General features: G+C 46.8%; 6 protein-coding genes across 18 annotated transcripts; 4 read left to right on the top strand and 2 right to left on the bottom strand.

Moving 5' to 3' along the window:
- Nucleotides 1–2,029: 2,029 nt before the first annotated feature.
- Nucleotides 2,030–14,949, top strand: ZDHHC4 (zDHHC palmitoyltransferase 4). Of its 5 annotated transcripts, XR_014163017.1 has the most exons (8): nt 3,141–3,593; nt 3,744–3,872; nt 4,930–5,003; nt 6,242–6,420; nt 8,232–8,357; nt 9,688–9,932; nt 10,853–11,580; nt 12,427–12,865. XR_014163017.1 is itself a non-coding variant. In XM_081888994.1 (7 exons), the coding sequence occupies exons 2-7, from the start codon at nt 3,750–3,752 to the stop codon at nt 11,123–11,125; spliced, it is 1,020 nt and encodes a 339-aa protein (XP_081745120.1). In that variant the 5' UTR covers nt 2,030–2,216; nt 3,744–3,749; the 3' UTR covers nt 11,126–11,170. The 5 variants fall into 5 exon arrangements, 4 of the variants coding, with proteins under 4 accessions (XP_081745120.1, XP_081745118.1, XP_081745119.1 ...); XM_081888994.1 differs by lacking the exons at nt 3,141–3,593; nt 12,427–12,865 and adding an exon at nt 2,030–2,216 and having other exon boundaries at nt 10,853–11,170; XM_081888992.1 differs by lacking the exons at nt 3,141–3,593; nt 12,427–12,865 and adding an exon at nt 2,032–2,191 and having other exon boundaries at nt 10,853–11,170.
- E4F1 (E4F transcription factor 1) lies at nt 12,750–24,909 on the bottom strand. Its single transcript, XM_081888969.1, has 14 exons — nt 24,649–24,909; nt 23,479–23,603; nt 22,786–22,882; nt 21,637–21,842; nt 20,929–21,049; nt 20,430–20,582; nt 18,813–18,979; nt 17,839–18,066; nt 17,490–17,589; nt 16,363–16,580; nt 15,621–15,819; nt 14,963–15,123; nt 14,539–14,601; nt 12,750–13,642 (listed from the first exon to the last, which is right to left on the bottom strand). The coding sequence occupies exons 1-14, from the start codon at nt 24,815–24,817 to the stop codon at nt 13,289–13,291; spliced, it is 2,361 nt and encodes a 786-aa protein (XP_081745095.1). The 5' UTR covers nt 24,818–24,909; the 3' UTR covers nt 12,750–13,288.
- A 169-nt stretch (nt 24,910–25,078) lies between these two features.
- PGP (phosphoglycolate phosphatase) lies at nt 25,079–29,808 on the top strand. The gene is made up of 2 exons (XM_081889004.1): nt 25,079–25,924; nt 27,527–29,808. Exons 1-2 carry the CDS (start codon nt 25,327–25,329, stop codon nt 27,850–27,852), a joined length of 924 nt encoding a protein of 307 aa, XP_081745130.1. The 5' UTR covers nt 25,079–25,326; the 3' UTR covers nt 27,853–29,808.
- A 141-nt stretch (nt 29,809–29,949) lies between these two features.
- Nucleotides 29,950–39,534, top strand: BRICD5 (BRICHOS domain containing 5). 2 transcript variants are annotated; one of them, XM_081889009.1, is made up of 6 exons: nt 29,950–32,070; nt 33,553–33,684; nt 34,419–34,571; nt 35,606–35,713; nt 38,043–38,196; nt 39,004–39,534. In XM_081889009.1, exons 1-6 carry the CDS (start codon nt 32,032–32,034, stop codon nt 39,096–39,098), a joined length of 681 nt encoding a protein of 226 aa, XP_081745135.1. In that variant the 5' UTR covers nt 29,950–32,031; the 3' UTR covers nt 39,099–39,534. The 2 variants fall into 2 exon arrangements, with proteins under 2 accessions (XP_081745135.1, XP_081745136.1); XM_081889010.1 differs by having other exon boundaries at nt 29,950–32,565.
- A 2-nt stretch (nt 39,535–39,536) lies between these two features.
- MLST8 (MTOR associated protein, LST8 homolog) lies at nt 39,537–48,637 on the bottom strand. Of its 3 annotated transcripts, XR_014163018.1 has the most exons (10): nt 48,294–48,415; nt 46,621–46,760; nt 46,455–46,506; nt 45,284–45,446; nt 43,809–43,884; nt 43,015–43,167; nt 42,443–42,567; nt 41,764–41,927; nt 39,819–41,214; nt 39,537–39,787 (listed from the first exon to the last, which is right to left on the bottom strand). XR_014163018.1 is itself a non-coding variant. In XM_081888997.1 (9 exons), the coding sequence occupies exons 2-9, from the start codon at nt 46,747–46,749 to the stop codon at nt 41,096–41,098; spliced, it is 978 nt and encodes a 325-aa protein (XP_081745123.1). In that variant the 5' UTR covers nt 46,750–46,760; nt 48,294–48,637; the 3' UTR covers nt 39,537–41,095. The 3 variants fall into 3 exon arrangements, 2 of the variants coding, with proteins under 2 accessions (XP_081745123.1, XP_081745122.1); XM_081888997.1 differs by having other exon boundaries at nt 39,537–41,214; nt 46,455–46,503; nt 48,294–48,637; XM_081888996.1 differs by having other exon boundaries at nt 39,537–41,214.
- A 3,902-nt stretch (nt 48,638–52,539) lies between these two features.
- Nucleotides 52,540–94,304, top strand: LOC309357065 (hexosaminidase D-like). Of its 6 annotated transcripts, none has more exons than XM_081888989.1 (15): nt 52,540–52,736; nt 68,772–68,915; nt 70,930–71,026; nt 72,284–72,533; nt 74,594–74,703; nt 74,983–75,070; nt 77,244–77,408; nt 78,113–78,293; nt 79,180–79,251; nt 80,206–80,410; nt 82,089–82,171; nt 83,395–83,473; nt 84,303–84,404; nt 89,739–89,828; nt 91,617–94,304. In XM_081888989.1, the coding sequence occupies exons 3-15, from the start codon at nt 70,932–70,934 to the stop codon at nt 91,798–91,800; spliced, it is 1,704 nt and encodes a 567-aa protein (XP_081745115.1). In that variant the 5' UTR covers nt 52,540–52,736; nt 68,772–68,915; nt 70,930–70,931; the 3' UTR covers nt 91,801–94,304. The 6 variants fall into 6 exon arrangements, with proteins under 6 accessions (XP_081745115.1, XP_081745114.1, XP_081745117.1 ...); XM_081888988.1 differs by having other exon boundaries at nt 52,541–52,736; nt 70,927–71,026; XM_081888990.1 differs by lacking the exons at nt 52,540–52,736; nt 68,772–68,915 and adding an exon at nt 70,342–70,824.
- Nucleotides 94,305–107,709: the final 13,405 nt, after the last annotated feature.

Genomic DNA, 107,709 nt, shown 5'->3' with positions numbered 1-107,709 from the left:
CGCTACTACCTAAACCACAGCCAGTTGACTAACCAAACCCAACAAGGGCTTATGAATGGCTCTGTGTCCAGGGTTGCACATCCAAAAAATCAACACTTCCTATATGGGCTGCCATATGTCCAGATTTTCCCAGACATTTTTGCCACTTTTCAAAAATTCTGCCCGGACACTATTTTTGACGGACGAATCCATGGTATGTCCAAGAAATTCCAGATGTATGGCAGCTCTGTCTTATTTCTTCCTCCATCTTCTGAGAGTTAAAGTCATATGCAAGGCAAGGCAAGAGTGTATTGGATGTTCCATTCCTGGCAGAGGTGCACTTCCAGCAGGTGCCAGGATAGTTGAGATTGGAACGGTGATATACAAATGTACCGTGACTGAGGTTTGACATGACAATCCCAAGACTCCAAGCCAGCCTCCCCCAATCTGGTGCCCTCAAAGCATTTTGGACTACAACAACATCCATCAGATGGCCACATATCCTCTACTTCAGCTTCCTGTAACTCAGTGCCATGCTGGTTGGGCCTGATGGGAGTTGTATCCCAACACATCTAGAGGGCACCAGGTTGAGGAAGCTGAAATGCAAGTGAACAGGCGCCATGGAAAGAGCTACTTTTCTATAGAGCCTTTCCCATTCACTTTTGTCTCTGTCCTTATCTTGACCCCTCGGAGAGATTTCCATTATGTCCCATAAACAGAAATCAAATATTTGCAGCCAGCATTAAGCGATTTGTGTAGGGTCAGGGAGTCCAAGATCTAAATCCAGCCTTCACCATTAGAAAAGGATTTATTGGGAAAGCCCCAGGGCTAGAAACTGATCCAATTACCCACAGTGAGCTGCAGGAATAGCGGGGAAGGCTTCAATCTTCCTCAGCCATATGGAACTACTATTCATTTTTCTGTTCTTCTGTGCTGTGAATAAACTGCATCATGGGCTTCTACAACTCAGATCAGGGGTCAGCAAACTTTTTCAGCAGGGGGCCGGTCCACTGCCCTGAGACCTTGTGCGGGGCCAGACTATATTTTGAAGGGGGGGGAATGAAAGAATTCCTATGCCCCACAAATAACCCAGATGCATTTTAAATAAAAGGACACATTCTACTCATGTAAAAACACACTGATTCCCGGACTGTCCCTGGGTCGGATTTAGAAGGCGATTAGGCTGGATCTGGCCCTCGGGCCTTAGTTTGCCTACCCACGACTTAGATCCACGCTATACATTTAAAGTACATGGTTTCACCCAAAGAATCCTGGGAACTGGTATGGATGTGACAATGAGGGAAGAGCTCTAGAGAAGAGCTGATATCAATATCCATTTATATCAGGCAGGAGACTTCACTATACTCTTTTCAGTGCCTACTACAAATATTATTGTTCAGATAAGCCCATTTAGAAAACTGATGCAAGTTTTAATCTCAGTAGTGACGCCCTCCCTGTGGAACACCCTCCCTTCGGATGTCAAGGAAATAAAAACAACTATCTGACTTTTAGAAGACACCTGAAGGCAGCCCTGTTTAGGGAAGTTTTTAAGGATGGGTGTTTTTATTCTGTTTTTAGATATGTTGTAAGCCGGCCAGAGTGGCTAGGAAAACCCAGCCAGATGGGCTGTGGTATAAATAATAAAATTGTTGTTGTTGCTATTATCTGAAGTGTTATTTTAACTGTATTCAAAAGTGCTAAATTATTGTTAAATCTTATTGATAATTTTATTATTCTATCTTTTTTGAAAGGCATTTTGAGGTTCCGTTTTTAAAAAAAGAATAATAATCAAGCAATGTATAAATTTTATGAAATAAATGAACCGACCAACCTCCCTCGCCCCACCCCAGTTATGCAGGACATGAGAGAGGCGTGACACTCAGACACTGCCTGCATCACTTTATCCGGAGCAGCCATGGCCTCCCTCCGTGGTCCCAGATTAGGAAAATCAGCTAGCAAACCTAAACCACGCCAGAAGAGGAACTTTAGGGGGTCAGCTACCCCGGGGCGGGGCCGGAAAGGGGCGGGGCCGTGACGCGAACGCAGCAGTCCTTTGGTCCCTGGCGTCATCGCTGGCTGCACTCGCGTTTCCGTGGTAACGCGCCCTTCCTCAGTCAAGTGGCGCCGTGAGGCTTCCGGCGCTCTAGGAAAGGACTCGCCGTTCTCCCCCCGCTTCCGGCTCCGTCATGGCGGCGCCCTAACTTGGAGTCACGTGAGCGAAAAGCGGCCTGCTTCTGGCGCTGTTGCCAGGCAACGCGCCTTCCCCAAACCCGGCAACTCTGCTTCAATGGATAGGGCGGGGGTCCCTCTGCTAGTCCTCCCCTCTTGAAGGCCGCTGCATGTAGCTCTTAATGGGGGGGGGGTTGAGTGGGAGCGGGGTGGGCTGTGTTCTGGCGCCGGATTTGCTCCTTCCGCCAAGCAGAGGAAACCCCCCACAGCCCTTCAGGAGGGCAGCTCGCGGGTCTTGGGTTTAAATGGCATCAAACATGTGGGAAAACGGGCTCTGCCCCAAGGAGCCTGCAGTCTCCCAAGTCCCATCATCCCTGAGCATTGGCCATGCTGGGTGGGCTAATGGGCGTTATTTATAGGCAGTATTTTGTAAAACTTATACACAACTGGATTGTGAAAACGAACAAACCTCCAAGCGGTTTACAACCCCCCCCCATAAAATCATCAGAAATTACTAACCATAACTTAAGATCTTTGAAAAGTTATCTTTTACCCTATCTGAGTAGGCTTGTCTAAACAAGAATGTATTTATCAGGTGCTGAAAAGAATGCTGTGAAGGTGCCCGTCTGATATGAATAGGCAAGAGAGTTTCAAAGAGTATTTTATTGTTATTTTTTAATTTATTAGTTTTAGATACTGCCCTTCATCAAAAGACCTTAGGGCGGTTCACAAGATAAAAATACAAGATAAAAACACAGATAGTTAAAGTAAAAACCACAAAACAATATAATATTCATTCTACAATGGCTGTAGAATTTTAATCAGCCAAAGTCAAAAGTGTAGGTGCTGCTGTTCTAAAAAAAAATGAGTTCTTACCTGTAATAGTGCCACTTGGGCACAGCTATTCCCCATGCCCTGCACTAAAACAAGACATACAATGTTGGGAGGGGGAACAGGATGAAACGGTGCCTGACAGTGTGGAGAAGGTGAGCAGGGAGTTTGCCTGCTTCTCTCAGTCATAAGACTCAGTGGGGACATGCAAGAAAGCTGGAGGTTGGGAGATTCAGGACAGGCAAAAGAATCAGACAAATTCAGGGAGGACAAGGCTGTTGATGGCTACTAGTCACAATGACTATGCTCTGCTTCCACAGTTAGAGGCAGTAATGCTTCTGAATACCAGTGGGTGGAAACCACAGGATGGGAGAGTTCTCTTGTTCTTGAATCCTGCTTGTGGGTTTCCCATTGGGAAATTTGTTCGGCTGTAGTTGAGAACAGGATGGGCCATTGACTTGATCCAGCAGGCTTTCCTTATGTTCACATTCTGATCCAATAAATAGGTCTGCCTGCTCACACACCTAGCTTAGAGGCCAATATCCTGGCATGTTTTATGGGAAGCTATGAATTGGCAAACCAAGAGATCAGCGCCAAACCTTGGCACACAATGGGTGAGGCAAGTGGGCAGGGAGCAGGCACAAAGCTGGTTCCTGGACTGTTAGATACAGCCTTTCTTTGGTAGTATATTTGTGGGGGCTCCCTGCACTTTTCCCCTGTAGGAATTGGCTCCTCTTTAATCAACTGCTTTTTGAATTTTCTAGGGCAGGATGGACTTCTTGAGCCTCTTCCTCCTCTATGTGTTTCTGGTTCTGCTGACCATTCTCCTTGTTTGTTTCTATTCCGGAAGGAAGCAAAGCATCCCCGCAAGGCTTATCACCTGCATAACTGAGGTAAGGAATGTTTAAGCTGATCACATCAGTTTGTCACCCCACTGCTGTGCCCGCTTGCCAACTCTCCTTCACTTTAGAACTGAACCCCAACCTATATTCCTGGAGCTCAAAGAGAAAATAAAAGTGGTACTTAAAATTTGCCAGCACTGTTTCTAGCATGATGACAGGTCAGCTTCCATCCCACCAATCTCTATTTCATGCTGCCTGAGGAGCATCTACACAAAACGGTGATGTTCAGTCTGTGTGTCAATCCTGTTCTTCCATATTGCAGGTAAAGGCAGGTGTTCACATCCATCATTGGCTCTTCAATCTTGTGATAGAATGAAAACATTTTTCCTATGCCAAAGATATCATGACTTGTATGTGAAAGAGAATTGACTAGTGGTGATTATTTATTTACATGTAACAATTTACATTTAATACACCCACACTAAAAATAACTACAAATAGGCACATAAACAGCCAACAATAAGAACAGATAAAGGTAGAGCATGACCAGTGGTTACAGATGATGGGAACTGGAATCCAGCAACACCATGAGGACCACAAATTCTCCTCCATCTCCGTTCTCTTCAGAAGAGATGCAAATGCCATTTCCTAAAAACAGCAAAAGGGCTAGACTTGAGTCTGGGTTGTACCATTTCAGTAGTGCAGGTAAGGAGCTCATCGGAGTGGATGCTTCTCCATACAATTACAAAAACCTTTACACATAGAAAGCCAAATGTTAGGGAGATGAATTCTAGCTCAATCTTTTCTGCTATGAGCTAATTTTATATGTGGGTGAGTTTTCTTTTCTATGGGAGGAAGATTTAGTCTTCTGAACCCCACTGGCAATCTGAAGTGGTTCACCCTCAAAATCAGTTTGAGAACTAGACCTTAATGCCAAATAAACAGTTTCTGAATTCTTCCAGTATCAAGAATCAGTTAAGAAATACAGCTGCATTCTGTCCATGTGGCACTTACTCTGTCACTCCAAGAACGTAAAAAACTCAATGATTGGGAATTTTTTATTTCCCCCTTAAAAAAAATATTCCTCCCTCTGTCTTCTGTGATGTAGGTGCTGTTGCGTATAGTCCCATCCCAAGTCCAAGGAGCTGCTCATTGGGTGCTTCATGGACTCTTCCACAAACGGTACTGCTTCTACCCCTTCTTTTGTGCCTTTTCCTTGCCTGTCTGGTTGTTAGCACTAACATTTTTGTTTTAATTAAGTCACTTTTAAAATTATATTTCAATTTATTACCATAAGGTTCCAGGGTGCAATGTCAAAACAATTTAAAACAAGCCACAGACATGAGAATAGGGTGAGTCACAAGAACATACATCTCAGATATCAAAGGCAAGGGTAAGGAGGGGTGTATTTCTATGGTGCCTATCAGTTGCTTTTTCTAAGGAGGCTCACTTCCACATTAAGACACAAAGTATTACACCCCTAAAGTCATAGTGTAAAACTCTTTGAATTGCCATAGCTTTGCACAACGGCTTCCGAAGATGGCTTCCCTGTGCTTTCCAAGAGTGCAGCAGGTCTTCTGCATTCCTGGTTCTCTGTTGTGCACTGATGGCCATGCTGGTTGGGGCTGTTGGGAGTTGTAGTTGGAACCATCTGAAGGGCTCCAGGTTAGACAAGTCTCTTTTAAGCCATGATTTTTCTGTATATCTTGGGTAACCCTTAGATATGGAGAAACTTCCCTTTTTTATCTGGGTGACTGTTTTGTTGCCAAGACTGGCTGCGTAATGGTGTCCGCTTCACCATTCAAGGAAATGGAGTGGCATCCCAGCAAAAATAGATTTGAATTAAAAAGTAAACATGGTAATGCAAATTATTGATAAAAGCATTATGTTTTGGGTTGCATACAGAAAGTGACACACAAGAAGGAACTATCAAGATAATGGGAGACAGAAACAAATAAGAGTGAGCAAATGATTTAGTAATGTGATATATCTACAGGTCTTCACTGTTGCTTTTACTCCAGTTTAGCAAATGCAGGTATTTTTGCTTCATTTCCTGGTTGGATTAATGTTTCTGCATTCAGAATGTCACCTGATTTCATCCAGCTCAAGAGAAACAGCAAGGCTGACAAAGGGTAAAGAGGTAGTCTTATTGTACAATCCTGTGCATATTTATTTGGAAGTGTGTTTAATGGGGATTACTCTCAAGACTGTTTAGGATGGCAGCTTTATTTCTTTTATTACAGTTGTTTTCAAAACAGGACCAGTTAGGAGACCAATAGCTTAATTTGGCTTTTAGGTTTCTCTGAGGACAGTTACTCTTCACCTCTAAAACACCTTAGGCTGCAAAATATCACAAGCCTGATATAGTTCCGAGTGGGAGTCTAGCTTACCCTTATGCACCTCTTTTCTTTTTGCTGCAGAAACTGTACATTTGTGGTCCTGCACTTGCTCTTGGAAGCTTTGGTTTATGGGGAATATTCCTGGGAAGTGTTTGGCTATTGTCAGGAGCTGGAGTTCAGCAGTCACTTCCTCTTCCTCCCTTACCTACTCTTGGCTGTGAACATAGGTTTCTTCATTCTGTGCTCCAAGACTAACCCAGGTAAGACTGCTTTCCCTGCAATTGTAACTCTTGGGCAGCAGGGAAGTACCCCATAAATGGCCTTGATTTCAGCGGATGGGGTGATGAACCTATGCCTGCTTCCGGTTAATATAAGACGCCCATTATAAAACCTGGGAATACAAAGAAATGAGCATTCTTCTTCAGTTGTTCTGTGACCTTACAAAGAGTTTCAGTTGGGTAGATTCTGCAGCTAGATTAGAGTTTTGGCTGGTGCCCTACCCATACTATTTATGCCAGCTTTTGCCAACTGGTGCCCTCCAGATGCTTTGGACACCCAGGCAGCACAGCTGGTTGATGGGAATTGTAGGCACCAGGTTGGCAAAGGATGCTCTATATACACACATACACCAAGGATGCATGGCTACCTCCTTCCCACTCAGTTATCTTCGGATGGCCAAAGCAGGCACCTCTCTGGAACATGCAGACTAGGTAATTTCCCCCCTTGCAGGGAAGTTCCTTCACAGTGCCTCTCTTTTAGTTCAGTTCACTTATCTTGTGTACATTATTTTCCAGTTATTTCCTCCTTTCAGTTTTGCTTCACCCTTTGGGCACCGTCCTTTTGCTATGTGCCGAGCTTTATGGCCCAGCCAATTGTCTTCTTTCTCAAGTGTGAGAATTGCAGCAGTCGCAACCTGTCTCCTGGTTTTTGGAGAGTCTCAGCAACACATGCAAGCACTATTATGCCTTCACCAAGCAGTTAAACTACATTATTTGCTCCCACAGGTCTTGGCTTAAAACGGGAATTAGACAAATTTGTGGAGAATACTAAGGATATAGGGACACGGGTGGCGCTGTGGGTAAAACCTCAGTGCCTAGGGCTTGCTGATCGTATGGTCGGCGGTTCGAATCCCCGCGGTGGGGTGAGCTCCCGTCTTCGGTCCCAGCTGCTGCCCACCTAGCAGTTCGAAAGCACCCCTAAAGTGCAAGTAGATAAATAGGTACCACTTTCTAGCGGGAAGGTAAAACAGCGTTTCCGTGTGCTGCGCTGGTTCCGGCTCGCCAGAGCAGCTTCGTCACGCTGGCCACGTGACCCGGAAGTGTCTCCGGACAGCGCTGGCCCTCGGCCTCTTAAGTGAGATGGGCGCACAACCCTAGTGTCGGACACGACTGGCCCGTACGGGCAGGGGTACCTTTACCTTTTACTAAGGATATAAGTGGCTACTAGTCATGATGGGACGCGGGTGGCACTGTGGGTTAAACCACAGAACCTAGGACTTGCCAATCGGAAGGTTGGCGGATCAAATCCCTGTGACGGGGTTAGCTCCCATTGTTCGGTCCCTGCTCCTAGCAGTTCAAAAGCACGTCAAAGTGCAAGTAAGTAAATAGGTACCGCTCTGGCAGGAAGGTAAACGGTGTTTCTGTGCACTGCTCTGGTTCTCCAGAAGTGGCTCAGTCATGCTGGCCACATGACCCGGAAGCTGTACACCGGCTCCCTCGGCCAATAAAGCGAGATGAGCACCACAACCCCAGAGTCGGTCACGACTGGACCTAATGGTCAGGGGTCCCTTTACCCCATGATGGGATGGCTGCATACTGCCTCTGGTGTCAGAGTTTGTTATGCCTTTGAATGCCAGTTGCCGGAGAGCACAACTGGGGAAAGTTGCTGCTTTTGCACTCAAGTCCTACTTTTGGGCTTCCCATTGGGGCATGATTAAGAACAGGATGCTGACTTAGATGGACCCCCTTTGGGCTGATGTAGCAGGGCAAATTATTTGCTGGATTTTGAAATCGGATATCAGGAAAGAATCCTAGCAACAAGACACCATTTGCTACTTCCTTTCCCGGTCCAGGTACCATAACCAAATCCAACCAGGTGCTGTTTCTCCATGCATATGCCTATGACGGTGTGATGTTTGAGAAAGGGGTTGAGTGCTCCACTTGCAAAGTGAGGAAACCTGCCCGATCCAAGCACTGTGGTGAGTTTATATTATAATTATTCCCACATGACTGTATATGTGTGCCAAGATCTGCCTTGGAAGCCATCCATTTAATGGATCCCACCATCATGGGCAGTGAGAAAGGTAGCTCTGAAGACGGGGCCTTCTTTGTGGTGGTGCTTCTGCCCTTGAACTCTTTCCCAAGAGAGGCTCACCTGACACCAGTTAATGTCCTTTTGGCACAGGATGGAAACTCTTTCTCCTGGTCTTCTCTGGATGGTGTGTAGGTGGTCCCAAGTTCAACCATGGGATAAGGCCAGTCCCAAGGATGGGCTGGTCACATGACATAGGATTGTTAAACACCACTCCTGTCACTCCACTTCCACTTATTTTGCCTGTCTTGCCAGAGCAGGTGGATATCTCTCGCCTGCTTTGTCATCATATAATAATCTGACCTTCACCTATGTTGATGAGTCTTGACAGAACTTTACCATTTTTGTTTATTGTTATTATTCTGTTCAGTTTGTGTTGTAAAGAACTGTTGAAAACATTGGGGTTGAAAAGCAGAATGTTAATGTCTTTTTAGTAATTTATTTGTTAAATTTGTATCTTAGGACCTTCTAGGATTAAAAGGGTTTGCTCATCCTGGCATCTGTTTCTGCTCTGGCCCTAAACTCCTTGTATCCACTGTGTCCTTTTTCTAGGTTGACCCATCCCATTTTGCCAAGAAGGTAGCACCCTGCATTTGTGCTGCCCGCCCCCCTCTTACCATGTCCGCTGAAGCCCTGCTTACAGAGGTCACACAGTTGAGGGCTCTGGTTCCAGTGAGAACCTTACAAAATTGTGCAGGGGCCTCACATGACCTTCCCCAGACCCCAGCTGCCTTGCTTAACAGAGGCCTCTGCGTAATCTCACAGGGATCTCGTGAGATTCCCCTTACAACCCAGAAGCTGCCATAGCCACAAATGTGCCCCTTGGATTCTGCCACCTGAGGCGGTTGCCTCAGCCTGCCTGATGGCCCTGCCTTTTTAAAATGTCAAACACCCCCTCCCCCATCTGCCTTTAGCTCTGCTCTCACCCTGTGTATTGCTGGAGGCCTCTTCTGAAGAGATTTTGCACCAGGAGACCTGCCACATGTGGTCAAATTGGGTCAAAAATCTTTTATTTGGTTTGCTGCTTTCTTTCCCTCCCCTCATTCACACACCTTCCCCTTTGAACAATGGGGCTGTTGTGAGCGACCCAGCATGCTAATAGCTCATGCCTGGTTTTTCATTTGTTTGTTTTAACTGGTATGTTTAAAACTCAGGAGGGTTATGGGTTGGTTTCTTGATAACCAGAACATCATGACCTTTCTTCTGGCTTTGATCAGGTGTGTGCAACAGCTGCGTGCATCGTTTTGATCACCACTGTGTCTGGGTCAACAATTGCATTGGTGCCTTCAACATCAGATACTTCCTGCTCTATCTCCTTACCTTGACCTCCATGGCTGTTTCCATCGCAGTCTTAACAGCCACTTTCCTCATCCAGGTGGTCTTTCTGTCAAATATGATGCAGGGATATTACACAGATGACCAAGGCCAGGAGCGCCCAATTGATGCCTTCTTCCTTATTCAGGTAAAAGTTGACAAAATGATGTGGGCTGTACCCAACTAAATCCTGCTCAGACTAGCCCTGTTGAAATTAATGGACCAGTAATTTCAGTGGGCCTGCTCCGAGCAGGGTTTAGTTGGATACAACCCTTAATTTCTGATGCCTTCATCTGTATGTAGCTGTGGACTCCCTTGAAGGGAACAGATTTACTGTTGTGCAAGCTTTTGCTGAAAGGGTCTTACTTCTTATGATCTGCAGAATAGATTTCAAAGCCTGAATGAAATTTAATCAAAAGAATCATTAATTTGGAGACTAAATATGCCTTTCTGACGTTGACATTAAATTAACATGCTTTTATTATCAAGGGGTGGGATCCAGCTAAACAGTTCCACTAGTCGCAAGCACATTGGATGCACAGTGGAACTTTCTTTTCCCCACCTACCCCCTAAAGCTTAAGGCTTGGGGTGACCCCCAGAACAAATATAGGGAGTGCATGGGAGTGGGATTCCATTGTGCAGTCAAAAATGCTAGCAATAGTGAAACTGTTCAGATGGATACCACCCAAGAAACTTAATAGTATGCACCTTCTTGAGAATAGTTGTTTTACAAAGCTTACTTAGATGTGCCTTTGTCTTTCTTTGATATAAGGGCTACTGGTACTAAAATCAAAAGACACATGCATATTGTATGGTGATCAGAGGAACTATGGTTAGTCTGGGTTTTCTTAGTAATTTGAATTTTAGCTTTTCTTTTACTATCAAGATAAAAGCTAAAATTTCAAATTATTCAAGTTAAGATGCAAACTTACTGATCACATTGATCAAAGTGCAGTATTGACAAGCTGTCTACCATTGAAGGAAGAAGGCACATGAACCACCAGGACAGGGGGGGTTAGGCTATTCTTTGTGCATTTTGACTCCAGCTGGGTATTTTTCTCTTCGCAGCATCTTTTCCTGACCTTCCCCAGGATCGTGTTCATGCTGGGCTTTGTTGTTGTCCTTTCAATTGTACTGGGCTCCTATTTTTGTTTTACTCTGTATCTGATCCTGACCAACCAGACAAGCAATGAGTGGTTCAAGTCAGCAAGATATAAATGTTCATCCTCAGAGGATGACACCAGGCAGAGGGGTTACAAAAATATTTATTCTAGAGGCATCCAGGGTAACATCACAGAGATTCTTAAGCCAATTATGAGCCCTGAAAGAAAGCAAAGGTGAGTTGCCATTGACAGCAGTAGACTGTACAACTCTTAAATTTTTAATCTCAGCACAAAAGTCCTAGGCAAAATTAATCTAGTGCAAGGGTAGTCAATGTGGTGCCCATGGGCATCCAGCATGCCGGACACTACCTACCTCTTACAGGGTCTGTGAAAGGTCTTAGTTCTCATCACAATGCACAGAGAGGGTGTTTGCTCTTTCTGTGCACTTCCTTTTTGCACTGTCTCAGCCTATCCTTCAGTGGCTGGCAGAACTGGATATAGTGGTCCTCCACCCATGCTCTTGGAAGTGGCATCCATCTCCAAATGTGCCTACTGGCCTCAAAAGGTTAATGACTCCTGACTGTAACTGTTGAGTCAGCCTTGCAAGCAAGCCCCAATATACCAGTGCAACTGGAATAAACATACCTGTTTACTGCTAGTGTCTGCCTAAAATGGAAGCTGAAGCTGTAGTTTGTGGTAGGGACAAGGAAATACCGTATCTTTCGCTCTATAGGACACACTTTTCCCCCTCCAAAAATGAAGGGGAAATGTATGTGCGTCCTATGGAGCGAATGCAGGCTCCCTGGCTTCAGCAATAGCAACACGAAGCCTGCGCTCCGGAGGCTTCGCGTTGCTTTCACTGAAGCCAGGAGAGTCTGGTCTTTGAGGCTGGCAGTGGGGGAAAGCACCGCTTCCCCCCACCGCCAGCCCCACAGGCTGGGGGGGGGCAGCAGGAAGGCGCGTGACGCCTTTGTGCGGCTCCCGACCTGGTTTGGAGGCTGGCGGTGGGGGAAAGCAGTGCTTCCCCCCACCGCCAGCCCCACAGGCTCGGGGGGCAGTGGGAAGGCGTGCGACGCCTTAGCGCGGCTCCCAACCTGGTTTGGAGGCTGGCGGTGGGGGAAAGCAGCGCTTCCCCCCACCGCCAGCCCCACAGGCTCGGTTGAAAAGCCCCATCTCCCGCAAAAGCCGCACGCTCTTTAAAGGGTGCACGCTTTTCTGGGCTTTTCTACGAGGTGGGGGAATTCCTAGAAAAGCCCGCAGGAACCGCACAGCCTTTAAAGAGTGCACCGCTCTTGGGGGCTTTTCCCCAAGGAGGGAGAAGGGACTGATTAGCCAAGTCAGTCCCTTCTCCCTCCTGTGGGCTTTTGCGGGAGATGGAGGAATTCCCCCACCTCCCGCAACAGCAGGGAGAAGGTCTGGGAGAAGTGCACAGGCTGTGTGCAGCCTGTCCGCTGCTCCCAGAGGTGGGGTCATATTTTTTTCCTTCATTTCCCCCTCTGAAAACTAGGTGTGCCCTATGGTCAGGTGCGCCCTATAGAGCGAAAAATACGGTAACCTCTAGAATACTGCACTGCAGATGGTTGGACTATAGATGACCCTCATGGTCCCTTCCAATTCTATGATTCTGATTAGGAGCCCTAAGCCCCTGCTTGCTTCTTGAGACTTTAGGCACTACCCTAGTTTCCAATCATGAGAACTAGAAACTTGTTAACTGGAATAATCTAAGGCTACTGACTGCTTTTGCACAACTAACATTCATTTCAAGAGTCTGGCATATACAGAGTCCTGCTGGATTACATTTAATCTGTAGGATAAGAGAAGTGACAGCTACTTTTTACCAAAACAAAAAACAAATAACCAGCTTTCATCTAATAATAGCTCTCTTTTTATTACATCAGAATTTTGTAGAAAATTATGTATTTTAAAAACATTTACAAACTGTACAATAAGCAATTAAATGTTACATGGTTACAAAATGTACATTGTCGCCTTTATGTAGCAGTTGCAGGATATTAAGATAACCTGTGTTCCTGTATAGTAAAGCATTTTCAAACTTTTCTTTAAAGTTTGCGTCCATTATGAATAGCTTACATTCCATGCCTTATATGGACTTACATATGAAAGGCAAGTAGGTGCCCCAGAAAGGAGGCCTCTGGTTGCATGGCATAGTTTAATTTCCCTGCAAATCCCCCCACCATCCGTTTTTTCTCCGCCCACTAAGCTAAGATTAAAGTGCTTCGCTCCATCACTGCCTGATTTCAACAAGCAGCAGCTGAGCACAAGTGCTATGAGGACACCAGTCATCGAGCCCTTTGGCACCACCAGAGTGCCCCAGCACTGAAGACCACCCACAGGGCAGCCTCCAGACATTGAATGTAGATATGGCTCTCTCTCCCCTGGTTTAGACTATAACAGTCTGAACCTCCACTTCCTCCTCCTGGGTGGCAATCACAAACTCCCCCGTGTGCTCCATTATTTCAATGTCTTCGGATGCCACCATTGTCACCGTTGCCTCTTCAGCCTCGCTGCTCCCCTCTGTGGCCAACACAGCTCCTTCACCAATGGCTGAAGCCAGCGTCATGGCAACCTGCTCCGTGAGACTCTCGGGAGTTGCTATGGCAATTGTGTCTGCGTCCGTGCCGTCGGATGTCAAGGCAGAACTTTCTGCCACAGTGACATTCTGGACAATTATCTGATGGCCAGAATTTGCTTGGTTGACGATCTGCTGAACTACTTTCATGATGTGACTGTCCACCTGCATGGAAGGAAGGAAATACACCAATGATTCAAAGCCAGATTTGCACACACTGTACCAGAGTCGCTGCACGTGTAGTTTGAGTCCAACAGAGGATGACAAGCGTGGCATACATTTTCATGAACAGCAGCATTCCTCAATGTGGTGCCCTCCAAATGTTTCAGAATACAGCTCCTAGCCAGCAGAGCCACTCTTTTAAAAATGTGTCCAGAGAGAAAGAAACAAAAACCATGGAGCCAAAAAGCCCTAAGGGACGGGGTATGTCAACTGCTTGACAATGAATAGATGTTAGTTCCTTTCACCTATCCTATAAAGTGCTAAGGAATATATGAGTGGACACAAATCTGACATGCTGTCCAGCTCCAAACTAGCAAGTTCTTCCCTCCCCCAGCAAACTAACAGATGGGGTGTGAAGAGTCCAAAGATAAAGGGTGGGGAAGAGAAGAGTAAATACAGAGTTCGGCAATGGCTCTTGCTTTAAAATCAGAGTTGCTTTAAGACCAAACCACTTGCTTTTCTTTCTCAGTGCCAGGAACTGGGGAGGTTCTCTCTGAAAGGGGTTGTGGAACTTTGGGAAGTGGACACAGAGCACCTGTGTTGCATACAGAAAACCTCAGGTTCAATCCCTGGTGGATGGCAAAGACCTTTTTCTGCCCTAGATCCTGGAGGGCAGACCTGGTAGAAAGCAGCTTCCTAGATCCACTCTCCCACCCAAGAAGGTATTAAACAAACAGGCTACCTAGTCGTGTGTGTGTGTGTGTGTGTGTGTGTGTGTGTGTGTGTGTGTTTTTACCACAAAGATGTCTCGGTAATTTTATCAATGAATTAATCACTTCAAGCTTTAAAGATTTTAGTAGCAAGGATTGTAAGGAGCCTCTTCAGGGAGAGCAACCTACCTCATGCCTTGTTCCTTCTATGATTTCAGCAGCTTCCGTGGTTTCCATCTCTTCAGTAGCTGTCTAAAACAGAGAGAACACAGATTTCCCCTAAGGTAGGAACTTTACTTTGCAGTGTAATCACATGCAGGTAATGTCCTCAGGAATGCTCTTTGCTCCAGGCCCAATCCACCGCATACCTTCTGCTATGCCTCTCAGGCTCAGCCAGCACAGCCATAGGATGCTGGTGCTCATGAAAATGGTTTAAAAAGTAGAATGAACCGGGCTGGTGAAGCCTGGCCTATTCTATTCAGAAGCACTTGACAGATTACAGTCTGGCTCTCGCTGCCCCTGGACAAACCACAACTGAAAACCTCCCACAACCCTGCAGTGTAGGAAAACTTAGTTTTCTCCAAGAGATTCTCCCTCAGTGCTGCTCAGCTACCTCAATGATGTACTCTTGCGTATCTGCCACCACTGAAGAGAACTCCACGAGGACTGTAGGAGGATCTTCAGAAATGACTGTTGCAGCCAAATTGTCAGCAGACTGACTTTCCTCCGACACTGCTTCTTCTTCAGCTTCTTTCAAGGCAAGCAGACAGCCACCTAGGTGACGGATAAGGTAACTCTTGTCAACTTAAAATATTTTCTGGATACATGTTCAATCCTGAAATGCTCAAGTCTTTTATCAAAATATCATGTCTTTAAAAAAAACCCTTTGTGCCAAGGAATGCCAAATTCTTGGCCCCACTGTTTGCAAATATAGCTTGTTTCCTTATTCTGGATTATTTGCTCAGGGAGCAACGAACTATTATATAATATTAAGCCATTTATACATGCTTTTAAGCAAATACTCAGCCACTACAAGAAATCCAGTTCTCCCCACCACCATAGATCAAAAGATCAACCAATATTCTGACCTCTAGAAACTTCACCAGGAAGGTTCTGCACCCGCTTCCCAACCTCTTGGCCTCTAAATCTTATAGCGCTCTACAGAAATGGCGGGCGATGGGGTTGCCAAAAAGCTTCTCCTATTCTAGAAGCTAGCACATGTTGTCCTTGGCTCCAGCTTGCATTTTACGTGAAAGGGACAGCTCCCTTACCTTTGGTCCTCAGGTGCCTGTTGAGGGTGCCATGCTCTGCAAAACCACGGCCACATTTGTAACATTTGAAGGGCTTCTCCCCTGTGTGGTGGCGGATGTGGCGCACCAGGGAACCCTTTTCCCGAAATCCCTGACTGCAGAACTGGCAGACGTATGGTTTGTCATCGAGGTGTGTCCGAAAATGCACCTGCTGGGCATTCTGCAGGAGAGGAGAGCATAGAAGCCATGAGTGAACATAGACAAATGCAGCAAACCACCTACACTGGACCTCCTGAGCAGACAGAAGCATTATCCATCGCACACCACTCTTTAAAGTATTTTTAAAAATCATCTGCTTCACTTTGAGCACTTCAACAAAGCTGCGTGTCTGCCAAGAGCAGTTTTTTAAATAAAGGACAGGTGACTCCAAGGCACTGGAGGCAGACTTGCTGCCAAAGAAAAATAAACCACCCATCTTTTGGCACAAAGCCCAGCAAAATCCTTCAGCAGTGCTCAGAAATTTTCACTTTTGGGACACTCAGAGAACTCTAGAGAAGCACTAGTGCCCTTCAGGCAAAATGGAAAGCAATGCTCCTCAAAAGTCTCCCAGTCACTTTGAGTGCTAATGCCAAGGTAAAATTGCTCTGCCCACTTTTCCCTACTGGCACATGGCCCTCCAAAAGTCACCTAAAAGGGAATGCGGCCCTGGGGCTTAACCAGGTTCCCATCAAAGAACAAGTCCCAAAAGATGTGGGGCTCCTACCTTCGTCTTGTATCTCTTGCCACATTTGGGGCAAGGATATGGCCGCTCATCAGAGTGAACCCTCCTGTGTCCCTTCACATGCGCAATTGTTTTGTACAGCTTGCCACAATCCCCACAACGGAACCGCCGCTCGTTCACGTGCACTTCCTGGTGTTTTTTCAGCAAGTAGCCCTTGGTGAATCCTTTGCCACACTCTTCACATGGGAAAGGTTTGTAGTCTGGGCAAGGGGTGGGAAGTTTCACAAAAAAAGAGGATTGGAGCAGGCAGAATATCCGGTATTTATGACATTTGAAAATGCAAGGCAGTAGAATATCAAAGAAGAAACTGCCTTCATAGCTGCAAAGGAACTGCCCATAAATTTTCTGTTCGTAGCAAAGACAACAGGTGCCTCAGGCATGAGGCTGATTTAGCCAGAGATCTCGGGGTTGACCTTTGCTCAAAGACTAACCCGCATACAGAAGCTAAACTTAAAGCCAGTATCTGCAATACTCAGCTAAATAACTGAGCAAGCCCGAGACATCTACCATTTTTGCTACTGAGTAAATAATTTCTCAGGGACGCAGGTGGCGCTGTGGGTTAAAGCCTCAGCGCCTAGGACTTGCCGATCAAAAGGTCGGCGGTTCGAATCCCTGCGGCGGGGTGCGCTCCTGCTGCTCGGTCCCAGCGCCTGCCAACCTAGCAGTTCGAAAGCACCCCCGGGTGCAAGTAGATAAATAGGGACCGCTTACCAGCGGGAAGGTAAACGGCGTTTCCGTGTACGGCTCTGGCTCGCCAGAGCAGCGATGTCACGCTGGCCACGTGACCCGGAAGTGTCTCCGGACAGCGCTGGCCCCTGGCCTCTTAAGTGAGATGGGCGCACAACCCCAGAGTCTGGCAAGACTGGCCCGTACGGGCAGGGGTACCTTTACCTTTACCTTTACTTAAATAATTTCTCAGCAATTCTGAGGCATTCAAACTATTTTTAGTTTTATGGTATCTTGCAGCAATGTGCACCAATCTAACAGAGAAAATAAATTATTTGCATGCCTTGGAAAGCCACCCAGCTGCAGCCTGATAAAACTTTGCGGCTGTACAAGGAAGCAATTTGTCCATGGATACATTGATGAGACACAACAAGATGTCTTACCAAAATGTCTGCTAATGTGCTGGTCAAGGGAGCTGTGTTCCCGGAAGACTTCACTGCAGTAGGGGCACACCTGGCCCTCATCAGTCGCATCTGCATCTGGCTATGAGACAGAGGGGGGCAGCATAAGTACTTGACATTGCAAAAGCTTGAATCGGGATATCCTATTTGAAAGGCAGCATATGCCACTGTTAAAGCAGCACTGAAGGCAGCAAAGGGCGGCGCAGATCATGTGTTAACTCGTATACAGCTGCACACCACCAAGACCTTGTGTCATGCATCAGCCAAACCTGACTTCAGGAGAGGTGAGTTAACTTAAATAAAGGAAAAGCAGCTACCCTGACAAACTTACAGTTTCTGCTTGCTCGATCTTCACGTACTGCTCCCCACACAGCTTCTCGGGGATCTCCACCTCTTCATTCTTTGACTCTTCTGCAACAGTCACCTCATTGGCTTCATCTGATTTGCTCGCCTCCTCCATGGACACCTGTTCTATCACAATCCCAGAATTCCTCATGGCTTCCCTCAGCAAGTTCTCATTCTCATCTCCCTCAGGGGGCAGATCCTCAGGATTTGAAGGCTAAAGAAAACCAGGGACAGATGCAGGGCAGTTAACTGCAAAGTTGTTTTAGCCCCAGAAGTTGCTAAAAGCTCTCTCTTAAGTCAGCATTCCTCAGCCTTTTGAACTCAGGAAATCACTGGCATCTCTTCTCCCAGGCCCCACAACCCATCCGAAAATGCAAATGACTCCCAGAGAATGCCATATGCAAGGTCTAGATTGGGATTTAACTCCTAGATGTTCCCTGCCTCTCTGCAATTTAGTTAGAATAGCCATTTTTGAGGAAGCGACATTAAACCCCCACCACTGGGCCTCCTCGCTACAGAATCTTTTTACCCTCTGCAATTTTACTTACACACACTCAGTAGTGGCCCATCTTACAATTTGAGACCCACTCTTAAACAGAAAAACCAAACTGTTAGCAAACTGATCTCATGGCTTCCCTCAGCATCTCAGATCTCAGATGCCTGTGCAGAGCACACCAAAAGTTCTCAAATTTCTAAAGAGGGAGACATTATTTAGAACTGCTTGCTTTTTTGCAGATGAGCTTTGAGTTTTGATGCCTTGTGTTGGGCTTGAAATTCTCCAGGTAAACTTATCACCTCCAAGATTTCAAAGCAATACTTCTTTAGAATTTTCTTTCCACCTGGCCCCTTGAGACTGGTCAGGCATGTTGTCTCATCATGCCAAACCCATAGCTGGAAATTAGTGTGTGTCTCTAGTCTAAGCCAAATGCCAACCTTCCCCTCCTCATGGGTAGCACTAACCTCTTGGCCCAACAATTTCTCCTCTGTGATTGGGAGCTCCTGCACCTGGACGTGAACTTCATGGAGGACATTCCCTTTTGCATCCGTCACTAAATGAATCACAGGAGGGGACTCCACAGACTGAGCTGCTAGCGAGGGAACAGCCTCTACAGTGGAGTCATTTGACCCTTCAAAAAAGCAGCAAACAGGAGTCTCAGCAAGCAGCCTAGCTCCCAAATACAACTTCCCACTTTGAGGTCTTCTCTTCCCCCAGTATCCAAAGCAATTTCCTCTGTTTGCAATATTTCTGCATTTACATGATGCTTTCAAATTGCTGAAGTACTTCAAACACCATCTTGTTTACAAGCAACTATTTAAAGTAGGCATGTTGCGGATTGCGGAATGCCTGAGGCCTCCTAGAGGCAAGATTTGGATTTCTGTATTCAGAGCCTGATTGTTTTGCCACCATGCTACTCAACAAGAAAAGGCCTCTCAGAAAACAAAGGCAAAGTCACAGAGGACACCCCACACGTGAGGTCAGAAATGATCTTACTGCCTTCTAGATCCTTAGAAGACAGAGGTCCTATGGCTGGGTCGGGATGGCATGGGGATGAGGGACCAACTCCCTTCTCTTGCGAGGGCCCAATTAGTGCCATTGCCTTCCGTTAAGAGTTTGGGTGTAATCCTTGATGCCTCCCTTTCCATGGAGGCGCAAGTTACAGCAACAGCCAAGGCGACATTTTTCCACCTTTGCCGCATCAAGCAGTTGGTCCCTTACCTTTCCCACCCAGACCTGGCCACAGTGATCCATGCGACGGTCATCTCCAGGCTTGACTACTGTAATTCGCTCTATGCAGGGCTGCCCTTGAAGCTGTCCCAGAAACTCCATTGGGTGCAGAATGCTTCAGCGAGGCTCCTCACGGGGTCTCTGCCATGGGAGCATATTCACCCAGTGCTTTTCAAACTGCACTGGCTCCCGGTAGAGTACAGGGTCAGATTTAAGGTGCTGCTTTTGACCTTTAAAGCCCTTCACCTACAGGACCACCTCTCCCGGTATGCCCCACGGAAAGCCTCAAGGTCCATAAATAGCAACACCCTAGTGGTCCCGGGCCTTAAGGAAGTTAGATTAGCTTCAACCAGAGCCAGGGCCTTTTCAACTCTGGCTCCGGCCTAGTGGAACGCTCTGCCTCATGAGACCAGGGCCCTGCAGGATCTGATTTCTTTCCGCAGGGCCTGTAAGACAGAGTTGTTCCGCCTGGCCTTTGGCTTGGAGCCAATTTGATTCCCTCCCTCTCTTTCTTTTTTGCTTTCCTTCTCCTCCTGCGATGAGGCTACATTTTAAAATTTTAATGTTTCAATATTTTAATGTTGTATTTTAATTTTGTTTTTAAGTTGTAATCATTCAATTTGTTTTTATTATTGCTTGTAAGCCACTCTGAGCCCGGCCTTGGCTGGGGAGGGCGGGGTATAAATAAAAATTATTATTATTATTATTATTATTATTATTATTATTATTATTATTATTAGATCTGCCATAAACACGAGCTGTATCTTGCTTTGGACCAACAGAGAATACTTTCAATGAAAGACAGCAAAACTGTACAAACAGCAGGGCAAGCTGCTGGTCTTTTCACTGACCTGCTGCTAAATCCTCTTTGCTCACAACTATTTCCTTGTTCATATTGAAGCGGGTTTTCTCAGTACAAGGAGTCAAGGATTTCAGGTGCCGGGTCAAGGCTCCTGACTCTCGGAAGCTTTTCCCACATTTCTTGCACTTGTAAGGACGCTCATCTTAACAGGTTGAGAAGTAAAAGACAAGAGTTATGACATGGAAGAAAATGGCACATGGACTCCAGCTATGAAATTTCCCCTCTTCTGCTTCTCTCAGAAAAGAAAGCAGATGGGGATGACAAGACTGGATCCCGATGGGATGTTCCTTTCATAGCATCCACAGTAGCATCCTTTTTCTGTGCTAGCAAACTGGAGCCTTAGTGCATGGCTCTCATGCCTTCCACTGTCACCAGCAGAGGGGGTTTGTCCGTTCTGAGTCAATCATTATACACCAACAAGCACTGAGGGGTTTTCTACACACATAGCACCATCATGGATTTTATAACAAACCAATCTGTCCTCTCACCTGTATGACGACGATGGTGTCTGATCAGCGAGCCCTTGGTCCTGAAAGATGTCCCACATATCTTACACTCATAATCCTTCCTGCTGCTGTGAGTTATCATGTGAGCTTTGAGGATGCTGGCCTGGAGCAAGGAGAAAGGAACTATTGGTGATGCTGCCAGGCACACAGATCACCTGTTTTAACCAATGGAGAATTTCAAGCTATAGCCACACAAGCACACACATATATTCACACACAAAAACAAACACACAGTCATACCTCGGAAGTCGAATGGAATCCATTCTGGAAGTCCGTTCTACTTCCAAGACATTCAGGAACCAAGGCACAGCTTCCAATGGGCTGCAGGAAGCTCCTGCAGCCTATTGGAAGCCGCAACAGACATTCATGTTCCAAAGAACGTTCACAAACCACAACAATCACTTCCGAGTTTGCACCATTTGGGAGCCAAAACATTCAACTCACAAGGCGTTTGACTTCCGAGGTACGACTGTATAGGCAAAAATGATGCAGTGTACATAAACGTTAAAATCTGGTTTCAATTCTAAAGGTTTGGCAACATTTTACTTGTATTCAGATTCAAGTTTTTTACTTGTCTATTGCAAGCCACTCAAATGCTATGAATAAATCAATAAATCAATCAATAAATGCAAATCTCTTCTTATTTGTCCAGTACTATCTTATACGATCTGATACAAACTTCAAACATACCGTTTTGAATGTCTTGTGGCATAGTTCACAGACGTATCGGCCTTCTTTATTAACCAGCAGCTTAACTTTGATGAGCTCCATGGAGGCCCCTTCTTCTGGGCCTTCAGGACTGTCCTGCCCCTCTCCAGTGTCACCATCAATGTGGCCATTTGGACTTTCAAATACATGGTCTCCGGCTACAATGACTTCTTTGATGTGCCCACTACCTGCAACCAGAACACCACACAGTAAACCAGATACAATGGTACCTCAGGTTACATATGCTTCGGGTTGCATACGCTTCAGGTTACAGACTCCGCTAACCCAGATATAGTGCTTCAGGTTAAGAACTTTGCTTCAGGATGAGAACAGAAATTGTGCTCCGGCGGCGCGGCAGCAGCAGGAGGCCCCATTAGCTAAAGTGGTGCTTCAGGTTAAGAACAGTTTCAGGTTAAGAACGGACCTCCGGAATGAATTAAGTACTTAACCCGAGGTACCACTGTACTATCAAACCATACAAACTATCAAAGTCTGCATAAAGGTCTTATGACAAAGACCATTTTGATCCTTGTCATAATACTGTCTTGCATAATTTTTTCACTTTTTCACTGCAAGCGCATTTGATAGTTTTACTAAGTTATTCCTCACAACCCCAAATTCTCTTTCCTGGACAGCCAGTTCACTGCACCCAGAACTTGGGGTTCTCTTTGCTATTCTCCTAACTTATGTGCCTCAGTTTGCTCTCAGCTTACATTGAACCTCATTTGCCGTTCTGCTGCCTGTTCACCTGGTTTGGAGAGCCTATCACATTTCTCATTGTTTGCTTGGATTTTCACCATCCTGCATAATTTGGTTTCATCTGGAAACTTTGCTACTTCATCAAACCCCAGGTTAATTATTAGAATTAAACATCTTTGGTTCCTGAGCAACACCACTGCATTTCCCTCTGTTATGAGAACTGTTTACTCCTACAATTTGTTTGCTGTTCTTTCACCAGCTACCTATCCCCATGACAAGCTATGCATGAAAAGGTTACTTAGGAACTTTTATTGGGGGGGGGGTTGTCAAAGGATTATGGAATTCAAGCTTATACTGTTTGATTCATCTTTATGTACTTTCTACAAGTTTATTGACACACTCAAAATACCTCAGAAAGTTTGGTGAACCTACCTAGTATTGCAGATGTGTTGCTGATTTCTTCTGTTATTGGAGAAGCTTCAACAACTATATGAGCTACAGTTATAGGCTCTTCAACAGATGAAATGACCTGTGCAGCAAACTGAGTTTTAGTAAAAGAATGCATATTGCAATAGTTATAGCCAAACAGTGAGAGATGCAAAATTAAAAATATTTCTCTGCTCACACTTTATTCACTCTTCCCCAAAGTGATGGAGGTTTGTTGTCTGCACCAATCAAGTGCTGCTTGCAAAGGAACACCTGGGAACTCCTTTTGAGGTTCAGTGGTTCCTTTGGAATCATGTTCTTAGATGCCTTAAAACCTGACATGAGGTGTGGAGGTGTGCTTTGGGGGAAATGGTCTCACAAGTCAAACTAGGACCCATGCCAGGCCCAATTAGGCGCACTGGCCAGAGGTTTCCTACTACTGATTTCAACAGTAGTCAGTTGACTTACCCTGCCACTCTTGCAGTAGGACTTAAAAAAGACATCTCTGTGAATTTTCCAGGCATCACACCTAAGCCTCCCTCAAACCCATCCAGGAATTACCCAAAACTACTAGAGCAATATTGTCATGCTTTCCCCCACCCACTGCCCTCAATGAGAAAACTTGCTCTAGCAAGCAGTCTCAGGGCTAGAAAAGAATCCAGCCATCGCCGTCCCCACATCCTGCTTCAGGAAACTTGCCGGGGTTGTTACTGCTGTAGTATCTTGTTGCCTCTGGCAAAGCTTTTGTAATTTGTGCTGTACAAATTCTTCCAAAGAAGTGAACTCAGACTGGCACCGACCACACTTGTGCCTGTCATCTTCATCTAAAATCCAAAGGATAAGAAAACTGTCACCATCTTCAGATGTAATAACAAGACTATTTAAAGACAAAGCGTTCAGACCAGCTGGTTTCTAGCTTATATTGGTCATTATATGATAGGAAGGAAGTTGTACAAATTGTTACCTAAGCATTGATAGGATAGCTTGAGAACACACCTTGACATAAAAGCATCCAGTAAATGTGAAAAAACAAGCTGAGAAGAATTTAACATTGATTAAGATTTGAACATGATTTTGCAATGCTTGATAAGGGTCAAGTGCAAAAAGGGGCAGACCTCCTGCACCCTAAAAAGCTGTGTAGAAGAGAGTGCTGAAATCTCCATTCCAAGCACTTCCACTGTCCTCTCTTAAATGTGACCATGAAATACATGCTTTCTCAGAGAAAAGATGAAGGCAGGAGCTATTTTACAACTGAGCAACTCTGGCTAAGAAACAAGTCTGTCATGTTTCTTTCCTGACTCTGGCACATTAGCAGAAGCAGTGTTCCTGATCATTCTCATCCAGGCTGCGGTTTAAAAGAACAGGTGTTGGCTTAGATTAAAAAGAAGTGAAACTTCAGGGATATAGACTCTGAAAGCTCAATGCGGCTTTCGCAGACCTGCCACCCTCCAGATGTCTTGGACTACAACTCCCATCAACCCCAAGCATGGCCACGTTGACTGAGGCTCATGAGAGTAGTAGCTCTGAGAGTTGTAGAGGCTGGAATCAAGGAACCCGACAGGAGGCTGCGTGGCACCCTTTCCCCGAGGCTCAACCAACTTTTTGCCTGCAAGTGAGTCCCACGCTTGCCATTCCTCGCTCCAAAGCACCGTAATTCTCAGAAGAGAAAGGCCTCCACTCTCCCAAAGTATTGGACCTTCGCCTTTCTTGGGTGGCTTAACGAGCTGCTGTATCGACAAGCCCAAGAGCGGGCTGCGCAAAGGGCTGAGGGAACCACGGGCACCCCTTCCTCCTCGGGAGGAACATTACTTTACAGAGTAAGAGACCCCTCCCCTCCCCCCCATCCCTGCCTGCCTGCCAAGCCGGTACCTTCTTCACCGAAAGGCGCCGGGAGACTGAGGAAGGCGGCGGGCCCCTGGTTCGCGCCGGAGACCGCCTCAGCCGCACACTCCTGTCCCCGTGGCCCAACTGCCGTAAGCCCCGCCGGCCCAGCGCTCGTTGCCATCGCGGCCTCCATGTCGCAAGGAGCCGCAACCATCAAGATGGCGGCTTTACGGCCGTGTCGTCATAACAACGAGCCCGGCGCCGCCACGGGGCGGGGCCGCAGAGCCCGAACTTTTGCCAATTGAGGCGAAGCTCGGGGTTTCCTCTCCTCAGCTCACCTGAAGTGGGCAGAGCCACCACGGCGCCGCAGCCAATAAGGAGCAAGGGCGGAAAGGCTCTATTTCGGCTAGGCCAATGGGAACCTGGCAAATGCGGACGAAGCCCGAGCAAATGAAGCGAGACGGCGTCTCACCCAATAGCAAAGTGGCTTCGCTTCTTCTCGGCCAATAAGCAGCTACGGCGGGCGGGGCTCAGGCAGGGGTCTAAAGGCAGCGGTCACCTCACTCTCTCCCTCAAGGCGCAAGATGAGGCGGAGCCTGAAAAGCCGGCCCCGCCCAATCAGCGCCAGCTCGCGCCGCCTCCCAGCCAATCGACGTCGAGGAGAAGTCGTGAGAAGAAAGCAGCGCCGGTTTCTCTCAGTCCGTCCATCTGAGCAGGTCCGCGATGGCGAAGCGGTGTGAACGGCTGGGAACGTCGGCCGCGGCGCGGTCGGCGCTACGGGACGCGGAGGCGGTGTTGTTCGACTGCGACGGGGTGCTGTGGCGGGGCGAGGCGGCGATTCCCGGGGCGGCGGAGGCGCTGGGCCGCCTGGCGGGCGCCGGGAAGCAGCTGTGCTACGTGACCAATAACTCTTCGCGCACGCGCCAGGCCTACGTGGAGAAGTTACAGCGCCTGGGCTTCCCGCCGGCCGAGACGCGGCAGGTCTTCGGCTCCGCCTACTGCGCCGCGCGCTACTTGAGCCACGCCCTTCCTGCGGGAGGCGCCGCCTACGTGCTGGGCGGGGCCGCCCTCAGCGCCGAGCTGGAGGCGGTGGGCGTGGCGCACCTGGGCACGGGCCCCGCCCCCGAGCCGGGGTCCGCCAACTTTGGCTCCCGCGCCCCGCTCGATCCTTCTGTACGGGCGGTGCTGGTGGGCTACGACGAGCACTTCAGCTACGGCAAGCTCTGCCTGGCCCTGCGCTACCTGATGCGCGACGGGTGTCTCCTGGTGGGAACCAATCGGGATAACCGTCTGCCGCTCGAGGGAGGGAGCGCCGTCCCCGGTGCGTACACGCGTGTTGTTGTGTATGTGTGCGCGCTCCCGCGCGCTTAAGTGCGTCAGACCGCTTTTGAGCTCCAGCTGAGCGCGACCGTCCGGAAGGGCACAGGTGGCTGAGCGAACACAGGACGTGTCGGAGGACACGTTCACACGCTCACATTTAAAGCGCTACAATATCACTTGAACAGCCATAGTTTTCCCTAAAGAAAGCTGGGAGTTGTGGTTTAAAGGTGCCGAGAATTGTCAGTAGACCTCTAGTTGCCTCAGTTCACAGTGTAGCGTGACAATCAGTCCCTCTTCCCAGGGAGCTCTGGGAATCGTAACTATGTGAAGCAAATGGTGGTCTAGCAAAGCTCAGCAGCCTTAACAATCTATGGCTACCATAAGTCTTTGGGCAAAGCCACAACTAATTAAAGTGGTGTACTGCTTTAAATGTATGGTGTGAATGTGGCCTGTGTCTGGCTATATCTGAGTGCTTGCAGAATGTGATGGGCCCAGAGGGAAACAGGCTGAGTAAGCAAGTAAGCAAAGTGTTTCCCTTGCCTTTCCCCTGCAGGAATGTTGCTTTTTAATGTTTTGTTATCCTTCTAGCTTACCGTGTATTGGAAGCAATTTTTTAATCCAGCCCAATTTTTATCATCACTACCCTGTTGAGATAGATTACGCAGTCCGAAATCAGTGAGCTTCATAGAAAGCTTCATCTCATGTCAAGACTAACCCTCATCCCAAGCTTCCTCTAGCCCATTTGTTCAACTCCTGTTCGGCCCTCATTAGTATGGCTAAGTGTGAGGAATGATGGGAGCTGTAATAGGAACATAGACTGCTCCCTTATACTTAGATCATTCGCCTCTCTAGTTCAGGACCTGCTACATTGGTAACTGCTTTCCATGATCGGTACTTTTACAGTATGTGGGCAGCACACTGCAACAACCTTTATTGGTAGTGGGTGAACACACATGAAAGAGAGGGAGGAGACCTAAAATGAAGACAAAGTTCTGATTGGGTGCAGACAGGTGGAGGCCTTTCTGATAAGGACCTTGCTAGGCCCACCACAATAGCTGCTTCCTGATATGTGGGCAGATGTTTTCATTAAAAAAATGTTTAATGTCTTTTATCTGGGTGAATAGTTGCTTCAGGGGGGGAAATACCCTCTGCTCTAGAACCTCAGCCCCTTAAAGGTAGCCTCACAGTTGTTTTGCTCTCAACTGGGTCTCTTCCCAACTCTTTTCAGCATTTGTCACACACCATGTTATGATAATCCTGTGTCAGTCTTTAGCTGTGGGGGTTGTCCAGTGGGATGTACCAACTAGTGGCTGTTGTGGAGTACCAGCAGCTACTTTAAAATAGTGCAGAGATTAGGATAGACGTGTGGGCTGGGGGTGGGTGGGATCATTTGTGAAGCTTGGCAGATTTGACCTAAAAGTTTGCCTTTAACATTTCTGAGGAAATGACCAGTGTTTGCCTTCTTTAATAGTACAACTTAGCTGAGTTCTCACAGCTGGCTTCCCCCACTGACAGACTTTATAGACTACTTAGATGAGTTTGGGGTTTGCACTTGTTCATCAGGGCTGTATCTGGCTCACAATTGCTTTGCTTCTCTTTTTAGGAACTGGCTGCCTTGTCAAAGCAGTGGAGACGGCAGCAGAGCGTGAAGCATTCATCATCGGCAAGCCCAGCCGCTACATCTTTGAGTGTGTGGGCAAGGAGTTCAACATCAATCCTGCTCGCACCATCATGGTCGGCGACCGCTTGGACACAGACATCCTCATGGGCAACAACTGTGGCTTGACAACTCTTCTGACCCTCACAGGGGTCTCCACCCTAGAAGAAGTAAAAGGTCACTTAGAGAGTGACTGTCCTGAGCGGAGAAAGCTAGTCCCCGATTACTATGTTGATAGCATAGCTGACCTTCTCCCCACCCTCCAGGATTAAAAAAGGGAAGTTTTCCAGCTTTTAAAATGTATCTTCTCCCCACCCCCTGCACCCTCAGTGGCTCGAGGCTGGTAGTATCACCTCAGTTACTGCAATGCACATGATTGCTGCTTGCAACTTCAGAGACTTTTAGTGTGTAACTTAGAATTCAAGGTCTCTGTTTACAAATTCCTTTAAAATGCACTTTGGAACAAAGAGGGAAGTGTGTTGTGTTGGTTAGCTTTCAGATGTTGTGAAGCATTAAGTATGTCTTAAACAACCGCAGTGTTAATGGCATCAGGGTAGAGTCTTGCCCAGCTGGTAAAGAGATTGGGCAAGCTTCTCTTAAAACTTTTCACTGTGGTTCTTTGTGGAAACTATATCCTCGTCTGTGGGAAATTCAGGGAAATGAGCAGTAGGAGGGCAATTGCTCTTTTCTGACCTGTAGAACTTGACTTTAAGCTTGGCTTTGATGCTTACTCAGGTCCCGGTTTTAGGCAGCCTGCTTCAGATGTGATTTCAGGAAATAGAAAATCACTTGTGTGTTCAATAATTTTGTTGTTGCACCTTTCCACACAGCCATTTGCACTTGCTTCAATATGCAAAACACGAAAGATGCTGTCGTGTTTCATGTATTCCTCTAAGATAGTAGGGGTGTGTGTGTATGTGTGTATAAATATAAATATATATATATAGTGATGTGAAGAACAGATATCTATTTTAAAAGTGAATTATAATATATCAGAAATAGAATTTATTGTTCAGGAGAAATATCAATAGATTTCCAAAAGATCTTGCTTGTGTTCTTCAGTACAGTACATACCACAGCAATACCTGCGCAGTCTGCAAGGTGAAGTACCATTTTCAGTAAGGATCATTTGAGGATTCCCAAATTGCTAATGGTTGAATTACACATGCAAAGTTACAAAAATGCCACAGTCACATGAAGGTCTTCCTACAAGTTGTGGTAGTTAATGATCCCAAGCATAAATTGTACCATCTGTGGGATCCTCTGGCATAAATATTTTGCGTTCAAGCCATTTTGAAGTCAGTGCTGATCCAGCAACTACAGTAACTTGTCCTGTGCTTCCTATTAAGATCTTAATAGTGGGTTGTTCAGAGGACATTGGAAGTCCTTTGCAGATCCACCTTGGCACCAATTGTCTGCTGAAAATGGGAGTTCAAGCCATTTTGTTTTGCTGTTTTGTAGGAAACATGATTAAATGCACTCTTGAAGTGTCTGGGTAGTTTTGTCCTTTTGACACTAAATTCCAAATTGTGTAATAACAGCTGAAGAAATCTGATATGGAGATGTAAGGATGAAAGCAGCACTCACTTTGGATAAACAACAGATGATGCTTGTTTGTTTTCATTTTCCAAATTGTGTGCACATCCATTGTGTGCAGATTATGCTTCCTGTATCACAGACACTTGAAACTTGCATGAACTTGCCACTTTTTGATGCAGCAATAATTGTGTTGTCCACCATGAAATATATTTTGTATTTATAAATATTATAGGATTAGCATTGAAGTGCTAAAGATACACAATAACACCCCCCCCCCACCCAGCAAGGTACCCTTTATAATCTGTTTCTCAATAGAATTTTTTTTCTTCTTAGGCTTGCTGAACTGATTTGTAAGCCTGAAGGTTTTCTCTATCTTCGATGATAATGCAAACGGTTTCTTTCTTTCTGTTTGGACTGACTTGAAAATAACATGATGTCCTTTTGCTAGGACTTGTGCTTATGCAAATCTGGGGAGATTGAGGAATTGTTCCATATATGATAAATGTTGTTTAGAAACCTGTCAACAACTGCTCATACTTACTAGCCATGCAATAGAGCCTTTCACCTCTTTTCACTGTTTCTTCCCTTGTTGTGAAACTGTGCTGGTGAAAGACCAAGCAGTCTGTGTAAAAGCATCTGGGGAAATTCAGTCCTGTTCTTGAGTCATATTAAACAAGAAGTCTCTCTTTTTTCTTTGTGTTGTTGCCTTTTAATTTTGCATGCTGTGAACCTCATTCATGTTCATCAAAAATAATATGCAAAATAAGCCTTTTACCCTGTTTTTTAAAATTGGAATTGTTTCCATAAGGCTTCATTTGAATTGTCGGTAGCATCATGATCGAATGTGGAAGAGACCTGCTTGAGAGCTAAATTGTGCAATGTTGTAAATATCCAGGAGACACCAGTGGGAAGATTTTTCTTTTATTTAAATTGGCTGTGTGTTCTTTCCCGTTTCAAATTAATAGTTTGAATTTCTGGTTCCTAATGTAAGGTTAGTGAGAATTGTTTTTTGGTAAAATAAGACTAGCGATTCTATATAACTTTGTGTAGAAATAGGTCCTTCTGTTGTCAGTGGAGTTTATTGTCTACAGTTGCAGCCTTAATCTCCCTTTTTTAGAACTCCGTACCTCTTTACACATAGAGACTAGGTTCAAAAATAATGGCAAATTGTGGTTTATCCATCAGGTCTGAGCCTTGTGTTTGCCTGTCACGTCATCCCTGGAGGTTTTGGATTTCTGAAAAAATTTGGATTCAGAATTAGTGCCCTAAGGCAATAGAGATCTAATTTAGCATGTTTTTACTTATTTTTAGTGAAAATAAATCTCCAGATGTTTTGTGCTACAACTTCCATCACTTCAGCCAGCACATTCCTTAAAGAATTCACCACCCCCAGCCGGTATTTGGCTACATATCGCAAAGTTGATGACTGGTTTGCTTTTAGCTATTTAGAGACATGAAAGGGCTGTTTAGCCACAGCTGAGCAGGAGCAGAATGGGTGTTCTGAGGAAATGGTGCCAAAGGAAAATGTGCCCAGCCTTAACTTTGAGCCATGAAATGCACGAGAGTGTGTGTTAATTATGAGAATGAGCATGTCTGCATGAAAGCATTTTTCTTCTGGTCCCCACCCCTTTTTCTAATAGGCCTCAAGCAAACACCGTAGGACAGTGGTATGATCTTTTGCCAGAAGAAATAGCTTGGAAGCAAAAGATGGCAGGTGCTTCATAAGACGATGACAAGCTGTCATCATAGCCTTGCCCCAGATGATCTTGGGGCAAGCTCACTGTTGAAATAGCCAAGGCTTCAGGCCATTTCATTGGACGTGAAACAAAGTAAACTGGGCCAGTGCTGGTGAGCTGCTCCACTGACTCTACAAGTCGAGGTTCTTTCTATGGGCCTTTGGATTCTATTTTTTAGTTTCTCTTTATTCCTGTTCTCCACCTATCATAGGTATGTGCCCACTTCGCTACTTGCATTTACTGACATGGATGATCAGCCATTCTCCCCTCCTTCCTCCCAGGAGGCTGAGGTGCAACTTGAAAACTGCCAGCACCTGAAAGTACCTCATTTTAATGTGCGCTAGCTCCTCTCACACTCCCATCTTAAAACTTGACCAGCTGCAGGCAAGGATGGCTTGAGAGAAACAACCTTTTCTCCCACCCACCACCTTCTGCAAAAAAAACCCCTTGGGTTTTTTAACATCTAGCCTGATCATTATTGGTGTCAATGGCCATGCTGCCATCTTAAAATGGGACAATCCAGTTTCCCAAATTGTTGAAATCGCAAAGTTGTCTCCTACTTCCTCTTCCTTCAGAGTCCTCAAAAAGACGCCTTTGCTTGACATGCAATACAAAAATATATTTATATTTGATAATTAATCACATCAAGTAACCTTTTCCTGTTTCTGACTGTGTTAATTCAGGAGAGTCGTGGTTCTGTGCGCTGCAGAGGTTCGGAAGATGACAGGTCTGAATGGCAGCTTCTCTCCAGGAGCAGATGTCTCAGACCTCTGGGCAGCCTAGCACTCTTCTCTACTTGTTTTCACTTCCTTCCCTCCCCCCACCCCAAATGAGAGAGATGTCTGGCCCATACCAAGGGCGGCTGCCAGAATGCAAAGGTCTCACACAAAGCCCCCAATTGTGTTCCCCATGAATGTGTTAGCTGTCTCACAAGGAAGGACAGCGAAAGCATCACCGTGCCCAGGACAGCATCTTTCTGCAGCCTCTGTTCCCTCCCACCATTAAGAGCATCTAACGTTTCACCACCACGTGGCTCCTTCTCCAAGTCAAGGTGCCAGGGTGGGCAGTAAAATGGGGCATGTTCTCAGGTTTCAAACCGGATTCCGAGGGATTTGATAATGCACAAGCTCTATACTGTCAGAAGGCAGAGTCAGAGGAGCAAAGAGGGCATCGAGAATGGAGGAACAGACTGTGGCCCACATCACCCCCTGTCCAGTAAGTACCCTGCCGCCTTTTCTTTCCCCACAACCCAGCACCTGCCACTTCTTGGCACAGTAAAAGTCCCTTAATGGGTTCCTGATCTGTTTCTCTTGGGATTTTTCCTTTTAAAGGAGTGGAGTGATGCACAGTCACACAGGAAAACTTGCAAATGGATTGTGTCCCACATTATTGGGATGCCTGGAGTTCTCAACTTGGGCCACCAAAATACTTTGGATGTCTTGGGATCAGGGTAGAAGTGAGAGAATGATACAGGTTGAGAAAGGGAATTGAGAGAATGCTCTGATCCAAATCCTTTCATTGCCCCAGGACAGGGGTACCCGATGTGATGCTCTCGAGATGTTGGGCCCCCAATTCCCATCAGCCCCAGCCAGCAATACCAGTAGTCTAAGGTAGTGTGGTTTGTGGTCCCACAACATCACAAGGGCACCATCTCGGCTGTTCCTACCCCAGGACTATTGATGCAGATCTTGGTGTTCCTGGAGAATGAAGGTACTCTGTAGGCAAGAATGATCAAACTTAGTGAAATCTTTCATAACCTTAGGGAACTTATATATGTTATAGGAAGTCTTACTGTCAACATTAAACTAATACTTTTTGTCAGGCAGCTGCCCTCCAGATGTATTGGACTATAAGCCCCAGCCAGCACAGGTCCAAAACATCAAAGCTACAAGGTTGAAGAAGACTGTTTTATACTTTGTGTAGGCAATATTCTGAATCTCTTGCATTTACTTAGGCAAAGTACAGTATTAAACATTTTAGTTTCAAAGCCTGCCTAAATATCTTATATTGCAATCCTTTACTTTGGAGTAAATTCCTCTGAACACAGTGGGACCTGTATTTGAGCAAGCCTGCAAAGGATTGCTGTCTTAATTTCAGTTCTGTGCACTAAAGATTTTAAATCAAGCCAGACTTCTCCAAAAACTGATAACTACACTGCATGAGATCCCTATGCTTTTGCAGAGTAACAACTTGAACACCAAAATAATACAAAGACTTAGATACCAAGGGAAAGAGGAAGATGTATGATCCAGAGAATCCCTGTGGATCATGACAAAAAACATTTTGAATACCTTGTATTACCTGTCTTTACAATAGTCCACAGCTTTCGGAAAACCAGGGATCACTCATCCAGCAATGGGATGAGAATGAGTTAATTTTCATGTCAACAAAACATTATTAATAATAATAATTTATTATTAATTACCTGCCCTTAGGTTCCAGGGCAGGTTACAACCATATAAACTGGGTAGGCAAGCCCTAAGCTGCTTATATCGCATAACAACACCTTCTGTATCCATCAAGTACATCCATGTTTGCGTTTTTGTCATGCCGTTTTATTGTACTTCATTTTCCTAAGCAGAATAGGAAAGGGTTGGAGTCCTTCAAATGAAGGTTGCATGTGGTGTTTCCCACTAATACTTTTGATGTTCAACTTGTTGGCTTCTGTTTGACTGATGGGCTTATCTTGGCTCTTAGGAGAGAGCCTTACCGGCAGAATCCAAAAGCCCTTCCAGGACATTTTGGGTTGTTCTTTCTGTCATTTTAATCTGTGGAATTATCTGCATTGCTGTGGCAGCAACTCTCAGCTTCGCAAAAACATCTCCCAAGGTAAGGAGATTCTCTTACCCGGGGAATGCAATACTCTGTTCACCATCCCATTTTGCCTGCAGGGAGTGGCTGAAACTGTTCATCAGTCATCAGCAAAATAAGGTTGCAGTCCTCTATACCAGCCTTCCCCAACAGTGCAACCAACCAGCCCACTCCACCACCCCACCGATGCTTTGGACTACAACTCCCATGAGCTTACAGCTGGAAGGTTCCAGGTTGAGAGAAGGCTGTTCAGCATGCTGGCCCGGGAGTACCATATGTCCCATTGAACTCAATGGGACTTGATTTGATTTCTTAGATTTGTTTATTGCTTTATATTATTACCACTGGAAAACTCTTTATCTGTATCCCCTTCCCTGTATTCTTGCAATGATTTATGTACGAACAAGTATGTGTTGCACATGAGAGCATTTTCTTTCATCTGCCCTGTGCATTGCATCAGCAACATGTTCTTCTGTTTTGAGAAAGAGTAAATTACTCCTGTCGTCTCCCTTCTTGCACCAGTTGTGATTTTGCAAACCTCCTTGCAAACACTCCATTAAAACATCAACTGAAGAGCTGAAAGACGTAAGTCTTCCTCTTTCTGGCTGTTGCCATGACTATCTTTAGCTGTTCTATACACACATCCCCAAGAACAGGACCAAGGAGGGGAGCACACAGAATCTTGCTGCAGCTGATAGCCCAGGCAGTTTCTCCCACCCCCCACCCAGGCTTAACACTGCATATCTTCATAGCCTCTTTTGCAGGTTGTCCGGTTAAACTTCCAGAACCGACCAGGGTCCCGGATGAACCAGTCGGCTTTCATGAACAAGTCCAAGAACACAGTTACTTATTGCATAACTTCCCCAAGTAACCAAACAACGTCAGTCTTGTTTGACAACAAGAATGTGAGTGTCCTGGTGGTCCCTGCCTTTCCAAATTGTGAGGAAGGGGATGGGGAAAGGGTGCACAATGCTGAGAAGTTGCAGGTGCAGCCACAAAGCCCACCTAAGCCGTGAAGCTGGCGAGTGCTCCTGGCCAAGCCACTTGAATGGGAAATCCTCTGCCTCCCAGGATTTTTGAGATGGTAAAGAAGCAATATTTGTGGCATTCCTTTATCCTCGTCAAGTGCCACAGATTTTTTAAATGAACAGGTTATATATAAATAAAGGGGAATCTGATGCAGTTTCCTGGCATTCAAAGGAGTGTGGTGGAGCACTGAGGAGCCGGCGTTATAAATAGTAAAGTGAACTATGTCTGAGCAAGCCACCTCTTGCCCTCCTGCTGCTCAAGTGGCTCAGTTAAATGAGCATCCCTCTGGATGTGCAAGAGGCCCCCAGAACAAGTGTGGGTTTCAGTCTAGCTATACAGAAATTTCAGCCGCTCTGAGCAGTGTTGGATATGCAGGCCCCCTAGAAGACACACACAGAGAGAGCAGGCTTCATCCCAGGAATCTTTGATAGAATAAAATGCCCAGGGGCATGTGCAGAGTACATTTTCCTCTGCACACAGCCATAAGCCCCTAAGCATGTATGTATTTACACACACAAAATCAGTATTGGAAGTCAAAACTTCCAGTTGAGGAAGGATGTGGCTTCCAGATCAGGAACCTCTGCATCTTTCTCTCTGCAAATGAAACACACTGGAGCAACTCTCATAGCCTGTGCCTGAGAGAAGTTCAGGAAAAACAACAACTATGAGAATATATCACAGGGGTGGCTAACCCACAGCCCTTCAGGTGATGCTGGGTCACAGCACCTGTCATCTCTGCCCACTGACCATGCTGGGACTGGGAGTCCAGCATCTCTCACGGGCCACATATTAGCTCCCCCAAGTGCATTGCTGGTGCTACAGGAGGCAGAGAGGACAGTACTATGTTCACTTAGTGGATCAAGCAACCTGCCAACAAACAAAACAGGCTTATCTAGTTTCTTCTGTTCAGGGCTACGTCTGCTACAAGCCCTCAGAGCAGAACAATTGCTACCTGCGGATGATGGATGACCGAGACCGAGACACTGTCCAGATGTCCTTCAACCTGTCAGAACACAGGGTAAGCACAGAATGCTGAAGCAGCCTCCATAGAATCCAGATTCTCTATAGTCTTTTGTCTATTTTCTTAGTTTAAATGAATTTTGAAGAAGCATCACCTGGAAAGCCAGGAATATTTCATCTCCCACAAGAGGTGATGAAAGACACTAACTTAGGCTTTAAAAGGGGAATTATTCGTTCCCTTTAGGATGTATCTTAATCAGGAGTGCCTAACCTCTGGCCCTCCAGATCTTCCTGGACTCCAGCTCCTGACATCATCCCTGACTGCTGGTCAGCTACTGAATCTGAAAACCCAACAGCAACTGGAGGGCCACAGGTTATAGAATTGTAGATTTCAAAGGGGCCCCTTGAGTCATCTAGTCCAACCCCTGCAATGCAGAATCCTTCCCACAGCTGTCTCTGGGTGGGTTCAAAACACCAACCTTCTGGTCAACAGCAAAATGTCTTTGTCTAGCCCTGTTGGGCATTCAGAACATACGATGTCACTTCTGCTTGAGGCTAGTGGCCCATCTAGTCCAGCATCCTGTTCTCACAGTGGTCAGCTAGATGTCCCTTCCAGCAGCTCATTTTCAGAAGCATTGCTGCTTCTGAGCAAGGTATCAGAGCGTAGCCATTGTGACTAGTAGCCATGGATTGCCTTTTCCTCCTCCATCAATGTGTCCAATCCTCTTTTAAGGCCATCCAAGTTGGTGGCCATCATTGCCTCCTGTGGGCGTGAGTTCCATAGGTTAACTGCATGAAGAAAAGCTTTCCTTCTTTTTATCCTTCCTGAATCTTCCAACATTCAGCTTCAATGGATGCCCATGAGTTCTAGTGTTATGAGAGAGGGAGAAAAACTATTCTCTCTGTGCCTTCTAAGCCAAGATGAGTGGGTTACTCCTATCCATTTCCTTTAAGTAAAAGGAAAAGGAGACGAAAATGTAACATAGTGGCGGGTGAGGGGGCCAGAGACAAGGAGAGGAAACCCTCTTTCCAGCTCGTGGGCAATTGAAGTAAGCCAAGGAAACAAAGGTGCTTTTGTCAGTGATTCCACAGCAGCATAAGTCTGAGTAATGATGCATAAGAGCCCTCCAGACAAAATGTTAATGGCTTCAGGTGAGGGGCGAGGGCAGAGGTTTGATTTCGGAAAGACAGAGGCCCCTGTTCTGCCGGGAACGTCAGGACAAAGCTCAGTGGAGTTGGTTTACCTCCCCCACTTCCATTTAGCAGGGAGGCAGCGCTCCTGGCCAGCTCTGCCAACGCTCCCCCAGAACTTTGGAAGAAAGTAAATGGGGAGGAATGTGAGACACCCGGCAACCTTGTTAATGAAAGACTGTTTTGAAAAGGTCTGGTTCCCATATGTCAGCTGTGTAAACAGAAGTGATGTTAGGGACCTTGGGGTGAAGGGCAGGAAATAAATCTTTAAAATATACAATTTCTTCATGCAGCACGAAGTTAAACTATAGAACTCACTCCCACAGGAGGCAGTGGCAGCTACCAACCTGGATGGCTTTAAAAGAGAATTAGATAATTCCATGGAGAAGGGGGCTTTCAATTATGCTCTCTGCCTCCACAGTTGGAGACAGCAATGCTTCTGAATACTAGTTGCAGGAAACCACAGGAGGGAAGAGGGCTCTCGTGTTTGGATCCTGCCTGCAGATTTCCTGCAGGGCCATCTAGTTGGCCACTCTGAAAACAGGATGCTGAATTACGTAGATGGGCCATTGCTCTAATCCAGCAGGCCCTTATGTTGTAATAATAAGATTGTTAACGTCAGACTTCCAGCCCCTCACACTTACTAAAGGAGAGGCTATGCCACGGATAGTTGAAGGTGATGCATTCACTGTTTCAGTCACTTGCCACTTTTCTTTCTCATATGTGACTTATGGGTGGATGCATGCAATGCTCTGCATGTTTTGTTGAGGTTGAACAATGCCATTTTATTATAAGACGAATAAAATATTTACAATTTTTTTAAAAAAAGGACAGGTCAGTGTGGCCTAGGGCAATGGCATAACTGCAGCTCCCCAGTCCCTGACCCCTTGGAAGAACTAGATGCTGGTGTTCATCTGTCCACACCAGCCTTCTCAAAGCTGGTGCCCTTCAAATAATAATAACGTACCCTGCACATCTGACTGGGTTGCCTTAGCCAGATGTTTTTGACTGCAACTGCCAACATCCCTAGCAAGCACTGCCGTGATATGAGCTGTAGACCAAAACCTTTGCAGGGCACCAGCTGGAGTGAAGGTTGGCTTATACCAGCATCTGTTCAGTGCTTCCTTTTGATGATCACTAATGAAGGATTAAGGAATGCAGAGCCCTGACACTTGGTGCTTCTTGTTCCTGCCAAGGTGGATCAGCTTCCGCTTCCCAACGACAGGACCCAGTACTACCGTGAGTTCCTGGGGATCGTGCCAGGGAGGCAGGTGCGACCAGAAGAGGCAGGGGAGGCTGTCAGGTCCTTGTGTGGGCAGGCGCCCATCTACTGGGTCAAGAAAAAAGATGGTGAGTGGCCTCCTGGACCCCAGCCCCTAACAGACGCAGCAAGCTGGGGGAGGGTCATCGTAGCTCAATGGTAGCCCATCTGCCTTGCATGCAAGAGGTCCCAGGTTCAATTGTAAGTGGCATCTCTAGGTAAGTCTGGGAAACCCTGGACAGCAGCTGCCAGTCAGTGTAAAGAACATTGAGCTTCATGGACTAGATATGACTATATAAGGCAGAATCTCACAGCATGTTGTGAGGATGAAATAAAGAGGAAGAGGCATATAAACCTCCTCATGGAAAAGGTGGGATAGCGATTTAATTAATTCAAAAACTCTTGTCTCTCAGCATGCCTATTCAGCTAGGCTAAATAAAAATAATCCCAAACCAGGTTGTATTCTGAGGACCATGTAGAAAGGTGGACAACAGGTATCCAATAAAGAGCTTTCAGGCTTGCATTCAATCTGCTGAGCAGAGCTCCAGTCCCTCAGATTGAATTCCCCTTGGATGAGAAGTGCTAAACAAGCTGGTGTGTCTCCCACTGTCTTAAGAGCTCAGAGGTGGGGAGACACCCTTTCTGGAACACTGGAGCCTTTGCAGGTGGTTTCTTGGATGGGAGATGTATAAGCAGCAGAGCCCGAGATCTGCTTCTTGAAATTTAAATACGCAAAATTATTAAAGGTGAGTGGTTGCCTTTTCCCAGATTCTGCAAGAGAGTTGCGTTAATACGCAACCTCCCCCCCCAAATAATCAGTTTTAATAGTAAATGCTCTGCATTTGGATGCCGTCCATACACTAACCGCACCCGCCGCACACCTGTTCTCCTTATAGGTCCTCCAAAGCAGCGGCTCATCTACCTGTGCATCGACATCTGCTTTCCGAACAACATCTGTGTCTCCATCTGCTTCTACTACCTTCCCGAATGAATGGCCTGGACCACCCTCTGCACCTCTGCTCTTCTCTACTTGAACACAAGGGCAAGGCTTTGCTGTCTCCGCCAAGCCCACGTTGCAATTCAGGGCTCTGGATTGGGCAAGAAAGGCTACAGGAACCTTCCCCAACCTGGTGCTCTCTGGGTGCTTTGGACTACAATTCCCATCAGCACAGCTGTGCTTCCTGGGTCTGATGGGCTTGTAGTCCAACAGCATCTGAAGGGGACCAGGTTGAGGAAGCTTGAACTACAGCGACACTCAGTCAAGATGGCAGTATATACATCTGTGTGTGTGTGTATACTGTATGTATATGTATACTCCTGCTTTATTTACAAAGTGTTGCCCTTTCTGCTCTAAGCCTGTAAATAATTGCCTGTGGGGAGAAGAAACTGCGTGGTGTAGATCCAGTTAAAAATCTGAGTCAAACAAACATTTTGTAAATCAAAGTATTTTTTAAGAAAAACCACAAACCACTCATTTTAAGGAGCTACCCTGGTGTGTGTGTGTGCATGTGCGACAATAATTAAAAGCACAAAAAATGAGGAATGAAGAGCTTGAGATGTGTGTTAATAGCAGCAAGGGAAGGAGAGAGAAAAGAGAGGAACCCAGAACTCCTGTGTCCCACCCCACAGGGCTAAAAGCACGCTTGCACTTCTCCAAGCACACTTCCCTGCTGGATGCCCCTTTCAGTCCTTTTTTTCCAATTCTGTGGACCAGGATGGCAGCGGTACACTGCTTGGCTAGCTCAGTTACGCAACCAGCCTTTCTCAAGCTGGTGCTCTCGGACTACAACTCGACGTCGGTCACAGATGGCATTGCCATAGGGTGCTGGAGCTGATGGGAGTTGTAGTCCAAAACAGCTGGAGAGTACCATCTGGGGGAAGGCTGCATTTAAATAATCTAATTAATAAAGGCACTTCTGAGCCTAGAACAGGGTGCGCTCCCCGCCCCCCAAACTCCGGGGAGAAGCCATTGCTCACTCTCCCCCCGCCTGGCTCCAGCATTGAATGTCAGGCCTAGCTGCATTTTTACTTGCAGCTTGATTCAGTTAGAAAACACTCTCGCTCTCCCATAATGCTGCCCCCCACCAACCCCGGATTGTCCAATGATGCCAATGTTGGAAAATTCAGGAGGGGCAGAAGAAAGTTATAGCAGAACTATGGGGATTCGCTCCCACAAGATGCAGTGATGTCTACTGACCTGGATGGCTTTGAGAGGGGTCTACTCTAGACAATTCATGGAAGATGAAAGCTACTAGTCAAGACAGTAACCTCCAGGAGCAGAGGGGAAATCACAGAATTGCAGTGTTGGAAAGGACACAAAGGGTCATCTAGTCCAACCCCCCGCAAAACAGGAATCACAGTCATGAGTTTTCCTGTGCTCACATCCTACTTGTGAGCTTCGCACTGGTGTAGCTGGCCTAGATGGACCTCTGATCCAATCCAGCAGTTTATAACCACGAAAGGAATGAGGGTAAACCATTTTTCTTCCAACTGCAGTGAGCCTTCTGGAGCAGGAGGTGGTAAGCTTGCAACAGAGGCCGCCTCCCTTTGCTCCTGGCGTGGGAGAAGGGGGGGGTGTATGCACATTAGTTGGAATGTCCGCTTAGCCATTTACGTTGGGCAAAGGTGAATGGAAGGAACAGAGGGCAGCCTCACCTAAACAAAAGTGGTCCCCCAAAGAGAGCAAGTTGAAACCCTCTGTTGGGAGATCCATCCCATACAGTAACATTGGTGCTGAGTGTCACAGTTTCTCCTTACAAACCACTCTTTGTTAAGCGATACTTTTGCACAAAGATCTTACGCCAAACAAAATCCGGGGGTTCTGTTTTAAAACTGCCTGCCACTGTGCAAAGATGGTTAAGGTGGCTTCAATTTTACTTGAATCTGGCTCTTCTGCAGAAAGGCAGCTGTGGGTGGCAACACAGTCTTTGAACACCTGACCAAAAAAACAAAAACCAGTCTTGCAGCAATCTTGTGAGCGCAGCCTTCTCAGCCCAAGACGCTGTCGTTGAAAGCAAGGCAGACGACCGCTTTCTGATGCCCACTGTATTCCCGTTTGATCTCGCCTGTTTCCACACACCAGAGCCTGGCCAGATTATCAGAGGAGGCTGGGGAAGGAAAAGGGACACCGTGAAGCCACACATACAAACACACACAACAATCGGCAATATATGGATGCCACTGAACTGCTTTACAAGGTTGCCGTAACAATTAGTGAGCTACTTCATAAAGCATTTATAGAATTGTATACAGTGGTACCGCGGGTTAAAGACACTTCAGGTTGCAGACTCCACTAACCCAGAAATAGTACCTCAGGTTAAGAACTTTGCTTCAGGATGAGAACAGAAATCGCACAGCAGCAGCGGGAGGCCCCATTAGCTAAAGTGGTACCTCAGGTTAAGAACAGTTTCAGGTTAAGAACGGACCTCCAGAACGAATTAAGTTCTTAACCCGAGGTACCACTGTACTGTTTAACAATGTGTACGTTGTTCAAAATCTTCGTATTTTTAGTAGGGTGGGAGGGAGAAATGAGACGGGCATCGTTTGATTTTCTACATAAGGTACCAAAATAGCTTAGCCTGGCCACAGGGGGCTTAATGTCCCTTGCCATCCATCCTATTCATTCTCCAGGGAAAGGTGGGCCCACCCTTGTTCACCTGTGACAATGTACTGAGAATCCCCTGAAAATGCGCAGTCCCACATCCAGCCGCGGGAGGTTTCCCCTGGATTGTTGCTCTTGATGCTCAACTCCGTCATCAGAGAGAAGTTAGACGTCCTCCAGATCTTGCAGGTTTGGTCAGCAGAACAGGTCGCCAAAAGCCTGGAACAGAAGACGGAAGACTAGTCAAGAGTGGGGCAAGGCAGGTGGAACACGGGCTAGAAGTGTCACCCAAAATAACCGATAACATAAAGTCCCGATTTATACTGCCGGATTTTAAAGAATGTATTGTTTATTTTCATCCCCTCCTCAAGGTGGCATACATAGTTTTCCCCTTCCACATTTAATCCTCACAACAACCCTCTGGTGTAGGTTGAGGCTGAGGCAGTGACTGCTCCCCCAAGGTCCCCCAGTGAGCTTCATGGCAGAGTGGGGGTCTGAACCCTGGTCTCCCAGGTCATGGTCCAACCCTCTAACCACTACACCACACTGGCACTAAATGGAGAAAGCTTCCATAGTTATGGTTCCCAAAAAGAATCCTTATAAGGAAGGTCTGTAGCTCAGTGGTAAGAGAATCTGCTATGCCGGCAGGCAGCCTTATGGCATCTGCAGATAGGGCTGGGAATGCCGTCCCCCGCCCCCACCATATGAAACCCTAGAAAACCAGTCCTACTCACGTGGAGTCTGGGCTGAATTTGCACTGGAGAGCATAGCGGCTGTGTGCAGGAATCTTGGTCTTTGGGATGAGCTGCGTCACCTCGTCTCCTATGCCACCTGTGAGATTCCACACGTAACAGTTTCCCTGCAATGGGAGGGGAATGAAACATCTGAGAAGCCATCTGCCTGCCAAATCCCTTGAAGGCTTAGGTCTGGTTGTCACATGACACCAAGCCATAGTTAACCTAACTGGCATGTGCAAACCCAGCCCAGCATGGTTTGAGGTAACTATGGTTTGGCAAACCGAGGAGCCTTGCTTAACCATGATTTGTTTGACCACCCCACCCCAGGCCTTCGCTGAGCTATAGTGGCCCGAGGCAAGAACATCTGGAAAACAAAAACTCTGGGTGGCTTGTTTGTTCCTCTGTCAGGCAACTCATGGTTTGTTGAACAAACCATGGTTAAAACAAACCCTGGTTTAGTGCTACATGCAAACACAGCCACTGTGGACTCTTTAAACAAGACACTGGCAGAGAAGCAATAGGCAGGCTGTAGCGCATCACTGTGCACCGCAAAGCCAGCCAGCACTTACTGAACTGTTAACTGCAGCCATGTAGCTGGCATCAGGATCAATATGAACTGAGTTGACAGAGACTTCCGGCTCTGGGATGAGCTGTTCATTGTGGTCCGTCTTCAAGTCCCAGATGTGAATGGCCCCACTCTGGTCCCCAACGATAAGTTCTGCCTGTGGACAAACACACAAACAGGGCCATCACCCCTCAAGACCACAGACCCTGCAAATCCCCATTTGGAAGACTGAATGGAAAGGGGAGACGTTCCCAGGGGATGGTCTGAAGTCACATGAGGCCACCTCCCTGCTGAAGCTAAGCAGGTCTGGGTCTGGTCAGTGCCTGGGTGGGTGACTGTCTGGAAACCCACAAACCCACCCTTTTGGATTCCACAAGGGACGAAAGGTGGAATAGGAATGTCAGAAAATAAAAGTATCTAGAATGTGTGGATGGGAGGGCTTCATGTTGACTGGTTTGGGTTTCTCTAGCCTGGTGAGAAGAATAGTGAGAGGCGATATGAGAGCCACCTTCGGATATTGGAAGAGGTGCCACATGGAAGATGGAGGAAGCTTGTTTTCTGATGCTCCGGAGGGGAAAACCTGAACCCATGGATTCAAATGAAAAGAAAGGAGATTCTAACTAAACATTAGGAAGACCTTCCTGATGCTAAGAGCAGTCCGACAGTGGAACAGACTCCCCTTCACTAGAGATTGGATGGCCACATGTCAATTATTTTAGCTGGAATTCCCACATTGCAGGGGGTTGGACTAGGTGACCACTGGGGTCCCTTCCAACTCTACAATTCTGTGATTCATACCTGATTGGGATGGAGGCAGACACAGTTGATGGGGGCATTCACTTGAAAAATGCGCTGGCACTGGAGGTTGCGGGACCTAGGAACAGAACAGATGCAGGCAGAATGACAGGTGAGCCAAAGCATAACCCCTTCACTGCCATTACTCCAGGGAGCTCCAAAGCACTTTTTGTGAACTTCATTCACCAGGAAATTCTCCTATGCAATCAGATCTTATATTTTAAAGAAACATCTCCTGGCAAACCCTCAGTGGAGCGCATTAAACAATGCTTAGGGGATCACATCCTAAATGTGCAGATTCCTCTTCCTGAACTACATAGAGGGTAAACTTACATTGTGATCCACATCCCCCCCCCATCATAATTTAAAATTCACCCTCAATATATCCACTCCTGCAACTCAGGATAACAGTTCATGCATCCAATGAGGTGGCATATTGTCTCCAAATCTTATGCCATTATAAATTTGTTTGCCTTAAGGTGCAGCAGACTAACACAGCAACCCCTCTGAAAATCAGCAGTTTGTTCACTCCCAAAGCTCCCAAACTTTAGGTCAGACAAGCTGGACTTCTCCCCCTCTTCCTTCTACTCTCCTTTCTCTTGTAACATTAAACAAGACTGTCAAGAATTATTAAACTGGCAAGCCACTAGATGCAGATTCAGCATGCAGGCTGCAATCCTAAAACTTTAGATAACCACTTTTAATTTTGAGTTGGTTGTTTGTTCTGTATTCTATGATCTTACCATTTCTGGATGTTTTAAATGATTTTATTGTACACCACCATATTTTTTTGCGAGTTGGTATCTAAATATTCTTATAGATAAATAAATTCGCTAGGAAGGAAAGCTCATTAATCTCAGTGGAATGGAGTTTTGCTTGAGGTCACGCTAGGAAACCCTTGGCTCAGACAACCTTGTTTCTGCATTGGGAGTCAAACTTCAAGTCTCTTCCAGTTCTGTGGTGCCAGCCTAAACTGAGAAAGCATCTGATTTAGGCTGCAAGAACCATTGGCCATGACCCCACAACACCTGCCTTCTTGCCTACAATGCTGCTTAAGCATGATTTGAGGAAAGAAACTCCTGTGTATCTTGCAGATCATCAAACTCGCTGACTTTCCTTGCAGATCCATGGTCATGAGAAGATCTTTGATGCTGTATCAGGCCAATGGCACATCAGAAGTATTTCTACCTCCAACCACAGAGGCAAAGCATAGCCGATGCGGCTAATAGCTATCAATATTTTCTCCACTAATTTTTTTCTAATCTCCTTTTAAAGCGATCCAGTTTGATGGCTATCACTGCCTCCTGTGTGTGTAAGCTCCATAATTTAACTGTGCACTGTATGATGAATCAATTCTTTTTTCTGTCCTGAGTTTTCCAACATGCAGCTTCACCAGGTCTCCTGTGAGAGCAAGAGAAAAACTTTTCTTTATCCCCTTTCTCCGGGTTATGGAAAGGAGCAGAGCTCCAGAGGCTTACCTGAGGTCCCAGATGCGAGCCATGCAGTCCTCACCTCCCGTGTACATCCAGCGACCATCTTCATGGAAGCCAACAGAGGTGATGTTCTTGCTGACACCATCGTAGTTGATAACAGGGTTTGGGTTATTGGAGTTCAAGTCATACATACGGATGTGTTGATAGCCTGGGCAAAAGACCCCCAACTAGTTCATTGCTAGTTCAAAAGCACAAATTTGACCTTTGCACAGAATTTTCTGCGGGCAACTGGCAGAATAAGAACTCCCACAAAAGATTAAAGCAGTCATTCTCCTTCAGCTGCAGTGGCAAGTATTAAGGAGATGGGGACAGCAAAGTGAAATTTATTTTGGTTTGCTCATACTCAGGTAGGTAGGACCTACACCGGTGGGTTCAAAAGCAGGGTTTCAACTAAACTTTGGAGGTTTAAAAGCAAAGTTATTCTTTATTAGGAATAAATGTCTTAGTGGAAGTTAGACTAGACTTATGAGGTCCTTTCCAGCTCTATGATTCTATGAACTGTAAGCAGTTTATCTTATTAACCAGGAATCCCTGCAACAGTAAATCCCAACACTATAAACAACAGTAAGGTCCCCTCTTCTGTGTCTGTCCTTTCTTCCTAGCCCTGCTCCCATCCTAACTGGAGAGCCAGTGTGGCGTAATGGTTCAAGTGTCAGACTAGGTCCTTGGAGACCAGGGTTCAAATCCCCACTTGGCCATGAATCTCACTGGGTGACCGTGTGGGCTAATCACTGCCTCATAGCCTAACCTACCTCACAGAGTTGATGTGGCGATTAAATAAGGAGAGGGAGAACCATGGGACCACCTTGAGCTCTTTGGATAAAATGGTGGGATATAAATGTAATCGATCAACTCCAAATAAGGACAGGGGAAAGGAATGACCAGGGCAGTGTTGTGGGGCATGTTGCATTTCCTTCACTTTACCTGATGGTAGGGCTGACATCAACTAACAAGCATGGGGGTGTTTCTCTGGGCTGGAAATAACCTCCCTAGCTTCTCCTGAGGCCATAGCTTTGTGATCATGGAGAGAATTCACTGTTAGATGTCTCACAATTCCTTGGCAGAGCCATCAGCATTACAGACATCATGCCCTTGGAGAGACAAGGTTGGAAAGACAAGGTTGCACCTCCATGCTCTTGGAATACACCACACTTACCTGCAGCAGCAATCATGCTCCGATCTGGGGTGATCTCGAGAGCATTGACCTGCTGGCAAATGTAGTTAAGGAAGACAGAACAGGCTGGCCCACGTAGCTATAGCGAAACACTAAGTAAGGTTACCAGAGCCAAAGGCCTGTTACAGCTGGCACATCAAAAGGATACAGAATCTTGGTGCTGGACGGTCCGGGTGCATATCCCACTGTGGGCCTGCCAGAAGCGAACTGTGTGGTCATAGCCGGCAGTGGCCAAGATGACGGGGTCGCTGCCCACAGTGCCCTGTGCTGTGTTCATGGTCCAGGTTTCTAAGGACACAGAAAGAGATTGGGGTAGGAGGTCCTGCTCATGTGGCTAGAGAGGAGATGCCCTATCTTCTCCCAAAGAGACACTGGCAGGGAGCAGGAGACTCAGCACTGCCCAGGAAGGAGCTGAGAGCTGACAACGTGGCCACTAGCCACAATGGCTATGCTCTGTCTCCACAGTCAGAGGCAGCAATGCTTCTGAATACTGCAGCAGGGGAGAGGGCTCTTGTGCTTGGTGCAGCTTGGGAGCTTCCCAGAAGAGGCATTTGGTTGGCCACTGTGAGGAGAGGATGCTGGACTAGATAGGCTATTGGTCTGACCCAGTGGAGCAAATTCTTATGTTCTTATGCTAAACTGACAAGCCACGCTCAAGTCACACTGTTTTCCATGGAGTCACTGCAAGACTTTCTGTCTGCCTGTCTATGTATGTTGCCATGTCCCTGCATCTTTCAGAAGGAGGATGCAGGAATCTGAAAGAAACCCCAAGTGTGTGTGTAAAGGTAAAGGTAAAGGTACCCCTGCCCGTACGGGCCAGTCTTGACAGACTCTGGGGTTGTGCGCCCATCTCACTTAAGAGGCCAGGGGCCAGCGCTGTCCGGAGACACTTCCGGGTCACGTGGCCAGCGTGACAAAGCTGCATCTGGCGAGCCAGAGCCGCACACGGAAACGCCGTTTACCTTCCCGCTGGTAAGCGGTCCCTATTTATCTACTTGCACCCGGAGGTGCTTTCGAACTGCTAGGTTGGCAGGCGCTGGGACCGAGCAGCGGGAGCGCACCCCGCCGCAGGGATTCGAACCCCCGACCTTTTGATCGGCAAGTCCTAGTCGCTGAGGCTTTAACGCACAGCGCCACCTGCGTCCCTGCGTCTGTGTGTGTGTAGACCCTTATTAAAACTGTTAGGAACCTGGATCAAATTTGTAGAGCAGAGCACACACACACACACACACTGGAGAGGGCTGGTAGGGTGAGGGTGGGTTCAAGCTATTCCGGCAATATGGATTGGCTCAGACTTGAATTGCAATGTTTTTTTCATTTTATACAGCCCCCTCAGTGCACACAGCACGCTCCCCAAATATCAATAGCGGCATGCAGCCAATCGCTGCTTCCCCCACCCACCCAAGAAGAGGTAACAAGGCAAGGAGTGATGCGGCAGCTGGAGTGTGTCTGACTAGTCCTGGGTTCAAAGCCCAGTTCTATCGAGTCCAAACCAAACATGGCTCACAGCGTGGTTGTGACAATAAAATGGAGGGCTGGAACAGAGGACACTTTGAGCTCCTCAGAGGAAAAAGGGCATCTAAATCCAAGAAGCAAATAAAATAAGTTTGGACCGCTGAAAGCAAACAAGAGGGAAAGGGTGAGCATTGCAAACATTAAAATGCAACATAAATTAAAATAAATATTGGAATAAGAATGAAAACTTGCAATTATACATTATATTTTCATCGCAGAGCACTGTCTCTGATCCACAGAGGGAGATTCCCTGCCCCATTTATTGGGGACTGGCGGGTGGGGAGGGGGTGCGAAAAGGACGCTTACCTTCAGAACCAGAGGAGGGAGGGAGCCGGTAAAGCGCATGCGCACGCCAGATCTTGCCCGGTTCAAACTACGCTTGCGTCGGAAGAAATCAAAGGGCAAATACGCGCCTGCGCACAAAAGAAAAAAACCCCAAGTCCTACGTTTCTAGTCTTTTCATAAACTTGCCAATTTATAGATGTACATCAAGTATCTGACTTCCGGGTTCCTTTTTGTGAGGCCTACCCAAACAATGAAGAAAACCGGGATTTTACAGAGGAAACCTACACATGTCTACTCAAGCATAAGTTCCATGGGAGTTGCTCCCAGGTAAGTGTGTAGAAAAGCACGTCCTTCCCTCCAGCAACATGTTTCTCTACACTTTGGTGCATCTATGGACTCATCCTGCCTGCCGCCCAAGAAAAACAGCCCCTTCTGTTCATTTGGAGGAGGAACAGGCCGTGGCAAAATGAAGCATGCGCAGTACGATCTGTCAGAAAAAACTCCAGCCTTCCCCAGCCTGGTGCTTTACAGATTTTTGGACTACAACTCCCATCAGCCCCAGCCAGCAGAACCAGGTACGGTTCTGGGGCTAATGGGAGCGTGACCTGGCTGGCTGAGGCTGGTGAGATTTGTAGTCCAAAACATCTGGAGGCCGCCAGGCTTGGGGAAAATAGGTTTTATGGACATATTTTGACAGGCATTGGTAAAAGCCGCCATAAAGCCTCCAGTAAGAGAGTTATCCTGGGACAAAAAATCCACAGTCCCCTCCTGCCTCACACCCAGGAAGGGAACACTTTCATTCAGAAGCATGAAACCACTTTTACTTACACCAATCCAAGCCACATATTTTGAATTATACTGTGACTTCACTTAATTGTATTAATTGCTTTGATGTATCTGTTCTTGTTGTGAGCTATATTTATCTGCTGCTGTGTTTGATATTGCAGTGACTGCAACACTCAGTTGGTTAGAGCGTGGTGTTGCTAACGCCAAACTTGCAGATTCGATCCCCCAGCTGCATATTCCTTCATTGCAGGGGGTTGGATGATCCTCAAGGTCCCTCCCAACTCCGCAATTCTATTATCCTAATTGTCGCCTTTTTTTGGTGCCACTTGGAACTCAACATTTGCTGCTGGAAAAGCAGAAGTACAAGTATTACATCAAATCAAAACATAAAGCCTCTCACCTCAGAAATGGCCCAGGAAAAAAACCACAGCAAAACCCCCAGAGAAATAGACAAACGACACCACACAGAAACCCATACACACACACACACTGAAACAGGTGAGCTCTCTTTGCACCCCAAAGAGACAAACTCCTCTGGGGTCACCCCTGGTAGGTTGGCCTTATATCCTCACTTCCCCATCACAGGTACAACTTAAGGTGGGCAGGTTTGGACTGATGTCTATAGTGCCAGGTGGGCCTAGGCCTGATGAAAATGACCTCCCAAAGACACCAGCCTCTTGGAGACAACTGTTTTCCAAGGGGAGCAGTACTTCTCCCCACTTTCCCACTTCCAGACAGCTGCCTTTTCCCCACTTACCTCCTTCTACTGCAGCAGCACAATTTCAAAACCCAATTGTAACTCACCTTTTGGTGTCTGCTGCTAAATTCTGGGGAAACCTTCCCCTTGACAAATCTCAGTTATTAGAAAAATATGGCAAGCAGCCTCACTTGAAAAGATCTCCCCAGCGTTAAAAGGTTATCAGGGGACAAAGCACACAGGACAATTTTGTGTGTGCAATTTGGCATCACTTTATCTCCTGTGCTAATAGGGCAGAACACAATCATCCCATTGTTCCTCGAGTATACAGTATGGTCATACTTGGCTTCAATAAGAACATAGCGAAATGACTCTCATGTGCATTTAACACCCACACAATTGTGCATTTAACACCCCCCCTGGAATGATTTACATTGCTGGGGGTTTCAATTGCTCTGTGCTGCGTGTTGTAAACTTCAGTTTGTTTGTAGTTGCTCCTATAGCATGGGAAGACACACTAAGGCCCGGGGGCCATATCTGGCCCAATCACCTTCTAAATCCAGCCCGCAGACAGTCCGGGAATCAACATGTTTTTACATGAGTAGAATGTGTGCTTTTATTTAAAATGCATCTCTGTGTTATTTGTGGGGCTTAGGAATTCGTTCATCCCCCCCCCCCCGCAAAATATAGTCCGGCCCCCCACAAGGTCTGAGGGACAGTGGACCGGCCCCCTGCTGAAAAAGTTTGCTGACCCCTGCTTTATAGTAAAAAAAAAAATCGCTTACAAATAATGACAATAGAATAAAAAAGAAACATGAAAGTCCTAGGGTAAAAAGGGAGTCAAGCAGGAGAGATTGTACTGAGAGATTGTAGCAATGATCTAGTGCCATATTGTTGGATATGGAGGTGAGGAGCTCGTCAGAAATTTTATGGAGGGCTGTTTCAGCATGCGCAGGGGGCAGAAGCCAGCCGAGTGCCCTCCAGATGTTTTCATGTTCTCAGCAGCCCCAGACAGTGTGCCTGAGAGGCAGTGTGGTGTAGTGGTTAGGGTCTTGGACTAGGACCTGGGAGACATGGGCTCAAATCGCCACTCAACCATGGGTGACTTTGGCCAGTTACCATCACCCAGCCTAGCCTGCTTCACAAAGCTGCTGTCAGGATGAAAAGAGGAATGGGGAGAAGGCCTTGAGGCCCACCTGTTCCTCCTTTGAAAAAAAGTATGACTATTAATAAAATAAACGTATCACATCTACATGCCAAACTGAGCATGCTATGAGTTGTTGTGGTTATTAAGATTATTTTCAAAAGCCCCGGAGATTAAGTGTGTTCATACTGTTGGGTCACTGACCTGTGATGACTCTTTTTGTACACATAACCTAAAACATCCAGGGCTCGATTCTTGCCTGGCCTCAGCTCCTGAACCCTCCTTTTCCAGTCTTGGAGCTCAGCCTTGGAGAATGGGATGTGACACTACAGAGAAAGAGCTCCTGAGCATGTGTGGAGTGCCGTGTCTTCAGCTCACCACTCATACATTGGATCAGTGGGTGCTGGCCCATTGGGGCTAATGGGGCACTGCTCCACCACCAGTCTTGCCCTGCCCTTGGCCAATCCCTGGTTAGCTGCTTACTCAAAACCAGTCTAGAGGGTAGCACTGCCAATTTGCTTCCTCCTGCTCCTCCCTGCTGAGTTTACAAGGAGGATAAGGATGGGGACAGAACTAGAGTTGGCTTTGCTTGTCATTGGCTCTTGGCGCAAACTACTGCCGGGCTTCTTGCATTCCACCCCATCATTCCCAATAGACACCAGCCATCACTGCATGGGGTCAAGGGCAAGGGAACCATGTGTGAGGAGATGGCACCTTGAGCCCCTGCACCTGTCTTTTTGGAAATTATATGTCCCCCTCTTCAGGGCTTGGGTTGAGCAGCCCCAGATCCCACACAAAGGGCTATGGCTCAGTGTTTTATGGATCTCTTTGCCTGCAGAAGGTGCCATGTTCAGTCCCCAATGGCATCTCCAGGTAGGTCTGGGAGAGAACCATGAATGAAGTCCTGGAGAGCTGCTGCCAGTCAGTGCAGACAATACTGAGCTAGATGGACCACTGGTCTGACTCAAGATAGGACAGACCCCTAAGGCAGAGACTCGATTAAGAGAGCGGTGGGAGATATTAGGGGCAGAGCAATCTGAAGTAGCTCCTTCTGTTCCACAAGCTTAGTGGCAGAGCCCCAGCTTTGCATGCAGAAAGTTCCCAGGTCAGGCACCCCCAAACTCAGCCCTCCAGCTGTTTTGGGACTACAACTCCCATCATCCCTAGCTAACAGAACCAGTGGTCAGGGATGATGGGCATTGCAGTCCCAAAACATATGGAGGGCCGAGTTTGGAGATGCCTGTCCTAGCAGCTGTCAAGGCCCTTTACAAATTACAGTTCCCAGGAATCTTTGGAAGAAGCTGCGACTGTTAGGGCTTTGAAGGTCTTGTGTGGATGTGACCACTATCATCTTCCAGCTCCCTCCGCCTCCTCACATCTGGCCCCCCCGACAGATGTTTTTGGACTACAACTCCCATGGGAGTTTTTGGACTACAACTCCCATCCGGAGGGAGGCTAGGCAATGGGAACTGTAATGCAAAAACACCTGGAGGGCACCAGCGTTTTTTCCTTCTTTTTTTTGCGGGGGTGGATGAGCGAAGGCTGCTCTCTTCTCTGCCATAATGCTGCTCTTCCTTCTCTGGCTGGCACCTCTCGCCCTTGCCAGGCGGCCTCGGGGCTTCCCTCCCCGCTCCTGCTGCTCGATGGGAGGGCGTCTCCTAGCTGCTCCGCCCCCGAACCGGCTCCCGCTGCAGGGCTGGGCGATGCCGGAGCGGCTGCTCGCGGCTGCTGGGCGCACCTGGCCGGGCCAGGTAGGAAGAGACTGCCGGCAGGTGGAAGGGGCTCGGCGCGGCCGCTGCGTCTCCCCGCTGCCAGCTCGGAATCCCAGGAGCGGCAGGTAAGACTACCTGGGCGCGTGGGTGGCATGCGGAGCGGGCAGCCGATGACGCGGAGGCGCGGGGGGCAAGGAGCTGAGAGGGGGTCCCTCTCCCCACCCCTACCCCATGATGGGGTGCAAAGAGCAGTCCCGGGGTGCTTCTAGGGGCACTGGGGCTGGAATAACCTTCCAGTGCCAGGCTTGGGGTGGGGGCGGGGGCGGTTGGCACAGGCTGCGGAGGCCTGTTTGGCGGTGCCATGACGGGGAGAGAGAGCCTGCCAATGCGCAGCTAGATGGCATTTAATGAGCGCAGGGCATGGAAGCTGGCAGGAGTCTGTGGGCACCACAGGCATAGGGTGGCGTGAGCAGGGGAGCAGGTGCTTCTGCCTGGTGGGGGAGGAAGGGGTTAATGGAGAGGGGGCACAGCTGGTGGTTATGGGGAGGCAGAGGCAGGCATTTGCCCCATGCCAACCGAGGTACTTAGTACAATGGATCTATCTCTCAGGGAGGGGGGCAAGAAGGTTGGAGGAGGAAGTGTTTTGGGGGGAGGCTCTGGCGTGCCACCAGCTTATTGTGGCAGGAGGTTGGTTAGAATTGATTTCCGTTTTGCCCAGATCATGCAGAGAGGGGTTGGGGTGGAACTGTCCTGCCAACTGCATCTGTATCCTGTGCCCTATATCCTCTATATCCCCAACAACCTTGGAAGAGGCCTGGTGCGTAACAGAAAGAGGGAGCCCTTTATAATCTAAAGCATTATGATCATCATTACATTATTATTTTTAAACTACCACCCTCCCCACAGATTAGCAAAGCTAGCTTTGGCACCTGCAAGACGACTTCAAATGATACTCAGACTTGTCTCACTGTCCTGCCTTCTAGGAAAGGCGGTGGGGAGGGGCTTGGGACCAGCAACCAGGGACCTTGGCATTGTTTTAACAAACTCCCTATATGTTGGGGGGGCGGGGGAAGCAGGGAAGGAAGTGCCATGACAATTAATCTAGAATTCAACCAGTTTAATTGATGTAGATGCACCCTCAAATGGGCATGCTGCAGCCTGGGTGCTTGTCGGCCTTCCTCCGATGCATCCTGTCAGAATAAAGTGCTTGGCATTTGGATATAAGATTATTGTATAGGTGCAGTGCTTTTCCCCCCCTGGGGGTACGCTGGGGTACGCATACCCCTAAAGATTTTGTGAATCTTTGTACTTTTGTCCACTTACTGTATTTATTTTCCCCGATTTGAACGATAAAATGGTGATTTTCTTGAGTCAAAATGAGAGTACCCTTAAACATTTTTTAAAGGGAAAAAAAAGCACTGTATAGGTGTATTATACAGACACAAGCACACTCCCCCACCACCACGTGTAGGACACAGCTGGCTCTGTCTTGTCTTTTTTTCCGGAGGAAGGTTAGTCAAGGAAAGCTGGGGGGGGGGGGAGGTGTTTGTGTGGTTTGTGCAAGTGTGTATCTGTTTTAATTATTAATCTGTTCTTTGGTCTCCTGTGTTTGCTGACCTTGTGAGGAGGTTCCCAGCTGTGCGCAGAGTGCTTTTGGCTGGGCCCCTCATAATGCTTGGTTCTGTTAGATTGGGGGGGGGCGTATATGGAAAAGGGTGCACCATGCCCACTGGCAACTCCACACCCCCCTCCACGCCCACTACAAAGTCCAACATAATGTGTGGGGCAAGGGTATGGGGCTGGTCATTTTTTAAAAAGCAAAAAGGGTACTGGTATTCACCATGGAGTCACAGTGACACATGTTTAACCTTTCTAAAAAATAAATAAATAGAGATACATAAATAAAAATGCTGGTACTGTGTACCCTTGACTGAGTATCCTTGGAAAAAAGCACTAGGGCTTGGAAGGAAGACCCTGGGGATGAGGGCTGCTGGAGATTCTTGGCTTCAGAGGAAACTGCAACTACAGCACAGCAGCCCCTGCTGTCCCCCCCCCCCCAACAGCGGCAACCAAGCCCGTTGATATAGCAATGGGTAACAATAGAGTTAAATATTGTTTCCAGTTACTGTGGGTTGCAGCCAAGCCTCCGCCCTTCAGCTTATTCTTGAGGTTACTTTCATTTCCTTGCGGGAGAGCCTGTTCACCGACGAGCATCCTCTGGTTCTGGGCCTGCAGAGTGGGTAACGTTCTCTTATCTGCCTATATAAAATGTAAGATGGTCGCCTCACCCAGCAGTTTGCGCCGCTGCTGATAGGCAGTTTTGTGTGGCCGCCACATGTGGCGATATAAGATGGGGGGCAGAGGCGCTTCATACAGCAGTTCAGCAAGCCGCTCTGTGGAGCCTCTTCTCCTCCTGAAACGTCCCTGCACGTGTGTTTAATGAAGAAGTACGAGGGCTTGCTAACTCACTGTGGGAAGCGCCTCATCCCCTCCTTTAAAAAGAGCTTGTTGGGGGGGGTGTGAAATGGTGAAACTTACTGGAAGAATAGGACAACAAGAAGAGAGGCTTTTAAAAATAGAATGAGGAAAATGTATTGATTACTTGAAGATAAACAAAGTAAAACCTTTACCAGGATTGATATAAACACGTGCAGTGAGAAATGATTACCGTATTTTTCCATGTATAAGACTATATTCCCCCCTATTTTTTCAAGTTTAAAATTGGGAGGGGGGCGTCTTATACACGGATAGCGCGTGTGGGGTATTTCTTTATTTGGAGTCCCCAAAAATAGGGGTTGTGTTATACATGGGGGCGTGTTATACACGGAAAAATACAGTAAATAGGAAAGATAAGGAAAAAATGAAGTAAATAGATTTGAACAAGATACGCAGCAATAAAAAGATATAAATTAAGCAACTGCAGAAAGGAGGAAAGTCGAGGGAAATGTAAATTGAATTTGTAAAGATTTTGTTTTTCTAGTTTAAAATATTTGGGGGGGAGGAATTGATTTTTTTTAAGGGCTTGGGGTGAGCTGTGGGGGGACGGATGGGGAAGATGTAATGGGTTTGATTAGGAATGAGGGAAAGGTGGCTGGTGAGTGAATCGAGCAAACTCAGCAACCTCTAGTAATAATAATTTATTATTTATACCCCGCCCATCTAGCTTGGCTTCCCCAGCCACTCTGGGCAGATTCCAACAAAATATTAAAATACAGTAATGCATAAAACATTAAAAGCTTCCCTAAACAGGGCTGCCTTCAGGTGTCTTCTAAAAGTCTAGTAGTTGTTCTTTTCTTTGACATCTGGTGGGAGGGTGTTCCATAGGGCGGGTGCCACTACCGAGAAGGCCCTCTGCCTGGTTCCCTGTAACTTGGCTTCTCGCAGTGAGGGAACCACCGGAAGGCCCTTGGAGCTGGACCTCAGTGTCTGGGCAGAACAACAGGGGTGGAGATGCTCCTTCAGATATACTGGACCGAGGCCGTTTAGGGTATTGTTAGAACTTAGCCGTCTAAAGTATTGTTAGAACTTAGCAACAGAGGTGGAAAATGCAGCATAGCTGGAAACAAGCACCATCTCCAATGGTCCAAACCTGCTAGAGCAGTCCCAACAAAAATGCCTCCCTTCCAGGACAAATAGGATAGTTGGTGTTGTGTGTTGTTGTTGTTTATTTATTAGAACTACAACCTATGCACACCCTCTTCCCTTATTTGGCTGCAACAAACTACCAGCATAAAATAAAACCAAACAGGTCTGCACCATCCATTTTAGCCCTCCAAATATTGGTGGACTCTTAATTCATACCAGCCCCAAGCAGCATGGCCAGTGGTCAGGGATGACGGGAGCTGTAGTCCAACAAATATATGGAGGGTTGCAGTTGCCTCATCCTGGGTCAAAGCCTGAAACAGCTTTCAGCATATAAAAGAGAGAGAGAGAGAAGAGAATACAGCACACCATTCATTGGAGGGGATTGGATTAAATGACCCTTTTTGTCCCATGTGGGCTTCCATTTTTCGTGGGCATGTATTGGTGGGGAAAGGGTTAACCTCTCTCTACACACCGGAGTCCTGCTTCCCCTCTGCCCCTCTCACTGCTTATTGGTGTTTGTGTGTTGCATTAAAAAAAATAATAATCTAAGAATGACAACGTTGCAAACACCCAAACAAACATAAATAACTCCTCTCCGTACAAGAATGAAGTGTACCAGATACACCCTGCCACGTTTGGGCCTTCACTGTTGGCATTTCTACATCTGAATCATTTTCTAATACACATGTCATAAAGGCATACCACCGTTCAAAAAAAATGATTTTCTGCTCGCTGCCCGTTCAGTGCTTTTGACTGTTTAGTCAGCTTTTCCATTGTCCAAACTTTCTGTCTCCAAATGGATAACTGCAAATTATCCAAACCCTCCCAGTTTTGAGCAATCAGTTGAGGAGCTGCAGTAGCCAGTTGCTGAAAAGGGGAAAAAAGTAGACACTTTAAATGTAATCAGGCATTTAATGGGGTCATTTAGTTTGGCCCTTGTCTCAATGTGGGATGGAAGAAGTATGAAGCGAGGCTCCTCCCGATGACCTATTAATCATGCACTCATCCTGAGTTGCTTGCACTAAGTGAACAGGGAGGTTAGATCATTTATGCAGTCCTCTGTGTTTTTATTATTCTTATTACTTTCATTTATATACCACTTACTATCTAAAACAGTGTGTGGTGGGATTACCTCCTAGAGACCTAGACCATCGGTAGGCAAACTAAGGCCCGGGGGCTGGATCCGGCCCAATCGCCTTCTAAATCTGGCCTGCGGACGGTCCGGGAATCAGTGTGTTTTTATATGAGTAGAATGTGTCCTTTTATTTAAAATGCATCTCTGGGTTATTTGTGGGGCATAGGAATTTGTTCTCCCCCCCCCAAAAAAAATAATTGTCTGGCCCCCCACAAGGTCTGAGGGACAGTGGACCGGCCCCCTGCTGAAAAAGTTTACTGACCCCTGACCTAGATCAAAGGGAAGGGGGCAGCAAGGGGATGCTGGAGGTGTAAATGACTATCAGACTTTGAAAAGCTGGCAACGCTGAATGAACTTCATCCATTTTTTCGCATTAATTAAACCACATAGTTTTAATTGGATTTGGAACAAATGTGCCTTTGATTGTTCCCGTTTTGAATTTTATCGTGTTGTTATCTTCCTTAATGGGTTCTGCAAACTGATGTTCTGAATAATACTTTCTTTAGGGTAGGGTAGAGGGCACTGGGGAGGAGATTATGGGACTAAGGGGGCAGTTGAAAAGGTTTAGGAACCACTGGTCTAAAAGATATTGAAGCTGTTTACAATAGATAAATACAGAAGTGTGTATATACACTCAGCGGCGTAGCGTGGGGGGTGCAGGGGGGCTGGCCGCACCGGGCGCAACATCTGGGGGTTAGGGGGCGCAAATCCACGGGTTAGGGGGTGCAAATTACTTGCCTTGCCCCGGGTGCTGACAACCCACGCTACGCCACTGTATACACTGAGGCGACCCATTCCATTTTGCCACCTGAGGCGAAAGGGAAAGGTGTTGCCCTACACACTTTATGCTGCCTTCCGCACCAAAGCCTTCCTTACCAGGCTGTCTGGAAGGTTGTGTGAGGCCTCTTTGCAATCTTGCAGGGCTCTTGTGAGACTCTCACAAGATCTTGGAAGTGCACTAGGGGGACGCACCCACAGAGGTGCCCCTTGAATTCCACTGCCTGAGGTAGCTGCCTCAGTCTGCCTCATGGACAGGCCAGGCCAGGCCTGATATATAAGTATGTACATATGCAAAATAAGCACCGTAACACCATGTCAAAACACATAGGCTGTATCCATATCCATAGACATAAAATTGATAAAACCAAAGAGCATATTGTGTGTGTGTGTGTGTGTGTATGCACACCAAATAAGTAGAGCAACACCATATCAAAATACATGCACTGCACCATAATAGTTATAATAATAATTTTATTATTTATACCCCGCAACTCTGGCTGGGTTGCCCCAGCCAGTCATGGATATGTATCCATATCCATAAACATGAAATAGATACGTAAGCCACTCACACTCAGCAATATGACAACGCAAGGCATAGCATACAGAAATAAGATCCACTCCTAATTTGATGGATTCATGCCCCATCTCCTCTGGGACATCTAATACTCCTCTCTCCTCTCCCACCTGAGAGGGGCCAGACCTGGAGAGTAAAGAACAACTTCCGTCCACTCGCTGCCACCATCAAGAGTCATAACCTGCCTGGTACTGCACAATCTCAACACTAGATAAAGCAACAGTCAGCACTGGTAGCAGGCACAAACATCAAGCTCACACTCAAGGTAGCTGTAAAGGTCACCATAGATTCAAATTGTTGCTGCCAGCCAGCTGCTAGGCTCTCCTTCTTCCCCCAAGCACCTCCATCTCGTGCTCCACTGGGGTCTTCTGGGCAAGCATTTTGTGCTAGGGCTGCCCACCCTTGGCTGAGAGCCACAGGATGAGACCTTTTGACTCATGCCCTTGCCAGGCACAAGATTTTGATATAACAACAACAACAACAACAATTTATTTATACCCCACTCATCTGGCTGGGTTTCCCCAGCCACTCTGGGTGGCTTCCAACAAAAGATTAAAAATACATTAAAACATCAGTCATTAAAAACTTCTCTAAACAGGGCTGCCTTCAGATGTCTTCTAAAAGTCAGATAGTTGTTTATCTCCTTGACATCTGATGGGAGGGCATTCCACAGGGCGGGCACCATTACCGAGAAGGGCCTCTGCCTGGTTCCCTGTGACTTCACTTCTCGCCGTGAGGGAACTGACAGAAGGCCCTCGGAGCTGGACCTCAGTGTCCTGGTTGAACAATGGGGGTGGAGACACTCCTTCAATACCTGGAAAGAGGGGACAAAAAGCACAGTCTTCTGTCAGAAAACCAGTTGAGAATATAAGAATACCCCTACAGCTGGATCAGGCCAGTAGTCCATCTAGTCCAGAATCCTAGCCAGATGCCACTTGTGGGAATCCTGCAGGCAGGGTCTGAGTACAAAAGCACTCTCACCTGCAAGGATTTCCAGCAGAAGCATTTCCTGCCTCTGACAGTGGAGACAGAGCGTAGCCATCATGGCTAGTGGACATCGAAAGCTCTCTCTGCCATGAATTTGTCTAACACCCAATCCCCTGCCTTCTGGGCATCTTCCGGTTTGTTGTTTGTTTGCCCCACATTTTCCTGGCACTTTCCAAACCACAAAAAGTCAGATTATTTGTTCTTAAAGTGGGTGGCTTGCACTAAGAACACTTTGATCCACTTTAACTCTGCAAACCTCTAAAATAAAACCAGCCTTCTAAAATCTTTATCCCAGTCGGTGTCTGTCTTGGATGTGAATTGATTTTATTTATGTGCTCTCTTTTTTTTACGTATATAATTGCTTTTTAAAGTTGCTTTGATAGATGTAGCTGTTTTCTATTTTTTGTTATATTATAAATAGCTTTGGGAGGTCTCCTGGGTAGTGATTCATGCATGAAATGAACAACAACAACAACAACAACAACAACCCTAAAACTATGGTTTGTGCTATAGACCTGCAGACTTAAAGATCTTCACGCAGCAGGAAGCCTCTCTCTTATTGATTGATTGATTGACTGATTGATTGACTGGTTGCATTTATAACCCACACTTTTCTCCAAGGAGCTCAAGGTGCTGTACGTGGTTCTTTCCCTCCTGAATTAATCCCCACAACAACCTTGTGATATCTCACTAGACTGGCTGAGAGGCAGTGACTGGCCCAATGTCACCCAGTGAGCTTCATGGTTGAGTGGCGATTTGAACCCTGGTCTCCAAGCTCCTAGTCTGACACACTAACCACTCAGCATTGCAACTTTTATGAGATTCTGGCCATCCTTGGTACAAAAAGTTCCAAAGCTGCATCAGAGGAAGGAATGTCTCCTTCTCCTCTGAGAATATGAAAGCCCGTTGCTGATATGAGCAGACGGGTCCCTTGTAAGGGCAGACAGCACAGAAGGGGGAGGCGTACATGCAGAGTTTTGCTATGAGCAAAGCTGGAAATTGCCTAAAATAAACCTCCGGCTACACCAAGAGGACCATTAGGATTTCCTCCCACTTCTCCTCTCCCTCTTCTTTTGAGGAATCTTCTGCTCTGATCAGTGCTAGAAGCAGAGCTGAAGAATTCCTGGCTGGCTTTCATCTTTCCAGAGGGGAAGGGACTGTTCCTTCTCTGTCCCCTCAAGCCTCTGCTACAAGGTGAGATCTCTTTGTACTAAGGATGGCCTAACAAGGCCGGCTCTTTCCTTGGGCAAAGTGAGGCAACCGTCTCAAACGGCAGATGCTGGGAGGCGGGATGGCAGAGAGCAATAGCAAAGTGTTAGAAGGTGGGATGGTACAACCCGTACACTCAGTCGATGATGCAGCCTCATTCCCAGGGTTGAAGCAAGATGCAGACATCAATATGGTCAGCTCCTCGGCATGAGAATATACAGGAGTTTTTCCAGGAAGCGGGGAAAAGTAAATACTCCAAACCAAGAAGCAAACTTAACTAGCATGGTAAATAATGACTTGGGAGTGGGGCTGCCCCTCTTGTCCTTCTGCAGATGCCCCTGTGCCTGTGCGTAGAATTGGAACCGGACACCATCTCATCTTTTACCTGGGTCAGCAAAATGCCCTGGGGCCAAGGCCTCCCCCTCCAATCCATTCCGTTTTCAGGCTATTCCAAACTTTCTATCCATCACACCCAAGGCTTGCCTCCCTTCCTCCCCATCCTTCCCTTCCCATTTTTGTTCAGCTTAGCAGCTGGCCAGAAAGGAACTTATATAGTCAACTCTAGAAGGTGCCTTTTTTCCTGGCTGTGTTATTTGCTTTTGATTTTTTTGCTACTGTTGCATTTACAACATCCACTTGTTTCATTGCAAAATGTGGTATTCTAAGGCTGGGAACATTTGCTCTTGTGCATTTCTTGGGTTGTTCTAGTTGTTGAGGTGTGCAGGGACTAGAATACCAGAATAGGAAAGATTGGGGGGGTGATGGACGGAGGGGGATTCCCCCCCCATTCAACTTCTACTACTGGTGTAGATGGCAAGTGGCAATATGTTTTATTTTTTAAAACAAATTAAATATTTATCAACCACACTTGCATAGAAAATTACATAAGGTGGTCAACAGCTTAAAAAGAATACCCCAGTAAAAACTATTTTCAAAATGTCAAATGTGGCAAGGAATCTGTTAAGAACACAAGATGAACCTTCTGCATCAGGCCAGTGGCCCATCTAGTGTAGCATCCTAGTCTCATAATGGCCAACCAGATGCCCCAGGGGGAAGTCTATAAACAGGAACTGAGCACAACAACATTCTTTCCACTTGTGATTCCAAGCAAATGGTTTTCAGTGGCTGAACACAGCCCTCATGGTTGAAGGGAGAGTGCTCTTGTGCTCAGATTCTGATGGCGGGAATAAAATACAAGCCACTGTGAGACCAGGATGCTGGACTTGAAGGGCCTCCTTTGGTCTGATCCAGCAAACCCTTCTTACTTTTTAAATTGTAGACAGTATCTAAACAATGGAACAAAATGGTTTTTAATTATGCGATGGCTGTGACTTGCATTGCATTCAGGACTGACAAAAGGAAGTGTTTTTCACAATTCATTATTGACTTCTGTGCAAGAAAAAGTGGTGTCTTTTTTGTGTAAAAGCGTTAGTTTTGGCGTGGATGAAAAGGCTCTCCTCTCCCCCTTACACCTTTAAATGCCAGATGCTGGGGACAAAGCATGGCCATATCCTTCATGTTCTCCCTGTGAACATCCTGTAGGCATCAGTCCTGTCTGCTTGCTGTTAGAAGATGGACCACTCCAGGAAAACAATCCAGATGTTCCCAGAATCCATCTTGGCTTGTGCACTCCTGCTGCAGCTGAGCGAATCACAGCCCTCAAATTGTGCATCTTTCCCAGGAGACACTCCTCTGTGCTCTGACATGTGCCCCCCCCAAAAAACCTGGATCAGAGTTTCCTTGCTCCCCACACTAGTAATTAGCTAACGCAGCACCATGGAGATTCCACAGAGCGTTATTCCCCGAGGGCAGAAACTCTGTCACCCTGCCCTCTCCACTCTTTCTTGCAGAAAGTGTGTGTGTCACTGAACGTTTTCTGTTTTGAGAGGCACAGGAGGAGTAGCATGCGGTGATGACAATGCCCAGGGAATTCCTGCTCCCTTAAATAGAAATCACAGTTTTTAAACGGAGTAGGGACTTGGCCAGATGGCATGCAAAGCAGCGACAGAGGCGAGAAGGGCTTTAAATGGCTGCAGACGGCAACAGATCAGTTACCCAGCATCAAGAAACTCCTTCACACAGTGCATTGTTAAACTATGGAACACCCTCCCACAGGAGGCAGTGATGGCCAGCAACTTGGATGGCTTTAAAAGAGGATTAGTGGAGGAGAGGGCTATTGAAGGCTACTAGTCATGATGGCTGTGCTCTGCCTCCATAGTTGGCAGAAATGCTTCTGAATACCAGTTGTTGGAAACTGCAGGTTGGGAGAGTTGCTCTTGTGCTTGAATTCTGCTTGCAGGAATACAATCATCTGGTTGGTCACTGTGAGACCAGGATAATGGACTAGATGGCCCTCCTTTGGTCTGATCCAGCAGAGTCTTCTTACTTTTTAAATTATAAAGGTAAAGGGACCCTTGACCATTAGGTCCAGTTGTGACCAACTCTGGGGTTGTGCCGCTCATCTCACTTTATTGGCTGAGGGAGCCGGCATACAGCTTCCAGGTCATGTGGCTAGCATGACTAAGCCGCTTCTGGCGAACCAGAGCAGTGCATGGAAACACCATTTACCTTCCTGCCAGAGCGGTACCTATTTATCTACTTGCACTTTGACGTGCTTTCAAACTGCTAGGTTGGCAGGAGCAGGGACCGAGGAATGGGAGCTCACCCCGTCGCAGGGATTTGAACTGCTGACCTTCTGATTGACAAGTCTTAGGCTCTGTGGTTTAACCCACAGTGTCACCCGCGTCCCTTTTAAATTATAGACAGTATCTAAACAATGGAACAATATGATTTTAAATTATGTGATGGTTGTGGCTTGCATTACATTCAGGACTGACAAAAGGAAGTGTTTTTCACAATGCATTTTTGACTTTTGTGCAAGAAAGAGTGGTGTATTTTTTGGTGTAAACTGCAGGAGGGGAGAGTTGCTCTTGTGCTCAGATTCTGCTTGCAGGAAAGCAAGCATGTGGTTGGTCACTGTAAGAACAGGATGCTGGACTAGATGAGCCATTGGCCTCATCCAGCAGGCTCTTCTTACATATAGGGAACTGCTGACAAGTAATTTGGCACTCCCCCTTTCAGCCAAGGTGTTATTTGTTTGTAGACACAGAAATGTAAAAGCTCAGAATACTTCGCACATTCAAGAAAATGTATACTCCTGGCTTGAGGTCCCAGTGGTGTTAGGTCCCTAGATTTTCCATAGTCTGGTCACCTGCCCTTTCCCCATGTAAGGGGGTGTTGTTTCAGGAGAATATCAGAAGAGCGTTGCTGGATCAGACCAACATCCTTTCTTCATGTCAGCCAAATGTCCGAATGGGAAGAAGCCCACATTTAGCAATGAGTGCAATGGCAGCACCCTCACTGCTTGTGATTCCAAATCTCAGTCTCTGAGAGACATCCGCCCTATGATATTAGGGGCAATACACAGCCATCATAGCAAGTAGCCATTGAGAATAATCTTCATGAATTTGCCTTTTAAAGCCACCCAAGTAGGTAGCGATTATTGCAACTTCTGGTAGTGAATTTCATAGTTCATAAACTTTTTTATTTTTGCCCTCTGCAGCAGTGGGAACTTGCTAAATTTTACCTCTTTTTTATTTATGAACTGCCCTGGGATCTCTTGATGAAGACTGGTATATTAAATCCATCCATCCGTCCATCAAAAAGTTGCCATCATTGACACAGATGAAAATAGGCATGTGAAGACTTATATAGAAATGATCAGCAGTTTTAGGATTTATCTGCTGGTCCTTATGATACAATGGCCTAATCAAAGAAAGTAAGTAATACTAGAGTCCCATAGAAATTAACAGGGCATAAATTGGGTGCAAATTAGGGCCCGGAGCCCTTGAGGCTACTACCTGTTGCAACTAAGCAGGACTGGGTCTCATCAGTGCCTGGATGGGAGGCTACTGAAGAACCACTTTTACGCTGACTTGGAGTCCATGACAGAAGAAAGGGAGGGTAATAAATGTAATAATATTTGTTCTTTCAATTAGTCCTGTTGCACTGCAGGGTGTTGGGTCCCATTCAGCCCTACAGTTTTATGATTCCAAGTCCTTCCTGTCCTGAATCTTCCAGCATTCAGCTTCATTGTTGGACTGTATTGGCTTCTAGTATTAAGCGAGGTGTGTGTGTGGGGGGGACCTGTTTCTTTCCACTTTCTGCACTTGTTCATAATTCTTACCTATCTCTACCTTGTTTGTCATTGGCCTCGTTCTTGGTTCCTTTTCTGTTGTCAGCATGGGAACATTGAGTTCACTACTAGAGGGAGGGAGAATGTGCAAGTTATCGACTGAAAAAAGAGGGAGGGAGAAAGAACTTTCCTTTCATGCCTGTTTCGGTTTTTTAAAAAATCTTCTAGGATCGTCATCGCCAACACTTCCTTGTTATTTTTGTAGCCATTTTATCGCTAATCCCTACAAAACCTTTCATGTGTGGAAGTTTTTGGGTGAGTACAGAGTCAGAATTTTAGAGCTGGAAAAGGGCAACCAAAATTATCGAGGGGAAGGAGCGGCGCTTTTCCCCCTGGGGGGACGCAGGGATACACTTACCCCTAAATATTTTGCGAATCTAATTTTGGCCTCATTGAGGGGCAGTATTTCAATATGAGTAGGAAAATGAGACTACCCCTAAACATATTTTTTAAGGGGGGAAAAAGCACTGGGAAGGAGGAAAGATCGCAGCATTTGAGATTTTTCAGTTTCCAGGAAAAGGCAAGTAAGAGGTGACAAGATAGAAGATTGTGGATTTATGCCTGGCATGGAGGAAGTGGATCGAGAGAAGTTTTTCTCACTCTCTCATAACACTAGAAATCATGGGCTTCCAATGAAGCTGCTTGTTGGAAGGTGCAGTGCAGAGAAAACTTCTTCATGCAGAGCATAGTTAAACGAAGGAACTTGCTCCGCCCAATTGGCTGTCTTTAAATGTGGATTGCACAGATTCATGGAGAACAAGGCTATCAATGGCTATTCTCTGCCTCCATAGTTGCAGGCAGCAAGCAATGCTTCTGAACACCAGCTCAGGGAAAAGAGAGTTCTTGTACTCAGCTCCTGCCTTGCAGGCTTCCCTTTGGGGCATCTGGTTGGTCACTGTAAGGACAGTATGCTGGAATACTTGGCCTGACCCAGCAAACTCTATTCCCCCCCATGTACTTATATGGGGGACAACAGAGGCCAGCTCTACCAGGAGGTAGATTGAGGAAACTGCCTCAGGCAGCAGAAATGCTGTTTATGTCACACAGTCTGCTCTAGGCCCCCCCTAAGCCAGCCAGCTGTGCTCAGGGGCAGTAGAGGATACTACAGTGGTACCTTGGTTCTTGGGAGTCTGTTTGAAGCTCCAAACGGTTCGAAAACGAAGGCGCGGCTTCCAATTAGCTGCAGGACCTTCTTGCACTCGATTGGAAGCCATGTCGGACGTTTGGCTTCCGAAAAACGTTTGCAAACCGGAACACTCACTTCTGGGTTTGCAGCGTTCAGGAGCTGATTTGTTCAGGAGCCAATCTGTTCGAGTACCAAGGTATCTGATCACCAGCACTTAAATATTTATTGATTTGGATTTATATCCTGCCCTCCCTCCCATAGGAGTTTAAGGCAGCAGACACAACAATAAAAAAGCATTTGTTAATTCTTTTCCAAAAATGTCTTTTGAGATGTTCAGATGTTCAGCAGCGTCCCTGGGGATGATTCCACCATCGCCACACACCCCTCTCTGCGTCATTTGATGTGAGTCCCAATGTCATCTGGCCTTAGAAGTAAAGATCCCCTGCAGCACCCCACCCATAATCCCACTTGCCCTATAATCCATCCATTGCGGGAGAAAATGCTATCTTTGGCATTTTGTCTGCAGCCCTTTTCTGATGATTGAACCCTTCTGTGCAGCTGCAGGACCTTGTCGGATGGCAGCTGGGCAGGCAGAGGAGCCCATTAGCGATATTACATGGGGCTGCAATTCCCAGCGTGATCTGTCAAGACAGCAGTCCCCAGTTCACCCTAGCTGAATGGCAGCAAAGGGCATTTTGCTTAGAGATGAGGATGCCAAGCAGAGAAGCTGGGAATTGGAGCAGCAGTATAGTGGCAACTTCAGGAGTGTGGGATTCCTTTACGATAGTCACAGCCACGTTCCTTCTTAGGTTATACAACTTTCCAGGATTATACAATACAGTGGTACCTCGGGTTAAGTACTTATTTCGTTCCAGAGGTCCGTTCTTAACCTGAAACTGTTCTTAACCTGAAGCACCACTTTAGCTAATGGGGCCTCCTGCTGCTGTGCCACCGGAGCACGATTTCTGTTCTCATCCTGAAGCAAAGTTTTTAACCCAAGGTACTATTTCTGGGTTAGCGGAGTCTGTAACCTGAAGCGTATGTAACCTGAAGCGTCTGTAACCCGAGGTACCACTGCACTTACTTTCTTTGATTGGGCCATTGTATCATAACGACCAGCAGATAAACCCGAGGTACCACTGTAATCATAAAGAGGGATGTATTGCAACTATCAATGCAGGTCTCTTGGTGTTGCCTTTTAGCTAGATCTACTATTTTCCATGCATGTATGTGGGCAAATAGTTTGGAGTGTTCCAATATCTTATTTCGGAGAGACTGAAGTTGTGTTTTCCTTGACGTTGCATTTTATGTAACAGAACTGGCACACCTTTCTCTTGAAGCTGAAGCACATTGTGTTGTCAGTGCTCCTAAATATTGTACGCAGCTTTGGAGCGTACGGAACAACTCATTGGACTTCTTCCTGTGCCTTCTCCAGAGAGACCCTAGGAGCCCATCCTCAGTGGCTGACACACCTCCTTTCACTCTGACTGGCTCCAATGGCCAGAAAGGGTGAGAAGACGTCTTCTCATTGGCTAAGAAGCTCCCCTTTTGTGGTGATTGGAGCTTTAGGATGCTGGAGACAGAGATGCTGCTGCAGAAATAGTAACAGATCTTTGACCTACCCCATGTCCCCAGACCACTATACCTCTGAATTGGAGGCAATGGAGGGCTGCAGGTTGGGGAAGGCTTCTCTCTATTGCTCAGAAGTTGGGTTGCATCTAATTAAGTTATACTCTAAGAGTAGACCCATTGAAATAAATGGACCCAGTCATGCCCATTATTTTCAATGAGTCTCCTCTGAGTAGGACTCGCATAGGCAACAACCCTCACTGCCTGATGTCAGCTAGGCTTCATCATCATCATCATCATCATCATTATTAATTTGACTTATAGACCACCCTTGATTGAAGATCCCAGGCAGTGTACATTAAAAACATATTTTAAGAAGCATAATAATAAAACATAATACAAAACATAATAATAGGCAGCATAATAATAAAATAATCAGCCCCTCCCCCACACCTGTAGCAGACTATAGATTATGTATTGGCTGAAGGCCTGGGTAAAGAGGAATGTGTTTGCTTGGCACCTAAAGACATGCAATGATGGTGCCAGGCAAGTCTCTCTGGGGAGAGCATTCCAAACAGTGTAGAAATGGTATAAATAAATATATAACCAGGACAGCCAAGGTGGTCTTGGTCCCAGAGCCCAGTTCACTAAGCTCCTAGTAAGCTTTGGCACATGCCCACAGTCACCTTGGCATATCCTGTTGCATGCTGGGTAGTTTCAGCACTTGAGAGGTGCCCGGCTTTTTCTAGGTCCGCTAGTGGGCACTTAACTACAAATCCTTTGGCAATCTGGCCAGGAATGGGGCTTGGAAGAATCACCCTTGGCTCTCAGAATTGACAATCATAGTTCTGGAAGGCAACCAAAGAGTCGTCCTAGTACAACCTCCTGCAATGCAGGAGTCACAGCTAAATCAGCATACTTTGTTTTGAGACTCCAGATAGATAGACAGTTTGGTATGTATTATGCTCCTGAGATCTTCTATCCCCATGTCTTTTCCTAGGTGCTTCTGACCCCCTTTGGCTCTCTGGTGGGGCAAGGCTGCTTCAATGAGACCCAACTGTCTCTGCTGGTTGAGAACGCCTGTCCCTAGGCTAGCACTGCTGTCCCTCTAGTTCTTCCCGTTGGACCAGCTGGGATTGAGCAGGTAAGCCCAGCTACTGAAGCAACAGTTGTACTGTTTTGCTTAGGTAATATGACACACACAAAGCCTGGGTGCCTTCAGGTGAGACAGTCCCTTGAGGACTGCGTGATTAAAGTCCCAATTTCAACACCCCAGGGGCATCTCCCATTAACAAGGCTCTCTTTGACTAAGGTTCCCAGAGAGTGGCTGCCAGTTAGGTTATACTGCATTAGATGGCCTCATAATTACTTTATTATTTGTTTATAAGATTGATTTAGCGGTTCCTTTTATACAATACAGAGTCTCAAAGATCCTCAATGAAATAAAAGTACAACACAAAAGCAATTTAAAGCTATAATTAAGTAATATAGTGAAGGTGTGAGCCGCCGTCAAAATTTTGTCTGGAAATTTCTATTAATTGTAAATTAAAAGCAATGTGTCCTATCAGTATTGTAACTCAAGGCCAAGAAGCTACATTGGGAGGGATATAAATCTAGCCAAATTTCAGGGAAATGACTAGTTGGAAAATAGAAAGCTACCTTTTACTGAGTCTGACCATCTAGGTCAGTATTGTTTACACTGACTGGCAGCAATGGTTGTCCAGGGATTCAGGCAGGGGACACCCAGAGATGCCACTGGGGATTGAACCCGTGACCTTTTGCATGCAAAGCAGATGCTGCCTACCTCCTTTGACCTGAGAGCCATTTCAAAAGTCTGCTCTGAATCAAGATCTGTCAGGCTGTTTCTGCTGACCCAAAAAAGGGCAGTCCCTATATGAAGGAAGCTCAGAACGGGCCTGTCCTAATCCTAGGAAGCAGCAGAAGTCAGAAGAATTTGAATAGTAGTAGTGTTTATTTATGAATAACAGAAGAAACAAAAACTCATAGCAGCTAGGACTTGCTATATAGGCCAAACTAAGGCCATGTTCACATTTAAAGCACTACGATACCACTTTAAACAGTTATGGCTTCTTCCCCCAAATAATTCTGGGAGCTGTAGCTTGTTATGGGTGCTAAGAGTTGTTAGGAGACCCCTTGTCCACTCACAGAACTACAGTTCCCAGAGTTTCCTGTGAAGATGAATCCATTGTGAAGCCACACTGGGAATTGTAGCCCTGGAAGGGGAACGGGGTCTCTTTGCCCCTCTAAGCATCCTTGACAAAGTATAGCTCCCAGAATTGTTTGGGGGAAGCCATGACTGTTTGAAGCGGTATCAAAGTGCTTCAAATATATGGTCTTGATGTGACCTATGTTTCTTATTATTTTCCCAAAGCGCTGTAGAGGGAATCTCACACTCCCAGGGAGGGCAAGTTTCTTTTATAGCCTGGGCCAGCAGGGCACTAATGCCAGCCCAATCTCTCTTTCTCTGGTTAGATCAGGTAAAAGATGTTTTATTTATTTATTCCATTTATACACTATCTTTCCCCTAAGGAACTCAAAGTAGTATATAAATGGCTCTCCCCCTCTCCCCATTTGATCTACACCACAACCTTGTGAGGTAGGCTAATCAGAGGCAGCAACTGGCCCAAGGTTATGAGAGTGAGGATTACGAAGCCTTGTTTCCTAGGTCCAATGCTGTAACTGTTATACCACACTGGCTAACCATGCTACTAGTCATGGCAGCTACATGCAACCATTTGAGGGAACTCCCCTCCCCAAAATTAATTAATCACCCTATCATTTGTTGCCGTGGTGAATTATCTGTGCCAAACCCAAACAGAAACAGTGAGTTGGCTCTCAGGGAGATATAACCGATACGCTTGCAATTAATTAGTCGGTAAAGGGTGTGGCAATTTCTCCTTGCAGATAATTCCCGAGGAGCACGCTCAGTGTGTAGAACGTTCTAGAAGTTCAGTTTGGCCTAGGATTACGGCAGGTTTGGGGTTGTGGAGGGGCTGTGGGCATATCTCCCCGCACTGTGGCATCTCATGAAAGTGGGTGAAGTGAAGCCTTAAAATCCAGACTGCTGCTGGCCTGTCTGGGTTGTGTTGAGCAGAGCTGTGACATGCCCCTTCGTGGCTCCTGTTCCTCCCTAGCAGGGATGGCGCTCCACCGGACCCAGAAGCTGAACCTCTTGCGGCTGTTGGTGCTTCTCACTGTGGTGCTGGCGGCCATCAAGTATTTCTTCCGGGACAGGTGAGTATCTTTTGGACAGGCATCGCTGTCTTGCAAGGCATTGCTTGCCTTGCCTGCGGCCCTTCCTAGATGTTGCCGGACCCCAAACTTCCATCATCTCTGACTATTGGGCCTACTGGCTACTGGGAGCTGGAATTGGCCAACATACCAGGGATGGCCACAGGGTCCCCCATCCCTGTTGGTCGTCCAGGGTCCTATAAATGGGGCTGGCTCAAAGCTCTTTTGCAGCCATGGGTGGAAATCAATGTTTGCCTATTGCTCTGGGGCTGTTTCAAGATTGTGGGGTACAGCTGCCTTCTTCAACCCAGTCCCCTCGAGATGTTCAGGACTATAATTCCCATTGGCCAGCACAGTTGCAGGATTTCTTTATTTGTTTAAATACTTATATGGTGCTGGGGCTTTGTTTATTTTAAAATATTTATAGACTGCACTTTCCTAAGAATACAGAGAGCTGGTATAAAACATATGAGATTGCAGTAACTTTGATTAAGACAAGAATTAAAGCATCAGAAAGAGCATAATTAAAAACTCCCATAAAAGATGTAGTTCAAAATGGCCGTGCTGGCTGGGACCCATGGGAGTTGTAGTTCAAAATGGCTGTTTGTCAGGAGCCAGAGTCAGCAATAAAACACTCAGTGCCAGAAAAGTTAACTCTTTGTTTGAAGAAACCAAAACAGCTCAGGCCTAGTGATCCAAGCAACTCTTCCCAGTAGGTCTTGCCCCAGTGAGGCAGTTGCAAGGACTGAAAGGTCCCTGCTTTCCCACTGCTCTCTAAGACTCCTTCCCTGAGTCCTTCCCAAGCAACCTGTTGGAAGGGGAACTGGCCACAGCAGTAGGGGGAGAACCCCATGGCTTCTTCAGCAGCGTAGCTCATCTCTGGCCCCTGACTCTGCTCCAGCTTCCTCTCCTGCCGCTGAGTCTGGACTACCCTCTTCCCCAGCCTCTCCCTGCTCCCTAAACCCTGTTGCCTCTTCAGCTTCTAACACCTCCTTCCCCCAGTCTGTTCCTTCTTCTCCCTCGAACCACTTATCATCGCCATCCCACCACCAATCCCCTAGCTTTGAACCTTCTTCCCCTGGGGGTTCCCCCAGATGGTGCCTCCCACCATTTCTCTGCACCTAGCCAGTCCATGACACCATGCTCGTTGGGGCTGATGGGAGTTGTAGTCCAAAACATGTGGAGGTCCCGAGATTGGGGAAGGGTCTGCTCTTGACATTAACCATGTTGGTGGTCTTCTACTCTCTTCCATGCGTGCAGCTTCTCCCTGAATCAATACAAGGGATCCAGCCAGGAGAGCAGCTTTTGGGGCAAGGCCGGCGACCTTAAGCACTCCGCAGAGCCTCAGAGCCAGTCCTTGGGTATCCCGGATGTCAAGATCGTGGCAGCTGCCGCCCCTGCGAGGCAGGACGCCAAGAAAAAGGCCCTCCAGGATTTCAGCTTGATGCAGTTGCGGCTGGTCCATCTGGACCTCAAGGGAGCAGCTCCAAAAGTCTCCTACTTGGAGCAGGTGAGGAGGCCCACCTTGAGCAGGGCTTGTACGCCAGGTGAATCCTGGTGCTGGAGAAATTATTATAGAGAGTGAAAACAGGAAAGGTGTGTAAAGAGGTCTGAGCAAGTGATGGTTGGAATGTGAAGGTTGTATTTGCAAGAGAACCATGAGAGAAGGGCAGGATGACAGGTATGCAGGAAGTATTGCTCTAACTAGTAGAAGGAAGTATTGTGATATAGGCACACAATTGCCCTTTTGTTTCCATTTCCTTCTAAGTGCTTGTGTTGTTTTCATATCTAGTGTGCCACTTTGCACTATTTGCTGTTTGTGTTGTACCAGCTTTGCAACACCTAAATAAATGTCCTGTTTTGCTGACTTCTGGAGTCTGGGTTTGACTGGCCATCCAGGTGGAACCCAGAGGGTATTGTACTCCAATATTTCCCCAACACTGGAAGAGGGGAGGGGAAGGGAGAGAGGGGGATAAAGTTGCCAGATACTTTACTAACCCCTGTCACTGTGCTTGATGCCACATCTTGAGCAGCAGACATTAATGGGTGATGAGATTTCCTTCAGTGCTTGAACACAAACTGCTTCCTCTGGAAGGCTTTTAAGTGAACTCTCCCCCCACCCCTTCTTTCCAGAGAAAGCAATTTAAATACAAACCACTTTCTCTGCAGAGGGGAGAATGCTGAAGGTGTGGTCCCACTGTGAACCACCTGGTTGGTGCTGAAAAGACGTCTTCACAGGAGGTTGCTGTAATTTACTGGCCAGAAGTTATACCAACTATGTTTGAACTTAGACAGGTGTCAGTTATCTGACATCATTATCATCTCTGGCGATTGACATGGGAGTGGTCCCTTCCACCTGTCAAATGTGGTCTGCAGGGAGATTAGGAACTGGCCCATGGCCTGATCCAGTTAGCACCTGTCAAAACTAGAACCTGGGAGACCGGAGTTCAAATCCCCACTCAGTCATGAAGTTCACTGGATGACCTTGGGCCAGTCACTGCTTCTCATCCTAACCTACCTCATTGGAGGGGTGTGTGTGTGTGTGTTTCACCATTATTTTATTTTGTATACATTGTCCTTAACGGAACTGTGCACTTTAGCTGCGTTATCTCACATGGAAAGATTTTTAACCAGGCACTTATAAATCTTCTAATCAAAGCAATAAACCAGTGAGTGACAGCCATGCTGGCTGGAGCTGCTGAAAGTCACGCTGGCTGTGGCTGATGGAACTTTTAGCTCAAAGCATTTGGAGGGCACCAAGTTGGGGAAAGCCGCCTTGGATGGTTGCACTGCTAAGCTTAGCAATGGTTCCCATGAACCAGGATTGGGCAGCTGTGACTACAACAACAACTCCCATAATCCCTGAGCACTAGCCTTGCTGGTTGATGGGAGTGGCAGCCCAATAAGATCTGGAGGTCCACAGCTTCCCTGCTTCTGATTTAAGAGAGACCTATTAGTGGATTTAAGCCCAGATGGGAAATCCTTTGTTTCTCTCCTTCTGCCTCCTCTCTGGAGCCAATTCTAAGAACAGAAGAAGAGCCTTGGAACTGGATCCTGCCAAAGGGGACCTATCTAATCCCACATCCTGTTCTCACAGGGGACAACCAGATGCCCCCAAGGGAAGCCCACAAAACAGGATCTGAGAGCAATAGTGTTCCCCCATTCTTGTTCACTCTAGGGTTCCATTTAGGAATCATAAGAAACTAAGGAAGCCCTGAGTCTGCATCAGTCCCAAAGGGGGGAGGGAATCTAATCCTGTTCTCACAGTGGCTGGCCAGATGCCCCAAAGGGAAGAAGCCCAGATGAGTCAAACAGCTCTCTCCCCTCCTGTGATTCCCAGCAAGTGTCATTCTGAGGCACAATGCCTCCGACAGTGGAGGAGAGAATATATCCATCAGGGTTAGTACAGTAGCCAATAATTGCCTTCTCCACAAATATGTGCAGGTTCCTTTTAATGCCATTTGAGGTGGTGGCCCTCAGTGCTAGCTCTGCCAGTTAGTGTGCTTTGCCACATTGCAACTGTACCCATATGGCAACTGGATGGTACATCTCACATGTTCTTCCCTTCAGATCTTCCCGCTTTTCTCCAAGCTGGGTGCCAACGGCATCCTGATCGAATACGAAGACATGTTTCCTTTCAAGGGAGACCTCGAGATCCTCAAGTCTCCGTACGCTTACAGGTAAGAGGTCTGCCTCAGTCGCTACTGGCCTGCTGTGTGTGTTTGGTTGGTGCCATACAGTTGTGAGGGCATCCAGGCCAAGACCTGACCCTGTGCACCAGAAAGGTGGCGCTCCTTGGATTTGGGGCTCTATCCCATTTCATTGCCTTATGGAAGGACCGGCTCCGTGTGGTTTGACTTATTGGAAGTGGCCTCCCTTTCTGCTCCTACCCGCCAGCTCAACAAGGTCTCTGGGATGCTGGCAGCTTGTGGATGACGGGTGCTCTTGTCTCCTGACAGCGAAGAAGATATTGAGAAAATCCAGGAGCTGGCAGCGCTCAACAAACTGGAGCTGATCCCTTTAGTGCAGACCTTTGGCCACGTAGAGGTAGGAGAACCCCCTTCTTCATTCCAGCACTGCTGGCCTTTGGTTGCCTTTCTGGTAGATCTATGACCTGGTCTCTCCCCTTCCCCCACCCTGCCTTTGGTGTCCATGCATACCATGCTGGCAGGGGCTAATGGAAGCTGTAGTCCAAAAACAAGGCTGTACTAGCTGGGAATCATGGGAGTTGTAGTCAAAAGCATGCCTATCCTGGCTAGAGCTGATGGAAGCTGTAGTCCAGGTTTTCCCAAACTTGGGTTTCTAGCAGTTTTCGGACTACAATTCCCATCATCCCTGACCACTAGGGATAATGGGAGTTGTAGTCCAACAACAGCTTGGGAAACCCTGAGCTAGAAGGCAGACTATTGACAGCTGCTTTTCACCTGTGAGTTTTGTAACCTTAATGGCTGTGTTGTTTTAAAATCGTACTCCCCCCACCCCATATTTTCTGCTGCTGCTGCTGCCTCCCGTCCCCTCCAATAGAGTCTTGATCTAGTCTTGCTCAGGGAGGGCTAGTCTTTCCTTGGCTTGCCTGCAAGGAAGAAGGGTGTAACTGTTCAGAGTGATGCAGCCTTCATATCTGGTTAGGCCAGTTCTTGCCCAGGGAGCTGGACTCCAGTTGTGCCGCTGAGCAAACAATGACTACTTGTTCTGATTTGTTAAAGGAGCGGAAACTGGTTCCGTTGACCTGGGCAAACCAGCAGGGTGGGGAGGATTCTGCACGGAGCAGATTCTTTAATAGCAGTCGGATAGATAAATTAAAGATGTGAAGGGGTGTTTTCTTTTTGCATGGAGAGAAAATTATGGAGGCAGCTAGGACTGCTGAATCTCTGAGAATCAGGTTGTTTTTGCAGGGATGCACAGAATTGCAGAGAAGGAAGGGATCCCAAGTGTCATCTAGTCCAGCCCTCTGCAATGGAAGAGTCACAGCTAAATTGGCTGCAGGAAGGGCCATAGGAAAGTGGGAGAATACCTGCCCAGCATGCAGAAGGTCCCAGGTTCAAACCCCAGGAAGTCTGTGTGGGGCTGGGAATGTCCTCTGCCTGAAACTCTGGTGGGTTGCTGCCAGATGGTGTAGGCAATTCTGAGTTCGATGGACCAAGAAGTCAGACTCAGTATAAGACAGCTTCCCTTGTTCCTAGATCAGACTTGTCCCGCTTGCCAACCCAGTGTTACAGTTGCCCCCAGGAGAACAGCTGCAAGATGTTTCCTTAACACAGAAGCTGCATTTAGTATTTTCTATTTGCTGGACTGCCATGAAGGACTTCCTGTTAGTATATTTTTGGGAGCTGGCGAGTTAAATGGTTCAGTGTGGACTAGTCACTTGCGAAGATGCAATAGATGGTCTATGCCAATGGTTCTGAAAAGGGGTGGTTGGATTACTTAGGGAGGGCACTAAGAGGCATGGGGCAGTAGGGTGGGGGTGTTTGTGGGCCTCTCCAAGTGCATTGATCTCTTACTTACAATTGCCCAGGCTAGAACCTAGAGCAAAACACCTTCCCTGCTTGGTATTTAAAGTTTTATTGCTCTTATCGCTTTCAAAGTGCTTACTATTCTGAGTTGTCACAAGTCACAGGACAGCCAAGTATTGGGAATAGCTATTGATTTTCTTATAAATTAGTTACCATACATATCTGTGGTAGGTGAACGTTTGAGCGTGTTTAATAAGTAGTTATATATTAACATTTTATGCTATGCATTTCTTTATGTTTTTGTTAGGAAGAAGATATAAAAAAAAATTGGGTGCAATATCTGGTATCACTGGATCGAGTTGATCAGTTTTGTTGAATTAAACAAAGTAGTTTTAATTGGATTTTGAACCAATGTGCAATTAATTGCTACTGTTTTGAATTTTATCTTATTAGATTTTATTATTGCTTTTGATGCTGTACCCTGCCCTGGGACATTAGGGCAAAGGGTGGTAATTAATTTAACAACAACAACAACAACCAAATAAATAAATAAATAAATAAATAAGCCATTTTCCTTAGTGGGTTGTGCAATCCATTACAGTAATCAGAGCAATGCTTTTTATAGAGTAGGGGGCACTGGGGATGAGTTTATAGAACCATGGGGGCTGTGGCTCAAAAAAGTTTGGGCACCCCAGTCTGTGCTGTCCCCCTAGGTCTTCCCCTTTCCCCATTCATGCCCCAGATTCCTCTCCTCCTTTCTCCCGCAGTTCATCCTGAAGCATGACAAATACCGGCACCTCCGGGAGGTGGAGCGCTTCCCCAACAGCTTCAACCCCCATGTCCAGGAAACAATGGCCATCGTGAAGTCTGTGCTGACCCAAGTCCTGAGCAAGCACCCACAGGCCAACTGGGTGCATATTGGGGCAGATGAGGTAAAGGAGCTGGATGAAGTGGGGTGGGGGGAGGTTAGATAAGGTGGACAAGGTCTGTTCCTCAATGGTAGAGCCCCATCCTGTGTGATAAGTACCTAGCTAACTGAAGTCATTCACAAAACAGTTGTTGATAGCACAGACATCCTGGCATTGGCACCAGAGTCCTTGAGCTCTGCTCAAGCCTCTCGCTTGCCTTTGAACAAAAGGTAGAATTCATATCTGTTGCTCCGCCTGTTTTGACTCTGGCCCTGCCCTCCACTGGCATGTGGCCCTCAGATGGCTATCCAGAAAGGAATCCACGTGGGTTCAAATATGGCCTCCCGACCACTGCTTTAGGAGCAGAGAATGTTGGTGTTCTCCCTGGTGGCACCAGGCTGGAACGGACTACCTGGGCAGGTGGAGGCCTCTCCTTCATTGGAGGTTTTTAAACAGAGCTTGGATGGACATCTGTCAGGGATTCTTTAGCAGCAATTCCAGAACAGCAGGGGGTTGGACTAGATGACCCCTGGGGTCCCTTCCGACTCTTATGATTCTATGATTGCTCCCAGGAAATGGTCCCCTTCCTTGCTAATGTGCCAGGCAGGCTCTTGAATGGTGAGCCTGCCAGGTTCCTCCTGGTACCAGCCTTGGCCCTGACGTTCGCACCTGGCTCCTCTTGCACCTTCCGTTACCACCTGCTCTCCTTTCTCCTTCTGTCCCTCCAGGTCTTCCATCTAGGGGAAGGGATGGACTCCAAGAACTGGATGAGTCGCAATGCTGGCAACATGGGCAAGATGTACCTGAACCACATCCGGGAGGTGGTCAGCTTCATCACTGGCCAGTGGGGTCTGCATACCCTTCTCTGGGATGATATGCTGCGGAAGGTTGACATGGCAGCCATTCAAGGTCTGTGATGCTTTCAGAGTCTTGTCTGGTTACTGCAGACTTTGCCACCCTGGGCTTCTTTGGGAAGAGGAGCAGGATTTTATTTTATTTTAGTTCTAAAGACTTCATTGTGTAACAGCGCAGCAAAGAACCAAGTGGTGACTTGCCATTATAGACCCATAATGGATACTTAGATATTACCTTGGAACAGAAAAATCTTCTATTTAAAACCTACAACTGGATACACAATGGTTTTTTGCGATGGTGGTTGTGTCTCTAGCAGCGATCAGCTGAGTTGCCTTTATTTCAATTGTTTATTAGCCCAGTTCTAAGTTGTTAATAAAATTTGGCTTATTAAACCATGGCTTAACACCACATATGAATCCTGCCCAGCAGCTTAACTATGGTTTGTTTACTGCCAATAAACCTTAGTTTCTTGTTGGACACAAACCTTGGTTTGTTTGAACTGTGGTTTAGCATTATGTGTGAACCATCTAGGCCTTTCTGGACTGCAGCTCCCATCAGCCCTAGCCAGCATGACTACTGGTCAAGGATTATGGGAGTTTTGAGTCCTTCAACATTGCTGCAGTAAAAATCTGGGCACAAGGGATGAGGCTTAGGAAATTAGGGATGTGGGTCTGAGGATAGCAGTGAAGAGCAGCAGGATAGAGGGGAGAGAAGGGAGATGGGAAGCGAGAGTGGGCAGAGAGGAGATGTACATGTGTCCTGGGGCCACAAAGCTGTGGAAGAAGGAAGTTCATGAGCTGATGTGAAACAGCCAGCCAAATCTTTGGCTGCAAGGCTCTAGTCCTTAATGTCTTGTTGCTGAGGTTGTTGAATCTAGAGTGGGAGCAGCAGCACCTCCTCTCCAGCTTCTCATTTTGTTTGTCGATTTAAATCTTTTCAGACTCTGGCATTGCCAAACACGCTTCTCCTGTATTGTGGTTTTACGCCCCGGACTTTGATACGCAGCAAATAGGTTTGTGGGGGTTATTTGTTCATTTTTATTAAATAATCTATATCTTGCCTTTCTATTTTAAAAAAAAAACTTTTCATGGCAGCTTACAAATGGAACATTAAAATACAAGAGGGAAAGCAACAAAAGAAACTGGCGAAATTGGCAGATAAATTTAGAATTAAAAGGCGGGGTAAAGAAACCAGGTGTTAGACGAACCTTCCCAGGAAGAGAATTTCACAGCCAGGGAGCCACCATCAAAAAGGCCCTCTCCCTGCTATAACCTATCTCACTTCAGATAGTTGGGGGCTGGTCTTGGAGGAGGCGATCCCTTCAGGTATGGAAAGATTGTCAGGGAATAAAGGAGTGGGGACACCAGGATGTTTTTGTAGAACATGTACAATTCTTATACATATATATCACATATGAGAGTCAGCGTGGTGTAGCGGTTAGAGTGTTGGACAAGGACCTGGGAGACGAGGGTTCAAACCCCCACATTGCCATGAAGCTCCCTGGGTGATCTTGGGCCAGTCACTAACTTGCCTCACACGATTGTAAAATGGGGAAGTCTGTATGCCACTGTGAGCTCCCAGGAGGAAAAGTGGAATATAAATGTAATGAATAAACATACAAACACCCTCCCGTCCCCCAAAATAAAAGCCATGGCAGCATGCTAGCAATAGAACAAAATCAGCTCCCTCAATCGATAGCCCAGCTGGTAGAGCATGAGACTCTTATTCTCAGGCTCTTATTTGAGCCCTACATTGGGCAAAGAATTCCTGCATTGCAAGTGTTTGGAATAGATGACCCTCATGATCCCTTCTAACCCTACAATTCTATGATTTTTGATCAAGGCTGGGGTGGAGGGAGGTAAGTCTTTCCCTGGCACTGAAAGATGGCACAGCAGACCTAACCCGTCAATGTCCTCTGTCCATCCAGGGCGATCCTTCCTCATCTGTCTTCTCCCCTGTCTCCTAGGAAAATACATTGCCAAGTATGCAGAGTGTGGCTTCAAGACCATCTGGTTCGCCAGTGCCTTCAAGGGCACAACGGGCCCCGCTCAGGCTTGGACACCCTTAAACAACCACCTGCAGAATCACCTGAGGTGGCTGAAGGTCATCCAGTCCATGTCGAAGACGCCCTCCATCCGGTTCCAGGGCATCGTCCTCACCGGGTGGCAAAGGCAAGTCCAGGGAGGGAGCTCCGCCATGGGGTGGGAGGGACCTCTAGCCCTCCAGGCATCTGTGTCTGGCCCTCTTGACTCTTCCTGGGCCACACCCTGTCTGTGGGACACAGCCTCTCTCTCACCTGTCTTCCTCCACTGGCCCTCCTTGAGTGCTTTTGCTTTGCTGGAATACATCCTTGAACCATGATAGGTCAACATTTGCAGCACACATTTAAAGCTTTGTTGGTAGAGCATGAGACTCTTAATCTCAGGGTTGTGGGTTTGAGCCCCACGTTGGGCAAAGTATTCCTGCATTGCAGGGGGTTAGACTAGATTACCCTCATGGTCCCTTCCAGTTCTTCAGTTCTGCGATTCTATGATTTTATGATATAACTTCAAACAGCCATGGCTTCCCCCAAAGGATTCTGGGAGCTGTAGTTTGTTAAGGGTGCTGAAAGTAGATGGGAGACCCCGCTAATTCCCTTCGCAGAACTACAATTCCAAGTGGTTTAACAATCAACCCCGCTTCACTAATAACTCTAATCCCCCAGATCCAGGGCCTATGTACAGTGGTACCTCGGGTTACATACGCTTCAGGTTACAGACTCCGCTAACCCAGAAATAGTACCTCATGTTAATAACTTTGCTTCAGGATGAGAACAGAAATCGTGCTCTAGCAGCGCAGCAGCAGCAGGAGGCCCCATTAGCTAAAGTGGTGCTTCAGGTTAAGAACAGACCTCCGGAATGAATTAAGTACTTAACCTGAGGTACCACTGTATTGCTATTTAGTGGGGAAGGGAAGGCACTCTGTTCATGTTCAGAGGCAAGTTGTTTATTCCAACAGGGAGCTGCTTCCTACTGAGCCAGACCTTCAGGGTTTCTCTTCCAGCCCTACTGGAAGTTTCCAGGTATTGAATCCGGCACCTTCTTATAGAATGGCTTTCTTAGAGTATCATAGAGCTGGAAGGGACTCTGAGTATACAGTGGTACCTCGGGTTAAGTACTTAATTCGTTCCGGAGGTCCGTTTTTAACCTGAAACTGTTCTTAACCTAAAGCACCACTTTAGCTAATGGGGCCTCCTGCTGCCGCCGCGCCGCCAGAGCACCATTTCTGTTCTCATCCTGAAGTAAGTTCTTAACCTGAGGTACTATTTCTGGCTTAGCCGAGACTGTAACCTGAAGCGTTTGTAACCCGAGGTACCACTGTAATCTAGTCCACCCCCTGCAAATCTAGTCCAATCCCCTTAGGGGATGGAACCTGCAACTTCACCATTGTCAGCACCACTTCTGCTTGCAAAGCAGTTGCTCTACCACTTCCCTATAGTCCTTCCCTTTAAAATACAGTAGGATTCCAGTCTCCATTGTTCCGAATATAGGACTGGCTTAAATAATAACACAAGAGGTGCCTTGTACCAAGTCAGACCCTCGGTATTGCCTACACTGACTGGCAACAGGTTTCCAGGTGGGGGTCTTTCCCAGCCCTACCTGGAGATGTCAGGGACTTCATCTGGGCATGCAAGGCAGGTACTCTACCACTGAACTACAACCCGCCTCAGAGAATCCTGAGCTACCAAAGGAAATAGAGGCTGTTGTTTCTGTGAGCTTTCTGTGGACTCCCAATGAAATGTGGCACCAGGAGGGTTGTGGGGCTCCCACCCAAAAGGTATCGACTGGCCTCTCTCCTCTCCCTTTGCAGGTATGATCACTATTCAGCTCTGTGTGAGCTCCTGCCTGTGGGGATCCCTTCGCTGGCTGTGTGTCTGCAGACTTTGGTGAATGGTGAGGGGACCTGGCTGGGGAGCTGTGCAGTGGGAGGGGTGTCTGTAGGAAAGGCAGGACGATGGGTGGAGTATAAGTGCTGCAGTCACATCTCATGCGCATTTAACTTGCGCGATTTCAACCGCGCACGGTTGAAGGCAGACTGGCCGAAATTGCGCAGATTAAATCTAAGCAACGGGTTGGGTTTATTTGGCTGAGAAAGAGCTTTTCAGCTCTCTCCCTTGCTTGGAGTGGGGGGGGGGCAGGGGTAAGTCCCAGTCAGCATGCCAGCTCTTGCGAGATCTCACAGGGTCATCTGAGTTCCTGCGAGATCTTGCACAAGCATCTCTAGCGCTCCAGAGCCAGTGCACTGAGCGGGCCTTTCCTCCCAAGCAAGGCAGAGAACTTAACAGCTCTTTTTGCATGAGGTCTGCTTGGGGGTAAAGGTAAAGGTAAAGGGACCCCTGACCATTAGGTCCAGTCGTGGCCGACTCTGGGGTTGCGGTGCTCATCTCGCTTTATTGGCCTAGGGAGCCAGCGTCCAGCTTCCGGGTCATGTGGCCAGCATGACTAAGCCGCTTCTGGCGAACCAGAGCAGAGCACGGAAACGCTGTTTACCTTCCTGCCGGAGCAGTACCTATTTATCTACTTGCACTTTGACGTGCTTTCAAACTGCTAGGTTGGCAGGAGCAGGGACTGAGCAACGGGAGCTCACCCCGTCACGGGGATTCGAACCACCGAACTTCTGATCGGCAAGTCCTAGGCTCTGTGGTTTAACCCACAGCGCCACCCGCGTATCTGGCACAAAAGAGCTTTTAAGCTCTCTGCCTTGCTTGCTAGGCAAGGCTCTGGAAGTATGGGTGATTCTCTCTCTTTCCCCTCACTTATTAGCTGTGTGGGCACCTCCAACGTTTGGGGTATTTGCTATTTTTGGGTATATGCAGAACCCTTGGCACCAAACCCCTGTGTAAGATTTGATTGCAATGTATTAAGTGTTTCTCACTCCTGCCTTTGCCTTTAATCTTAGTGCCAATCAGCTAGTCTTGGACCAGCAGTGGAGCAGCATAGTCTTCTTTCTTGCCCACAAGTCACAAAGGACTAGCAGCTTAAATTTCCCATTCACATCACCCAGTTTAGAACCCCAAGTTGCTCTGCATGGAAGCACTTGCTTCAATGGAAACTCAGCTGGGCAAAATATCCACTAACACATCCCCTCTCCCGCACCCCAAATTCTCTTGCCACAGGGGGATTTACAGAAGCTACCAAGAAGAAGGTTCTGTCCATGCTTGGCTTCGAGAACATGCAGTTGGAGAAGAGCATATGGTGTGTAGGGGGTTGAATGGGGCAGGGGTGTCACCTGGTGATTGGGTGGGGGCAGTTTTCGAGTGGTTGAGTGGTCATTCTTGTACCAAGCAGTCGCTGGGCTACTTGTGAATAGCCAGTGAAGCTGAATGTTGGAAGATTCAGGCCAGGTCAAAGGAAGGACTTCTCCACACAGCATGTAGTTAAACTGTGGAACTCACTCCCACAGGAGGCAGTGATGGTTGTTAACCTAGATGGCTTTAAACAGGGGTGGACTTTGGTAATATGGCACTTTGAGCAGGGACCAATTCCCTGCTCAAAAATATTTCTTATTTTCTTATTTTCACAATAATGTATTTTGGTACAGTTGCTTTTAAAATGGATGTTTTTGGGAGGTACCCATATACAGTAAATATAGGTCTTACTATTCATCATCATCATCATCATCATTTCCTAAATCTGGCACAGCTTTAAAAGAAGATTGGACAAATTCATGCAGGCAGAGACAATTAACGGCTAGCAGCCAAGATTGCTATACTCTGCATCCACATTTGAAGGCAGCAATGCTTATGAATACAATTTGCTGGAAACCAGAGGAGGGGAGAATGCTCCTGTGCTTGAATCCTGCTTGCTGGTTTCCCACTGAAGCATCTGGTTGGCCACGATGAGAACAGGATGTTGGACTGGATGGGCCACTGGTTTGCTCCAGCAGGCTCTTCTAGTGTTCTTAGGTGAGCAAGTGTGTACCGATTTAGCTGGGGGCGAGCTGGCAGCCATTTGTACACATCTAACTCAGCATCTGTGGTGCTTCAACATTTCTCTCCCCTGCCCTTCCTGTGTTTTTCATTAGTGATGGCAATGGGGCATTTCCAGGTTCTGATATCTACCGTATGGTGGAACAGGTCACAGGGCAGCTAAGAGACTCCGTTATCAAAGTCCTGGAAGAAGAGAGGTAAGGAGATCTGGAATGGTGGCAGGGAGGCTCTGCAGCCATGTGTGTGTGCATGTCAGGATGAAACCAAGGTTCCTTCCACCGCCATAAAATAATAAATAAATCTAAACGCGTCTATTTAACAAAATCTACATGCCCCTTGATTATAATAAAGCTTCAAAATAGCTTACATAAAAGAAAGCATTAAAATAATCAACGAATGACAGTCTAAAAAGCAGGTATTTAAAAAGCATTGCAACCAACAACAAGCAACAATAATCTAAAAATGGATTAAGACACATGTAACTTTTGCCAGGATCGCTTTGCTTAAACAAAGAAAATAATGTTTAAGTAGGTGGTGGAAAGCACATGTAAAGCATAGGACTTTCCCCCAAAGAATCCTGGGAACTGTACTTTACCCCTCACAACACCCTTATCAAACTGCAGTTCCCAAGATTCATTGGAAGAAACCAAGCACTTTAAATGTACAGGGAGGCTGTGATGCAAGGCAGCTTTTCCCTTAAATTTGCCCACCCCCAAAGGGTGCTGGTCTAAATGGAAAGGGTGGGTGGGTGGGAGGTAGCAGCGCCTGTGTTGCAAGTAGTTTGGGGACAGAAAACCTTTTGGGATGACACGATATAGTATTCCTTACCTCCACAAACGACCTTATTGGAATTGTCCCATAGCCAACCTGTGTTCTATCCCGCCTTACAAATGAGCATAGCTGTCAAGGATCCCTTATTTGGTGGGACAGTCTCTTATCCCAGCGCCATGTCCTGCTGCTGTCCCTTATTGATGATGTCCCTTAAATAAGCTACTGAAGGTAATGGGCCCCTTTCTATGTCCAGCTGTCCTTTGTCAACAACAAATTGTTGCTTTTTGTGTGTTGAATATATGCTATATGGTAATTTATGGACCTAATAGGTATCTAAAGGCATTTGCACGCAACAAAATATGTATTTTATCAAAGTAATTGTTGATCCCTTATTTTGGCTGCTGATCCCTTATTTTCGAGGCCGCTGGTCCCTTATTTTCAAACCTGTAAGTTGACAGCTATGCAAACGAGGTGGATGTTCATTGGTGCTCCCGAGTTGACAACAAAAACTAGGAAATCTGTCTGCTGTCCAGGATTCTTGTTTACTGAAGCAGGATGCGGAGGGAGCTGACAGCAGGAGAAGGTGGTTGGAAAATGGGGAGAACGGAAGAACACAACATTTGCTCAAAATCACAGCAGTGTGTGCTCATGGGGGATAAAGCAGCTATCCGTGGCTACTAGCCACAATGGCTGTTTTCTACCTCCACTAGTGGAGGCAGGATGCTTCACAATACCAGGTACCAGGAATTGCAGGAGGGGAAAGGGCTGCTGTGCTCAGGACTTGCTTGTGGGTTTCCCCAAAGAGGCATCTCATTGGCCTCTGGGACTAAATGAGCTGGCACTTCATCCAGCAGGACTATTCTTAACATTATTATTTTTTAAAAAATAATTTTTATTCATTTTCAAATTACTATGGAAACACAGAGACAAATAAACAAGAACAAAAATCCATAATAACTCCAGCTAAAGGCAGGTTATTCGAAACCTAAACATGTTAAATAATAACACCCAGTCTAAAATAAAGGCAGTCGTATTTCTTTAGACAGCGTCGGGAGAGAAACCTGTAACCCTGAAACTTAACTAAATAAAATAAAATCCCACCATATGGAATAGAAGTGATCAGGATCTCTCCGTCCCTTAGAGACCCAGAACATATGTGGCATTTCTTCTGCAATAACTAAATTCAAGATATTTTTGTACTCTTAATGATATAGTCAGGTTTTAAAAATGATTTCCACTGTTGTGCTGTAGAGTTCCTGGCAGCTGCCAGCACCCATGTCAAAAGATCCTTTTGGCAAAATGTCTTCGTAGTTTGTATATTTCGTTAGGGATAAATGGAGGGAAATTTGAATGTGTGTTTAAATAAACTTTTATATCTCCTGATAAGTTCCATTGTGGAATGAAGCAACCTTGTGGGTATTCACACCATGGATTGGGGGGGGGGGGAGGCCCTTTGTTCCCACGACCCCTCCAACATTTCTGTGATGTATTAGAAGAAATATGGGAACGTTGAACAGGCATCTTACATTCTTAACTGTTTTTAGCTTTAATTTTAAGGCTCGCCCTAATTAATTACTTTCCCTTATGGCTGCTGCATACCTGCATGGCCTCTTAAATAAAAAGAGCTGCAGATAAGGAAAGTAATAGTCCCACTCTATTCTGCCTTGGTCAGACCCCACCTGGAGTGCTGTGTCCAGTTCTGGGCACCACAGTTTAAGAAGGATATTGACAAGCAGGAACTGTGTGCAGAGCAGGGCGACCGAGATGCTCAAGGATCTGGAAACCAAGCCTTGTTTATGTGGAACAGTTGAGGGAATTGGGGATGTTTTGCCTGGAGGAGAGAAGACCGAGAGGTGATATCACAGCCATCTTCAGATATCTAAAGGGCTGTCCATGGAAGATGGAGCATTGACTCCCAGTATGTTTCCGAGCACAATTCAAACTGTTGGTGCTGACCTTTAAAGCCCTAAATGGCCTCGGTCCAGTACATCTGAAGGAGCGTCTCCTCCCCCATCGTTCTGCCCGGACACTGAGGTCTAGCGGCAAGGGCCTTCTGGCGGTTCCCTCACTGCGAGAAGCCAAGTTACAGGGAACCAGGCAGAGGGTCTTCTTAGTAGAGGCACCCGCCCTGTGGAACGTCCTCCCATCAGATGTCAATGAGAAGAACAACTACCGGACTTTTAGAAGACATCTGAAGGCAGCCCTCTTTAGGGAAGCGTTCAATGTTTAACACCTTACTGTATTTTAATACTTTGTTGGAAGCTGCCCAGAGTGGCTGGGTAAACCCAGCCAGATGGGCGGGGTATAAATAATAAATTATTGTTATTATAAGCTTGCTTTCTGCTGCTCTGGAGGGTAGGACGTGAACCAGTGGATTTAAATGGCAAAAAAGAAGATGCTGACTAAACAATAGGGAGAGCTTTTTGACTGTAAGAGCTGTTTTGACAGTGGTTGGATGGTCATCTGTCAGGGATTCTGGAGCTAGGAGTCCTGCGTTGCAAGGGATTGGACTAGATGCCCCTTGAGGTCCCTTCCAACTATGCAGTTCTATAATTCTATGATTTAATCCTCTGGATGCGATTTTAGGGTGTGTAGGACACAGCAGGAGCTGTGGAATATCCTGCTGGGTTGAGGGAAGAGAGGAAGCAGAGCCTGTGTTACCCAGAGCTCCTGTTCTAAATATAAAAGGAAGCAAACAAACCTTTAAAACAATCAGTTCCTTTCCTGGAACAAGCTGTCTCAGCCTTCACACACTGCTGTTTGCTTTGCTTTTTAAGTCGTACCTATTTATACATATCAATAGCACAATTACAATGTAATAACATTCTAGTTCTGAAACTGACAATTAAAAGTCTGGACTGGCAGTCCGATCCCCGGGAATGTTTATATGCAAGGCCGGCTGAGACCCTTCTTGCCCTGGATTGCAGGCCTTCTTTAGACATTGGCCAGAGTCAACAGAAGATGATCTGAAACTGTTTTGCTAGCCTTCCAGCCAGAGGACAACAGGAAATTTTAAGTTGAGCCACTAAGCTGCAGGAAAAGCTGGGCAACAAAGATCAGGATAGAAGTTCAGGGAAGAGTTGCAAATCAAGCATCCCCAAAGGTGAGAAGAGGGTAGCAGTGCAGCTTTCAGGTTCAAAGATGCAAAGCTTCAAACTCAACCTCCTTTAGAATATAGGTCAGCAAAACAAACTGGATAATGCAACTGGCTAAGATAAATGGATAGACATTGTTTTGGGAGCTGTGCAAGTGTGCTTTGGTGGAATAGCGCAACTAATGCATGTGTGCAGACTCTGAGTCAGTAGCCACATGCACACAAGGAGGGTGCTAAAATGGTGGTGAGAAGCACCTGTCAAGAGAGGGGGGTGTGTGTGTCAGAAGGGGGGTGTTGCAACACTCTGTCTCACCCTCTTTGTGAGCAGAACATAGAGAGATGTAAAGGGACCCCTGACCATTAGGTCCAGTCATGGCCGACTCTGGGGTTGCGGTGCTCATCTCGCTTTATTGGCCAAGGGAGCCGGCGTACAGCTTCCGGGTCATGTGGTCAGCATGACTAAGCCGCTTCTGGCAAACCAGAGCAGTGCACGGAAACGCCATTTACCTTCCCGCCGGTGCGGTACCTATTTATCTACTTGCACTTGGACGTGCTTTCGAACTGCTAGGTTGGCAGGAGCAGGGACCGAGCAATGGGAGCTCACCCCGTTGTGGGGATTCGAACCGCCAACCTTCTGATCGGCAAGTCCTAGGCTCTGGTTTAACCCTTAGCGCCACCCATGTCCCTAGAGAGATGGTGGTGTATACTCTTAAGTGCAGACCAGGGTGGTCCAATGTGTGTCTCAAGGGCTGCATGTGGCCCTTGAAGCCTTTTTGTTGGCCCTCAGCAACATCTGACCACCACCCCAACCCTCACAGTGCCTTCCCAAAGCTGGTAGGTGAGGCACATTCCCAAAGCCTAGTTAGTGTTTTCCCAGATTTGGGAAGGAGGTGGGGAGAACTTTAGGATGTTGCCAGAGCTTCGTGCCTCCTTCCCAAAGCCCAGCATCTTGTGTACCTTTGGGAAGGCAGTACTAAGACTGAGTGTGTGTGTCAAATTTTGGCCTTGGTCGTCGTCCCCCCTTTGCTGAGCCCTTTGTCTGGAAGCACCTCAATAGCCATGTGGACCCACTGCTTTAATTATGCTTCCAGGGACTGCAGAAAATTAGACAAGGAAACTGCCTTAGTCTGACCAATTGGTCAGTCTAGCTCCGTACCATTGGCAGTTGCTCTGCCGCTAAGCTGTGGCACTTCCCCTGTTTTGCTTTTAGCCTTAATGCATCAGCAACCCACATTTCTCACCCACAGAATAATTAGTGTTAGGTAAAGACACCCGCCATCTTGAAAACACTCCCTTCCTCATATGGGGATAAACTGAATTGGACAGGTAAAAAGGGAATTTTGGCTGCTGTTTAAAAGATGCATTTTTACATTGTCCCCCACTATTGATGCTGCTGAGTCAGGAGTCATGGAAGTTTCATTGCCTGAGTCATAGAATCACACAGTTGGACGGGACCTTGAGGATAATCTAGTCCAACTCCCTGCAACGTTGGAATATGCAGCTGTTCCTTATGGGGATCGAAACTATAGCTTTGGCATTATTGGCACCACTCTCTAGCCAACTGAGCTATCGTAGCTTTGAGTGTTTTGATGCAATTGCCTGGTCGGTCTTCGTTTGGCTGCTTAATGGGGTTTCTCTTTCTTTCTTCTCTCCCTGTGCACGACAGCTCTGTCAAGGGATGGTTCAGTCCTTACCATCGGAAGCACCAGTTTGGAAACCCTCGTAACCTGGAGAGCTTCGGTAGCAAAGTTCTGAAGTGAGTGAGCACACACACACCCTGCAAGTGATTGAGGGGTGGGGTGGGAAGGCAAGGGGGTGGGGGCTCAGTCCTCTATTTATTTATTTATTTATTTATTTACTTACTGCATTTATATCCTCCCTTTTCCTCTGAGAGCTCAAGGTGGCATATGTGCTTTCCCTGCCTCCCCATTTTAGTCCTCACAACAAACCTGTGAGGTAGTTTAGGCTAAGAGTGAGTGACAGTCCGAAGGTCACTTAGAAGGCCTCATGGCTGAATGTAGATTTGAACCCTGGTCTCTTCCAGGTCCTAGTCCAACACTAGTCATCACACTATATAAACTGAGACCTCTCTTGACTAGAAACAGGCAAATCTGTCAATCACAGTTTCTCTCATTTATCTAGGTCCAGTTTCCACATCAGTTCACAAATTCTTTTTCTTTTAATGTCCCCATGAAAATCCACCAGTGTTTCGGTGCAAATTTCATCTAAAATACGCTTAATACATTTTTGTATGTTATTTTCAGTAATTATATGCCTTTTTATGCACACTTCACCCTAGTTAGTACATGCACATTTTTGTACATGTTACTTGACTTTTGTACATGTTACATGTACATGTTACTTGACATTGCTAAATTCAGAGAAGCAAACATTGCATAGGATGGTCATGCTTCTGTCTGCATATAGTTACAGAAAGTGAGAATTAGGAAGAACTGAGTCAAATTCCTTTGCCATTCCTAACTATTGAGTACCAGCTGGGGAAGTTGTGTGTGTTTTATGAGTACATGGTCATTTGCCATTGCAAACAGACAGGAAGGGACATTGCATTCTAGGTCAGCCTTTGCCAACCTGGTGCCCTCCAAATGTCTTTGACTACAACTCCCATCAGCCCCAACTGGTGCAGGTGGTTTGGATGCTGGTCCAAATCTTCGAGAGGGCAGATGTTTGGCAAAAGGTTGTTTTTTTGCAGCTGAACTTCGTAATTTTTCACAATAAACTTTATATAGAGGATGCTAGATAATGCACTGAGCATTGTCTTCTGTAGTCATTTTACATAAAACACACATAAATGCTGCTCCAAAGGTAGTTTCTTACCATGGCTATTAGGGCTGGGTGATAGGTTTTCAACTTTGTGATATATCACCAGCTAAATATCACAATATATTGATATATAACAATGTCTGAAATAAGGATGGAACTATGTAGAAGCATTGGCTGGCTTCACGGTCATTCCCACATTGTGATTTTTGTACAGCACACACATGCATCATGATTCACTATATATTGCCAGGAAATATATATATCTCACCCAGCCCTAGTGGCTATCCAGAAAGGGAGAAGGAAGAGCACTAAGTCTTAACGCTGTAAAAGCAATGCTACCCAGAGCCAAAGCAATCAATTCTGAATTGCTTTTTGATGATCTGTATTAATACAGGGATATAGCCTAGAAAGTCTCAAGCAATCGAGAGTTAACGTATCAGTCAAAGAAGCTCTCTCATACACAGAGGCCTGCCATTTAGACGCTGAGTGGACTGAACATGTGAAGATGACCCATTTGCCCATCTAGCTCAGCCCTCTCCTTTGTCTGGGGGGCAGCAGCATCTATCCATGGCGTCTGGGGAGGGGGTACCTCCCCATCCACACTCTTCCTGGTATTGGAAATCCTTAACTGGAGAGGCCAGCCGGTGCCTTTCCCTTGCCAAGCCTTTGAGCGTTGTGCCACATGTTCCGGGGGGGGGGGGCATTCCACGCCACCGTCCTTCCTTCCTGACCCTCTTGGGCTCTTCCTCCCCACCCACCCCAGAGTCCACGAGGACTGGGAGAACTTCGTCCAGAGCTTCCGCTCCCGCATGGAGAGCATCTACTTCCCAGACACGGTGGAGGAATGGATGGAGGAGAACGTCAACCCCTACCTGGACCGGTTGCGCGAGTTTGTCCGGGACTTCAGGGAAGTCATCCGCCTCAACGCCCGGCCCAAGACCCTTTAGCGGGGCGCCCCCACCCCATCGCCAGCCCAGAAGTGGGTGTCCGATTCAGTTGCTCCACTGTTGTGTTGTCTTTTAACTTGGAAGGAGTGTGCAGGCCAGAGGAGAGGGGTCTTGTGCCTTGCCCTTTGGCCATCAAAGCAGAGGCTCAGTGGGCAGAGTTTGGAGGCTCTTTACAGCCAGTCTCCACCAGGCTTCCTTCTCCCACCCCCTTGAAAGATGGAATTAGGGCTGAGCCAAAACGCCCCAGCCCCCCACCCCACTGGGAAAAGCAGTGGGAGTAGCAGCTTCCCCATTTCCCCCCTCTTCCTTTTACTTTTCACTGCTGTAAGTGGTGGACAGTGACGTGGTCTCCCCTCCCTATGCAAAATGACACTTTCCTTCTTCTTTTTAATTCCTGCTGCTTTAAGTTCTGCCAGAGGCCCGGTGGCTGCTGTTTTACACCACACTGCCCCCCTTCCCCTGGGAATGGCACTATGCCATGTCATGACATCTCAATCTCGGGGGGTACGTATTAGGGGTTGGCAGTAGGCTGGTGGCCGCTTGCTCAACAGCCCCTGCCTCACTTTCTTTTCCTTCCTTTTAAATGCTCTCTTAGCTATCCTTCCACCTTCAGCTCTCCTCCCTCCTGGAATGACTAACCCCCTGCAATGCTGCCCCATGGAAATCACCAGATCTTGGATAGCCAATGTAGTGGTGCCCTTCAGATGTGGTTGGACTCTCTCCATAAGTCCCAGGCATTGAGGATGGAGGGATTTGGAGTCTTCAACGACATCCTGATGCCTCCATATTGGCTGCCATATTTGCTTCAGGAATTCTTCATCCACCTTGCAAATCTCCTATTTCCACTGGGGGGGACGTGGAATCAAAAGGAAGCGTTTGGAGCAGCTCTAACCAGGATAGTGGAGTTCTTTCTCCTGGGGGAGTGGGTGACATTGGGGGGGGGCAAACTTTACCAAAATGCCTATTTGAAGAGGCAGTCCTGAAGGGGGGGGGTGAGCCGAAGCATCAGTCATCCTTCATATGCCCCCTCCCCCAAGTCTGCTGATGTGGCTTCTTCTCCTTCCATTGATCCTTTCAGCCTCATGGGTGACTTCACACTGGTAGTATGGTGCAGTAGTGAGAGTAGGCAGGTTAGGTTTGGAGGTGTCAGTTGCCAACATCTAGCCTAAATAACACAATCCCAAGTCAGCAAAAGTTAGGAACATCATCATTAGCTGTGAACTCCCTTCCTCCCTTCCTCTCTATCTCTTTCTGTCTGCATGAGAGGAAACCCCTCTGTTTACCACAACAGCTGTTATTGGGCTGGATCCTTAGCCCCATATAGAACAGAGCCGTTGAGATCAATGGGATTTGAGTTATCACCAGCTTAAATGATTTCAGTGGGCCAGCTCTAAGTATGGCTAAGCCACGGCCCAACCTTTTGCAAAGAGTCCCTGCAGAAACTCATCCCTTCGCCTTCACGACCTCTAAGGCAGACTCTCCCAACCTGATGTTGTTGGACCACAACCTCCCTAACCTTCTGGCTGGGGCTGGTGGGATTCATAGTTCAAAACATCTGGAGCTCCCCAGATTGGAAGGAAGATGTGCTAGAGGGGCGGGAAGGAGTCTTGCCTACTTTTGCAGCCAAAAGGAAACATTGGAGGTTCTCTGGTGGGTCTGTGAAAAGACCTGACGTGTTCCCAGCAGGAAACCTTTCCTTCTGGGCCCCCCAAAGTGAGCCTCCATGCCATTGCATCCCTGCATCCTTTGCTAGTCATGGCCAGGCAGCAGAGCTTCCAAACAGGCCGCTTTGGAACAAAGCAAGCCGGCTTGGGTTTCATATGAATGTGGCTTTTAAAAAATGCCCGGCTCTTGGCCTGGTTCCAGGTTCTCAGCGCAATAGAACAAACAGCCAAAAGCTGCCTGTTTTTTTTTAATCTGAAATGCTGGTGGGTCTTTGGCACCTGCTCGTCTTGGACCAGTTGTGATGGGTGCATCTTGAACGCCCCCTGCTGTTGCTCTGGAGCCTCCCTGGGGTTGAGTTTGTTTTGATTTGAAGATTTCTGAAAAGTTCTATTGCCCCCCCTTCCTCCTTCCTCCTTCCATTCAGAGGCAGAGAATCAGCTGGTAAAACCTCCTTGTTATCTGAAAATCAGCCCCTCTCCTTTTGTGCTTTCTGCCTGATGCTTCTTCTGCCTCTCTATCAATTCCACCTGCTTTGATCACTCACCCTGCTTGGGCTGCTCACCTCACTCATTTCTCCTAAATTCATGTCTCAGGCTGCCTTCTGGATAAAATGTCCCCATTTCTCTCCCCCTGCTGTGGATTCTGCTGCTCTGGTATTGCTCCAGTGACTGACAGGTGTTGCCCCTCCCAGAAGGCGTGATCTCAGTCACTGGTGGATCTGGTTTGGTTGGGGATCTCCAAGTTGCATTGCTGTTTGGGTTTTTTTTTGTACAGAACAGATTGCTTCTGTAATGTGGATGACGAAGACGATGGTAATAATAAAGTATTTTTTTAAAGAAGTGGTCCTCTGTATGCCAGTGTTTGTGCTAAATAGACATGGGGGTTGATTTTGGGATATCTTTTCCAGGTTCCTATTCTGATGTTGGCTAGAAAAAAATGACATTAAAGAAAATGTTTTTATTTTATATAAGATTATTTATATACTGCTTTTGTTGGGATCTTGTTTGTTCACCTATTTATTTAAACATGACCATGTCCAAAAATACGACTGGTCTAAATGTCTAATAAGTCCATTAGTAGTATGAGCTATCTTTTTTGCTATTATTAAATGATTCTTTTCATTTCTAATTAGTGACATACAGTAAATATAGAGAGAGGTAAAAAGAAAACATTTCATTTGAAAATGAACTTAAAGGAACAAACCCCCAGAGCTGGGGCTAATGGGAGTTGTAATCCAAAACTTCTGGAGGGCATCAGGTTGGTGAGGGCTACCCTATGGAATATTTAAGTCCCTGAGGAGATAGGTCCTTGTCAAGCTATGTTGCTTTTGGTTTGGGCTTTTTCGTTTTATTTTAGTTTTCAAACTAGTCTAATGATAGATACCGTAACTTGTGGATATCACCCACCCAAATATTCAAAAACCGCTACCCTGTTTTTTGGGGGTTGTCCCATTTTGTTCTATTCCCAAACTGGTAGCCACCCAAGCTAGATGCTGTTATAGAAATAGAGTCAATATCCCATTATGGATTCATTTGGGCTCTTACTCTGGGACAATAAGCAGCAAGTGTGTGTGTGTGTGTGTGTGTGTGTGTGTGTGTGTGTGTGAGAGAGAGAGAGAGAGAGAGAGAGAGAGAGAGAGAGAGAGAGAGAGAGATATTGTCTCCAGACTCACTATTTTTAGGAGAGATTCAAGCACATTCTGGGGAAAGATGTAGGTTTGTGCTATTTAAGTTAATTAGACAGCCTGGTTGACAAATCCACACTGAAAAAACAAATACTTTTTGCAGTTTGGGAGGTGTTAGGGAAATGCATTGCAAAGTGCAGGATGAACAAATGACGAATGGGAAGATATGTAAACACCCTGCAAGCAAATTGGGATGGATTCCCCAACCACTGTTGGAGGAAAGATGCTTCTAAACACCAGTTGCTGCAGAATGCAGGGGAGCGGGGTCTTGCTGCTGTTGTGCTCTGGGCCTGCTTGCTTTCCCCTGGGGCATCTATATAGTCCCTGTGAAAACAGGATGTTGGACAAGATGGACCGATCGCTGGCCTGATCTGGTACTGCAGGGCTCTTATGTTTGCCATGCAGGACAGATACTTGTTTTTCTGTAGCCGTCCCATAAACAAATCACAATAAATGTTCATTAAGGCTAGACAGTCTAATCTCCATGCAAGCAAACCAGTCTGCATGCTCAATAACAGGGAGAGCTGGAGGAGCCCCCAGAGTGCTTCAGCCAAGCATCACCACCACAGCCTCTTTGCTGATGCAGTTTCACATCTGTCCCTTGTGGTTTTTGCGCTCGATTTGGAGGCAGAACTCTTTGAGCCAAGAGGTGGAGCTGTTCTCTCAGACCTCTTGCAGGGAGGCAGGTGCAGTTCCAACCATGGCTGTGAGAGGTTCTCTTGCATCCACTCAGAAAGCCATTTGGCTTATTTTATTTATTAAGGAGATTTGTGCCACCTGTCGTCTCCCCCCCCCCTTTCAATTTCAGAAGCTCAAGGCAGCTCACACCAATGGGATGGCTGGGGAGGGGGCAACACCCCAAGAACAATAAAGCACAGAAGGATATTGGAAGATTTGGGACAGACAAAAGGTAGGGCTGGTTGTCATTTGCATTTATATCCCACCTTTTCCCTCCAAGCAGCTCAAGGCAGTGTGCATAGTTCTCCCTCTCCTCATTTAATCACCACAACAACCCTGCAAGGTAGAATAGGTTGAGATTGACTGACTGGCCCAAGAGTCACCCAGTGAGCTTTATGGCTGAGCAGCAATTTGAACCCTGGTCTCCCAGGCCCTAACCACTTCACCACATTGGCTCTATCCTCTTCTTCACGCAGCGGGTGTTAAACTATGGAACTCACTCCCACAAGATACAGCCACCAGTACAGCAATGGTTATGATCGACCTTCACTGGTCCAGCTGATGTTCTTTTTCTTCTGATGTTCTTAAAGCAAACTAACGCCACACAAACTTTAACTGCCATACACAGGTTGGAGGAACATGTACCATAAGCACGGCCAGTCCCTGCGGTTTTGCAGATTCACCGATGAGCTGGGCCCCATCCAAGGTTTCTCTGGATCTCGCCTGCCAAGATCTCACCTGGCGTTTGGCCCCAGAGCCTGTCTGGAATGCTTGAGCCCAGTCTGGCACCCGGCTAGACCCAAAGCCGTTGGTGTTCCTGAGCATGGGCAAAGCACTCTTTCCTTTTGGCCAAGTAGCTGGAAGCAGAGCGGATCTTTGGTGCAGCGCTGAGCCAGGTGTTGCGTTGGAAGGTTGGCGATTTCTCAGCCTTTGGAGAGCAAGACACTGTTTAATCAAGGGAGCCGAGCCGTAAGAGACGAGAGCCCGCAGCCTCTTGCTGCCCTGCTGGGAGAGCAGGATTCATCCATCTTGCTTCTTTGCCTGCCTCGCTCCCCGCTGAGCCCAGCACTTCCGCAGCGGGGGAAATGTAGGCACAGCACTGCTACAGGCTCCTGCCACAGACAGGAATCTGGGTCACTCCTGCCTGGGTGACAACGAGTCCTCCTGAGAGGGAACCGCGTCCCTCCCTGGCAGCTGGTTGGTCTCTCCTTCGGAAGGCAGCCGGCACTGCCGCCTGCAGGGCAAGGTAGCTCTGACAGACAGAGGCCAAGTTCTCACCAAGGCCACCAGCCCCTGTGTTACAAACAGAGGAAGCTGCCTTATACTGAGCCGGGTCTTTGGTCCATCCAGTTGGCCGAGAGCATCCTTGCTTTCCAGCAGGGCACATTGTGATTGGCTCCAGCAGGACCAAGCTGGAGATGCTGCCCCTGGGGATTGAACCAGGAACCTACTGCATGCAAGGCAACTGCTATTCCACTGTGCTATGGCCCTGCCCTAGCAAATGCTGAGGCTATATTCCTTTTAAAGCCATCCAAGTTGGTGTCCATCAGTGCAACGTATGGGAGCAAATCTCCCAGTTTGATGAAGTGCTGTGTGAAGTTGCCTTTCCTTTAATCTCTAAACAGCTGGCTTCATTGGATGACCTTGTTGGGATCTAGTATTACCAGAGAGGGAGCAAAAATGCAAACTACTCTCTCTCTCTCTCTGATAATAATTTTTATTAGTTTTCAATTACAATCCAATAATGGCCTCATTATAACAATGCCAAATTATAATACAGTTACTAATACCAATAATTCAGATACCAAATTATATAATTTAGGTGGCCCCGCATGCTAGAATTGATGGTTTGATGATTTACTTTTTCTCTGCATTCCAAAATCTAATTTCAATTACACTCTGGTCAAAATAGCAATCCTTATACAATAACTTTAATATTAACAGCTTCCATTCGTATTGACACATTAAATGATTTATAAAACTACTTTCTCTGCACCATCTATCATCTTATGCACCTTTATCATGTCCCTGCTTCCTTGCCTTTTTTTTGTAAATTAAGAAGCCCCAAACCTTGTAATTTTTCCTCATTGGCAAGCTGTTCCAACCCCGAAGAGAGCCAGCGTGGTGTAGTGGTTAAGAACGGTAGACTCGTAATCTGGGGAACCGGGTTCGCGTCTCCGCTCCTCCACATGCAGCTGCTGGGTGACCTTGGGCTAGTCACACTTTTCTGAAGTCTCTCAGCCCCACTCACCTCACAGAGTGTTTGTTTGTTGTGGGGGAGGGAGGGAAAGGAGAATGTTAGCCGCTTTGAGACTCCTTCGGGTAGTGATAAAGCGGGATATCAAATCCAAACTCCTCCAAACTCCTCTGAATTCATTTTGGGGGGAAAAGTCTTTCTAAAGCAATTGGCAAGCCTCTTGCTATTATAGCATCCTGCCAGCCTCCAAATCTACACAGAGTATCGGTACAAGTTGTGCTTAAACCATCCATCAACAATTCTCAATCGCTTCCTTCTGAATAGAAACACTGAGTGACCTGGGTTTATCTCATGGAGCCAGTCACAATATCAAGCAAAACTCACAATATCAAGCAAAAACATCACCTGCCGGCCCTAAAATGTAATTGACATAAGTTCATATGAACACAGAAGAGCCTTGCTGGATGAGGCCAATAGCCCATCTAGTCCAGCATCCTCGTTTCACAAAGGCCAACCAGATGCTCCAAAGGGAAATCTGCAGGCGTCCCGTGAGAACAAGAGCCCTCTCCCCTCCTGTGGTTTCCAGCAACTTCTATTCAGAAGCATTGCTGCCTGTAACTGCAGAGGCACAGCATTCATAGTCACTGATAGCCTTATTCTCCATGAATTGGTCTAGTCCTCATTTAAAACCATTGGCGGAGGATGCTATACAATGAATTGAAGAAAATGTTTAAAATGACATTTGTAAAAAAACCCAGAAGCATTTTTGTTAGGGATTGTAGGACAAGACCTGCCAAGAAAAACAAAGAACTTATTTATGTATGCTACAACAGCGGCAAGTGTCTTGATAGCACAAGGATGGAAGAATGAGGAAATCCCAATGAAAGAACAGTGGCAAGAGAAATTGATGAGCTATGCAGAGTTGGCTCAATTGGCATAGAAACTGCGGGACAAGGACAACTGTAACTTTAAGGAAGAATGGGAACTTTTTACAAATTATCTAAAAAGACAACAAAATGAACTGAACTCCTTGGCAGGTTTTGAATAAACATACACAAATTTATTGGTTGATAACATGCTAGATAGATAAGGTAAAGATATGTATAATTTTATAACATGCAGAGAATAATATGAGCAGAGAAACATTTTTTTAAAGCCACTGGTGGAGGAAGGGGTGTGTGGTGGGTGCAGCCTGCCTGGGTGTCATCGTCATCCGGGGGGGGGGGAGTGCAGGGGCAGAGGAAGGGGTGTGTGGTGGAGACGGGTCGTCCTGAGTGTCACCACTGAGGGGATGACAAAATGCCAGGCGACACTCAACGCAGGGCCTGCAGTGCGCCCGAGCCGCGTGTCTCTCCTGGGAGTGACATGGTGGCTTTGGCACACGCAGGCTCTGCGCTGCCCCAAATGGTCTGCGCACTGCCTCCCCCGCAGCTGTAGGGTGGCTGAGTGGGAGGAGGCAGGAAGACTCCTTGGAGGCCCCGCGGAACGTCCTGCCGCAGCTGGCCCCACCCCCGCAGATGGCTTGCTCCGCCTCTGTTTAAAGCCACCCAAGTTAGTGGCCCCCATGGCCACCTGTGGGTTTGAGTTCCACAATTTAACTATGCGCCACATGAAGGACTTTCGTTTCCCTGTCCCGAATCTTACCACATTCCAATGGTGAACATTTAGAACAAAGGTGCATAAATCCCAAGGCCTTGAGAGACAATATCGAAAGCTTGACTACAAAGTGCTATATAGCAAGTTGACACTTCAATCTTTGCTTATAAAATGGTGGTACAAAAGGAAGGCTGTTAAATGGGGAGTCCTGCTTGAATGAAGAACAGAGGGGAGTTGCATCGGTTAGGATGTGTCAGATTGGAACAACCAGTCTTGAAGCTCTTCAGAGTTAGATAATTACAGACTCGCTCATTTATTGCAAAAAGAGAGCAGAGTAATTGAAATAGAGAAGCCTCTGATCCAGGAAAAACTCCTGTACAGTGGTACCTCGGGTTACATACGCTTCAGGTTACATACGCTTCAGGTTACAGACTCTGCTAACCCAGAAATAGTGCTTCAGGTTAAGAACTTTGCTTCAGGATGAGAACAGAAATCGTGCTCCGGTGGCGCAACAGCAGCAGGGGGCCCCATTAGCTAAAGTGGTGCTTCAGGTTAAGAACAGTTTCAGGTTAAGAACGGACCTCCAGAACGAATTAAGTACTTAACCCGAGGTACCACTGTACTTAGAACACCTTAGCCATGTGGCCAAAGGATAAGACCCAACACCCCTCAGCTGCAGCCTACAGAAAATGCCACATTTCTGAATGTGCCACCCTCTCAGTGTAAGATAACTACCACCTTGGCTCCAGCAGCCCTCTTTGATTCAAATCAGAGCAGCTGAAGAAGGCGGAAGCTGGAAGGCTTTTTTCTGCAAAGACTTTAATATCTCTGTTTTGTTAGCCCAGCTGCCTGCATTTTTGGACTCTCGGGGAGAGGGGTGTCAGCTGCTATCTTGAACACCCGTGCTTCAAAATGCTCAAAATTATGTCGCTGACCTTAGCTGTTCTCGCCCAAAAGCAGCCTTCCCCAACCTGGTGCCCTCTAGATGTTATTGGAGTACAAGGATACTCTGGTGGTGCCACAGCAGCAAATAGCCTTGGGAGGGGAAAGGGAAATAATTCATCCCTCCCCCTTCCTCTGTCCTCCACCCCTTTGAGAGGCTTGCAAGCCATGGGAAGGGCTGTAGCTCAGGGGTAGAGTACCTGCTTTCCATGCACAAGGTACCTGGTTCAATCCCTGGCATCTCCAGGTACGGCTGGGAAGATCTTCTGTCCAAATCCTGGAGTGCTGCTGCCAGTCAGTGTAGGCAATACTGAGCCAGATGGACCAATGGTCTGACTCAATGTAAGGCAACTTCCTTTACATGCCTCCTGTTCCTGTACAAGGCTGCTTGAGCCCTGAGGGAGAGCATTTCTAAGCCGGTGGGGATAGGCTGCGATATTTTGTTGCAGCAAGGTATTGTCTGACCTGTCATGCGGAAATCCCCAAGCAAGGGTCATCTAGTCTAACATTTAGGAATCACAGCTAAAGATTCCCTGCCAAAGAGCCAGCCAACCTCTGTTTATAAACCTCCACTGAAGGAGCGTCCATGACCTTTCAAGGAAGTCCGTCCTTATCATTTGAATCCATTGGTTTGAGTCCTCCCCTCTGGAACAGGAGAAAACAAGCTTGCTCCATCTTCCATGTGACAGCCCTTGAGATATTTGAAGATGCCTATCATATCTCCTCTCAGTCTTCTCTTTACCAGGATAAACATACCCAATTCCCTCAACTGTTCTTCATAAGGCTTGGCTTCCAGACACTTTATCATCTTGGTTACCTTCTAGCTCGTCAATATCCTTCTTAAACTGTGGTCCCCAGAACTGGGCACACCACTCGAGGTGGGCTCTGACCAAGGCAGAATAGAGTTGGACTATTACTTCCTTGATCTGGACTCTATACTTCTGCTGATGCAGCCTAGAATTGCATTAGCTTCTTTTTTTAATGCTGCATCACACTGTTGATTCGTGTTAAGCTTGTGATCTACTAGACTGCTAGATCCTTATCGCATGTACTACTGTCAAGGCAGGTGCCCCCCATCCTATATTTGTGCATCTGTAAAACCTTACATTTGTCCCTATTGAAATTCACTGCGTTAGTTTCAGCCCAGTTCTCCAATCTGTTAAGGTCATCTTGAATCTTGAATCTATCTTCTGCAGTATTAGCTACCCATCCTAGTTTGCCATCACCTGCAAATCTGATGAACTATTCCTGCATCTAAGACATTTATAAAGATATCAAATTACACTGGACCCAGAACTGAGCCCTGCAGCACCCCAGTTGTCACTTTCCCCCAGGATGACTGGGATAGCTCAGTTGGTAGAACATGAGGCTCTTAATCTCGGGGTTGTGGGTTAAAGCCCCACTTTGGGTGAACGATTCCTGCACTGCAGGGGGTTGAACTAGATGACCCTTGTGGTCCCTTCCATGGTGTGTGTATGTGAGCTGTTTGGAGTTGGTGCTGCCAGTCCTGGGCTCACCCTGGTTGCCATGCTGCACTGGCACCAGGAACCCGTCAACACGTCCCTTGGTCAATTTGAAGAATGGAACCAGTTTGCAGCAAGCTAATTAAACAGGTCTCCTGCCCTTCCGCTGCCTAGAGCATCTGCTGCTGCTTAAGCCCGTCTCTTGTTCTCTAATAAACTGGGAGGTCTTTGGATTAAGGGCTGGGCGGACAGATGCCACCATGCATGAATGCCTAGCCTGGCATGGCTGGCAGATCACAGAGGTAGAGGCAAAGAGGTTATTCTAGCAGGCTGCAGCCAGATGAACAGAGGGGCAAAGAGAGCAACATGAGTCATCCCAGGACGAGACCCAGAATGATTTTCCTGAATGAGGGTGGCATAGTGAGGAGGTTCAAATCTGCACCGTACATTTGAAGCACTTTAAAAACAGTCATGGCTTCCCCCAAGTAATTCTGGGAACGGTAATTTTTAAGGCTGCTGAGAGCTGTGCTGGATTAGTTTAACAATCAAACACAACTCACAGGGGATTTATCGTTCTGGGAGTAGAATAAGGGCCTCCTAAAAACTATCAGTGCCCTTAACAAACTACAACTCCCAGAATTTTTAGGAGGGGGGGAACCTCCAAAGGGTTTTAAAAGCATGGTGTGAATGTGACCCTTGGGAACAAACTGATATCCAAGAATTGCATCCATGCCGTATACATGGTTGTATGAAAAGTTATAGGATTTAAGCAGGAAGCTATGGAACATGCGCTGATCTGCTATGTATTTTGGAAAGCGGTTTGCCTGTCTGGTCTGTTCTTTAGGGGTTTGGACGCCTCTTGAGATCTTGTCACCAAACTATGCTCAGGGGGCGGCAGTCTTCGGATGCCAGGCACCATTTTGAATCAAGATGGTGGACCAAAACGTGACCTTGGCACGACTTCAGCTGATTCTTGGTGAGATGTGTCCAAACTCACAAATGACATCCATTAAAAAACCACATTCTTGTTTGTTTGTACAGATTTCTGGGCAGCGTCAGGCACTCCCTGCTAGGTGGAAATAAGAAGTTAAGACAAGTCTGCTAGATGAGGCCAGTGGCCTATGTAGCTCAGCATCCTGCAGCTGACCAGATGTCCCAGTGGGAAACCCTCAATAGTACTTTGTCCACTTATGACTCCTAGCAGCTGCCACCTAAAGGCATAATGTACCAGTAGGTCTGCCCCAAAACCTTGGCAGGTGCAGATGTGGAATCACTTCTAACTGACCATATACAACCACGAGTGCAAATAATCATAAATGCCCAATAAAAAGGACTTATGGGGGGGCCCCACATATAATCCCTAATGATCTCCTCGAAATCATTCAGAGATCTCCTAGCAGATCCCAATCTACCTTCTTCCCACCTCCCAGCTTCAAGGCTGTTTGCAAAGGCTTCACAGCGACTTCCTGCTGGAAGCTCTTAATATTGGAAGATAGCCTTTTCCTCTAAATAAGACTGTAATCGCTTTTTGGGATGGAGTGTCTGCCGGCTGACCTTTAGGCCTGGCTGTGACTTCCATGAGCGAAACATTATCAGGGTGCAGAAACATCACCATTACGGCAGCCTGGGAGGTAATGAGACGGCAAAGGACCTCGCCCAGAGCAATGCGGCTGGTTAATAGACCAGGAAGTGCTGCTGATGCTCCAGTGCATTGAATACCTCTACCAGTTGAAGCCCTGCCTGCCATTTCTGGACTGGGAAAGCTTGGCCACAATAGTTCATGCACTGGTTACTTCCAAGACTGGAATACTGCAATGTGCTTCGTGTGGGCCTTCTGTTGCACCTGATCTGGAAGCTGCCGTGAGTGCAGAATGCTGCAGCACAATTGCTGACCAGAGTGAGGACTTTTCAGCATACAACCCCAGTGCTCAGAGATCCGCACAGGTTGCCCATTTGCTACTGGGCAAAGTTCAGGACGTTAGTATACAGCATTCTTAACAACTTGGGGCATTTGTAAGGAATCAATCTTATAGCAGGTTGGCACCAACTGTACCCTCTGGAACTCCCTGCCTATTGATTTCAGGCAGGCCTTTTCACTGTACTCTTTTCAGCAGCTGCTAAAAACATTTTTCTTTAGACAAGGCTACCCAGATATCTTGAATGTTCATGTGCTTTTAGCATATTGCTGGTTTTAATTTCTGAACGTTTTAATTGTTTTCACTAATGTTTTTGTTTTATTCTTTTTGCCTTGGAGTTGTTTTTTAACTATCAAGCAGTGTATGCATTTTATGAAATGCATATTTAAAATACATTGCCTGAATTTGTCCAATCCTCTTTCAAAGCCATCCAAGCTGGTAGCCATCCCTGCCTCTTGTGGGGAGTGAGTTCCAAATGTGTTGTGTGAAAAAGGACTTCCTTTCATTTGTCCTGCACCTTCCAACATTCGGCTTCCTTGGATGTTCCCATTGGTTCCCAGCATTATGGAGGAGAGAACAGGTGCTTGAAATGTCTTCAGTCAGTTCTTGTAGCTCTGCGACAGCAGACCCTGTCCAAGGGAACTGGTCACTAATGAAACTGGGGTCTAGAACTGTGTCCCATGATCTGTCAGTCCTGGAGCAGAAGTTGCTGGAATGTGGACTCAGGTTGCGGCGATCCAAGGTTTTAAGCAATTAAACAGAGCCAAAACAGGGTGGTGCTGTCCCTGCAGGTGGCAAAAATTCAATCAAGGCTGGACCTGGAAACTTTCACCACTGTACTTTTGAGGGGTTTTGAAAATAGCAATTAAGCAGTATATACATTTTAAGAAACAAATAAATAAAATTACAAAATAAATATACTTTAGTCAGGCAAAAGGGGGTGCAGGAGTGGAACAGATGCAAATGGTTGTCCCAAAACTGGCTAAAGCAATTTTGCTCTCCTGCCGCCTGACTTATCTATACGTCACTTCTGTGCCCTACCTTTGGTCTGCCAGGAGTACAGAGCAACCAAACCATATTAAAAAAAAAAGATAAAAGCAAGATAGCAATAAAATACTCGTAATTTAAAAATATAAAATCCAATCTAACTTCCGTACACCGTCACCATCAGAGTATTAAAACAGCACGGGCAACACACAATTGGATCCAAAGGCTTGAGTAAATAAAACTCAATTTTGTTCTGCCCATCTCATTTTCTTGGGGAGAAAATGTCAGGCTTCATCTTCAAGCCCCCCCCCCATTTGCAGCCCCCCTTCCCTGTTTGGCACAAGCAAATGGAGTGAAGGGATTTTCAATCTGTTCACTCAAATGGAAGCATGCACTTATATGCATTAGCCTGCAGTAAGTAAAGGAAGTCATTTATTTATACCCCCACCCCCGTTTTCTGCCAGGAGAGAGAGAGGCTTCGTCACATCAGAAACCCAGAAGAAAAGGAATAAAATATACCGTGTAGCTGCCAAGCCCTGGGAACTCTGCTTGCCAGATGGATTCCTGAGCGGCTAACTGGGCTGAGCCATCTCTAACCTGGCCCAATTGCCGCCCCTCCCTTTCCCAGGCTGTGCCCCCAGCACAAATGGCATCCTAGCCGGCCACCCAGCATGGCAGGGCTCCCTTCCCCCACTTTCCAATCCAGGGCATTTGGGATTCCACGATTGGGGGTGGGTGAAGCCGTTTAATCTGCCCTTTAATCTTGCTGCAGCGGATGCTGCTGCTTTCTTTGAGGCCTGGTCTCCAGGGGTTTTTTTGCGGGGGTCCTTGTAGGCAGTCCTTAGAACAGCCTCCTGAGCCCGTTGCCCTCCAGATGTTTCAGACTATTGCTGTTTTTATTTCATTAATGTATTGCTTCCTAGGATGCACCTCCAGGCCACTTCACAATGCAATAGCAAACTACACAAGACAACTGCATAGGAACAGTTAAGACAATTGCACATAGGAACGCAAGTGTGGCGAACAAATCCTAGTCAGATTTATATTGCACAAGAGAAGCCAGAAAAAGGGAGGAATTAAGCTGTGATTCCTACATTGCAGCGGGTTGGACTAGATGACCCATGGGGTCCCTTCCAGCTCTACAACTGTATGAGTCTATGAATACACAATTGGAACAGAACACATATTTTATGCCCTGACTTTTCCTCGACTCATCAGTCTGCCCCCTCGCCCCCGATTTATGTATATGAATTCTCCTGATTCTTTTTTTGATTTGCTTTTATACTGTTTCATTATTGATGTTAGGCTGATGTTTTCTTTGTCATGGATCCTGTTTTTTATATTGGACGTAATAAACCGACAAGGAATTTTTTTAAAAAAATATTAAGCAGTTTAGAATGGCTTTGAAATAGATAAATGCTATTTCAAATCCAATGTAGATAGCAACTGAGGAGATATATAATTTATACTCTACTTGATTGTAAAAACAAACAAAAAAACCCACCTCAAAGCTGTCTACAAAAAAGGCAAAACAATAAAATTATTAGGAAAAACTAACAATATGTAATTTAAAACTTTAAAAAAGTTGTAATAACAATAGACTAAACCAGGACAAAACTTGCTAATCCCCTTCTTTGTTGAAAGAGGGGAAAAAAATATTTAGCAGGGAAGACAACAGAGACTAGCACTTGTCTGAATTGCAGTGGGAGGGAGTTCCGCAGGGCAGGGCACAAAAGCCCTGATTCTGACATCATACAAATCCCATCAGCCCCAGCCAACACAACTGCCCTCTCATCAGCCCTGGCATCCTACTGGGTGCAAAACATCTGGAGGGCACCAGGTTGACAATGGCTGCCCCAGAGTCAGATTTTGCAGTACTGACTGAGCCGGGCTGGCTTTGTGCAAAACCTGCATTTTTTATTTATAGATAAGCTTCAGCCACTGCCAGCCCCCGGAAGGATATCCTGATCAAAGCCTTCTTTCCAGGCCCTCTGCTGGCTACCTACACAGTAGTGGGTTCAAATGCCAGAGCTGGTGCCAAGCCAAAGCAGCTGTCAAGATCTGAGAGCGGGTGGGTGGCTTGGCCGGATACCTCTTCTAGAAGCCTCCTTCCCATGCCAGAGGAGAAAAGGGAGGCCTTGTTCTTTCCACCAACGTCTCAGGCCCAGAGCTCGATGGAGAAGCCTTCACCAAGTCTTCCATGCACTCTTGGCTGCGGCAATCCATCTGTGAAATGGGGATAATAACTGAGCTGTTTTGTCCCCTGTGAAAGAAAGGAACAGTCTCTGTCCACACCTTGTGGGAGCCTCACAAAACTGAGGAGCGGTCCGTGATCTGAGCCAGGAGGACTTGCAAGAGCGTAAGCCCCTGAATTTCTTTCAGTGCAGGCAATGAGAGCCAGTGTGGTGGAGTGTTGATTAATGGCTCAGGTTCCCCACTGGTTGGGTCAATTGTTATCTGATCTGCCTCACAGGGTTGTGGCGAAGATCAGGGGGAGGTCAGAGGGAAGGAACCAGCTCCCCTTCCTTGAGCAACTTGGAAGAAACTCAGTATATAAATTTAGCCAATAAAGAAATGACCAGCATTAAAATAACAAACAAAACGACAGCAGAAGCCTTTCCTTCTCGCTAAGTAACCTGCTGCAAACTCCTGCTGCAAGACCAAATACCGCCTCCTACAGGTGCCCTTTAATTTTGCTGCGGGTTCAAGAACGTCCTCTGCTTATGCTCAGAAACTACCATCCCTGGCACTGGGCAAGACATTTCAAGCTCTGCGTCGATA

Source organism: Podarcis melisellensis (genome assembly GCF_964234715.1).
Source record: "Podarcis melisellensis genome assembly, chromosome: 14".
NCBI classification, from domain to species: domain Eukaryota; kingdom Metazoa; phylum Chordata; class Lepidosauria; order Squamata; family Lacertidae; genus Podarcis; species Podarcis melisellensis.
This window is presented reverse-complemented; position numbering and strand designations above follow the sequence as displayed.

What these genes read in the sequence shown, in the direction of transcription:
- ZDHHC4 (XM_081888994.1), top strand. Translation starts at nt 3,750, where the DNA reads ATGGACTTCTTGAGCCTCTTCCTCCTCTATGTGTTTCTGGTTCTGCTG. An exon ending in TTATCACCTGCATAACTGAG is followed by an intron (nt 3,873 to 4,929) that starts GTAAGGAATGTT and finishes TCTGTGATGTAG; the next exon opens with GTGCTGTTGCGTATAGTCCC. An exon ending in GTGCTCCAAGACTAACCCAG is followed by an intron (nt 6,421 to 8,231) that starts GTAAGACTGCTT and finishes TTCCCGGTCCAG; the next exon opens with GTACCATAACCAAATCCAAC.
- E4F1 (XM_081888969.1), bottom strand. Translation starts at nt 24,817, where the DNA reads ATGGTTGCGGCTCCTTGCGACATGGAGGCCGCGATGGCAACGAGCGCT. An exon ending in GCCACAAGACATTCAAAACG is followed by an intron (nt 21,050 to 21,636) that starts GTATGTTTGAAG and finishes TCCTTGCTCCAG; the next exon opens with GCCAGCATCCTCAAAGCTCA. An exon ending in GCACATTAGCAGACATTTTG is followed by an intron (nt 16,581 to 17,489) that starts GTAAGACATCTT and finishes CCCCTTGCCCAG; the next exon opens with ACTACAAACCTTTCCCATGT.
- PGP (XM_081889004.1), top strand. Translation starts at nt 25,327, where the DNA reads ATGGCGAAGCGGTGTGAACGGCTGGGAACGTCGGCCGCGGCGCGGTCG. An exon ending in GGGAGGGAGCGCCGTCCCCG is followed by an intron (nt 25,925 to 27,526) that starts GTGCGTACACGC and finishes TTCTCTTTTTAG; the next exon opens with GAACTGGCTGCCTTGTCAAA.
- BRICD5 (XM_081889009.1), top strand. Translation starts at nt 32,032, where the DNA reads ATGGAGGAACAGACTGTGGCCCACATCACCCCCTGTCCA. An exon ending in TCGCAAAAACATCTCCCAAG is followed by an intron (nt 33,685 to 34,418) that starts GTAAGGAGATTC and finishes ATATCTTCATAG; the next exon opens with CCTCTTTTGCAGGTTGTCCG. An exon ending in TCTTGTTTGACAACAAGAAT is followed by an intron (nt 34,572 to 35,605) that starts GTGAGTGTCCTG and finishes TCTTCTGTTCAG; the next exon opens with GGCTACGTCTGCTACAAGCC.
- MLST8 (XM_081888996.1), bottom strand. Translation starts at nt 46,749, where the DNA reads ATGAACACAGCACAGGGCACTGTGGGCAGCGACCCCGTCATCTTGGCC. An exon ending in GAGCATGATTGCTGCTGCAG is followed by an intron (nt 45,447 to 46,454) that starts GTAAGTGTGGTG and finishes TCTTTTGCCCAG; the next exon opens with GCTATCAACACATCCGTATG. An exon ending in TGGCTGCAGTTAACAGTTCA is followed by an intron (nt 42,568 to 43,014) that starts GTAAGTGCTGGC and finishes CTCCCATTGCAG; the next exon opens with GGAAACTGTTACGTGTGGAA.
- LOC309357065 (XM_081888987.1), top strand. Translation starts at nt 70,896, where the DNA reads ATGCCCCTTCGTGGCTCCTGTTCCTCCCTAGCAGGGATGGCGCTCCAC. An exon ending in TGACATGGCAGCCATTCAAG is followed by an intron (nt 78,294 to 79,179) that starts GTCTGTGATGCT and finishes AAATCTTTTCAG; the next exon opens with ACTCTGGCATTGCCAAACAC. An exon ending in TTCGGTAGCAAAGTTCTGAA is followed by an intron (nt 89,829 to 91,616) that starts GTGAGTGAGCAC and finishes CACCCACCCCAG; the next exon opens with AGTCCACGAGGACTGGGAGA.